General features: G+C 37.3%; 10 protein-coding genes and 1 non-coding gene across 27 annotated transcripts; 6 read left to right on the top strand and 5 right to left on the bottom strand.

Annotated features, from left to right (window-relative positions):
* Nucleotides 1-26851: 26851 nt before the first annotated feature.
* On the top strand, nt 26852-31753 carry LOC112283931 (uncharacterized). 3 transcript variants are annotated; one of them, XM_024523341.3, is made up of 6 exons: nt 26852-27164; nt 27305-27387; nt 29539-29621; nt 29832-29927; nt 30204-30294; nt 30451-31753. In XM_024523341.3, the coding sequence occupies exons 3-6, from the start codon at nt 29607-29609 to the stop codon at nt 31011-31013; spliced, it is 765 nt and encodes a 254-aa protein (XP_024379109.1). In that variant the 5' UTR covers nt 26852-27164; nt 27305-27387; nt 29539-29606; the 3' UTR covers nt 31014-31753. The 3 variants fall into 3 exon arrangements, with proteins under 3 accessions (XP_024379109.1, XP_024379108.1, XP_024379107.1); XM_024523340.3 differs by having other exon boundaries at nt 27021-27168; XM_024523339.3 differs by lacking the exons at nt 26852-27164; nt 27305-27387 and adding an exon at nt 28050-28544.
* Nucleotides 31754-35549: 3796 nt separating this feature from the next.
* Nucleotides 35550-45535, bottom strand: LOC112283547 (zinc finger protein BRUTUS). 6 transcript variants are annotated; one of them, XR_002970131.3, is made up of 18 exons: nt 44574-45505; nt 43890-44111; nt 43442-43636; nt 42373-42740; nt 41899-42136; nt 41385-41553; nt 40487-41277; nt 40040-40360; nt 39041-39353; nt 38565-38793; nt 38202-38426; nt 37781-37931; nt 37372-37606; nt 36916-36975; nt 36614-36685; nt 36306-36408; nt 35952-36011; nt 35550-35786 (listed from the first exon to the last, which is right to left on the bottom strand). XR_002970131.3 is itself a non-coding variant. In XM_024522370.3 (17 exons), exons 1-16 carry the CDS (start codon nt 44841-44843, stop codon nt 36307-36309), a joined length of 3951 nt encoding a protein of 1316 aa, XP_024378138.1. In that variant the 5' UTR covers nt 44844-45505; the 3' UTR covers nt 35550-35786; nt 36306. The 6 variants fall into 6 exon arrangements, 3 of the variants coding, with proteins under 3 accessions (XP_024378138.1, XP_024378139.1, XP_073390796.1); XR_002970130.3 differs by having other exon boundaries at nt 35952-36022; nt 37781-37921; XR_002970129.3 differs by having other exon boundaries at nt 37781-37921.
* Nucleotides 45536-50426: 4891 nt separating this feature from the next.
* LOC112284150 (small nucleolar RNA snoR101) lies at nt 50427-50491 on the bottom strand. Its single transcript, XR_002970324.1, has one exon. It is a non-coding gene; the product is annotated as a small nucleolar RNA snoR101 (small nucleolar RNA).
* A 126-nt stretch (nt 50492-50617) lies between these two features.
* On the bottom strand, nt 50618-53624 carry LOC112283874 (uncharacterized). Its single transcript, XM_024523171.3, has one exon. The coding sequence runs from the start codon at nt 53468-53470 to the stop codon at nt 51116-51118; it is 2355 nt and encodes a 784-aa protein (XP_024378939.1). The 5' UTR covers nt 53471-53624; the 3' UTR covers nt 50618-51115.
* Nucleotides 53625-58093: 4469 nt separating this feature from the next.
* On the top strand, nt 58094-60651 carry LOC112283274 (GDSL esterase/lipase At5g03610). 2 transcript variants are annotated; one of them, XM_024521792.3, is made up of 5 exons: nt 58094-58285; nt 58777-58917; nt 59016-59168; nt 59365-59955; nt 60081-60651. In XM_024521792.3, exons 2-5 carry the CDS (start codon nt 58848-58850, stop codon nt 60329-60331), a joined length of 1065 nt encoding a protein of 354 aa, XP_024377560.1. In that variant the 5' UTR covers nt 58094-58285; nt 58777-58847; the 3' UTR covers nt 60332-60651. The 2 variants fall into 2 exon arrangements, with proteins under 2 accessions (XP_024377560.1, XP_024377561.1); XM_024521793.3 differs by lacking the exon at nt 58094-58285 and adding an exon at nt 58454-58545.
* Nucleotides 60652-64562: 3911 nt separating this feature from the next.
* LOC112283672 (linamarin synthase 1-like) lies at nt 64563-68111 on the top strand. Its single transcript, XM_090251560.1, has 4 exons — nt 64563-65320; nt 65623-65908; nt 66032-66695; nt 66727-68111. Exons 1-4 carry the CDS (start codon nt 65293-65295, stop codon nt 67171-67173), a joined length of 1425 nt encoding a protein of 474 aa, XP_090107686.1. The 5' UTR covers nt 64563-65292; the 3' UTR covers nt 67174-68111.
* A 114-nt stretch (nt 68112-68225) lies between these two features.
* LOC112283671 (poly(A)-specific ribonuclease PARN-like) lies at nt 68226-71812 on the top strand. Its single transcript, XM_024522721.3, has 3 exons — nt 68226-70113; nt 70286-71167; nt 71422-71812. The coding sequence occupies exons 1-2, from the start codon at nt 68340-68342 to the stop codon at nt 70933-70935; spliced, it is 2424 nt and encodes an 807-aa protein (XP_024378489.1). The 5' UTR covers nt 68226-68339; the 3' UTR covers nt 70936-71167; nt 71422-71812.
* A 4152-nt stretch (nt 71813-75964) lies between these two features.
* Nucleotides 75965-83771, top strand: LOC112284012 (O-fucosyltransferase 38). 8 transcript variants are annotated; one of them, XM_024523459.3, is made up of 15 exons: nt 75965-76224; nt 77458-77786; nt 78068-78171; nt 78518-78732; nt 79174-79272; nt 79715-79796; nt 79978-80045; nt 80460-80548; nt 80882-81062; nt 81384-81512; nt 81711-81844; nt 82101-82314; nt 82685-82869; nt 83041-83136; nt 83434-83771. In XM_024523459.3, the coding sequence occupies exons 3-15, from the start codon at nt 78090-78092 to the stop codon at nt 83651-83653; spliced, it is 1794 nt and encodes a 597-aa protein (XP_024379227.1). In that variant the 5' UTR covers nt 75965-76224; nt 77458-77786; nt 78068-78089; the 3' UTR covers nt 83654-83771. The 8 variants fall into 8 exon arrangements, with proteins under 8 accessions (XP_024379227.1, XP_024379235.1, XP_073390991.1 ...); XM_024523467.3 differs by lacking the exon at nt 78068-78171; XM_073534890.2 differs by lacking the exon at nt 78068-78171 and having other exon boundaries at nt 75973-76228.
* Nucleotides 83772-111574: 27803 nt separating this feature from the next.
* Nucleotides 111575-120705, top strand: LOC112283108 (AMP deaminase). 2 transcript variants are annotated; one of them, XM_024521436.3, is made up of 20 exons: nt 111575-111797; nt 113062-113500; nt 113939-114189; nt 114349-114556; nt 115056-115234; nt 115579-115630; nt 115940-116067; nt 116208-116387; nt 116574-116641; nt 116868-117010; nt 117252-117313; nt 117637-117750; nt 117952-118092; nt 118270-118422; nt 118818-118871; nt 119036-119146; nt 119462-119635; nt 119733-119813; nt 119949-120047; nt 120195-120705. In XM_024521436.3, the coding sequence occupies exons 2-20, from the start codon at nt 113146-113148 to the stop codon at nt 120261-120263; spliced, it is 2622 nt and encodes an 873-aa protein (XP_024377204.1). In that variant the 5' UTR covers nt 111575-111797; nt 113062-113145; the 3' UTR covers nt 120264-120705. The 2 variants fall into 2 exon arrangements, with proteins under 2 accessions (XP_024377204.1, XP_090107035.1); XM_090250909.1 differs by lacking the exon at nt 111575-111797 and adding an exon at nt 112164-112181.
* Nucleotides 120706-121135: 430 nt separating this feature from the next.
* On the bottom strand, nt 121136-122324 carry LOC112283109 (uncharacterized). The gene has a single exon (XM_024521439.3). It carries the CDS (start codon nt 122025-122027, stop codon nt 121464-121466), a length of 564 nt encoding a protein of 187 aa, XP_024377207.1. The 5' UTR covers nt 122028-122324; the 3' UTR covers nt 121136-121463.
* A 3107-nt stretch (nt 122325-125431) lies between these two features.
* On the bottom strand, nt 125432-133064 carry LOC112283107 (uncharacterized). The gene is made up of 11 exons (XM_073534584.2): nt 132155-133064; nt 129712-131572; nt 129114-129537; nt 128442-128860; nt 128071-128148; nt 127749-127943; nt 127452-127531; nt 127134-127215; nt 126656-126751; nt 126424-126520; nt 125432-126059 (listed from the first exon to the last, which is right to left on the bottom strand). The coding sequence occupies exons 1-11, from the start codon at nt 132625-132627 to the stop codon at nt 125740-125742; spliced, it is 4125 nt and encodes a 1374-aa protein (XP_073390685.1). The 5' UTR covers nt 132628-133064; the 3' UTR covers nt 125432-125739.
* Nucleotides 133065-144179: the final 11115 nt, after the last annotated feature.

Here is a 144179-nt window from a genome sequence, read left to right as displayed (position 1 = left end):
CATAGCATATCTTCTAAGGTTCAATTTGTACACTTTATTTTTTTATTTATTTAAAAATAGAAGGTTGTGGATATGGCAAGTCATGTATCCACTAGCTTGTACAAAGCCTACCAGAAAGTTCTTGTAAAGCGTAGATCTCAATCAAAAATGATGACACAAAATAATCTATAGTGACAAAAGATAATATCAAAGAAGATCCGTATAAGTGCTAAGGCATTAATATCAAAGCACACCACAGCTAAGTAAAGTCGCTTTAAAAGTCAATCCACAAAGATAGCAATCGTGATGTAATTATAAGGCATGTGTAATAAACACATAATAGGATCTGTAGTCACCTGCTTCTAACATGCCATAGATAATGGATTGATTGCAATAATCCAAGAAATGTAACTTTGTATGCTTTATTATATTGGTATGACTTGTAAGAGTATACAAAAGCTTGAACATCATGATTTAAACTTGGCTAAAATCATGTCTTTGAAATTTATTCTAGAATCTTTTCATGCCCTAAATATTTAGATATTACAATGTCATGTCTCTCTTCAAATATGTATATTTAGAGTATAGCATCATCAAATACATAAATTTATTTCTTAAAATAAAGCAAGCCACTTCTAAAATAATAATCTTGATATTAGACATTGCCGACCTTTAAATAGAAATGACTATCTTATAGCCACCACAATACTTCTTATAAATATTATTCATGCTCCTTAAGGATTTTATTATAAACTAGAATATCATCAATTAAGAAAACTACATATTTATTCAAAAGGTTTCAAAATAATTCAAACATGTGATCCATGAAAGAGGCTACAGCATTAGTAAGGCCTAAAGATAAAATAAATCATTCAAAATATCTATAGCACGTAAAAAAAGGCTATCTTTTTTATGTCTTTTCTTATAATATATATCTTTTAATAGCTACTCCAAAGATCTAATTTATTAAAGATAGTTTTATTTAAAAGTTGATCAAAAAGATCATCCATGTATGAAAGTGGATATGCATTCTTGACATCTACTTATTGAAGCCTTGATAATCGATGCAAAGTCAAAATCTACCATCTTTTTTAGATGCAAAGAGTACAAATGCTCTATATGATGACATGCTTTCTGAAATATGGCCCTTTTCCAAGAGTTTGTCTAATATCTTTTATAGCTCTTTAAGTTTATTTGGTACTAAGGAATAAAGTAACCTATTTGTTAATTTGGTCCTAGGCAATAATTCAATTTGGAAGGATGCACCTTAATTAAGTGATACACTATTATATAAGTCGATTGCAAAGACATCTCAATATTCATGTATGAGTTGCTCTACATGTTCTGTTCTTTTGACTGTCTTTCCTACCATTGAAGTAAGATTTGAAACCACCATATATATCTATTGCTTATACTGTATTTGTTTCTTTACAAAATTCATCTCTAAAATAAAACTTTTAATTGTAGATTATTTTTTTATCACACTTGATATAAAGGTACAAAGAATCAAATTGCATCTACTATCTTTAAAGGAAATTGTCCTTTCTAGCCAATCAACTTACTTGTTTTCCACCTCTAGCATTAGCATATCAAAAATAATGTCATATCTAAGCTTTGTTAACTTGAACTTCTTTCTTAAGGCATAGGTGTCATTCAACCTCCACGTTTCTTCATTACATGTCTCATTTAATACATTCTCTAAGTCATCTCTTAGATATATATTCTTTCCTTTGATCATCTTGGTTTTAATCCCAAGTTGGTCAGGAATTCCAATTGACATATAATTTTTTATAGATCTAGAATCTATAAGCACTCGACATAGCTATCTTCTTAATTGACCTATTAGATACACCAATTGATCTTTTTGATAGTTATTCAAAGCTATGCCATTTGTCTCTAAAAGATATCAGCTATTTCTAGTATTAACTCTCAATGCCTTTATTGAGAAGTTCTATTTTTTTATTAACTAGGTGAATTTTAAGATTATAAACCTTCCTTGATTTTTTGTGCCTGAATTTTGATGTTTTGGATAACATCCAATCTAATGGTTTGGCTTTCAAATATAGAAATATAATCTCTTTTATACCAATATTTATTGTCTTTGTGGTGTCAATAATTTTTACAGGGCATCAATCTCTATCAATATTAGTTGTTGTGCCATAGTGTTCGATAGTGGCATAAGACTTTGTGCTATAGATCATGCTCTACAATTTTTGAAATCTATAGCATTGACCTTCTCTGCAATCCTAATTGCTTCCTCAAATGTTTGTAAATTCCTTAATTCCACCTCTTTCTAAACCTTAAGTTTCAATCTTTTTCAAATCAATCTATCATCTTTGCTTCTAAAACATTCTCAATTTAAAGATAGATGAACTTGAATTGAAAGACATAATCTTGCACTGACCTAGATTATATAAGATTTAGTAACTAATCATGTACTATTTTTTCCACATTAGTGAGCTAAAATTGACTCCTAAACTGGGTCTCAACTCCTCTCAATCACAAATCTATCTTAAATTCTATAGCTTTGAGCTTGATGTTGTCACCAAATGATTGCCACATCTTTCAAATAACTGATGATGTATTTTATTCTTTTGATGGTATTTGCTCCAAATAATTTGAAGTATTGTCATATGTTGAAGAGCCATTCGCATACATCTTCTTACCTTCAAGTCCCACAATATATATCACATTTACTTAATTTCAATCTAACAAATGTTGACTTCCTTATCTAGAAGGCTTCTATTTATCTTTATAGAGTAGCTATGTGGTTTAAAAGGTATTATATCTGAGTTTCTATTTGAGATTACTTTATCATATCTTCTATGCTACAATTTCTTTATTAAACTCTACTACTGTAATGTCTTCTCATCTTGTAACTAACTTCTTAAAAGTAGCTTGTAGTAGCTTCAAAAAAATACTTGATATAATCATAATAATTGACCTCTGACTAGATAGTGGCTATTAATACACTACTATAAAATAGACTAATACTTGCTTTGATATCAATGAAATAAAACTGAATTATTTCTAAGATCTAAGACCCTTTTGTCACGGACATATATAGATATTTTAATAAATAGTTATATAATTAGATAGAAATAGATAAAAATAGATAAAAATATATTTTATAAGATCTTTTAAAAAAACTTCTAAGAAGCTTCATAGATTTTGCTCAACTTTATATGTGTTTGTAATTGATTGATAGGTTAGAAACTTAGTCAACAAGCTAACCACATGTTGATAGCTTGCAGAACAAGCTAACTATGTGGCACACATATAGAAAACTTATCTTGCAAGTTAAGATACATGTCTTGCAAAGTCAACACATTTTAGAGGTCGTATAAGACATTGCCACGTAGCTTCTAATTAAAAGTATATATAGAGGCAAGAATGAAGCCTTCTTCACTCTTTTCAAGGCCTTTCTAGTCTTTAGTCTTATTTTAAGACTTTCTAATCTTCTTATTTTTGGCAATAAGTATTCTAGTTTAATATTACATCACCTTTTGAGTGATTTTCTAGTTCACTTTATTGATGCAAGAGTGTATTGAGGATTTTTTTTCTTTGAGATTCATATCCTTGACAGTTTGACAAGAGTGCTAATATAATATTTCTATCTTATTTTAGAAGTGATTGAATTATCCTACTTCTATTGTTTTATTCTAAAGATTGTAGACTATCCAACTTTAAATAAAAAATCTTATTTTTTAACATTGATATTTTTCTTAAAGAGAGTAGATTATTCTTCTTTGTAGAAATTTTTATTAGAGGTTGTGGATTACCCTCCTCTAATTTAACTTTTTGAATTTTTTTGAATTGTCTATGGAAGAAAAGATTATGGATGCTATTCTTAGTAAAAGTGAGAATAGATTTGTAACTATTGTAGATCTTCATGAGCTTATCAATACTCCAAGAGTAAAAATCTCACGTATTTCTAACATGAATCATGGAGGTACTATGCCTACGCCTATGGAAGAAGTTTAGAGTCTACAACAAAAAGTTGTACAATTGAAGGAAGCAAGTAGATTGACCTCATAACCAAATCCAAGGAGTTTTGCTTCCACAAGTGATGAAGATAAGGATTAATATGCCTAAGAAGTCTAATAGAACAAGATCAAAATTTTAAGGATTTTTACAAGAAGTCAAGCTCTATTTAAACTTGCAACCTTTTTGATACCCCAATGGATTTACTCAAGTTGGATTCATAGGCACTCTACTATGAAGAAGTGCTCTCTCTTAATTTTCACCTTTAATGAAAAAAGATTTGCGACTCTTTTATGATTTGAATTCATTCTTAGAAGTATTTACGGCCACATTTAGAGAAAGTGATTGAGAAAGAGTAGTTGAGGCCAAGCTCTTATCTTTACAAGAAGGATCATAATTAGCTACCATATATACTACTAAAATCCAAAACCTTGCTTGCAACATGGACTAGAATGACAAAACCCTCATCAATCAATTTTGATCTAGGTTGAAGGATAATGTCAAAGACTTATTACTAATAATGTCAAAGACAAAAATTTGGGAATAATTTATTATTCAAGCCATTACATGTGATAATTGATTACTTAAAAGATATCAAGAACAAAAATATGGCTGAAGAGGAACAAATCAAATAATGATGATAATTCCTAATTTTTTAAAAACTTATTAATCAAAGTCAGAATTAATAATAGGATATATTTTAAACCTCTCACAGAGCAAGAAAAGAATCAACGACATCAAGAGGGCTTATACTTATATTGTGGAGAAGCTAAACATGATATTCAACATTATCCAAAAAAAATAACATAATTACAAAATGAGAAGCTTGATTGTCAAAAAAGACAATGTGTTAGAAAATAAGTTACTCCAGCTATAATAGAGACTGTGTGGCTGAAATCATGTGCAATATCTAGCAAAGGTCTTATTCTTTTTTCTAATTCCTCACCTTATTTTAAAATAGAAGTCTATTTAAGATCAAAAAATTATAAAGTCTTAACCTTATTGGATTCACGAGCTTCAACTTATTTTTATAGATGAAGATTATGTCAAAAAATAAGATATATCCTTACTTAAAAAAATCAAACTTATACATGTAGAAGTGATAGATGGACATTCATTATCTTTGAAATGTTACACATGAAACTATTCTTCTAGAAGTAGCAATTAGTCGTCGCAATAGTTTAATAATAATTAATGTAATTATATCTCTTTTTAATCCAATCATTTTAGGATCATTATGATTAACAAGATATAACCTTCAAATAAATTAAATTTCTTATAATTTTGATTTTTTCCATAATTTAGCCCAAGTACTTGCTAGGCAAGTAGAAATCCATAAGTCTAGTATATCCAAATTCTTATTAGTATATGCAAAAGCTTTCAGGCATGTTGCAAATGAAGGGCCATCTTTTGCTATATGTGCCATGTCCATTATTGATAGTGAGAAGATATTAAGTGGTATTCTTAACCAGTATTAAGATTTCTAGGATGTTTTTGAAAAAAAAAAAAAAATGTAGATATTCTTCCGAAGCATTGTTCTTATGATTGTACCATCGATCTTCAAGATAGAACTAAACTACCATTTAGACCAATTTATAGCCTATCACAAAATGAGTTGGCTACACTTACAAGAACTTGATAAGAACTTGGCTAAGTATCATGAACATATATTTATTGTAATTATTACCTAGGTGATATGAATAGATAGAAGTAGATAAAAGTAGATTAATTTTATAATATCTTCTACAAAAGCTTCTTAGAAGCTTCATAGATGTTGCTTTGACTTTACATGTGTTTATACTTGATTGATAGGTTAGAAACTTGGTCAACAAATTAACCACGTACCACTTATATTGGTAGCTTGCAAAATAAGCTAACTATGTAGTGCCCATATAGAAAACTTGTCTTACAAGTTAAGATATGTATTGTGTAAAGTCAATATATTTTTGAAGGTCCTATAGAACGTCACCATGTAGCTCTTAGGTAGATAGTATATATAGAGGCAAGATTGAAGGCTTCTTTACTCTTGTCAACTCCTTTCTTGTATCTAGTCTAGTTTCAAGGGTCTCTAATTTTCTTATCTTTTGGCAATAGCCATTCCAATTTCTTTCTTAATATTTATATTTAATTATTTCTATTTTTTCATCTTTCTTTGAGAAAAATCTCACTTATTTATTTATTTTTATATAGTTCTTGTCCTTGATAGATTGACAAGAGTGCACTTACAATATCAAAGCTTTGTCTAATCTTGATTAAGAGTGGATTACTCCTTTCTCTTGATAAGACATAAGTGTATTAGAAGTTGCAGATTATCTTCTTCTAAACTAATATTGTTCTTAGTAGTTTCTTTGTTCTTAAGTCATTTCTTCTATTTATTTTGAGCAATATTAGACATCTTTTTTTTTCTACGTGTTATCATAGCAGAAGTTGCTGAAATGAAGAATGCAATGGCATAAATGCAAGAGCAATTGAATGCTTACAATGCATCAATTCAATTTACCCCCATAAGGAAGAACAAGATTGATAGGAAGTAAAGATATAAAAATGATTGGAGCTGCTTCAACCTGTACACCAAATCATGTCCCTTTTCATATGATAGAATATCCTTCCAATGTTAGAGAAGCAAGAATTATCCTATTCAAGAAGTTTGATGGCACCAGATCAAAGTTTAGAAAATTTATCAATCAAGTACAACTTGTGATTGAACTTCAATCCCAAAGCTATCCAACTCCATATTCGCAAGTTAGATTTATTGGTACGCTTCTTTTAGATTTAATATTATTATATTTTTTATCTTTTCTTGAACAATAAGATCTAATATTAGATAATTTAGAGGCTTTTTTTGTAGAGTTTCAATCCATGTATGGACAACATGATGCTATTCGTATTACAACCAACAAGATTTGTATTTTGTAAGAAGGCAATCGATCAGTAACATTGTATGTTTTACAATTTTGATAACTTATAATTGATATCAAGTGGAATGATACTGCACTTGTTAGCTAATTTTTCTATGGATTACAATATGAAATAAAAAAAATTAATGCTCAACTTACCTGATTTTCAAACATTGAGATAAACAATTGACTTTATTGTAAAATGCAACAATCTTTTTTTTTGAATTTCGATCTGAGAACTATACAAGTGCACCTCAACATTACTATAATTCAATGGCAATACCAATATCTCTTCACTACATACATTCAAAAATAGAAGATATGTAAATTGATGCAGTACATTTCAAATTCCTTACCGAGTAAGAAAAGACTCGTCATCGTCATGAAGGATTGTGCTTATATTGTGGAAAACCTAAGCACATTACTCAACATTATCCAAAGAAGTAATGCAACCATAAAATAAAGAGTATAGCCATCAAAGAAGATAGTATGTCAAAAAATAAGTTTGTCCAATTACAATAGGAACCGTGTGGTTGGAACCTTATACAACACCTAATGAAGGTTCTATTCTCTCCTCAGAACCCTCTCCTTGTTTTATGATAAATATTATTTTAGGACCTAAACATCACAAAGCCTCTACCTTCATAGATTCAGGAGCCTCAATATGTTTCTGAGATGAAGAATTTGCTAAAAGAGATAGAATATTTTTAGTGAAGAAAACTAAATATGTTCATATAGAAGTCATAGATGGTCGTCCGTTGTCTTTAAGAGATGTTACTCATGAAATCCTTCAGATAGAAGTAGCAACTAATGCTCATAGTAGCTTTATAATATTTAATATCATTATATCTCCTTCTAATCCAAACATTTTAGGTTTATCATGGCTAGAAAAATATAACCCTAAAATAGATTGGACTTCTCGTAGTCTTGAATTTTTTGAAAGCATAACTAAGAGTGTAGTTAATCAAATAGAAAGTTATAAGTCTAATATAATTAAACTTGTATTTATAGATGCAAGAGCTTTCTTGCATGTTGCAACAAAAGGATCACTTTGTGTCATTTACGCCACACCTCTTTCTACTAGTGAAAAAACTTCAAGTGGCATTTCAAGCTAATATCAAGATTTTTAAGATGTATTTAAGAAGAAAAATGATGATACTCTTGTAGAACATCTTTCCTATGACTGCTCAATTGACCTTCAAGAAGAAGCACAACTGCCATTTGGACCAATCTATAGTTTATCACAAAATGAGTTGGCTAAATTCAAGGAATATATTGAAGAAAATCTGGCAAGAACTTCATATGTCATTCCAAATCTCTAGTAGGAACTCCAATTTTATTTGTGAGGAAAAAAGATAGATCATTGTGGATGTATGTTGATTATTGAGGACTCAACAAAATCACCATCAAGAACAAGTACCCACTACCTTTGATATGTGAACTCCTTGATCAGTTGAATTAAGCTAAGATCTATACAAAAATAGATCTATAAAGAGCATACAATCTGGTATGCATCAAAGAAGGAGATGAATAGAAGACTGTATTTCAAACAAGGTATGGATATTTTAAATACAACGTCATGCCTTTTGGACTTATAAATGCATGAGCAACATTCTAACATCTAATGAATGATGTCTTTTGGGAGTTTTTAGATGATTTTGTTGTTTGTTATCTAGATGACATCTTAATCTATTCTAAGAACACAAAAGAATATGAACTTCATATTCATCACGTATTACAAAAACTAAGAGATGCGTGACTCTATGCAAAGATAGAAAAGTAAATATTTCATACTACTCAAGTAGATTTCTTAGGATACAACATTTCAAATGATGGACTTATGATGGATCCTAAGAAAGTTCAAACTATTATGGATAGGAAGATCCCAAAAACGATAAGAGATGTCCAATGCTTTTTAGAATTTGCCAACTATTATCGGATCTTTATCAAAGACTTCTCTCAAGTTGCAGCTCTACTTATACGTTTGACTTGTAAAGATAAACTTCAATTGAATCAAGAAGTGGAGGTAGCATTTGAAGCTTTGAAGACAATCTTTGTGTCTACATCAATTTTATATCACGTCAATTTTTCTAAGCCATTTTTTATGGAAAAAAATGCATTAGACTTTGCTTTGGTGTTGTATTGTCACAAATGGGAATACATGATAAACTTCACTTAGTGGCTTTTCATTCCAAAAAAGTTTTAGCAATTGAGAATAACTATGAGATACACAACAAAGAACTTCTTACAATTGTGGATTCGTTTTAAGAATGGCACCATTATCTAGAAGGTGCTTTTAGTCTAGTCACAGTATATACAAATCACAAGAACCTTGAATATTTTATTTCAACACATATTTTGAATCATCGCTAAGTTTGTTGGAGTATGTCTTTGTCAAGATTTGAATTCAAGATCACTTATCGATTGGAAAAATAACAAAGATTGTTAGATGTACTTTCTAGATGATCTTACCTTACACCAAAATAAGGAGATGTTGCTTTTGATCAGTAATAGATAATTCTCTTGAAGCCACAACATCTTCATCTTTGAATAATGAAATCAACACTAATTGTTGATTCAACTTTCATTCAGTAAGTTCAATCAAGTATGTCTTCTAATCCTCTTATTCGTGATATTAAGAAAAATCCTTCAAAGTCTCATGATACTTCTAAGTTTCAATTCAAGAACAATCTACCATATTTCAAGGGAAGCCTATATGTTTTAAAAAGTGAAGCTTGATTATGTATTCTTCAAGCTCATCATGACTCTCCAATAGCAGGACATTTTGGATATAATAAAACTTTAGAACTAATACCCAAGGATTTTTAGTAGTTCCAAATTTAGAAGGCAGTCAAAGTTTTTGTACAATCTTGTGATATTTACTCAAGATCAAAAACTCCTCGTCATTGACCTTATGGACTTCTTCAGCCATTATCCATTCCAAAACAACCATAGTCTTCTGTTTCTATGGATTTCATCATGAATCTTGTAATTTCATGTTCTTATGATTCTATACTCGTGATAGTAGATCATTTTATCAAGATGGTACATTTTGTACCATGTACAAAATCTATCACAGGTAAAGAAATAGCTAAGCTCTTTCTTGATAATATCTATCGAAATCATGGATTATCGAAGGATATTATATCAAATTAGAGAACTCAGTTTATATGAAGATTTTGGCAGATTCTTTTCAAGATTCTAAAAGTAGATATAAAACTATCTTCGATATTCTATCCTCAAACTGATAGACAAAAAAGTGTGTTAATCAAGTTTTGGAGTATTATTTAAGATGTACCATCAACTACCAACAAGATGATTGGACAACTCTTTTGTCATTGGCAGAGTTTGCTTATAATAATACGGTACATTCTTCTACAAAACAAACACCTTTCTTTGCCAATTATGGTTATCATCCACGACTTGATATTTTTGACTTTTTAAAAGTTAATAAACTTGTGACAAAAGATTTGGCAAATCATTTGTCAGACCTACATGCAACAATGAAGGCACAGTTAAAAAAAGCTCAAGAACAATAAAAGATCAATGCGGATGTCTATCGAAAGGAACAATGACCATTCCACATGGATAATAAGGTATGATTACTTTGTTGTAATATCAAGACCACTCATCTTTGTGATAAGTTGGACTATTACAGGCTTAGACCTTTTCCTATTTATCGACAAATCAATCCTGTTGCTTATTGATTACATCTACCAAAGTCAATGAAGATCCATCTTGTATTCCATGTGTCTCTTCTTGAACCATACAAGACTATGAACATACCAAGAAGAAGACAAGTCTCACCTCCTCCTATAGAAATGGACAATTATGAAGAATTTGAAGTGTAAGAAGTTCTACACTTAAGGTGGTACCAAAATAGGTTTGAATAACTTGTCCATTAGCGCAGATATGATATTAGTGAATGCACATGAAAACCAACAAAGAATCTTACAAATGTAACAAAAGCGATGGAGGTTTTTCATTGACGACATCCATCAAAATCAAGTTGAAGAATATTAAGTCTTTGCTAAAAAAGAAACAAGGTCCAACTAAGATTGCATTCTACCTTTTATTCTTGTTTGTGGTTTTTGTGTATTTGTGACATTAAGTAGATGGAGAATCAGCAATCAATGGATTTAACTCAAGAACCTTCGTTTGCTAACCTATCGGATGAAACATTATGATTGGCACAACCTTCAAGACGACATAATCAAGATAAAGATCTTCAAAAATGACATGTTCTTTCTCAATAGATGGTGAGATATAATGTGTTTGGTATCACGACCTTGGAAGAAATTCCCAATATTTGGTGATTTACTGTCAGGAGGTAAGAACAACTCTTGACAGTATTTCAAATATTTTATTTGAAGGAAGTTATGAAGGCCTCAACAATGATCAAATAATTGGGTGATCTTCTCGCTCTGGTATGGGACACTATTGATAGTTGAGAGGTCCTATCTATCATCTTCAAAGAGAATAAAGATTAGAGTATGTGACAAATACAATTTGCCACATCTTAGACTTCTTTGATATGTGATCACCACTCCTCATGAAACTCGTCCCTAGAAGAGGAGGTAATATCACGAACATATATTTATTACAATTATTTTCTAGATAATATGAATAGATAGAAGTAGATAAAAGTAGATTAATTTCATAATATCTTCTAGAAAAGCTTCTTGAAAGCTTTATAGATACTATTTTAACTTTATATGTATTTATATTTAATTGGTAGGTTAAAAACTTGGTCAATAAGTTAACCACGTACCACACATGTTGGTAGCTTGTTCTACAAGCTAATTATATGGCACTTACATAGAAAACTTGCCTTATAAATTAAGATACGTGTTATGCAAAGTCAATACATTTTTGGAGGTCCTATAGAACGTTTCCACATAGCTCCTAGGTAGATAGTATATATAGAAGCAAGAGTGAAGCCTTCTTCACTCTTGTCAACTCCTTTTTTGCTTCTAGTCTAGTTTCAAGGATCTCTTATTTTCTTGTCTTTTGGCAATAGCCATTCCAGTTTCTTTCTTAATATTTATATTTAGTTATTTTTATTTTATCATCTTTCTTCGATAAAAGTCTCACTTGTTTATTTGTTTTTATCAAGTTCTTGTCCTTAACACTAAGAATTTTATATGCCATTCTAAATCTCCAGTCGGGACTCTTATCTTATTTGAGAAGAAAAAAGATGGATCTTTTTAAATATAAGTAGATTATCGAGGACTTAATAAGATCACCATCAAGAACAAATATCGTCTAACTTTGATTTTTGAACTACTTGATCAACTAATCAAGCAAAGATCATTAGAAAAATAAATCTACAAGGAACATATAACTTGGTCCAAAACAAAAAAGAAGATGAATAGAAGTCTACTTTTTAAACTAGATGTGGATATTTTGAATATAATGTTATGCCTTTTGGACTCACGAATGCACCATCTGCTTTTCAACATCTAATGAATAATATCTTTCCTGAATTTCTTGATCATTTTATCATCTGTAATTTGGACAACATTTTAATCTATTCTAAGAACATAGAAGAGCATGAAGTTCATGTTTGTCATGTGTTACAAAAACTAAGAGATGTAAGATTACAAGTGAAGATGAAAAAGGGTGTATTCCATACTACTCAAGTTGACTTTTTGGGATACATCATTTCCAATGAAGGCCTTATGATAGATTCAAAGAAGGTATGAACTATCACAGATTGGAAGATCCTAAAAACAGTAAGAGATGTGCAATGTTTTTTAGACTTTGTGAATTATTTCCAAATCTTTATTTAGAAATTTTCTCAAGTTGTAGCTTCACTTATATATTTGACTTGTAAAGACAAACTTGAATGGAATAAAGAAGCCAAAATATTGTTTGTTGTTTTGAAGAAGGAATTTAATTCTATACCAACTTTGTATTGTATTTACTTTTTTAAGATATTTTTTATGGAAATAAATGCATCCGATTTTATCTTAGGTGTAATATTGTCACAAATGGGAATAAATAAAAAACTCCATTCAGTAGATTTTTATTCTAAGAAATTTTTAGCATCGAAGATTAACTTTGAGATCTACAACAAAGAACTTCTTGCAATTGTGGATTCATTTCAAGATTAGTATTATTATTTAGAAGGCACCTCAAGTCTAATCCCAATATATACAAAATATAAAAATCTTGAGTATTTCATATCGACACGTGTTTTGAATTGTCGCCAAGCTTGTTAGAGCATGTCATTAGCAAGATTTGACTTCAAGTTCACATATTGACATAAAAAATAACAAGGTTTATCATATTATCTTTTTAGACACTGTTATCTTATACCAAAAGAAAGAGATGTATCTTTTTATTAACAAAGAATAATCTTCTTGAAGCCAAAGTATTTTCTTTTTTAAGCAATGAAATCAATATTGATTGTTGATTTGATCTTTGTCAAATAAATTCAATCAAGTATGTCCTCTAATCCTCTTGTTCATAATATCAAGAATCTTTCTTCTAAGTCTTATGTTATTTCAAAGTTTGAATTCAAAAACAACCTACTTTACTTCGAAGGATGCCTATATGTTCCAGAAGAAGAAGTAGATTTATATATTCTTCAAGCACGTCATGACTTTTCAAGAGCAAGGCATTTTGGATATAATAAGACTTTAGAGCTTATATATAGAGATTTTTAATGGCCTCAAATGTGAAAGGCGGTAAAAGACTTTGTTTAGTCATGTGACTTTGTTCAAGCTCAAAAACTCCTCGTCATCAATCCTATAGACTTCTTCAACCATTGCCTATATCCGAATAATCATAGTCTTTTATTTCTATGGATTTTATTACAAATCTTTTAAGTTCAAGTTCATATGACTCTATATTTTTAATTGTAGATCTCTTCATCAAAATGGCATATTTTGAATGATGTGTAAAATATATTTCAAGCAAAGAAATACTTAAGCTTTTTATTGGCAATATCTATTACTATCATGGATTGTCAAAGGATATTATATCAGATAGGAAGACTCAATTTGTATCAAGATTTTAGAGAATCTTATTTAGGATTCTAAAAGTAGATATAAAACTCACTTCAACTTTTCATCCTTAAACTAATGAACAAACAAAATGGATGAATCAAATTTTGTAGCAGTATTTGAGGTGTACCATCAACTATTATCAAGATGATTAGACAATTCTTTTACCATTCGCAGAGTTTGCATACAATAATTTGATATATTCTTCTATTCAACAAATACCTTTCTTTGCTAATTATGGTTATCATCTACAACTTGATACCTTTGACTTTTCAAAAATTCATAATCTTACTACAGAAGATTTAGCAAATCGTTTGTCAAAGCTACATGCAACAATGAAGACACAATTAAAGGAAGTTCAAGAATGACAAAAGTTCAATACAGATGCCTATTACAAGGAGCAACCACAATTCAATATAAGTGATAAGGTATAGTTATTTTGTTGTAATATCAAGATTATTCATCTTTATGATAAGTTGGACTATTGTACATTGACACCTTTTTCTATTTGTGAACAAATCAATCCCGCTGCTTATCGATTACATCTAGTGAAGTCTATGAAGATCCACCTTGTATTTCACATGTCCTTTCTTGAGCCATATAAGACAATGAATATCTTGAGAAGAAGACAAATGTAACCTCTTTCTATAAAAGTAGATAATAATCAAGAGTTCAAGGTAGAAGAAGTCTTAGAATTAAGGTGACATCAAAATAGTTTGAAATATCTTATTTAATAGTAGAGGATATGATATTAGTGAATGCACATGGGAGCCATTAAAGTATCTTACAAATGCAATAAAGAAAGTTGAAGCCTTTCATCAACGACATCAATCAAAATTAACATGAAGAATAACAAATATTTGCTATAAAATGAACAAGATAAAAAAAATAACATTCTACTTTCTATCTTTCTTTGTAACATCTATGTATTTGTAATGCTACAAAGATGGAGAACCAATAACCACTAGATTCAACTGAAGAGTTTTTATTTACAGACTTACTAGATAAGATATTATAATTATCACAACCTTCAAGTCAATTAAATCAAGATGAAGATCTTTAAAAATGACATGTCCTTTCTTGAATAGATAGCAAGATACAACGTGTTTGATATGGTGACCTCAGAAGAAACTTCTAATGTTTGGTGATTTTATTAAAGGTCGGAACAACTCTTGATGGTATTTCAAATATTTTATTCGAAAGAAGTTATGAAGGCCTCAATAATGACCAAATATCACGTGGTCTTCTCGTCCTACTATGGGACACAATTGATGGCTGAAAGGACCTATCAACCATCTTTGAAGAGAGCAAAGATCGGAATATGTAGCAAAGATAATTTGCCACACCTTAAACTTCTTCAATACATGAAGACTGCTTGTTGTGGAACTTGCACTTAGAAAGGAGAGGTAATTTTATGAATATACATAGATAAAATTACATAAAAGTAAGTTAATTTCATAAGACCTTTTAGAGAAGCTTCCTAAAAGCTTCATAGATGTTGTTCGACTTTACATGTATTTATAATTGATTGGTAGGTTAGAAACTTAGTCAACAAGCTAATCATGTGTTGGTAGCTTGTAGAATAAGTTAATTACGTGGCGCACATATAAAAAACTTGCCTTGTAAGTTAAGATACATTTCTTGCAAAGTCGACACGTTTTTGAGGTCTTATATGACATTGCAATGTAGCTCCTAGTTAAGAGTATAGGAAAGAAGAATGAAGCCTTCTTCACTCTTATTAAGGCCTTTTTAGCCTTTAATCTTATTTCAAGACTTTTTAGTCTTTTTTTTTTTTAAGCAATAGGCATTCTAATTTAATATTATCTCACCTTTTGAGTAACTTTCTAGTTCTCTTCATTGACATAAGAGTATATTGACGATTTTCTTTCTTTGAGATTCATGTCCTTGACTCTTTTCAATCTATAGTAATTTAAATTCCTTCACAATGTAGGAAAATATAGATCCCAATAAAATTGAATAAAACTAAATACAATAGAATATGAAAGGAAAAAAAAAATAAAACAAAATAAAACAAAATTGAATTGAAAAGTACAAAATCAAACTTGATTAAAAAAAAGAAAGTGAAGCCATATCTAATCAGATATCCAAATGACCTTGATCAATCTTATTTATACTTTGTCCAACCATCTTGGAACCTTATAAAATGTTCTTAATGATCAATTTTACATAAATAATCACCCTAAGTTCTTTCTAAAATATTTGACATAGACCACCAATTTAGCCTTAATTCTGAAAACTTCTAAAAACTTTCTAAACATGGCTCTAATTACCTATTTCTATTTGATAATAATATAAATATCTTATTCATACTCCATTACAAAAAATATATAGCATATAATATTACTAATTAATTGCCTTGTTGCAAAATATGGATCTTGTTGGCTGCAATATAAATTGTATTATATTCTCTATATATGGATCAAAATTCCATTAAAAAAGGCTTTAGATTATCTAATATTGGATTTTGTTGTTCAAAAAAAGATGAAAATCATAGTAATACTCAACGTTGAAGAAGTATATTAATTAATCTAACTTGCAATCTTGGAGTTAGATAGCTTTGGAGTTGCAGTTCAATCACAAATTATACTTGATTCATAAATTCTTGAAACTTAGATCTTGTGCTATTAAACTTCTCAAGCAATACAATCTTTCATTTTCTAATAGTGAAAGGATATTCTATCATAAGAGAAAGAACATGATTTAGTACAAATGTTGAAGCAAGTCTAATCATCTTTATATCTTTGTTCCTTACCATTCTTATTGCTCCTTATAATGGTATCTTCAATTGATGCATTGCAAGCATTAATTTTTTTTAATTGCTCTTACATTTGAACTATTATATTCTTTATTTTAAAAAGCTATGCCATGATAACACTTAGAAAAGATAAGATATATGTAGAATAGGCAAATGAACTTTGTGATAAGTTACTGGTTGGTTATTGATAACCTTGAGAATTACACTGATGGTTAGGTAGTTTACTTGGTAACAGTAGGTTGTTAGTGGAATAAATGGTTAAGAATTCAAAAGATCATAACCTTTAGAATCTGCTGGCCGACGGATCATCTTTTTGGTAGGATAAAGAGGTTGAAGAAAGAGAGATCAGAGCCAGACTGTCAGAGTCGTAAGCCAGGGTAAGCTTGGTACTACCTCTTTGTTTTCTTTGCTTTTATTATTTTCTGATGAAGAATTGTGATTGAAAGAAGTATTGTTGAAACTATGATTAGAATATTGTAGAATATGATTCTGAACTGATCATTTTGGAAAAAATCTGTGACCTTGAGAATTGAGATTATCGAATTGTATTGTATTAAGTGAAGATATTAAATTCTGTGTGATGAATTGAAAAACCGAATATAATAAATAAGCTAGAGATGAGTAATTAAATATATATAAACCACAAAGAGAATAAGTGGGAGATGAACGAATAAGAATATGGAAGTATTGTTGAATTGATAGTCGTAGAATGGATTATGCATTGAATTAAGATGGAAGTAGTAAGCCTTGGTGTTTTGTAGTTTGATAATTGATTTCAAATAAGCAAAGTACAGTCAATTGTGACACTAACAGACCCAATTCATATAATCAGTCTTTCGCCATGTTCGAACCCACTTCTATTAGTTTAATTGCTTTGGTATACTGAAGCTTGAACACAATGAGAACAACATTTTGGCGCTACTACCAGAGAAATGATAACAATATGAAATGTTAGAAATTGATTGTATGGAAGATGGAGTTATATGTTGAATGAGAACATGAAAAGAACCAGTTTTAGGGTTACAAATATGTGAGTTATAATTCAAGGCAGTATTGATTTTGTAAAGAAGAATAAAAGATTATGAGTGATAATCATAAAGAGGAGGATTATCAAAGAATTAATCGATAAGTGAAAGAAAGACAGGAGCGATTACGCTTAAGAAATCTCCTATGGGAATGACAAAAAGGAATTGTACGTCCAAGTAAAACCAAAGGAAGAAAAATTCAAATTCAAATAGCAAGGAGACTAGTGATAACACCAATGGCCGTAGGAGTGCCAGAAGTATCAATTGCAGTACAAATAGAAGCAGTAGAAGATCGAACTACAAGTGTGGCACCATTACCTACTTTTAGTGGTTGGTCGGGCTTTGATCCCGATCACCATATATCTCAATTCTTGACAGCCTGCGTGGCTAATAATGGTAGAATTGAAGACATTTGGTTGAGATGGTTGCCAGTAACTTTAAAAGATATAGCTTTTGAATGGTATATTCGGCAACTAGCAGGTAGATTTTCCAATTGGGAGGCCTTGAGGAATGCCTTCCTAACCCATTTTAGACAAATTAGATTTGAAAATCCGCTTGGAGAAAGTTCTATGAATAGCAAAATATTTGCGAGGGAATCAGTGGAGTCCTATTATGGTCGGGTCACAGATATACTTCATAAATGCACAAATAATCAAATGTCAAATGTATCTATAGTGTCGATATTAATCAATGGTTTGCATCCACCAAAATTGAAAATTTTTGTAAAAGAGGCTCAACCAGCTACGGTAGGGGCATCATTGATACAAGCAAAGGTGTGGAAAGAATGTCATTATGACCAATTGTTAACAATGGGGGCCACGACGATTCGAAGTTCAGGAAGCCAACAAATACAACTCAAAAATATATCGATGGATAATTATCCACAAATGGCTGCATCCAACATGAAGAATATTATGTTGCAACAACCAATTAATGCTACACCACTTTAAGCAATAGCGCCAATGAGAATGACACCTTATTTTACATTCCCAACCTTTCAACAATCGGAGTTGTTCACAAATGTGACTGTTAAAGATCCAAATGAAGCCTTGTTATTAAATCTAACAAAGAAGATGGAAGAATTGGCCATGAATTTGGCTAAACATAAAGAAAAATGACATAAGCCTTCTAATACGAGACCTAATGTATGGTGTAATAATTGTAAGGAATAAGGTCACTTGGATACGGAATGTCCCTCGCCCAAACAAATGGATGTTCAATGTACATTTTGCAGAGGAAAGTACCCTACTCAAAACTGCTGTCATTTACAAAGGCAACATGAATTCAGTAATCAGACCATGATCCCACCGACTCAATGGGAAGTCAATCAAATTCAAATGGAAAATACATATGGATGGAATGGAAATCGATCTAATCAACAAAATCAAACATTCAATAACTTTCAAAGTTCCAATTTTAATCAGAGGTGTGTATCAAACTCCCAGAACTACAAGAAGGAGTAACAGAGGTATCAACAATATGCTCCACCGACGTCATTGAACCAAATATCCTCCGTACCAACTGGACAAGCAGGATCATTTTCTAATCCTATATGGAACAAGCTTAGTAGGTATATATCAATGGAGACATCTAATATGCCAGATGGAGGTGCAAGAAGACCACTTCATTATTTTCGTTGCAGACAGATTGGTCATTATGCCAAAGAATGTCCCAATCCCAGAGCCAGTGATGATTATGCACTGGTATGTACAAATTGCAAGCAGTCGGGACATACTTTTTAGCAATGTAATGCTCCATTCAATTTCAATAATCGAGATCAGCAGATCCAAAGCCAAAGAACAATGGAGGAGATAAATCAAAGTCCTCAAGATTCACCAATCCATCAAATAGAAGTAGTCCAAGCTATCCTTACAAATAGTCAGCAAAAGAAAAAAAAAAACCAATTCAATATTTGGGTGATATTGAAGTAAAGGGCCAATTGGACCCAATTATGGGGCCATCCAATCCAGGTCCTGACATAGGCTCCTTACTCAATATAAGACCTGAATCGGTTATGCATCCCAATGAGGTACCAATTACGAAGGCTTTGGTTTGGTATCAAGCTGTTCCGTTCTCTACACAGTTTTAAAAAACGTCTTTTTTGTTGAAAGATCCTCTTAGAGGCATGAATTCTAAGGAATCAATATCAGTCCAATTGGGAGAAGAATCTTACCCATTGAAAGAACCAATTTTACAAGCTCCATCAAATTCAATTCTAATAGCTTTACCAATTTTTAATATAGAAAAAATCAATTTATCTGCATCGATATCTAGGACTAAGAAGAAGAAACGGACATTGGAAATTATGACTAATACAGAACCATATAATATTCTAAAAGATCTGGGTACCATACAATCCACTATTTCTATGAAGCAACTATTAGTAGTAGCACATGAGTGCTGAAGTATCTTGAATTCCTCATTAATTCATTGCAAATCTTGAAATAAAGAAATCCAAGAAGTAAGTTTGAATCCTGATCTGGGTGCATCAATGATTGATGTCTCAATTGATGGAGTATTATTATCGGGAGTGCAAGTAGACGGAGGATCTAGTGTAAATCTTATGAATGTTGCTACAATAGAAGAATTGGGTTTGGATCACTTATTGCCTACTACAGTAGTTTTGAGAATGGCTGATTCTAGTCAAGTTAAACTTATGGATATTTTACGAAGTATTGATACAGTAATTATGGGGATTACCTATAAAATTTATTATATTATTTTTTGATTGTAAAGCTCTATATTGTTATATCCAATTTTATTGGAGCGATCGTAGTTGTATCAAATTAAAGCTCAAAATGACTGAGGCCTTGGTACATTGACGATTGAGAAAGGTAATGATAAAATTGTGCTGCAAATGTACCCTGTCCAATATCACGTTGTCACTTCAGATTTCTTGTCGAATTGTAAAGATTGTTCTACAGAAGAAGAAATTGGTGCATCTGACCCAATTTATGTTGATGTAAGGCAAGTTATTGAGCACACTAGAATAAAATATCAGTGCATGGGATCGAAAGAGTACTTAGTTCCTCCAGATGTTATTGATGATTCTGATCATATGATTGAATATTGGATGAATAGACAGGATGTTAATTATGTTAGTGCTATGGAACTGGAGTTAAAAAGTTCTAATGTGTCGGATTTTATGAAAGATTTTTGAATTGAGCAGAATATTATTCTAGTAACTCCTGAAATTCCATGATTTCAATCAATTAATTTAGGTACAAGGCAGGCTTTCCAAATCATTTAGACTTACGACGGTATAAAAGGTAAGGAGAAAGAAATTTTGATGGAATACTTTTTAACGCATAAAATTACTTTTGTATGGTCGTATGTGGATTTGAAAGGAATTCAAGCCGAAATTTGTGAGCATCGAATTATATTAGAAGAAGATGCTATACTAGTATGCCAAAGACAACATCGGCTTAATCCAAAATACTCACTCATGGTAAAACAAGAACTAGATAAACTCTTCGAGGTTGGATTTATCTATCTACTTTCTTTCAGTGAATGGGTTTTACCAATTGTTATGGTACCAAAAAAGAATGGAAAAGTTTACATTTGTCAAGTTTTCTTAAAATTAAATACGGCTACCAAAAAGGATTATTTTCCTTCATCATTCACGAATAGTATATTGAATGTTATCGTGGGACATGAATATTATTTATTTCTTGATGGATTCTCTGGTTATAATCAAGTTAAGATTTCAAAAGACGACCAATTAAAAACTACTTTTACTACAGATTGAGGGACCTTTGCCTATAAGGTTATGCCATTTGGGCTTTATAATGCACCAGCTACATTTCAAAGGTTAATGATGCAAGTGTTCCAAGATTATCTACAAATTTCAATGGAAATATTTCTAGATGATTTCTATACATTTAGTACGAGAGCCATGCATTTAAAATGTCTCGGTCAATGTTTAAATCAATGTGCCAAATATGGAATTTCTTTAAATTCAAAAAAGTATCAATTTGGTGTACCTTCTGGTAAACTGTTGGATCATATAGTTTTGATGGCAGGCATTGCTATAGATCTGGATAAAATAAAGATTATAATAGAATTAAAGCAATTAGACACTGTTACGGGTGTTCAAGTATTTGTCGACCATATCAATTATTATCGGCAATTTATCTATCTATTCATAGTTATATGCCTTTTTTTGCCAAATCTCTTGAAGAAACCACCAACCAATGGAATCAATCTATTTTGGACAAAGGAATGTACAATTGCATTTGAAACATTGAAACAGAAATTGGTTTCAGCACCAATATTGGTGGCACCTTGTTGGACAAAATCATTCCAAGTTTATGTGGATGCATCTAATGTCGCGATTGGTTTTATGCTAAGCCAAAAAGATGACCAAGATTTTGATCACCCTATTTATTATGCAAGTTGTCAATTGATAGCAACTGAAAGAAATTATACAACAACCGAAAGAGAAGCATTAAGGATGATTTATTCCATACAAAAGTTTTGACATTATCTTCTTGGTTATAAATTTGTTTTTCATGTTGACCATGATGCTTTAAAATATATGATTAATAAGCCTCAATTGAGTGGTCGTATTGCATGATGGATTTTACTCTTACAGGAATTTGATTTTACTATTCAGGTAAGACTAGGAAAATCACATTCCAATGCGGACCATTTATCTTGGTTATCCAATATATTGGATAATGATTCTATTAATGATGCACTATCCAATGCGGAACTGTTTGTGGTAGATGTAATTACTCCAGAGTATAGTGAAATAATTCAGTACTTGACATTTCAAACCTTCCCACCTAATTTTAATGAAAAGCTCAAACAACGCTTAATATTAAAATGTACATTTTATACGATGATTGGTGAAGTTTTATATAAACAAGGTAAGGATGGAGTTTTGTGATACTATATTTATCAGATTGAAGTGCGTACTATATTGGCAGGTTGCCACTTGGATAGTCGTGGTGGACATTTTGTGGAGGACAACATGGCTTGTAAAGCTTTACAGGCTGGTTATTGGTGGCCAACAACGTTTGTAGATGCCTATCAATTTGTCCATCATTGTGACCCATATCAGAGAATGGGTCGACCTACTGGAACTTCAACAATATCATTGGTACCAATTCTAGCTCAAGTGCCTTTTGAAAAATGGGAAATTGATTTTGTGGGACCAATTATACCAGCCTTGAGAAATGAACAAAAATGGTATATACTAGTAGCAACGGATTATGTAATAAAATGGGTTGAAGCCGTAGCTATGAAAACCAATAGTGCAAGTACAGTAGCAACTTTTTTGTATGAACATATTATTACACGATTTGATTGTCTACAAAAATTGATTAGTGATCGAAGAACTCATTTAATAAATAGTACAATCAAAGCACTCATGGCTAAATACGAGATAAAACATCGAAAGACTACACCGTATCATCCTAGAGTCAATGGACAAATAGAAAAGACTAATAGAATTTTATGTAAAATCTTAATAAAAATAGTTTCAAGAGCGGGAACAGATTGGGACACTAAGTTGTTTGCAACTTTATGGGCATACCATACTGCGTATAAAGTTACTACCAATGCTACCCCTTTCCAATTGGTTTATGGTCAGGAAGCAATATTACCTATTGAATTGGAAGTCCAAAGTTTACGAATTACTATAAATAATAGATTGGAAGATCAGGATTCATTACGGCACCATTTAGAAGAATTAAAAAAATTAGATGAAACTAGAGCCAATGCATTAATGATAATGGAAACTACACAAAAATAAAGGAAGACTTATTATGATAGTAAGCTTAGACCAAAGACTTTTATGCCAAATGATTTGGTACTTCTTTATGATAGTCAATTTAAAAAAATTCCAAAAAAATTTCAAGTTCAATGGCATGGGCCATATCAAGTTATTGATGAATTTCTAAATGATTCAGTACAATTGGAAGATTTTATGGATACTAAATTTACGACACGGATCAATGGCAATCGGCTTAAACTTTACTATACATAAATCCGGGACAGATTTTCTGTTATAAAAAGGGGGAGGTTAAATAATCATGATGATAGGATATTTCATCATGACGAATCATGGAAAATAAGGGAGAATTGATCAAATTGATTGGACCATAGTAAGAAGTAGGAGGGGGGCTCTTGACAAGCATCATATTTTCTTTTGTGGTTAAGGAGAAGATGGCAAACATGGTGTCTGAGAAAGCAAGGTTGGAGACTGATTGGAAGGAACGACAAGAGTGGCTGCAGGTAGAGGTTGCGATGTTGCAGACTAAACTAGCTGCATTAGCAAAGGAGGCCAATAATTTAGTGTGGATTAATATGCCAATTTCAGCAACAACACCTTTGGAGATACCTTTGAAATCGACAGAAGAATGGCAGAAGATGTTGGAAGAGCGTAACAACCAAATTACCAACGTGAGTCTCAGGTATGGGAATTGGATTTGTTGAATGAAGATCTGATGACGTGTTTGGATGAAGAACCCTCGAATATCGAGGCAGACAACGAAGATGTAGTAGAGAAGAAGATCACCAATTCAAAGGGTGGTAAGCAAACGCCATTGATTGAAGAAGCCAACGTTGCTACGTCTTTATAAGTTGAGGCTAAATAATGTTTGTGAGAACGCTGCACAATTAGGAGTGGGGCTATGTAAAATAGGCAAATAAACTTTGTGATAAGTTGTTGGTTGGTTATTGATAACCTTGAGAATTATACTGATGGTTAGGCAGTTTAGTTGGTAACAATAGGTTGTTGGTGAAATAAATGGTTAAGAATTCAAAGGATCATAACCTTTAGAATCTGCTGGCCGACAGATCATCTTTTTGGTAGGATAAAGAGGTTGAAGAAAGAGAGATCAAAGTCAGACTGTAAGAGTCGTAAGTCGAGAGCCAGACTGTGAGAGTCATAAGCCAAGATCCAGACTATAAGTGTCATAAGCTAGGATTAGCTTGGTCCTATTTCTTTGTTTTCTTTGCTTTTATTATTTTCTGATGAAGAATTGTGATTGAAAGAAGTATTATTGAAACTGTGATTAGAATATTGTGGAATATAATTTTGGACTGATCATTTTGGAAAAAATCTGTGACCTTGAGAATTGAGATTATCGAATTGTATTGTATTAAGTGAAGATATTAAATTCTGTGTGATGAATTGAAAAACTGAATATAATAAGTAAGCTGGAGATGAGTAATTAAATATATATAAACCACAAAGAGAATAAGTGGGAGATGAACGAATAAGAATATGGAAGTATTGTTGAATTGATAGTCGTAGAATGGATTATGCATTGAATTAAGATGGAAGTAGTAAGCCTTGGTGTTTTGTAGTTTGATAATTGATTTCAAATAAGCAAAGTACAGTCAATTGTGACACTAACAAACCCAATTCATATAATCAGTCTTTCGCCATGTTCGAACCCACTTCTATTAGTTTAATTGCTTTGGTATACTGAAGCTTGAACACAACGAGAATAACAATATAGAATATTACTCAAGTCAAATAGAAGAAAAGACTTGAGAACAAAGAAACTACCAAGAACAATATTAGTTTAGAAGAGGGTAATTTGCAACTTCTAATATGCTTATGTCTTAATAAGAAAAAATATTTTTTTTAGAAGATATTGATTTATTTTTATCTACTTTTACTTACTTCTATTTAATCATTTAGGTAATTACTAGAATAAGTATGTATGTTCATGATAGTATGTGCGTGACACAATATGCCAAAATATTCTTATTGATGTACCAAATATAAAATAGCTTTGTAGTTAAAAGAAAAATAATTTGTAATGCAAACATAAGCATAAGCTTACAATCAATTATAAGGATCTTCGGCATAATTCTATCAACAAAAAGATTTTGCATTTATTCAAAAATCCAAGTATAATTTTTTTTTTCTTCCTTCAAAAATCAAAAACAAGAAAAATCAAAGAATTTAGTGATATCACATCCATAACATGTAGCAAAAACATACAAATTATATTAGTCTTTGAGCAACAATCTATTGAGAAGACATAAAGATAATTGCAAGTTAAGCAAATTGAAGTTAGATGACCAAAAAAGAATTGTATTAAGAAATTTTTTTTGGTATCACATATGGAGTCAAATTCATATATATATATATATATATATATATATATATTTGATGAAATAGCCAACATGTTGCCATAATCATTTCTAATGGAGGTTAATACCATACTTCGCCTAGTTTTTGCAACAAGAAGACTCCAGACACACATGTACATACAAGGACTAAAGTGGTATATTATAAGATGAGTAGACATATCTATTGTCTTTGGATGATTGTATATGCCAATTTTTACTAAGCACACTTATTTTTCTAATATTTTATTATATCATGTAATAGCTTTAAAGAGGCAATTGGTGAAGTTAGTTTGTTGGCACCACATCCAATTTTACTTTTGCCAATATACCACCCTCCTTCCCCTTTCTCCCTCCTTGTCACATTTGAACCAAACTTTGTTGTTGCATATTGATTGCTTCTTAACAATGATGTAACTATAGGAAAGTGCAAATTATCGAATGTTAGTGATGAAATATTTGAGTGAATTATATTGGCTATTAAGAGGATAATTTATGTTACTTGTTCTTTTTACTATTCTCTATCTTCTTCTATCTTCAATTTTCTACCTTATTCTATGTCCATTTTTGTAGCTTGTTCTCACTCTCATTGCCTTAGCACATCACTTAATCATGGACTTTAATATAGCAATAATACCTTGGCAAGTATTAAAAAAAAAAAAAAAAAAAAAAAAAAAATCAAGAAAAAGACAATTCTGGAAACTGGGGTTTCAAAAAAGAGCCTCTACAATTCAAATTGGGTTTTAGAAACAGAATCCAAAAATAATAATCTTTTGGGGAGTTTTGTTTGCAAGACCCCGAAGAGGCACTACCTCTCAACCCCACTCATTGATCACTGCAAGGAGGTGCTTCACCTATCTGGTACCCCCACCCAGTTGTGGCAGGTGTTAGTTAAGGTGTAGCAATATCAATTCTTTGAATATATATATATATATATATATATACACATACATGTATACTTTCCATTCCATTCTCTGGGGTAGGCAGTGGTGCAGTTCCTGGCTTCCGGCACTCATTCATCCATCTTTTCATCCACCTAGAATTTATTGATGCATTCCTCGGTTCCTCCGCCCGAATGGAATGCGTGCAGCTGTGGGTTTGCAGTGCCCAAAGGAGGGAGAGAAGGGGAGGAGGTGCACAGCTATTGTGTGGGCTTTGACCTCACTTGGGGGCTGGCATGTGTGCCTGCTGCGCCGCATCCACGCACCTACCAAGCCAGGCAGGAAGGAAGGCAGGGTGGTCACACACCCTGCAGAGTTTGGAGCTGGGGCTTCAGTGCCACTCTGCTGCTCCGGTTGGCCTTGAGGAGATCGCTAGAGTGTGATATGTCCAGGCGATTGGCGTGCTGTCCAGGGAATAGCTCTACCGTGTGTGTAGTTTCCCCAATTCTCTGACCGCGCAAGTAGGTACAAATCGTCAAGACAAAACAATGCTTTGTCTTCACAATAACTTCTGAATTCAATCTTATGGTTCTTTTACCTTATCTCGGTTGCATATGTTATCGAGTTGTTTGACCGTACCATGACACTTCAATCTTCACAGGTGGTGAGTTTAGCTTGCGGGGGGCATTTTTTTTGAGAGCATGATGCATGTATTCCATCATTCGGACAATTTCGTATCACCATGTGAGTTTCCATGCCATCTGATTCTTAAGGTTGCACTTCAACTGCATCGTTGCAGTGATTGAAGCCTGTCTCACTGTGCCGGAGAGTGCTTGATTACAATCTGGATCTGTTTGGAAGGATGTATGTTTCAGCAGTTGGCGTGCAGTTTTCGACTAACAGGATTACCAAGTCGGTAGTGCATCCCTTGGTAATATTCATGTCTGTCCTCGTGAAAGAAGGATTACTTCTTTAAAATCATTCACACGAGACAGACTTGCCTCCTGAAAATAAAAGTTAACTAGTGAGGGAGTTAGAAGGACGCGAGGAATACGAATACCTACACGTAAGGTCAACAGCACTTATGCAGAAATGCAACATTCTAGGACATGGTGCATATTGTTCAACCTTAACGTCCCCAGCTAGCCCCCCACAGGAACACACGTCATACCCTATTCTGGGAGGTCTAAACTGATAAAATAGCATCAAGCAATCTTATTTAATGGAACGTGCTCCTCCAGTCAAACTAAACGATACAAAGTAAGCAGAGGAGCAGCGTCTATCTCGGCAGACGAATAGGCTGCAGACGCAAGCCTTGTGGATGCTTGACCGGGTCACGGTTACAAGAGGCGCTCCTCACCTCCACATCGACTACGCAAGCCAAAGCTTGTACTATCAGCTCTGGAGACTGATGAGGGCTACGTATAGTACCCAGTTCAAATTATCTAATTGATTTGCCTGATCTAATTTGCGCCGATAAAGAAGGTGCCTGCTGATGCAAAACGCTTGGTCCAGTATGTAGGCCAACTTTGAATTTTTTAAACCACATGGCCAGTTGTTCTCGGTTTCCTTCACCTTTTCAGGCGTGCTGTCGCTCCGTCCTTGCTCCGAGCCTATCTCTATGCTCATCTTTGTTTCTAGTCAAACTGCGATATTTGGTATGTGGGTAGGGGTGGTGACGCGACAAGTTTGGTTTCCTAGCTGGTTCAAGCGGACTTAATGAGGCAGTTGAGACAGCCACTGTGGCCAACGGGGATTGTTTTTTGAACTGCAAGATTATCTAGTTACAACCTTGAGCTAGGATCCGCTTCGCAAGGGATTCTGCTCATTGCGTTTGTGGGGTTTGATTGCTTGCATCTTGGAAGCGCAGTGGGGACTTGTAGCGAGACTAGGCTCAAGCAGTAAGATCACAACCTGAGCTTCTGAAATCCCATGATGCCGACTCTACTTGGGCTCCCCACACGCCTAACGATGTCTAGGACTGCATGATTGAGTGTTCTTTCACTAACCTAGTAAATTGATCAACGTCGGCTTTGCTGCAATTCATTTTGTCCAGTTCTCTTCGCTGAGTCTGAGTAGCTACTCGTTGCAAGCGGCAGGCTCTACGAACCTGTTTGAACTACTACCTTGCAAACTTGAGTCATCTTGAGGACTTGCTAGAGTGTGCTGTATTTTTACGATATATTGTATCTCAGATACATCACTTGGAAGAGAGCTTTCCGTCTAAGTGATGTTTAGATCCTTGTAAGAATCTTGGTGGCTGAAATTATCACTAGTTTGGATATGGATGCTGGTCTCACTCGTGTTCGGGCCCGCTGCCAGGTTCATGCTTGTTAGTCAGATAATTTACCTTGATGTTAACTTACACGAACACAGGAATCTCATCTATGCGCACGCGTGATTTCTTGTTGAAGATGTACTGTATCGTTTCCCTTCCTTCAAAGCAGTACAATTTGAATCTTTACCACGGTCCCCATACTGCTTCGATGGTTGTCCCGGTCTTAACGACCAGTCGTTCGGACTGACTGCAGTACGTTGTGTCAGGGTGTTTTGAAAGGCTTAAGTTCTAGTGCTGGAATTACGGAATAGTTTGAGTTTGGGGTTTTGCTTGTGAGGAAATCTCGTCATTAATGCTGGATTGGAGTTCTCTCTTGACTCGGGGCTTGTTACAAAAAGCCCTAGTTACCGTGGCTTCAATTGTATGGAATCCGAGCCAACAGTATTTGATGATAGATACAATTTGGAAATGCTTTTCTTTGCCAGGCCATACTAATCTCCAAACTTTGGAAATGCATAATCTGATACTCTCATGTCCTCTTTTTTCTTACCATATCCGCTTTTATAAGTTTTTCACCCGATTATTGAATTTTAAGGCAAACCTTGGATCTCCAACAGAACGTTCGTCTTACTGTCGAGCTATTAGTGGATAGCCGTTGAATTGCAAGCTCTTGGGACGAATTGGGATGGAGAACCAAGAGGTACGATGACAGTGATGCTCAAGTTAACTCTTCTTCCTTGGATCGAACCCTTGATAGATTCAGTTTTACGTAAGTTGTCTCATGTAGCATACTCGGTGAGATAGTGTTGTGTATTGCCCGATTGGCACTTTTGTGTGGAATGGTTTCGCTCGGACTGGAGTTGAGGCGCTGTGACACAAGTCGAACTGTGTCATATGTGCACATGTGCAGGTGTTCACTTACTTCACTGGAGGTCCACCTCCTAATTGGCTGGAAAGCAATTCTTGGTATGCCCCAGTTAAAGTTGCCCCTGCTGAGACAATGCCGGTATGTCTTCTATCTGCTACTCATGCACTGTGTTCGTCTCCTTGCCTGTAGTCTCCGATGGTCTGCAAATGCACATTTTTGTATAATCGTTTCTGGGTATGTAAGTGACCAAGATGCCACTTGCTATAGTTGAATGGCATCTGAGAGTAGAAGCTTTTTCCTGAGGTAGGCAGCAAGAGCTCAGATATGGAGCTAATTGCTTCCAGTTTTTCGTGGAAGTGAATGAATGTATTGAATAGTTGATTAGACTCTGGGAATGGCAATTGTGCGTTGCAGTTGGTGGGACTGAAGAAGCTGGATTTGAAGGTGGGCATGTGTTGCATGAAATGCGCGGAGATTATTTCGGAAGAAATCAGAGAAGTACCTGGTGAGCATCAAAGTACTACTCAGATTGTACGAATAACAGAGTGGGAAGGATTAACTACTATACAGAGGAAGGATGGATAAGGATTGCCATTCATGCTTACGAAGTTCTATGGCATGTTGGTCCAAGCCACCGAGGATTTATGCTAGTGCTGTGCAGGAGTGTTAGATGTGCAGTGCGACTACTCCTCGAATAAAGTCACGGTGATTGGGAAACCATACCCACCCGACGTTCTGAAAAGGGCGAAGAAAATCGACAAAAAGGCACATTTCTGGCCTCCATCCCCACCAGCTCCCAAAGAAGAGGCGAACAAGGCAGAGGCGAAGAAGAAGGAAGTAAAGGTCGAGAAAAAGGAAGAGAAAGTGAATGAGGAGGAAAAGAAGGAAAAAAAAGAGGAGAAGCAAGAGAAAAAAGAAGAGGGAGGGGGAAAGGAGAAGAAAGAGGACAAACCCAAAGGACCAGCACCAGCACCACCTCCTCAAGCAGTCCAGTACCCTCCTTATGAATATTTGGTGTCGCGGTACCCGAGCTTCGACTATCATCCGAGCCAATCCTACAACCCTCTCCTGCCATACAACCCCTACCCCAACTCACGCCAGCTCTTCTATGACTGGCCTCACTTCCGCACAGCTGAAGGAGCAGAGGCCGCGTTTGTGCCGCCTCCAAAACCCGTTCCTTACCAGACTGTCAGCGACTTGTGGAACATCTTCCAACCGCCGTAATGGCGTGCAGTTGACGACTGTGGGTCTCTTCCGCTTCCATGCATCATCATCGTATTGGATGGCGGACTGACACTGGGTTCGCGTGCGTCTCGGAGGGGAGAGAGAATTAGTGATGAAGAGGTGCACTTACTCGCAGACCACCCTCAGCCAGCCAGTTAGCCAGCCAGAAGTGGGAGAGTCGGGGTGGCAGCATTCGTAGAGGTTCCAAACATTGGCTTTGATTGCAGCAGCAGCAGCTCTGGGGCCCATGCGGGGAGCCGCCTCACAACACATGCACCAGTAAGTGTAAGTGAATGTTGTTATGTAGTGTGTGCTGAGCTGGGACAAGCGGCAGTGCCCAGGGAGGGCTCCATCCAGCCAGCCATCCCCCGGCAACAAAACCACTCCCCGTGACCGACTCCTACTTTAATTTACTTTACTCTACTCTACTCTCTTAGTAGAGTTCGCCACGCCCCAGTAGCTAATCAGGCTTTGCCCCTGCAGCCGCAGAGTAGTCTCCAGATATCCGGAGCTGAGATTTGCTAATTCATTCTCTTCACGTGTTTACCTTTGCTTCATCTTTCAAACAATCCTATTTACAATCTTCAAAGAGAAATGGGTAATAGCAAAGATATAGCACGGTTTAGGTGCATCTTGAATCTTTATAGGGGAAATCTCGTCCAACTTATGAGTAAAAAATCACATGAAATTTATTTGTGGAATTCAAAAAAGCCTTACAATACAATCTCTATTTAAAGGACTATGCACCAGTATTTCCACAAGTCTCAAGAGTTTCAGCCTCATATAGTGCCATCAATGCTTAGAATGAGAATTGCAGATGAGATGTTCTCTACCTTTAGTGACAGAGAAGGAAGAAAAGGTGAACAGTTAGTATGGGTACTGCAAGAAAGCAAACACAAACGTGATATAAGATACAGAAATGGAGAGATACAACTTGTTAGTGCTCTCATTGCTGCATGTCAGCAGAATTATAGCATATTCTCAAATAACATACTTCCTGAGGTAATGTATGGAATTAATGTTAAGGGTGATGAAGTGTCCATTATAAGGGTGGTGTTTACTGAAGAGTACATAGTGTCTCTATTTGGAGGACTTCCTGAACAGAAGCTTGAAGTAAAGAAGTATCCAAGCATAGGAGGATTGAGATTATCATCTTTTGAATCAAGAGTCGAAGTGCTTTCTTTGATGACTAAGTTAAGGAGACACGCTCTATCTATTGATACCAGTACTTAGTGTTTGACATAGCTAGCGCATTTTATGCTTTCACATCAACTACACCTCCTTTCTCTTTGAGGTAGAAAGAAGTGTTATACATACACCATGATCGCGGTAGGCTGTGCAGTTTGTTTGGACAAGACGCAGTACTGATAAGTATGCAGAAAAAAAAGCTTTTTTTGTTGTTATCTATATCAAAGATAATCCTTGAATCTGATCTACAGCATCTATAGTATACGAGTTCCTAACTAGATATTGTCGTAGAGACGATATATCTTTTACTTTCATTGTTGGGAACATATCCTTTGACCAGTACTTGTAGGTATCATACAGCTCCTTTATAGCAACTATACTCTTGTTGCTCTTCTCAACATTAGCGCTCAAGAACTGCCCAAAGATATCATTAGACACACGAATTGTCTCAGTGCAGTCCTTAACTTCGTCAGGCTCTTCAAGACCATAAGTTAGATATTGCTTGTACTCTTCTATTACTAATCTCATGAATACAGGAGCAAGCAAAGGAATCTTGTTGGAGAAGTTAATATCCTTCAAGTGTGTTGTAAGAGGATTGTGAGATGGTTCTATCTTATCAACAAACGTTGATACGAATGGCATTACTCTAACTCTACTCCACACTGCTTTATCAAACGTACTCATCTGTAGGATCCTGTTGGCAATGAGTACAAACTTTGCTGTCTGAGGTATGATAGCTCCTTCTTCGTACAATCCTCTAATATAGAGACTATCATTTCCTGTAAGCTCCTTCATAACACCAAGGTTAAGTTTGTCACCTTCATCAGGCTCTTGAACGAGAGCTATAAGTCTTCCTTTAAGCATTGCTAGCTCGGGAGTAGCTGCTGATGATTGTACTCTCTTTCCCATAAGCAATGATGTTGGCATCTTCACTGCATAGTCTCCAAACGCTCGTTCAACTAGAGAAACCATGACAGTCTTTCCGTTGTCTCCAGATCCTGACCATATAGAAAATATCTTGTTCGCATTTCTTCCTTCTAAACATGATGAGATGAACCTCATAAAGTATCTTCTTATGTCTTCGTTAGGGAACACCTTTGCTAAGAGATCAAGAACCTCATTAGTTGCTTCTGAGTTGTAATCAAGTGGTACAAATGGAATCCTAGATTATGCTTAGAATCAGTATTTCTTCCCTTATTATTGACTTGCAGTAAAGAAGAGTCAACACGGCCTATTCTGTAGATCTTGCAAGAAAACTCTCAACAAGAAAGCCCAATTTGGGGTACTTTTAAGATGCTTGTAGAACATCTTAAAAGCGATATGAATCTTCCTGAAGACGTTCTATAGTTTACTATAGAGCCTCAAAGAATTGTACCACAAGTTTATAAGAATCTCTATTGGGCTTTCTTTTTTACAAAATTAAGAAGTTAATTATTTTTAGAAAAAGAAAAAAAGAAAAACATAAAATATAAATACTAGAGTATTTTAAATAATTAAAAATAAATTAAATTAATGTTATTTTGATTATTACTTTTAAATATAAAACTGAAAATTATTTATATTTTAATAATTAGTTTACAATTCCTTTAAAAAAAATATTACTGTGTATTTTTAAAAAGAGAATTATTGATTCAAGATGATCAAATTCTAAATTTTATAGTTGGTGTAGTTTTATTTGTTAGTAAATCTTAAAAAACTCATAAATAAATTATAATATTATAGAAGATTTTAAAGCTTATAGATTATAACAAATTCAAATTCAAAAATATATATATATATATATATATATATATTTTATTTATTTATTTATACTTATGTAATTATATTTATATACAATTTAAAGTTATTACAAAAACTCAAAGTGCATATATTCAAAAAATAATATATATAATAATAAAAATAATAATATTTTATCTAATAATTGATTCCAACTTTTAAATCATCATCAAAGAATATTTAAAGCAAGCACAGAACTATTTTTTTCTATTTTTGAATACTTTATATCATAGTTAAAAATATTTCATTTATAAAACTATAAATGTGTTGAATAGTATTTAGATAATTAGATATATAATCAAAATTAATTTTTTTTTATGTAAAGAATTTTAATTATCAACATTCTTTCTAATAACACATATGTATATATAATTGAGATTGTAAATATAAAAAATTATCTTATTAAAAAAATCTTCTTTAGATATTTTTTCAATATTTTAAATATTATAAATTTCTAGTTAAACTTTGGTATTTATTTTACTTACTGTTATTTTAAAATGTAGATATTTTAGCAAACATGCTTAAATTAATAAAGTTGATGTTTTTACATACATGTTAAAAAATCCTAATATTCCAAAAATTTAAATATTTCATTCAAATAAGTTTTTCTAAACTTTAGTTATTTATGGTATCTTTTTTATAAATAAATATTTAATGTTTATTTTATTCTCAGTTTAAGAGCTTAATATATTAGAAAAATAAATTTAGGATTTTGATAGTGACAAGAAATCTTTAAGTAAAGTTGGCACATAGACTATGGACTTTGAATGTTGAATATGATTTTAACAACCCATGCACTTTTGTTGCCCAATGTTGACAATACAATCCTTTTGCTCTACATTGACTACCAAACATCTCATTTCCATTGGTCAGGGTAGATTGTTGCAAACCCAAACAGACCACTAGGTATACAAAATCTAATTAATTTGAAATAAAATCCACAAACAATATCATACAAATTAAACTTCACATAAAATTTTCTAAAAGCTATTACTTAAAAATCTAATATACCTTGCAATGTTAATCAATATCTAACATACAATAAATATATATATATATATATACAAAATGACATCATTGTTGCAATTCTAGCCCCATTTATCAGAGTGAAGAAAGCCGAAATCTAAATGTAAAACCCATTATCAAAGAGAAGATATAATAACCTTATCTCTATTTATCATGTTCTCACATGCAGTAGAGATTACACTTTTATTCATTTATTCAAATATTACAAATATAAATTGCATGCTTAGCATGAAAAATGTGACTTGAAATTGCACATGTATTGAATTATCTTGTGCATTTATATTTTAAAATATTAAACTAATTTAAACTCATCAGAGTACCTTAAAGATCCAATAAACTTTTGAAAATATTAGAACACTCCAAAGTTATTGCTCCTTAAGAAGAATAATATCAGCACCATTCACCATTACTAGTTCAAGAGCAACACATCGGCAAGAAGCGATCTCATATTTACTGCTCAATGTTACAACTATGCAAGAAAATAACACCACTTTCAACCAAATAACAAGCGATATCAATTCAACTGAGAAAGTTTAGACGTCGATATACCAATAAAGTTGCAGAATAAGTCATTTTGTGCAGAAAATAAAACACTGGGTGCAGTGTTTCCCCACCATTTTACAACGTCCGAAGCCTCGATATGATGACAGACACAACCCACATATTCCTGGTCTACTATTACATTTATTGAGCAAAGCGCAACACCTTTGAGCACACAGAAGTTAAAAGTGGCTGATGTCTTCGTAAATGGAATTGCGCAACAACAATTTAACCGGAAACCCACTGGGAACAGCACAACAAAAATATAGTTAAACACAGAAAGATTTTCAGGCATCATCAGGATCAAACATTGCCAACTTGGTACTTACAGAAGGCATCCCCTTGTACCCCAAGCAACCACTACCAGAACGTTTGAAATAGAAGATATAAGTTGATACACATGAGTACCTGAAACTAACATTTTGTAAAGTGTTTTCTTAGGGGAATACAACGTGCTACCTTTCAAACCTGCGCATTCTCTACCGAATGTTTCTTCAGTCTAATGTTCGTTCTCCTCACGAAAGTTAAATAAATCAAGACAACGAAAGGATCATCAATTACAACCTCAAATGCCCACTTGCAACCTAACCAATCTTATTTTAGTATTTGAATAGCCAAATAGATTATCCAATGATGTTAATTTTTTTTAAATTGTAAATGGTGATGCCAAAATATGTGAGTCGCTGAGCATACAGAAACGGAACAGCTTCTTTGCAAATTTTGATAAAAGATAATAACTTGATACGAGCTTTGGAGTGTTACATTATATAGCACGGGTGTTATAAGAGCCACATCCTCCACATTTGTGATATAACCAGTGAAAAGGTGCAGTTGCTTTTTGCTCACAATCGTTACATAGGATTTCCTGCATAGAATCAATACATCCAATGAAACGCTTCAGGATCAGAAAATTGCTCTCAAAAATTTGCTTAATATGATATGATCAAAAGTGATTTTCAACAGTTTGACAGAAATTCAATGTGCTGAGGGTTGACATTCATGTTACGAACTATGAACGTGACTGTCAGGTGACACTACTATCATTCATAGGTCATGGCCAAAATGTATACCTGATTTCTACTTCTATACTCATCAGGAAGCTGCTCAGATGCCAATAAAGCATCGAGCATACCAAAATAAATCTGCAAAATCAGACAGATATAATTAGACAATCGCAGACAAAAGGAATGATAAGATATTTACAACTTGATAAAAGAAAACTGGAAATCACAAAATTACAGGGTAGAAGTAATAATAAAGGTAGTCACAAGCATTTTCAGACAATAGTTCTTATATGAACAATAAATGCTTCGAACAAGGATCAAACCATACAATAATCTCAAGATTGACCAGATCCATAAAATCTGCTTACCACCATATCCCCTAGGGACTTGCAGCAGATAGGGCAAGTATAATGACTGCACGTATAGGCCTGCAAAATATAATGAACTCTTGCTTACGATACGTGACCATACACAATCAACGGGTTTGTCCAAGTTGAACTTTTTTTTGATGAAGGCAACAGATAGAATCAAGAACGACAATAAATCTAATGTCAGGTTTCAAATGGTGGAAAATTAGTAACAAAATATAATAACTTTAAAACAAGGCAATCTAAGTCTCAAATAAAAAAGATGGTCAGTTCCCGGGGTATATCGTTCAAACATTCACTAAATGAGATAGGTTGCAAATACTAAGAGTTCCGAGAACATCGTAGGCCCTAAAACAAACCACTGGACTAAAGAAGATTACTACAAAACGATCTGCACCTGGGACCTAAACCTGGTTTGAGTACACAAAGTTTTTAGTAGAAAAGGTCAGTGCACACCTTAAAGCAGGCGGAGTGCATGAAGTGACCACACGGAAGAGCTTTGACAGGCGTGTTGGAAGTGAACAAGAAATCATTGCAAATAGGGCAATTAGATTCGAGGCCTTTCTCCATGCACTTGTGCTCTTTAAGCTGCATAGCCATGCAACTGTTGCATGTCATGCAATGAAAAAAATCAATGCCTAAACCCTTACCAACACGGCAAAGATTGCAGGATGGGCAGTGATATATATCCCTGCAAATCAAATCAGCCAAATGTCAGGTTAATATCCCCAGCACTATCATACAACAGGATATTTATTCTGTGTGATTTGAATCGACACTAATTTTTGAATTGCGAACATTCTTGGAGAAGTGAATCGATTGAAGTCTAAGTTCTTACAGGATAAAAAGTGATAAGAGTCTTCACCTGTTGTCATTGTCGAAGAACTTGCAGATGTTACAAAAATAACGACCCATAGAGAAACCGTTGCATGACGGAGTGTTACAGACAGAAGCAACAGGCTGCACCTGCAAGCATTGCATGCACATCATCTCCTTCGTTGCATGCCTGCAAGAAACTGCCGCATTAATGTATATTGTAGATTATAGTGTGTGAAATAAAGTAAGAAATTGCACAATATCATAACTATCGAGAAGCCTTTGATAGTTGCGAAATTGAACAACAGGAATCTTAATAATATTGCTTGTACTTAAGCCAAATCAATCCATCTTTACACAACAACAAAAGAATCATTGCTGGATGCATTTCAAATCATCCTTCGCACCAAGATATAACGTCAGAAAACGATGAGCAAGAAGCCCTACACATCATTCATGGTCGAAATTACCTATCCATAGAGTGATCGCTGACTTTGTCATGACAAAAACGACATGAAAAAAGGTTCCCACAACAGGCAGCTCGGAGTTTACAGTTTCGTTTATAATGCTCACAACCATATACACCATTTTCTTCGTCCTGATAAGACTTTTTCCGACCAGGAATATCAGCAGGATTGTCCCCTTCTTGTATTAGCATCTCATTTGAAACCAATTGCTGCGCTGCTATCCACCGGCTGTGATTGCAACCCAATTTCGAACGATCAGGTCAAAATGTGAGAAAGTTCAGTCGCAAACATATATTTGATTGCGCACATCACGATGTAGAATGGTCCTGACAAACAAACGCGGGCATTTAGGATTGGATAAATTACCTAGTCATTAGATTTTGCATGAGATAGGCCTTCCGACGCGGGTCAAGAGAACTGTCACTAGAAACTTTCCGAATGGCTGCCTCCAACTCTATTTGATTCATCCTGAAGATATCACGCCATCCAGGTTTGAAGACTGCATACCTATTCGCATGGTCTGCAGTGGGTTTACTCAGGTTCGCTGCGTGCATATCTTCATCATCGGTGCCGCAAGTGTTTGCATGAACAGAATCTGGAACCAAGGATAAGACTCAAGGATTGATTTAGCATCACGGTTAAGTCCCAGCCTAAGTACTACTACAAGCTCCCCAACAAGAACGATTCGCAGAGAAAAGCATAATCTTTCGAACTCTCTTTCGACCAACCAATATCAATCAATGCCAAGATTCCAGCAATTGCAGTGAAACTAGGAACCTTGAATATTTCGATCATACAATATCTCATACAAACAAAGAAACGCATAAATCTATGAGACAAACCTGATTGAATAACGCCTTCATGATTGCAAGCATCTAATGTTCGAAGCTTCTCATCACCAGTTACCTCTCCTGTATCCACAACGCCTTTAGATAGGTAGTCAACAACCATTTGTAACGATTCACTTGTGCCCATGTGGGGAACAGAATGTTTTTCGGAGGACTCCACAGTGTTGCTATTAGACGTTGGGTTATTCTTCCACCAGGCCTGCAGCCATTTGTCAAACATGGTGTTGCGAGTAGCCTGTCTCAATGTATCCATCATAATGTTCTGCTCGTGCTCGGAGAGTGCTGTTGTGATCCAAGGCAACATTGACTGCAACAAGAGTGATGTGATATTAGAGTCTGTGGGATGCACAAGAAAAAAAACGCATCGATTACAAAGGAAACAATCCCTGTCAAAAACAAACATGAAATACATAAAATGTGCACAACTTTCGTACATACTTAAAAATTGCGTCGATGTGATTAATCGAAGTTAAGAAAGTTGCCAATTTAAAGCAGAAAAGGGAGACAGCCTATCCCAGCACCGTATCATTTGGATAAAAAACAGTAACTTAATGTAACTGATCCACGTAAAAGTAACAGCTATGACCGACTAAAAATACGAGTTGACAAGATGATGGTAATAGATATCGAGATTTTTCATTGAAATTTTAAGCAACTATGAAGGGTGGAATCAAGGTCATCTAGTTGCAAAATTAGGATCCTACATACCACCACTTAGGATATTCATGAAAGGTTATTCCGATGTCGAATATTTTAGCTCAAAAGAATCCATATGCGTGTGATGACTTGCTAAAGTTTTGTAAAAGTCAAAGCCAGGAGGATCATGTGCAACGAAAAGCAATATGGAATGGGATCTCTACCATGGATAGACAGAACACAACAACGATCAGCATTTCAGAGAGTGAGATTTCAAACGTTTATGAACCCGTATGACATGAAATAAAGAACTAAGCCATCACAATTTATATGAGTTCAGGTTAACATGCAGCTTACCTGCAGCACTTCGGCACCAGTAGTTCCAATGATACGTCCGACAATTTGATCCTGCTCCTCGATACTGAAATGAACATCAAAAAGAGGCCAGAGCTCATGCTCCTCCCTAGAAACATGATGATCAAGACTCACTCTAATGGATTTGCACATCCTTTGCAGCTTGCCGGCCAAAGCCCTTCGTTGAATCATTTCGGCTTTAGAAGTCTCTTTCTCCATGCAATCTTGTTTAAGCTCATCCTTACCATTTTCCATGTCTGATGTAAAAGTTGGAATTGCCTGGGTGTGCATACGCGTGTGCAGTGTAGACAGTTCCACAAGTACCTTCAACAAAGAAGGGTAAGTTGTCAGCTGAAGGACATAAGCTGGATCACACGACATAACGAATTGTGGGTAACTTTATTCTCATATGGTAAATTACCCAAAAAAATCATCTGGAATTCCATTTACCTCAGCAATATCTTTAAATAATTGCTCTTCTTGCTTGTGATCGATTGTGTATGAGTGGCTAACGTTATGCAGAGCCTCCTTTGCTTCAAGAGCAGGGAACACAATATCATCCTCAGCGTTACTATGCGCCCTGTACAGCCCCCACAGAAACTGAAACCTTCCCTGGAACTGCCTGAGAAAGTCTTCATCACAATCAGCAAGTTTAGCAGACTCAGAATCTAAGTACTCAAGGTCCTTCCTGATAGCCTTGTGGAACTGAAAGATATGGTCAATTGGCTTTGGTCCTGGATCACAAGTGGGACCTGAATCATTGACCCATCCAAAAAGTTCAGAGTTCGACGAACTACTATTCAAACTTGCTGTATACGGCTTTATGGCTAGCCCTGAAGGACGGGTGGTTAAACTACCACAGCCTAGCCCAGGGGCACAACATCTGGCAGCACCTTCACAACTATTTTTGCTCGTGGTATCCTTAGTTGGATAATCTATACTAGCGTCCTCAAATTCACTTCCTCGAGGACGTTTTGATGCTCTCGTATCGAAAATTTCTGGAGAGTCATCTGGCCCATGCACAGTACCCATATCTACTGAATTGTGTTTTGAGGGAATAGTTGACCCGTTTTGCATGTTTACGGGTCGACTCCCTGCATTAAATTTCATCCTCTTAACAGAACATTCATCTTGTGATGTAGAGAGACAGCGGATGCTTCCTGTACTCGAGAAATGTTTTGGATGCCCTTTGCATGCCCAGTCTGAGAACAGGGTCACAAGGGCATTATCTTCAACAGGAGCTGTAGATTCAAGAAACAATATGTTAGCACTAAATAAAGCTGATTTTCAAAAGCCTAAGATGGTCTCCAAAGTTTCGTCAATGATTAAAGGAAGAAGTCACAGCTACCTGCCAGCCGCAAGTTCTCAAGCATTACTTTTGTTTCATCCTCACTCAAGATGGCAACCAGCCACGGGAGAACTCGCTCGAGTAACTTTAAGGGCATTAGCCTCAAACTTCGGTATAATAAAACACGTTGTTCTTCAACGCTACAATGTGATTGTGGGTAATGGAGTACCTGAAAAGAAGACACAAATGGAACCTTCAGAGATGTTCACATGAAACATAATTGAAAAGGTTGTTGTACAGTGGCCCCGGACATCACTTGGTAAATAAAACTATTTTCAAATTATCATTCCTACGTTAAGAGGAAGTGAACTGCACAAACATTTCTCTGAACTAAACTAGAGACAACATTGTAAGTCGAGCTTGACGCTGGTTATCAACTCCTACTTATAAAAAAATACATAAAATCACCACCCGAAAGTGAACCTTATTCTCTATAATATCTAAGAAAGAGGACAGGCACTTGTAGTGCTTGAGCAACTTAAGTGAAATTTAAAGCAAAAAGAAAACTTTATACCTCCTCCTCCTCCAAAAGATGTTGCTGAATTGACTCCACAATAAGTTCTGCTCTCTTGCAAAGTTCGCTATGCAATTGAGCAACTGTTGCACTATTATTTACAGCATCCTGCACACCTTCAAGCAATCGAAGTACATCCTCAAATCTTCGATCTTTCTCGGCATGGTCCATTAGATAAGTCACCCGCTCCTGGACTTTCTTGTGTAAAGAAGGGCACATTAATTTATCCTCCGCCGAACTACCAAACCACTCAAACGCGTCAGTATTCAGACAACAGGTAACGTATTCAACTTCAGGACAAGAAATCTCATCCAAGGAAGCAAGTAGAAGCCTTGGCTGCAAACTAAATTATAGTCTTGTCTATGTTTCTTTCATAATTAAATTGTAATTCTATGGCTACAGGTATCTACCATACTGCAGACCAATGGGAGAAATTATTCTGTCAACATAAAAATCGAAACAGAAGGATCTCACCTTTGAAAATTGCACACATCAGCCAAGAACTGGGACCGCTCAATGAAAGCAGTTAATTTTGCCAGAGATAAACCCCCCCTGGGTTGAATTTGACGAGCTTGTTCAGCAATTTCTTGTAATTCTTTGCGAATTGCATTATGCCAGTAGAGAAGTTCCTTAAGAGGAGAAACTAATGGTCTACTTCTAAGTAGTTTTGGATGTAAATTCCCTTGGTTCACTGAGCTGTCTCTATCTAGAGCCCATGTCAAGTCTCCTGCCACCTTTGAGTCTATTGAAGCCCAAGCAACTGCTTTTGCATCTAGATCCGATCTAGGACAATTATAAGCATCTATTGCTCTATTTCCCCCTCTTAACCATGCAAGTATCACCTACACACAACAGCACAGGAACGAAACACCAATTAACTAGTCAACATCTGGTATTCTAATTATGAACAAGACACAAGAGAACGAAGCGCTCTCACCTATAATACGATGAACATGAAACGCCGTTAAGCATATCAGATGTATCGTAGCCTCGAGGATTAAATATGTTGTAAGAATGTCCTGCTCAACACTTCAACGCTTCCTAATGGCTTATTCTTACAGAAAGTACGGATCTATGCTACAGAGATGACGACCATAACATTTCATCACTGGACGAAGATTGTCTAATAACTTGCAGAAGCCGATTCACTTGCAACCATCACGACAATATGAAGCCGTGGCCATTAGCACTATAAATTTCAGTGATTACTTTCAAAGATCACCAACATTCATTATCTGAGAAGCTAGAAGTCAACTGGTGCATTCCTGATTGAAGTGCCTACAAGTCGGCCTTCAGATCCTCAACAAACATCAAATACACCTTGATTTTCCCAATATTAGAAGCTTCGGGACAGTGCAAAAAGACAGAAAATACCATATCTACGCATCATCCGAACATTAAGAACAAAAAACCAAAAAACCAAAAAACCTACAAAATCACCTTTAGCCACATTATCTTACTAAGTTCCTCGTGTGTTAAGGCTGCTGGACAAAACGAGTGACTAACAAAAACTAAGTTCGAAAAAGTTACTTTCTTATCTAACCTGCTGAAGCAACTCTTCTGGTGGAACGACTTCACGCATGACTGCCACCATCTGTTGACGCTCTTCATCTGAGAGAGAAGAAGCAAGCCACGGCAGGAACTTCTCCAAAAGGTTGACAGGAATACTGCAGATAAATTGCCAGACCAGCCCAGTCTGTTCCTTGTAAGTGAAATGCTGCATGAGAAGGGGAAATACCTGCATACGGTGGCAATTAATAAGCAACAGGACTGAATGAGATGTGATCTACCACCAAAAGCCAATCAAGCTCGATATATGTGTTTGGGCATGAACTTCTGAACCGAGAAAATGTATGCAACCAAGTTAACAACGTTCTTTAAAATTCTTCAAGGACCTTCTGCAATGCTGATCAAGCTAGCAAGCGTTGAAAAATAGTAGCCAGTTAAATCTTATCTATTATGTAGATGTAGGGACTTAGGACGGTTTGTACCTGTTCCTCTTCCTTTGCTAAATGCTGGCAGAGGGTAGTATGTAGGGCCTGTGTGCAGCAAACAAGATCCGAGTGCAGGGTCGACGCAACTTTTCCTTTTTCAGCCAAAGCAGCACTTAAAAGACTAGCTATCTGATCAAACAAGTCACTCTCCACCTTATGCTCCAGCGAGTAGGAGTGGGCTACATTCTTCACACGAGAATCGAGGGCAGGAAGTATCACCTGTTACAGACGCGATTTACCAGCTTCTTAATAAAGACTTACGCCATCGGAGCTCTGACAGAACAAAACTGGAGGCGGCTTCCACCGTAAGAGACTTCACCAAATCAAAGATGACTAAAAAATAAGACTCCGCATACAAGACTGCAGAGATCGGCAGTACGTATGTAAAGGAACGAGGTCATTCATTGGACGGGATTTCCTAGATTTTAATATCTCTGCAGAATGGTCCAACGGGAAGCTCTAGTGTGAATACCATGACTTAGGACCCATATCCACCGATCCAACGAGCTGATCAATGAAAATAAAGATGAGTTTCAACATGAGCGCCAAACTCTCATGATGGACTCTCCGTAGATAAACTTCAACAATGCGCGAAATCAAGCTAACAATGTAACAGACTGTTAAGCAGTATTATCTGATACTCGCAAATTACATTCGGGGAATCGCAAGGAAAAAACTAACCTCGTCTTCCGCGCTGCAGTAATGCTTGTACACTGTGCGTAGGAAAATATAACGATCAATGAAATTCTGGATGTCCTTATCTGTTCCATTCTCCACCGCCAGTGCATCGCGATGTAATCTGTCCATCTCAACACGTATTGCTTTGTGGAAAAAGACAAACTCTGTAATTGGAGACGCCAAGGGCACACAAGACGCGCCCATACCTAGCGCGGTGATTAATGGCGTCGGGACTGGCTGAAAAGTTTGAGGAAGAGCAACTGAGGTTGCCATTTTACGAGTCAGGAATGTGGTCAGGTTGCATTACCAGAAGCATATCCTCTGCATCTGCCTTTCTATGTTGTAAACTTATTCCGAGTGCAAATTGCAAGCACCCTCTAGGTACATTCGCTCGTAGGGCGGGCATTCTAATGTTTTAGAATGTACAACAAAACGCCCCAACACCCATCCTGCCCCCAAACTCCAGCAGTATGTAAACCCTCCACAAATTCTAGATTCAAACCTTTCGCGACATGGATGAACGTGAGGACAAAGGTATGCTCAGCTATGCAAGGTCAGAAAGTTGCTCATGACCTCAATTCGGCTACCCCTGATTCCGCAAGAAGAAGCGAACCACTACTACCTCTACCATAAGAGAGGTAACAGAGACGAAAACCGGGATTGCTCTCCCACGGAAGTGACCAGAACAAATAACATAGGGACATACGACACCAACGAACAATTGCGCATAGCCGAGAAAGAAGTCGCAGGTACAGGAGAACACATAAACAATCGACCTAATTCGGTTAATGGGAAGGGCAACTGTAGAGGAAGGGTAGGCGATAAACCAGAAAGGTGAAGCAATAGTAGGGAAGTGAAAATGCAACTGGAGACACGAAGAAATTCAAACGGAAGGCACATCGAGGGGGGGGGGGGGGCTTGTGTGGGGAGCATCAGAACAGCGAACGGGACGTCACAGAGCAAGAGCAAGAGGAGGTCAAGGAGGCGCAGACGAGGCACGATGATAAAGATAGAGATGCAATCTGAGCCCGATCCCCCAGACTCTACTCACTTACTTAACGTACTAACTTAACTTACACACAAAACAGACAGAAACAAAGAAAGACAGAAACAAAACAGGAAAGAAGGAAGCAAATAAAGAAAGAAAGACTAACTCTTCCCTCTCGCCATTTCCATCTTGGATGCACCTCGATGCTGTTGCGAGGACGATGATCGGGGAATAGCGCATGGATTCATTCTTGCATTCATTCCATTCATTCGCAGAGCATCTGGCTCTTCTTCTCAAGATTCCACTCCGACCAGTGGTGTGCGGATTGGCCGACGCCGTGTCGTCGTCACTTGGGCGAAGCGATCCGTCCTACTCGGCGCCGACGAGCCAGGGGTTGGCGCACACACTCTGCGAGGCGGGGCGAGGAGCGGGACGGGACGGGACGGGTCCGGGGGGAGCGGGAGGGGTTTCATCGATGAGACTCGACGACGGCGTCTGACACCCGGCGGACGAAGGAACTCCGTCCAGCACTGTGGTTCCGAACTTGGGAACGAATGACGACGATGGATGAAACCCACTCACTCAGTGCACCATCTCATTCATTCATTCTGTCCGTGAGACCTGTGCTGTTGGATTTCTTTTGTATAGTGATGACAGCTGTGTGTATCTAAACACAAAATCATGCAAGAATCTTAGACCCTATTTTACCCTAAGTCATTTAATAAAACGCTTCCTTTCTGTTACCAAGTTTGACAGATTTTATAACCATCTACAAGCATTTCACCCAAAAAAATCAAGTTTTTACACACTTGGCTTCTCCCAATTTCTACACAACAGATCAACAAGATCCCTTGTGTTTGTCAATTTTTTTCTACATGTATTTCTCTAAGACAACAATAGAGTATGTTTTTAGTGCCTATAATAGGTGCCTATTTTGTGATGGTTGAAAACTTAAAAGATTACCTACATCATCAAAATAGAAGAAGAAGTTTTGGTGTTATACCCTCTAATAAAGAATCTGGGTCTTCATTAAAATAAAATAATAAAGAAAAAGGAGGTGTATTTCTATAAAGAATGTTCAATTATGAATTATTGATTTCAAATATTTCCAATTGGTTGAAATAAAGATACATTATAATCCTAAGTTATACTTAAATTTGTTCCTTTTTTTTATTCAAATGTAATTCTAATCAAAGTCTTTAGGAACTCTCTAGTTTTTTTTGTTAGTCTACTTAAAATTTTTCTATCATAAAAATAAAAATAAAACCAAAAAGGCGATTTAAGTATGTTATTTTAATTTAAAATTTAGGTTATTTTATGTATCATTTATACTGTTTATAAATATTTTATTAGTAATAAATAAGAAATTATAATAATTTAATTAAAATTTTAGATAAAATTTTATAATAACATTTTAATTTAAAGCTTTATAGAAAAATCGGTTTTTTTATCATGTTAACATTCAACCATTAGAATATTATTTTTTCACATTAATAATTTTTTCTTATCTTTATTTAATATAGTAGAAGGTCTAAAAAAAATAAAATATTATTTAAACTATATATATTTAGATATACATATAAGTGCTTTAATTATCTCAACTTCTATAAAATTAGTCTTACTAAAAGTTGGATTATTATATTAAAGTGAAAAAAAAACTACATCTACAAGAATTTTATTTTATATAAACTTATTATTTGTAGTAGTATCAAATTAAAAACTTAGAAATTGTATAAATAAATAGTTAACAATAAAAAATATATTGATTGATATTCTTTGAATTTAAGAAAATATATTGTTTAAACTTGAAATTGTTGTTTTATATTATTAATATGAGATGTTTTAACTATTATTCATCAATTCTTTTATGTTTACATTTTGCAACAATATAATTATACAATTTGGTACTTAAAAGATATTAAATGGTAATTTTGGAAAAAATATATGCATATTTAATAGATATCTATATTACTTTAATATATAGAAGTAAGCAAAAGCACATAAAAACATGTTGCTTAGGTAATATTTGTCTTAAGAAGCTCCAAGGGAGTTTCTTAGGTAAGGATTACATATTTAGACTCTGATAGATATGCCATGTGGCTATTAAAACTTGTCCTACATGTTCTAATTTTTAAAAAGCCACATTCAAAACAACCTTCAATTTAATACTTGATCTGCAAGCCTTGTATTTCATAGAAAGCTTTGACAAGACCTTTTTAGTAGCTAGGATATATAGAATCAATACTTGATCTGCAAGCCTTGTATTTCATAGAAAGCTTTGACAAGACCTTTTTAGTAGCTAGGATATATAGAATCAATATGAAGACTATCGTCAAACTTGTCAACATACTTCATGAATTTTGGTCTTAATTTAATACTCTTTAAATTCTTCATAATTGGCAATAGTCATTTTAGTTTGTTTCTATCTTATATCTATTTTTTTATTTGTCTACTTTCTCTATTTGAGTCACACAAGAGTGTGTTGTTTTTTTAGAGTTTTATCTTGGTTCATATTATTGATAGCATTGCTTTTGTAAGTTTTGTAAGTTTTATCTATTATTTTTATCATTATTATTAAAAATAAAATAAAATATTATTAAATTATCTATATTAAAAATATTGTTCAAAAAGTACACAATAGTAACATCTATATGTATATTCAATGATATTCATATTATAGATAATTATTTAGATAAAAAATATATAAATTTAAAAATATATTATTACATTATGAGTGGCCAATATTATGTAATATTTATTGATTTTTTAAAATAGAAGCTCATCTAGCTAAAATATATTTAAATATATTTAAATGTTTAAAAAATATTATATACTAAAAATTATGATTTATATTAGACATCATTAAATAATAATCAGGCATTGTTATATGTTTGTAAATGCAAGTTATAAATCTAATTAAATAAAATTGAAAAAACAAATTTGATAAATTTTTTCATATTATAAACAATAATTTATGTAAGAGATTATATTTTTAATTATAAACAATCAAAACAAGAATTAGTGGCATTGTAAATTGTTTAATAAATTTCATAATTACAATCTAATAAAATTACGAATATAATATTAGCATACATCTATATAAAATAAAACAAGGTATGTGCAATAGAAAATTATGCCATATATCATGCATAATTTTATAATAAATTGTCAAAATTATGATATTTTGCATGATTTTAAGATGAAAGCAAGTTCTAAAAACAAAATCATACATTTAGAAAATATCATTAAAATATACATGCATACATAACAATTTTGTATAAGAAGAAAACGCAAGCAAGAATCATAATCTTGACAACATAATAATAGATCATAAATCTTGAATACTACATATTATCTACTAAATATGATAAATATAAAACATGAAAACTATAGAGAGGATAATAGACCCAACTATGTTCAATACAATCATATTCCAAGCCATCTTTCATTCTTTAATCTATACTTGATCATGATTTGATTAAAACTTCACAATTATTTTAAAGCAATTTCAAAGTAAAAATCAAACTTGAAATTGGCAAAGAATGCTCTCGACTCAAGTTGAAAACATATAATATGTCAATCTACTAATCCAAAAACATGTATAATAAATCTAAAATTTACAACATTGATAATTTATGCACCCATATGTTTGTGCTCACTAAAAGCAAATAGAGACAACATGCTATTCAACAGCCTCTTCACACCAAATATCAAGATTAGATTCATGTATTGTCATGCATGCCCCCAACTCTTGCACTCTGAATCACACCCACAAGAAGGAATTTAGATGCATCTAATTATCTTGCCGTAAATCCCACTTTCTACCTCCGTCCACACATGTCCACACTCTCTCTCTCTCTACTGTTTGTAAGGGGGGGTGCTAACTGTGAAATTGCATTCCCTTACATGCTCCCCTAATTTCACTGCGCTGCCTGAGTGGGACCTTTATCTGGGGAAGTGTCCTTGGACTCGATGTCCAATAGCAGACGCAGAAATAGTCGGTGTAACCGATTCTGCAGGCGCCATGCAGAGAGTCAACGTCGTGCCTCATCTCCACTGTCGTTACACCAGTGCGTTCCGAGTATTCTTGGCATGGACGGGAGTGCATCGTAAACTCCACCATACATGAATCGTCACATGTCGACTCTACATGATCGGATCGGCGCCCTGCAGACTCTTCAGGTCGCTCGGGCATCATTTATTTGTTCGAATTCTGAATTCCGAATTCCTCCGTCACGCGGCGAGTTTCATGAGTTAAAAAGAAAGGACGGCGGTCCTTCATTTCGAGGACTAGTGTTCTTGGTGGAAGAAGTTGTGAGGCCTGGGTACCATGCATTCATGACAAAAGACGAAGTTACCAAAGGTAATGTGTGATTGCTCAGGTTGCCTTGATCTGGAAAAAGTTACCAACTGGTTCAGCCCTCTTCGTAATCTCACGTTTGCCATCCACAGCTGACCAGCCTTGTGCAATGTGGTTAAAGCGCAGGTCGAAGAAGTCTTGCTTGAGTCCAGCTTGAAATGCCACTTCCACGACCCACTCTCTACTTTACGATCGACAATGCATTTTGCAAGGAAAGATGGATTAATTCTCATACTTATATTGAGAAAAATTGTCTGATCCAGCAACACTCCCTTGCCAGTTGCATCCTTAAGTTAAGACAACGAATTGGATAATAAATCCTAGAATCAGTCGGCAAACATCCATGTTGACCAAAAGTGCCAGCACTGAACAAGACAAATGGACCAAACCGAAGTCCAAAACCTTTCCAGCAGCACAGCATTGAAGGATATTCCAACTCTCCTCAACTGCTAAAAGGAACGAAAGCAACCGAGACGTGACACTGCTAAAATTTGTTTGGGAGTGCAGTTGCATCAGCTACCAAAAGCTTCTTCATTGCAACTTACCTGATTTCTCAGAGATCAAGTGTATACCATCATTTGCAATGCACTCCCCCAAACAAACACTGTTCACTAGTATGATCTTGATCGTTCAACTATCAAACAATGAACAAATAAAGAAAATAAACACAACACAACAATTGGTAGTGGGGCAAGCTGGTTACCAAAATTGGACAGTTCGCCAACAAAACGTAGTGCCAACTTTTAACTGAAGAAGCTCCTGTTGCAAACAAAATGACAAGTGTTCGTGTTGCCAGCATCTTACAGGCAATTCTCATTCAGCACGGATCAAAAGGCATAGCGTCTAGCGCACTGTAAGAACATAAAGATTGAACTTTCCTATCAGCATTATACTACAATGTGCGTAGCACACTTGCCACTCTGCTCACAAGCGTCAAGCGTCACATGATATCTGTAAATTCTAGTGCAAAATTTGAGAAGGTGCTGAAGTGGCAGCCTCCTAAAAATATTGGTTTCATCCCTATGTCTAAGGACTTCATTGTTTAATAAGTGTTAATATACCATCTAGCTCACAGCTAGCGTGAAATTTGGAGCAGATACCTGAACCTCATCTGTTAAGGCCAGAACCAACTCTGTAACAATTCAATCCAGAAATACAAGAGAAGAGGGCCATGCATTCCCAACACTCGTGAAAGGGTTAACATTCAATGCGAGCAGCTCCATTCTGGGACGACACAAACTTGGGCATCCGTCGGAAGTCGGTGATACACTGAACCACGTCGCCAACCTGAAAATTGACCCATTCTTCCACTATCATACCACACTCCACTCCTTTCGCCACCGTTTCCACATCCTGCTGCTCTCTTTTGAGCGATTGCATGAGACCTTCAAACAGAACCTCCCCACTGCGCAACACTCGGATCCGGGCTGCCCTTTCTAAGCGTCCATCTAACACTCGGCATCCAGCAATTCTTGTTGCCCCCTTTCCAGTGCGTCCTTTGCCCTTCAGCTCGAACACGCTGAGAACCTCAGCCTGACCTGCTACTTGATCCTCTTTCACACCAGGGGCCATGCCCACAATGAGGGCCCCTACTTCCTCCAGCAGATGGTAGATAACACGGTGCTTCAAAACCTTGACTTTAGCTAATCTAGCTGATGTCTCAATTGCAGATCCCATAGAGCCCACATTGAACCCAACAATATGAGCTCTGGTACTCGCGGCAAGGTCAATGTCAGATTGAGAAACCGGTCCTACCCCCGAGTGCACTATATTCACGTCAACCTGAGGACAACTGAGGAGAGTGAGAGATTGGCTCACTGCTTCGGCAGTACCCTGAACATCCGCTTTCACAATTACGGTCATTTCTCGCCTCTCTGGAACGACAACTTCCGCCCCATCCTCTGCAACAGCGGCAGCGGCAGCTTCGGCGGCAACGACTCGTCGCTTCAGCTGCCACATGCGCTTCTCCTCTAATCTCGTCCGCCGAACCTGACTCAATTTTCTCGCTCTCTCCTCGCTTGCTACAATCTGAATGTAATCCCCAGCTTCTGGAAGACCCCGCAAACCATCTATCTCAACAGGTGTCGAAGGCCCTGCAGATGTAACTGTTCGCCCAAGCATATCTTTCAGCACACGAATTCGTCCCCACTGCGTCCCTATAACAACAATTGCACCAGGAACAAGGTTTCCCGAACGTACAACGACCGTGGCAAGAGGGCCGCGGCCACGATCAACACGCGCTTCCACTACAACCGCGTGCACTTCATCAGAGGATGAAGCCTTAAGCTCCATCAACTCCGCTTGGAGCAGCAGTGCCTCTTCCAACTTCTCAAGTCCCGATTTCGTAATCGCAGATACTTCCACCACCTGAACATCACCTCCAATATCCTCAAGCTCGACACCATGAGAAGCTAGCTGTTGTCGGACCCGGGCAGGGTTTGCCTCAACTCTATCACATTTAGTCAGAGCCACGACGACAGGGACACCAGCTTCCTGGGCAAGAGACATAGCTTCGAGGGTCTGCGGCATGACTCCATCATCGGCAGCCACGACCAAGACGACTATATCCGTCACAGCGGTCCCGCGCGCACGCATAGAACTGAAAGCAGCATGACCAGGAGTGTCAAGAAACGTAAGGGAAGAGCCCGATGGCATGGCCACGACAAATGCTCCCAAATGCTGCGTAATACCTCCAGCCTCCCGCGCCGCCAGAGATGTCTGCCGGAGGGCATCCAATAAGGTGGTCTTCCCGTGATCCACATGCCCCATAACTGTAACCACGGGTGATCGCGGAAACTCTCCGCCAACGCTCCCTTTCTGATTCAGTACTTTCTTCACACTCATCCCATACTCTGATGCCACGAGCTCCGCCGCATCAGCAGTCACGGCTTGCGAAACAGGTTCCCCAATTCCGGTCAATACAGTCTTGACAGCGTCCACAGACTGCCTCACACGAGCCGCTAGTTCCGAAACAGACATGCCATCAAAAATTTCGACAACAACATCCTCTTTCTCTTGCTGGACTGGAGTTACGGCAGCTTTCGATTGCTCACCCTTGTCATGCGGTTTCTTGCCCTTATATCTGTGCCCTTGAACAGAACCTGACGGGCCTAGTTTCGCCTTTGCGGAAGAAATCGCGGATGACCTAAATGCACGCGTTCCACACTCAGCCCCCGGAATTGTGCTCGGGATACCTCTCCCAACCAAACCTACACCAACTAGACGATAATCCAAATCTATAACACCACACCGGGGTCCATTCGTGCCCAAACGACCCGATAAAGAATCCGAAAACCTTTCCAAAACCCTAAAGAAGGACCCGTCCCTCAAACCCGGCGCTGCTGAACAACGTTCACAGGTATAGCCCCCGACGACATTGTCTCCATGGTCACGATGCAACGTGCAAGCAGCAGCAGCATCCTTCGAATACGCTACCAACGAGCTGAGGCATTGTGGCAACGGTTGCGCGCTTGAAACCCGATCGCTTCTAGATGACTCCGCGAGAGCTCTGGCCAGGGAAGTGGTGCGGCGCCACGAAGAAGGCTTGGCCATGGCTGGGATCAATAGAAAACATGCCCAGGGTCCAGGCAACGGTAGAACGTTGTTAAGCTCTGCACTCCGCTGGGTAAGCTGAGAGTTCTACTGCCATAGCACTGGCCATCGCCGCAACAACTGGTAGTGCTACTGAAGCATCGATTGCGGTGCACATGAAAACACAATGATGCGCGCGAGGCTCCGCGATCCCAGCCCCGCCAACGCCCCTATGACCGCGCCATGTTCATCCCCATCCCCGCTCATGGATGAACGTGGCGGCCTTCTACTTCAGCCTCGTCCTTTCCTTTTCATCCTTTAAGGAGATGTTCATCCAGATAGCTAATTGCAGGCTTGGGGTGTTGTGAAGTTATAAGAAAACAAATAAATTAAATTTTAATTTTAAAAATGAAAAATGAAAAACAGAAGGTATGTGCCTTCTTCTACTCTTTTGATGACATTATTATCTTGAATGTACCTTCTCCTTTGTGTTGCTACTTATAGTGGTCTAGGAGTGTTTTGAAATAATGTGGTGTTCTATAGACTCACTAGAAGGGTAAATTTTCTAATGGGCTTGCCTTTAGTAGAAGGAAGTGAAGGGTTCATCAGAGCAAGTGATACAAAAAAGTGTAATTTTCTCTTTGATAAGAATCATAAAATTAAGGCCAAGGATTTTATTTTATTTTTCTTTCCATTAAAAATCTCATTTCAATTGCATGCTTCTTGCCTTAAAATGAAGTTTGTAATCTTGCATATTGTACCGAGTTTGTAATACAATCCATAGCCTAACAGATTACTAAGAAGAAAAGTTTGAACAAAGAGACAATGAATAGTTTTTTTTTTGAAGACTTTGTTTCTTGTGGCCTATGTCTTCAGCAGTTTCTTTTACTCAAAAAACTAATTGAATAATTTAATAAGGAATTTATTGTTTGACTATTGTTAGCTTAGTATGCAATATAAAATTTGTGTTATTTGTGCACTTAATTAAGTATTGTTTGTTCCATATTTTTAAAGAATGGTGGTAGTTTTGAAACAAGATGAATTTGAGATTTAAGATTCAACACATTTAAGATTCAACATATTAAACAAGAAATTTGGCAAGTTATTAGTAAAATGTTTACATACACATATGTATATAAAACTTGCTTGTGGATTTTGAAGTAGAAGCAATTACAATTTAAAACTAAATTAGATAATTATAATAAAAAACCAGAAATAGAATTTCTAATAATAAATGTTGTGTCCTACATATCAGATATAAGTAATTGGATGACATATATGGCAAAAACTTTGTTAGCTAAAGAAGAGATTGAATAACTCAATCATTTTTTTGGAGCACCAATATGTACTGTGTTATATATTTAGATGCTTCATAATTTTGCTTCCTATACAAAAATATTTACTACTATGATTTTGCTCTTTCTAGTTCTTGGTTCTTTAAGAAATACATATAAGTCAATCAATAATTAGGATAAATTTTTTTTATTTTGTGCAATACATTGTTGTTATTTTGCATGTTTGTTTATTATTATCATATTAATTTACAACAATTATGCCCATAGATGATCAAAACTAGTAAATAAGCCTATTTTGACGTGACTGCTTTTTATCTACATTATCACCATTTTTGTATTTAAAAAATCACTGAATGCCTTAGTTCTTATTATCATGTCACAAAAACCTTCAAGTAAATCAATTTTGTATAAGTGAAAGTATCTTTATTTTGAATGAATAATTCAAAATCTTCACTAATAATATTGCTATATAAATTCCTAAACATAAAATCCAAAGTTTATAAATTTTAATGGAGAATATTTTTAATTTCAAATTTAAATAATTAAAAAATAAAATTTAAACAAATAAATAGAAATAGATATTATGTTTGAAAAGCCACATAAAATTGAATAGAAATAAACTTATAAAATTACCATATTTAAAAATTACTATGATATGTTTTATTTACATATTTTTTACTAAATTAATTATTATATTAGAAAAAAAATTAAGCAACATATGTTTGTATGTAGCGTCAAAAAATCCCATTGGCTAGAGTAGTGGAGGCATCGATTGCCAAGATATATTGTGTATGTGTGTGTTTTTATTAAATAGATTTTAATCTTTTTTTTTTTTTTTTTTTTGCAATAAGGGACACTAATTGGTTGCCACGGTATATAGTGTTTTATTTTTGAACAATAGTATCTAAAGTAGTCATATTTGATTATATATATATATATATATATATATATTAGAATTAAAAGAAATTTAAAACTAATTAATAATTATTAAAATTTCAATTAAATAATAATTACTATAATATATATAAGAGAATATTAAATAAATCAATTTTTTTATGAAGTAGATCTACTTTAGATGAAATACATAATAATCATGATGAATGTGGTTGGTTTTTATTGGTTGTAGTTTGCATGGTCATTTCTTCTTAATATTTTTCACACAGACTCCTCTAAATTGTACCCATTCCCATCTAAGTCACAATCTCTTCGTGACCTCTTACCAACACTTAAAAATCACACCAGCATTGTGGAAATGTCCTCCTGCCAAGTCAATATATATACATATATATATAAAAAGCAAATGGTCTTTGGACTCTCCTGTAACAACACCAAAAAGTCACAAACATAAACTTCACTTAATTTTGAGCCAACATCAAATGATTAGTTGACCCTTAAGATCTTCAGTAATTCTCATCTGAAAACCAACCTTAGTTCCCTAGACATCAGACAGACATCTCTTTGATTTAGTAAAGCTTCATGAACTAAGAAACTACAATAAATTCTTCCACCCCTCAAGTGACTTCCTGCTGTTGCAGAAGCACAAACTTAGTGGAATGACAGAAATTCTACCCCATACTTGGAAATGTGGAGTTTGATTACAACATGACTTAAAACTTTAGACAAAAATTCCTCAGGATGTGGTAACGGCGTTATCTTCAGCCTTGTGAAGCATTCTGAAGCATGTGAACTCTTGAACATCTATTCCCTCAATGTTCAGTCTTGTTTAGTAAGGATCGGAGTGTTGAAGATCTCTGCATATTTTGATTCATCTGAGAGTCCTCTACATAATCATAGTTTGCAATCGTTGCCGTCAAAAACATGCTAATTTTCCGACATCATGCAGTTGTCGTGGGAATGATGAGGCGAATGTCCATGCGGACTGCAAGACTCTTCGTGGCCTGTGTTGCACGATTGCCGCACCGTAGAAGCAACCAGTTGAGTGACGATCCACATATTTTGGTTTCATGTCCTCATCATTTGCGAGTGCTTGGAACTACATACAATCCACACTCCAATCAGTTCCGAGCTCCCCCACAACTCGTGGTATGATTTTGTCCATTGCGTAGCTCATATTCCGAGACAAATGAAAAAGAGAAAAAAAAAAAGAAAAAGAAAAAGAAAAAAAGGCCTCAGATGTGAAGTTGATGACTAGCTTGAATCTCGGCCACGCTTCCCTAGAACACTCATAGCGTTTTGGCCGCCCAGATTGACAAGCATAAGCACTATCGGCGATAGGATTGGCAAAAGAACCTCATTAGGGCGGCTTTAAAGCTTTCGTGTTCACAGAGATATCGTTGATTTACGAGCTCATCACGTTCAGACGTAACTTCCGATGCTTCTCCTTCTTGACGCGAGAATGCAGCTAATAATCATGACATGAGGTTCAGGGTATTCTATATATTAAGAATGCTCAAGGAGACAAGTAGTGGTTCTGGATGGATGGTTCTAGATGGTTGCATGGATGGGTCAAAGTTCATAGGTCGTTTTACAGAGTTCACAGGCTGTTTTACAGTGTGAGTGCCTTCATGCACTCATTTGGTCTTTGTTATCAAAAAAATGTTCACGTTCTGTGGAGAGAGAATGTGGCTCTCATTCACTGCATGGTCTTTGTTATCAAAAAAATGTTCACGTTCCGTGGAGACAGAATGTGGATCTCATTCACTGCATGCACCCTCTTTGTTTTCATCACAAAAGGTAATGTTGTCAAGAGTTCACAACGGCACGGGTTCATCAAGTAGTGGTTTTCAATGGTTGCATGGATCAGTCTTCGTTTTCATTAAAAAAGTTAACCTTCTCTGAAGTTCACAGGGCGTTCCATAGGGCGTTTTACAGTTGATAAAGGCGTTTCACAGGGCGTTCTACGTTGCTGGCAAGTCCTGACGTAGCCAATCATACTCTGTGCATTTATCTGCACATGCAATCCTGTGAATTAAATAAAAATCCGAGGGAATACAAGGAAATACAATACTTGTAATGGTTGCTATTGTGGTAGTCAAGGAAGCATAAATTTGGTACACTGGCAGTCAGCTCCTTTCGTAACACATTATACACTATTTTTCCCGTTGTTAGGAGGAATATTCAAACCCTTGATTAAGGGGGCTGTTCATGGTCAACATGCCGGGGTTGACCCCCCCCCACCTCCAGTTACGTTTCCATCATGGAGGATGCAAAAGCAACTCCAGAAACGGAGCTCTTGGGGACTTGGACCACCGAAGCAGCCCACCTGTTGTGGTGGCTGATGTGCAAGCTCAAGAGTCGGAATCATTTGGCGCCTCTACACCTAAAAGCGCTAGTGTCTGTCTAGGATAACTCCACTCCCCTATAAAGACGAGGACCACATTAAACAGCTAGTTGTGATTGAATCACCCTGTAAGTCCATAGATCTACTACATTTCTTGTGCACGCTAAGAATCTGTGGTCTATAGAGCTTTTACCAAAAATTCCAGATTCATGGAAATATAGTTAGCCTTGCATTATGTAGGCAGCACATCATCTTCGTTGTTTTAATAAGCAAAGTACAGCACCTACTGCAGCCCAACAGGTCAGTTAACAAATTAAACTGCCCGATAGTGGGACGCGGAATTCGAATACGACGTGGGTAATGTCGGAGTTCTGAAATTGACCTGATGTATGTCTGGGTACGGAATGAGTCATCGAATGTATCCAATCCTGATGAATCACTGCGAGAGAATGGCTTGAGCGATGACCAGCTACCGATCTGATGAATAAAAGGCAGCTTCTGACTGAAGCAGGCACCCTTTCATCAAGAGATCATGAGGACTGTCCTCAAATGACACACATGTATATACACGCAAGGCTCAGCATTGCAATGCGCGAATAGAGAAAGGAATATGCTCTAGCGTTTTTTTTGTGGGAAAATTGAGTACTTAGTAACGCTGAAGTGCGCGCCAAGGCAAAGGGACGGATTGCTTGAAAAGAGGGGAGACTGGTCTTTCCGAAAGGAAATGCATAAATTGGCAGTGATAGATATCCACTCCAAGTTGTGATTGCTGACATGATTGCTGTGTGCAGGCGCAGCGATCACCAAATTGATTACAACATCATCCACCACGTCGTAATCGACCCTGAGTATTGAATCCACGATGTCAACCAAAAAGATTCAGAGCTGTTTGGTGTTATTTATGGTGCTAATGAGGTTCTCCAATCCTTTCGGTAAGCTGGTCATTACTTCGTCTTTGCCACACTGTTTTATAGTTTCGGGAGCTGCAGTCTTTGAGCCTTGGGAATTACGATGTTGACGGGATGTGCAGATCCAGTTGACGCAGCAGAAGCTTTCTACGCATTTGGCGATTCGTTTGTCACCACAGGGAATGGAGGCTACATGGGGCCACCCTATGGTATGACATGGCCAGGATACCCCGGTGGCCGAGCCAGCGACGGCCGCAACCAAGCCGATTACTTCGGTGAGATGTTAATTCAAGCTTCTCTGCGAAGCTAGGAACTAATCAAATAAAAAAAACATATCAAACCTCTATCCAACTCCTGTGAAACACATACTGTAACAAAAGATTGTTAGATAAGCAGTAATTTCGTGATAAAACACTGTGTGCCAAGATACATTCTCACAATCTGTACTGTGCAAACTGATCCATCTCCCAGCGGAGCTTTTTGGCGTGCCATACCCAACCCCTTACTCGCAATTGCAGAACGCTTCTGAAAGCAAAGCGGGTGTAAATTTTGCCCAAGGCGGAGCCGGGGTCACATACGCATTTGGCTACACTCCGCTTGACACCCAGGTGGACCAGATGGAGGCTTTGGTGCAGAGTGGCGCGCTGTCCAAGCTTCACCTGGGCAAGTCGGTGTCGTTAGTGAGCCTCGGAGTCAATGACTACGGTTCTCACAATGCGTATGGTACCTTCAAGGAATCAGAATATGCAACGGAGATGAAGACAACCGTCACGACGGTGGTGGACGGAATCGCACTCAATCTCGCGCGCCTACACAGCCTCGGGTTCCGCAACATCATCGTCGCAAACCTGGCATCAATGTCATGCTCTCCCTACATCACAGTGCAGTCCAAATACACCTCCTGCAGCCGCAACGCTTCGCTGGCGTTCGAAACCTTGAATCACAATTTACTGCTGGAACAGCGAGTCAAGCTGCTCAACCGGCAGCTACGAGGGGCGCATTTCGTGATCGTGAACCAAACCAAGGCTTTCGAACACATCTTCCACCACGGATCCCAATACGGTACGCTGGACAGTAGCTGGGCAAGCAAGAGATTGCAGTTCCAAGGAGGGGAGGGGTAGTCCATGCAGGGAAGTATCTCCGAAGCGCTGTGCCTGATTGACCTTATTTGCTGACTATTGCTGCAGGTTTCGAAGATGCCTTGACACCTTGTTGCACGGGGATTAACGATTCCTACGTGCTCAATTGCGGCCATACAGACAGCGAGGGACGCCCTCTGTACAAGGTATGTGCAGATGTCGCGAAGTCGGTAATCTTCGACGGCATTCACCCGACTCAAGCGGCGTGGAAAGTGGTGATCGACCTGTATGTTTCGGTGCCGGGATTCACCGCTTTGGGTCCCCCGCTCCACTCTTGGATCAAGCTGCACCATGTGTGACTGACCCCTCGCCGATCCTCCACCTCCCTCCCTCCTTACCACTTCTGCTTCGACGCCGTTGTTCCTGCTCCGTACCGACACTGCCAATGCTCCGCGTCAGGAGTTGACCTGCTTCCATCCCACAAATCATCTTCATATCAGAGTTGTAGAATCGAGAATTCCTTCATTGTGCGATATATCTATGATCATATGTTCCCCCTCTCTCTCTCTCTCTCTCTCTCTCTACATATATATATTTGTGTGTGTGTGTGTGCGTGTGCGGAAACACACCACTCTGCAATGGAAGAGAATGAAAAGTATCCCAGTGGACCTTTCTATTATTTTCTTTTTCTTTTGCTTGTTTCGAGGTTGATTAACTGCCAGAAACACATTTTTGAAGCAAGTCCAAAAGCATACCAGGAAGGTATGCATCTAAGGTATCATTAACAGCTAATACCCCAGTATAAGAAACATCAACTTTAGAATATGATCTAGGGACAAAATGTATCTTGGGCTTAATATCCTAGAAAAGAATTTTAAAACAGATATGATTCTTTTTATGGTTTCCAACCTATGCAACCTAAAACGAATTTTCTAATTTAGCTACATCACTCAAAGTTTTAGAATTGTAAAACCTAAATTCAATCTAAAATATTCAAGCCATTTAAAAAATTAAAATTAAAGGCAATAGCTCTTACTTCTTTGGGAAAATGATGTTTTTAAATGATTGATGTTTATAAATGAAATTAAATAAATGTGCAATTTTGTAAAGTTGTCCACAAAACATGAATAATTAAAAATTAATGTAAAATATGATAATTTGGTAAGATTTTTTATTCTTCAATAGATTCTATGTTGACATTCTTTCAATGACTTTTGTATTCTTCTTCATTATTTTTGTACAAATTCAAGAAAATATATTCTTAACTATTTTTTTACCTCAAGCACATGCAACAATCATTGCATTGTAAAACTATCATTCTCTATTAATATACATGTATTCTCAAAAATTTACACATAAATTTTTTTCATGTTTCTTTCTAATAACTATTAATAGGATATATATATATATATATATAAATTTCTTAACAAGTTTAAATTTTGTCCTATCAAGAAACCACTTTAAATTAGAAAAAGGTTTAAAATATCTAATTTAGCTTATTTTAGGATTCTAGCAATATTTTATTCTAAGTAAACTAAGAATGGATGAAAGTCATCTATAAAGTTGTCCTAAAACATCTATGTCCATCAAATTTGACAAGACATGAGACCCATTAAGATATTTACAAACTGGTTGTCATATAACTTGATATACTTAGCTTGGGCCACAAGGCTAAGTTTATACAAAGCGTATTACTTGAATAATACCATCAATAGCTACCTTGACCATCCTTGTTGCAACACCAAAAAATTGCCTTAATATTGTCTACTTGCTATTTGTGCTAATACCATTAAGTTATGTATTTTTCTTTAAAGTAATAACATCCAAAAGTTTCAAACCAGTAACAAAGTTGACTTTTAAAATATAAAGTGCTTTATTTTGAGCAAATGTCAAGAGTGAGCAAAAATGCCCATTGGATGCACAATATCTCTGTAATCTTCTATAAGCTCACAACACATACCACTTTGACAAACAAAGTCATGTGATTTTTGTTGCATCTATTGAATTAGCTTATGTGCAACACGATTTTGGTGATAATCCTAAGAGATGTGCCATCATTTGAAACAAAGCTCCACATGAGACAAAAAAAAAATGAAAAGATTTAATCTCCACCTTGTGTGCTTCTCATTTCAGATCTTATTATTGACCAAACTCAACATAGTCAACTTTTGCATCTTCAAAGAGCTTAAAAATTGAAAGTGCTTATTTATGTTTTAAATCAAATTCCTTGTCATTGGCATTGAATAGCATGACACCAATAATGGCATCCACAATGTCCCGATTGATTCTAAACATGAGTACATTCTTATTGTTGAAATGAATTATGAGAGTATTATTGAAATTCACTTGGTCAAAGAACAGCTTCTTCAAAGCATCAAGAAGTGTAATTTACTTTGCCCATGCCTTAGCATGTTGCAACTTCATATGTACCATGATGTTGTCAACATAAAATGGAATTGTAAAGATTTCATATTTATTGTTTGCTTATACTTTTATCTTGTGAGATTGATTTTTTTGCAGCCCAGCTTCTCACAAAACAAGTAGCACACTAAAATAACTTAATTTGTGTTCTCATCTTACGTGTCAAGCGCAAAGCCAAATTTTATCCTTATAATAGATTTTCAATGTGTTTGCAGCTCTTTCATCATTGTAAAATCAATGTGCATATTCCTTTGTGTCACTAGTATAAGTACACATTGCCTTCTACTAACATGCTTCTCTAATTATGTGGGAGAAGACCATTAAGGCCATATTTTAGGACATCTTCCAAACCTTATTCTAAAGAAACTAGGAATTTTTGCCAAAAAATCCCAATTTAAACTTGCTTGCCTATCATCCTAATCTGTGCATTTGTTCCTTTACCACAAAGCATATGATTTTTGTTGACCACATGATTTTTTTTTCTATATAAGTAATTAAATTAATTTATTTAATATTTTTTACTAAGACTTGTCAAGTAATTTTTTTGAAATAATTCTTTAATTTACATAGATTTGATTATTTTAAATTTTATTAAGATTTGTGACTTAAGTTTGATTAAATATTAAGTTAAATGTTAATTAAGATGTTAAATAAAAGTGATGGAATATTACATTTTAACATAATAAGAGTTTTATTTTTTAAGATATTAAAATAAATTATATTTTATAAATTATATTTTTTAATAATATATGTATTTATTTGTAATCTTTTAAATAAAATTTTTGCTTCATATATCAATAGTAAATTTAATAATTCAATTAATCTAAAAAAATTATTTAATAAATAATAAATTTAATTAAAGTTTTATATCTAACTTGAAAATTTAAAATATTATAAGGCATTGAAGAATAACATAATAACTTCATATGCTTTTTGTAACTATGTAATATCTTTACAATAATAAATCATCATTATTTTCAATAAAATCAACTTGAAAGTCTCATTTCTTACAAATTAGTCATAAATCCAAGTCTAGACAAAGGATTTTGTTTCTTATGTACTTCCTACCTCATAAGCCCAAGCTCCAAACAAGCAACAAAACATGAGAGCATAACCTTTTTCTGTGTTATAATGTTTGGTATACTACACTATAACGTCTTTACAATGCATGTCCTTCCTAATTGATTTCCCCTTTATGGATGATCAAACCAGTTGAATTCATGGGGGTAGTTTTTCAATGGTCCAGCTAATGTTGATAAACTATACGTTGCTTGTTCCTCGCGTTCTACCCAGTTGTTGCATGAAACTAGGCTTTGCTTTTTCTGCTACTGTTGTACTTTTGATACCATCCTCATGAAAATGACCACATCGAGGCTACATTAGGTCAAGCCCAGCAACAGATTGACTGTTTGTTTATTTTATAATAATAATAAAAAAAAAAATTGGGATTGTTTGCTTGTCTCAGTCATTGTGGGCACTACAATTATTGCTGCATCACACTTCAAGCAGAGAGAGTAATGAGAGTTAACATGTGCCTCTGCTGCTGCAGTGAACGCAACATTAGGAATGCTGAAGATAGTTATAAGTTAGCCATGATTTCGACAAGCTCACCCAGGTAAATTTACCGACTTTCTCCTCGGGGACCGCACATGTGGCGTGTATGACAATTGCAGAGATGCAACTCCTGCTGCAAAGCTTGGCGATCATTGGTTCGCCACATGGCATCACAACGGCCCCAGTATTACCTGAGAAAAAACTGTTACTCTCAAAACCATAAACTGAGGAACGCACTTCCACATGTCTGCCCAGACTCTGTTGAGTTGAGTGATCGAAATCCGAGGAAATCCTCATCCTTGCGGTGTTCCGTGGTGTGTGGTTGAACAAGAGGATCCAGCACGGGCAGTCCACTAGCGATGTTGCAAAAAGCGGAGACCACAGGTGCCAAGTGCCAGAAGTAACATCATGAGGACAACGCTGACCTGATGCTCTCTGCCGGAAAGCATCTTCTTCTTCTATTTGCTGTGTCAATCGTGAAGAGCTCTCTTTGGACACGTCCTAACTCCATTAAGCCTTGTTTAGAATGCCTCCTACATAGATTTCCTATAACCCTATAGAGGATGCTGCCCCTTCCCGCTCTTCCGGATACTTCGATCAAAAAGTGACGGGAAGTTTTCGAACTGTTTGCTCTTCCTAACTAGTACCAGTGCAGATACACGTAAAGGCTACGGGAAGCTCGGCATTATCACTCCACCACATGAACTAGCGTCGTAAATGCGTCCCGCCTGTTGAAGCAAGGAGAGCTTCGCTAGGAACTGGTCCGAAATCTGCTTCAGGGTTGATGATTCTACTTGTTAACTATCCATACGAACGTAAGCATGGTAGCTGGGCTTGGGACGTCCACAACCACGGCCGAGTTACTCTCACCGTAGGAATGCAATGAGCTTGTCAACTCCACCGGCAATCCTGTAGAGGAGAGTGCGGTGCCTCCCCAGTCTGCACCTCATTTGGGATATTACGATCCGAATCCGAAGTGCGAGGTTTCATACGCTCCATCCTTTACTTCATTTGACCCAGAACTCCAAACAAATATAAACTCCTACATAGATGCACGATGAGTCATGCGCTGGGAGTGACCGTTGACATCAGCTCCAGATGGACTTTGATTTCCGTCTGAATGTCTGACTTCTACATAGCACCTCGACGCACAAGCTGCTCTACATCAGCATGCTCACCACCAATGTTACACCTCGTTGTTCGATTTCGGCAGTCATTCCTAGCCCACCTCAAGTTTTTGGCATCCAGACTTGATTCGAAGAGGACCTTGCAGAATGTCGTGTAGGACGTAAGAAGACAGCGTGAGTGGATCTTCCACTTGACCTGCAAAAACACCTATGCTCCGATGAATCTTCCATGCGAACCTTCCACTGGTAAAACACTTGTCTGCACTTGATAAATTTATCTCAGTGCTGCCCAAGCGTTGGGCAGTCAAGTCACCATATCGAACTTGTTACCAGTCAATCGCATCGCTTCGGGGAGGTTATTCTTGCTGTCAATACTTGTCAATGTGATCCCCGGTCAACCGTTCCAGCTGGTTATTAAGGATGCAAATCAGCACTCTGAATCCGGGGAGAGACAGGTCAAACAAATCTAAGTTATGTTTGACCAGATAGATGAGCCGTTATTTACCAGCTAGTCTTTCTTATGTGACGATTGTTCCTCGTGACAGCAGAAAAGCAGACGGACAATCGTGCTTCACCAGTGTTGTACTCTTCAGGGTCTTCTCCCGACTCGCTATGTTTTGAGGGAAGAACGTCCCCCCCCCATGGCAGAAAATCTTTGGGCCCCGCGTTACATGCCGTCGTCATACCGTATCCCGCACAAGGTCATGTCACACCCCACCTGCAGCTCGCTAGGCATCTTGTCCGCATGCACAACTTCTACATCACGTTCGTCAATACTGAGGATAACCACGAACGCATGATGGAAGCGCAAGCCGAAGCGGGATACAACCCAGAGTGAGCATCTCCCCCGATCTTGCACCACCAACACGCCACAAGTTGGCAAATAATTTGCCGAAGGCGATCAGTTTCCGCTTGAAAAAAATGTCACTAATGAAATGAGCGACGTGTTTGCTGCAGGACCAACGCGAATATCAACTTTGTGGGACTTCCTGATGGGCTGTCCAAAGGCGACAGAAAAATCCCCGACATTATCCGTCTCTTACGAGCGGTCCTGGGCATGGGCCCCGTGATTGAGGAGTTTTTGCGCAACTTTATCGCCGATGTCCCCATCACCTGTGTCATCCGCGATGTAGCCATGTCGTGCGCACACGAACCGGCCCGGACGCTGGGCATTTCGGTCGTAGGATTCGCAACCTGTGCTGCTGTTGGAGCATATTGCTATCAGAACATCAAGACCATCAGGTACAGGGGTTTCATTCCCATTCCGGCTCCCCTTGATCCCTCCAATTCACTCGTCAATCCCCTGACTGGCATGATGCGGCTAGCCCTCACGCCCGAGGAGGAAGTCGCTCGAGCTCGTCAGCTCACAGGATTTCCAGGACTGTCACATGCAATGCGGGTCGAGGACCTTCCTACATACCTCGTCACGCACGACATGTCGAGTTTTGCACTGAAGTTCTTCATGGAAGCGCGAAACCCTCTTGTTCCAAAATGCGACTGGGTGCTGCTCAACACGTTCTATGAGCTTGAGGCTGCCAGCATTGACGCTGTGCGCAGCGACGGAATCGACGCGTGCCCCATTGGGCCTCTTGTGCTCACTCCCCAACGCGACCCAGTCTCTTAGTGCAACAGACGTGAACTAGAGGAGCTTGAGATGGCCACCAGTGGCAGCGCTGTGGATTGAAGACGCAGATTCTTTGCTCTGGCTGGAAGAGCAGCCCGCAAAATCTGTAATTTATATTTCGTTTGGGAGCATTGTGTCCATTTCTTTGCAGCAAGTTCAAGAGCTGGCAAGGGGTTTGGAGATAAGCGGGCACCCATTCATGTGGGTAGTGCGCCCTGACCATGCCCAGAAAGGCGAAGGCAACAAGGAATTCATGGTCTTCTTCGCGGAGTTCGTGGAGCGCACGCGGGGCCGGTCGCTCATTGTCCCTTGGGTTCCACAAGCCAAGGTGCTCGACCATCCTGCCACTGCAGCCTTCCTGACCCATTGTGGCTGGAACTCAACTTTGGAGAGCATTTGTGCCGGGGTGCCCATCCTGGCATGGCCACAGAATGCCGACCAGAACACAAATGCCCGTTACGTGACCAAGGTGTGAAATGTGGGGCTTGAATTGGAACGTCATCGAAAAGACGGACTCGTGATGCGGAGCGAGGTTGCAGAGAAAGTGCAGACGATTATGGCATTAGAAGGCTCCGAAGAAACTGAGATGTGCTCTGTAAGAAAGCAATCCGAGACCTTGAAAACCGTGGCTCGGAAAGCAGCATTTCATGGGGGAAGCTCCCACAAAACCATGGTGGAGTTGCTGGATATTCTAAAGGAGCTCGAGGAATCGAGAGACCCCGGGTTGTTCGAACCGGATTTTCCATGGACCGCCTCAGTTCTTGCAGGTGTGCCCCTAGCAAGTCAATTGTGATCACGCAAGCCCACAGGGGACTGCAACGTCGAACAATCGTCTCGTTCCATCACCTACTTTCCTCCAAACTGGATGCGTCGTCTTCTTTCTTCATAATTTATCAAGAATGATCGACAGATACGCGTTGAAATGGCTGTTAAAAACTTTAGAACAATTAGTCAGAGAATTCCTCCAATGAATTCCTCAACAGCTTTCCCGTCAGAACTGGTCTCCGGACATTGTATCGGAAAGTGACAGCTCATTCAGACATGCCTATTTCGATACCTCGCACGGCTTGCAAATCTCTGGCCTGCCACTCCTACCTTCAAATTTGACGCACATTTGCATGGGCAAAATAACAGACTCACGCACCACAACAAGCTCATTTCCGAACACATTTCTAAGTTACTGTCCCGCCCAAACCACATCGCTCACCCTCAAGCCCACCCTCCGTTCGTTGAGAGTAGTGAAGGCGCCTTACTGCGACTTGCCTCGCCATCGCAATGCATGATTCTAATCCGAAGCCCGAAATTCGACAATGTACTGAGAAGCGACGGCATTCTGTGACGTGATTGCATCAAGTTTGCTAGTTCTGTGATACTTCGAAGTATTGAGTGCGTGGCAATGTTAACTGACGACAAGCACATTGCCCTTTTGAAAGTTGATATTGGTCCGTTCACACCGGGAGGCTGTGCGTGGATGAGAACTGTGTTACCGATCAAAAAAGTGCAAATTGGTCGGTCTTCTTCATCAGTTGTATTCTACAGTTGCCTGTAAACCCTAACTTCGGAGGGGAACCAAGACATTGTTGAGGAGTCTTGTGTGGGGAGGGTGCGAGAGAGGTGAGGAGTGCTGGGAGGGGTTTCAGGATGCGCCTGAGGCCATGGACGCGGCCGTGCTTGGCAACACGGCCGCAGTTGGTCCTCCCGCGTCTCAGTCGCCTCGGAATTCTAGATTTGCAGAGTTCGATGCCGGGTGATCTCGTGCCCTGTCGAGGCGTCGGTGGCGTTTCGGGGGCGGCAGGGAGCGGGACACCGGGGGAGAGATATGTGGGTGGTTTTTGGAGAGATGAGAGAGCTTGTGGTATTGTGGGTGATGAACGGTCCAGACTCAATATATGTTCATTAAATGCAACCAAGGAGCAGGTCAGAGGGGTTTCTGGAAAGACTGGTGGAGGTGGTGGAACCAGGGGAGGAGAAATTGGAGGCATGGGAGCTGCAGGATTAATTTCTATGGCGAACGTGACGAGGAGGAACTTTGTAGAGTCGTTGGAGCAGCTCAGAGGGCAGCTGGCAGGAGCCGATTTCGTGGCAGTGGATTTGGAGATGACTGGAGTAGAAAGTACGAAGTGGCGACGCAACTTGGAACTTGATAGCTATGAGACAAGATACCAGAATTTGAAGCATTCTGCGGAGAAATTTGCTGTGTGGCAGTGTGGGGTCTGTCCTTTCAAGTGGGACGAAGCGCACAACAAGTGGGTAGCATACCCGTACAATTTTTTCATTTTTCCTCGTAATGAATTGCAGCTGGAGCTGCCGGCGCGTAGCTTTTTCGCACAGACTACTTCTCTGGAGTTTTTGACTAAGCATCGGTTTGACTTTAATGCGTGCATTTACGACGGCATTTCTTATCTTTCGCATGAACAAGAGGCTGTTGCAAGGGTGCTCATGGGTTCAGTTTCTGTGAAACAAAATTTTCCATCTGGTGTACACAATTCCTCTGAAATCCCGTTGACCAAACCTGGGGATGTAGCCTTTGTGGAGAAAATTCGCACGCAGATTGGAAGATGGCGCGACGAGTTGCTCTTTAATCGCCAGAAGTGGCAAGTGGTAAACGAGAAGTTGATAACTACTAGTACTTTAGTTCAACCCCCTCCTTATTCTCCTCTCGTTCCTTTGCCCACCTCTGACATTGGCAATGATTCAGTCACCATTAAGCAGGATATAGACGTAGGGCCATCGTTGGGAAGCTTACGACCCTCATTGAACATTGACGTTACAAGCCACTACCAATCGAGGCTCGTCCAGCAGATAATCAAGACACATTTTCCCGACCTCGTCGCCGCTGTGAATGCGAGAGGCAATGGTCCACACGATCGGATCAGAATTCGAGTCATCTACGTTTCTCCGAAGGAAGATATGTCTAAAGTGATTCAAGAATTGGCCGATGAGGAGCGGAATGCATTGGAGACGCGCGTCTCGAATGCTGTGGGGTTCCGAAAAGTGTTGGACGCAATTGCGGAAGCCGGTCTTCCCGTTGTGGGTCATAACTGCATTCTCGACATGACACACATTTATTCCAAATTCGTTGGTCCTTTACCTGCTACATCAGCAGAATTTTCTTCGTCTTTGCGGCAACAATTTCCTTGTGTTATAGATACGAAGTATCTTCTCAGAGCGGAACCAACGTTGCGGGGCATATTAGCCAGCCGAAGCACATCTTTAGCTGTTGTATTTACTCATATCTGTCAGGTATTCGCAGACAAGGCCGTGGCTTCAGGCAGGTTTTATTTTGGAAAAGGCAAGATCCTCAACAATGCGTTTACAAAGGTTGCGGTGGAAGTTGCAGAAGAATTTCAACGGTATGGAGGGACCAAAGACACGGGATTAAAACATGAGGCAGGTTTTGATGCTTATATGACAGGTAACTCATCATCCCGTGTTCGCACAGTTGTCTTTACGATTGCTTTTTCCTCCTTTCCGTCTTAAGCCTTGCAGATTATGTATACCTTAATCTTTACCCTGAGCTAGCTACTTCAGTGAATGAGATATCTAATACTATTGTATCATCTCACGTAATTTACTGTATCATTCAGGTTCCGTGTTTGCTCAGGCTTGTCACCTGCTTCACGTTGATGCTGCTACGATTCGAAAAATTCCAGATGCTGTGAAGGTCGGAGAACAAGGCTTTGCAAGCTATGCAAATTTGTTAGCATTGGGATGGGTAGGCAACATGGTGCTGGACCTGACTACTGGAAAAGAGGCCACAGGTGTGAAAGCCCTCCGAGGTCCCACGTCCTCTGCGGATAGGCATCCCGAGCACTCCACAGTGGCTCTTGTGTGGGGATTTCCTTCAGGCAGCAATGAATTTGAGATAAGACTAATTGTTCAGCGAGTTTTCAACGCTGAGCGGAAATTTCCACCTGCTGATATAACAATCATTGATGAGAGCTCAGCTTTTGTACATTTTAGGGATTCACGCCACATGCATCAATTTTTGCGGTTGATGCAAGGACCCCGTATTTCTGACGCAATTCCTACAAGTTTTCGAGCAGCTCCGTATCAAGCTTATGAGGTTCTTTGTAGGTCACCATTGACAACAGAGAGGTTGGTTGATTCGGCTAACATATTGCTACTGGATCGATTCTATTTACAACAGACCCCTGCAGATACTCTTGTTAGCGATATATCCTCTGTCAAGGTTCTCGAAGAGATTGGGTATGCTGAAGTTGGACACAACCATTAGCAGGAATCCAGCGATCCTGACGTAAGTATTCATGGGTTGATCAACCATTGAGAGAGCACGTCCGAGCAGACCAAGCAGTACAATTACGTATTCTCGCTGCACAGAAATAATTTTTGCAGCTGGATGAAGTGGTCGTTCGGATTGGGAGAAAAGGCATCATGCTGGCCTAGCTCAAGGATACGATCACACTGCCAAGATCCTGTAGATAGCTCTTCCAACTGAAAAAAAGAAGGTTCTCACCATTCATTTGTTCACTTTATTTTATTTTATTTAGTTCAAGAATTCAATTCTTTTTGATAAATACAAACTTATTTAATCATCTCTTTCTCTTTTTTTCTTTCTTTTAATAGAGGGATGATGTCTGCATTTATTCTCACTGCGTGTGTGCCCAAACTTGCTAGTAATTCATGCAACTTTGATTTATTCTAAATTGTTCATGTTGCAAGAATATCATATTCGTTGTCTTATAAGGGTTCTGTGTGTCAGGCGTTTGGACTTTGGCTAGATTTGAATCACAACAGGCATCAGAAATTTGCGGTTTGACCGGAAACTCCCTTGTTGGTGACCTCCAGATTTTGACTCCAGTAAAAAGGTGGCCAGCAGTTAGTCGAGGGTTTCTAAGATGTTGCTTGCGTGCTGCAGAAGAGTTATATCTAATTTCACATTTCAGATGACAAATCAAAGTCAGTATTTCATATACTTGGTTTCTGCAGAAACTTGTAATCTCTAATTTGTTTTTGCTCAATGTTTTTGAATGTGTTACCATCTCACATTCTGCCTTCTTCAAGGCCTTGTTTAGATCTATGATGTACCTTCACATATGTTGATTTCAACTGTACTTTTCTCAATAGAGATTTTCTCTGTTTTTTTCGTTTAATAGTTATCAGGTGCTTTTCTTCAATGTTGGGTGATTTGTTGCATCATTTCTCGAATTCTGATCTGATCAACTCAGATAGCTAGGCCCTGCCGCGTCTTGTAACAGTCGCGATTATATCAACATCTTAGGACAGTGGTCTGTTGTCTTTTGTTTTATGATATCGTTTTAGTAACAACTGGAGAAAGGCACATAGTAGGAATCATGGTTTGATGCCAAGAAAAACTATCAACAAGCTAATCATTGCTGGCCAAATTGATAGGGTACCTTTCAGATGAAGCACTGCCCGAAGAATATCGTCTTCTGTAACCACACGTACTGTCGCTGCAGATTATGTCCGACTAATCTATTGAGCACCAGTGGAATGCAAGTTGCTACATGGCTGTCGGCCTGTTTTACATTCTGATGGCTCCCAAACCAACAATTGTACTAAAGTTGGAGGGAAATTGGTGTAACAAGGTAGATTTATGATAGATACCTTGCAGGCTTGAAGGATATGACTTCAACATATGACTGCATGTCAACAGAGTGGTGTCATCAATTCTTACTCCACCATACAGGCACATGAGATAATTTCTCTGGTGTACAAGTATTGACATGAATTTTCACAAGTGTAATTAATATGGAGTTGATGCAAGATCAGTTTCAGTGGGTGACTTGGGTACAGCTCAAGCTTTAAAAGGCTATTGACTACAACCTTCCACATTGTCAGTGTTCAAGTTACATGTCCAGCTGTGTATTCAAATCTGTGCATGTTATGTGTGCAGTAATGGGTTAATAAATTATGCATTCTTTGTTTTCTGTTCTGAAATCTGCACAGCTACTTTATCTAGCTCTGTATGCTTTTTAACGTGAGGTACATGTAAGCCAAGTTGATAATATTACATGGTTCATGTGGGCCTTGGAGTGTGGCTTAAAAAAAAGTGTAAAAAATGTTCAACAGTTGTGCAAGAAGAGGCATCCAATAGACTAATGGTTGTAGGAACCCAAAACCTGGAGCCATCAGCAAATGTCACAAGACAAGTGGATATAAACTGCCAATTTGTACCTCGTCAGACCACACCAGAATAGCTGTTACTGGTGGTTAGGCTCTTGGCTCATGGCATATACAGTTATTGTTTCTATGCAGGCCATTTCCCTGGAGGAAATTGCCCAGAGTTTATACATTGTGAAGAATGATTTAAGAAGGATCTAGACTGGCAATTCTTATTTTGGAACCCACTCAGGCTAGGTTTCAGAGGTTTCTCTAAGGAGCTCCCACTACTAACCAAATTTTATTTTCTTGAAGTAAGCAAGGTTTAAACCCAAAAAGGGGAGCAAAAAAAACAAAAAAACACCCATGGACTTTGCTGTCATTGTTGATGTTTCCAAACCACCAAATGCAAAACCAGTCTTGCAGCAAGTCACAAAAAACTAAATGAAAAAAAAACTAAAAGTTTCCCAATACTTGCAATGGGTACAAGTGACACTTGTAACATGACGTGTAAAATGGAAAGATGGTGGTTTGCCTTGCAAAAAGAGGTGGTAGGCAGAAGCAAGAAAGGGAAGGAAGGACAGACTGACTATGTGAACCCCCTTGCTCTCTCTCTCTGGCTCTCCTGAATTTTGTGAGACTCCCTACTACCAACTTCACTCACATGGCCCAAAATCCAGGGTTGGTGATGACCACTATGGTGTTGGAGTCAGCCCTAGTTGAAGTTGTGTCATATCATCCTCCTTTCCCGTGCACTACTCATCCACATTTGGCTACTCTACACATGCTCAATATCTGGCACTCTACACCATTTTTTATAGAGAATGTGTGTGCTTCTGATGTTACATGTTGGATACTTGAGAGCCAGGTTTCCTACAACAAATAGACCTCTACAATATTTAAGATGGGTCAGAAGTGGAGGACTTGGGTGGGTGTCTTCAGAGGAGGCATTGCTAGGGCCAATACTCCACTGATCCAACCCAGGCTGTGTGGCATGCACTTGGTCTGATGTTGACATTGGCATTTTTCTCCGTTCCTATCCCCAATACTCATCCTGCTCTGGTCTAAACATAGGCCCCAATTCCATGAATGGAACAATCAATCAATCCTGTAGCAGGGGACACTTGTCACTGTGCTCGCTGGGGAAATGGAATTTTGAAAATTATGATCCCCCTGTGTCTGTGAGTGAAGGTAGATGTTCCCTGTAGATCAATGAGAATGAGAGTTGTATTTTTTAAAATTTCCAAAATCATGATCAAATTAATCACAAGTTTTGACATACAAACTTAAACATATTCTGTAAATAAGTCATAAATAGCATGAATAGAATAACAAAGATGAGACTGGGCTAGAGCAGACCCAAAACTTTCACTTCTCATTAAAAGTAGCTTAAGAAGTAGGATGTGGTGTATATGGAGATGTGACTCCAGGTGGAGGGCTTGCGCACTAGCCCTGAGCAGCCATGGAAGAAACTTTCTTCCTTAACCTCAGGCACTGGCTCTCCTTTCGTATGAAAAAGGGGTTATTCTAGGCCCCATTGTGCAAGCCTCTGCAGGTGAAGCCTGCCCTGTCCTGCTGTCCCAGCAGCACAGCATCACAGCTCTCTGGGGATGCATGCATGGATGGTTGGATGGATGGAGCTCCAGTTTTGAGCCCATGGCCACTCCTGTGTTAGCCAAAACAAGCTTCCTTTCACCTTCTACCACAATCCCTCCCTCCCTCCCTCTATAGTGCCCCTTGTCACTTCAAACACTGTGCAGCACTTGCTAATTGCCCAGCACATTATTTCAAAATGACAATAAACTTTGTTCAATTTGTTATTTTCTCACTGATTATATAACAGTAATTTCATTTTTTATTGTTGCAATTAAAGATATGCAACATTGATTTTGAAGAAATCCTCTGCAGTAAGACTTTGAGATTTATTGATTCACACACACACACATTCTCCATATACTACTATAAAAAAAACTTCTATCAACAATATTCATTTTCATAAAGCACTATGAAGTAAAATGCTCAAGCATGCAACCATATATATATATATAATTTATTACCATAAAAAAAATGTTTTCAAACTGTGGTTTACTTCAACTGTATCTTTTACAGCTTAGATATCAATGGAGATCTATAAAAAAATAGCATTGAACTTAAACACATCCAATATATATATATATATATAACATGAAATGTTTTATTTTATTTACAAAATTAACCATTGTACATAATTCATTCAAACATACAAGTGTTGCATTAAAATAGCTTCTTCTGCTTGTAAGCTAGTGGAATGATGTTGTTGCACTGAAGTGTTCTGGCTCTGATTAGCAATAATCAATGTTTACAGGGAAGTGTTTTGCATTGTTACTTCTACACCACAAGTTATGAATAAAACCATGGATTCAACATGGAAAGTGGATTGGTGACACTACTAATAGCTATCAGGTGAGACAACATCTTAAAATTTTGTTCTGATGTGTATTTCCACACTTAGTCTTGAAAAAAGCTATTAGATGAAGTCAAAAAATGATTTTTTTTGTAGTGTATTGGATGATGGTTAGGGAACCAATGTGTCAGATGGGTTTTAATCTTGTGCTACTGAGTTATGTATTCCATTTACAATATTAAACCATTTCACCTCAACATTTAGGCTGATTTTCTTGAACACAAAATCCAACAAGTAAGACTTCTCAAATTTAGTCAATCAAAGAATCTGAGTACTGTACTCTCTTGTCTTCTTTGCTTACTATATTGACACTGTGCATGGATGGCTGTATGGTGAAGAGAATCTAACTAGATTTGCATTAGAGCCCTTGGACAAAAATATCAATGAATGAGGCTCCTAGTGGAAGTGAAGGGTGAGGCCATGGATTTGAATCATCAACAACCAATTGGACTCCAACATAACGAAAACAACCAGAAATGACCAGGAATGAGGAAGGGGGGTCAACAAACACGCCTCCATCCGTACGAATGGGGAATAGTTTCATTCATCCAAGAGGGAGGGAGGGTAAACTGCTTTTGGAAGCCAGTGTTTGACGGATTGGCCCTTCTCGTGGCCGTGCGTTATAATGTCGGATGAATGTTTGAAGACTGTAAGTCATCCATACGATGAAAGTGGGATTCGTGGGGAGAGAACCGTGGCAGTGAGCCCTAAATCAAGGGCGCGTTGCTCGCAGGGGCATTTGCGAGGGACCTTTCTGCAAAATCCATGATTCCCTCACCCGCATCAACGACTGCATCCGGATCGGCTGCACTACACTTGAATTAGGACGTTTGCCAGATCTGCGGACGGACTCGTCGTTTTCCGTCGGAATGAAAGCATAGCGCGCGAAATTCGCCCCTGAGAGAAGCTGGCTTTTGTTGATCCAATTCCAAGGCTACAGCGAATTCGGTGATCGCGGGGAGGTGTGCTGCGGTAGGCGCCTGCAGAAGAGGGCATGACGTAGGTGAACAGTTCGTGCCGTTCACTTGGCTGTTCTTGTTGCGGGTTGTTCCTGAAGTGGGTTTGGTCACGGGGAGGAAACCTTTTGTTTGTTCGCAGCTGTTTTGTCTGCTACTGCTGTGCCCCGAGTTTGCCATTGTCTGGAGTGACTGAGGTACAGCGTCGATGTTGACGACGTCGGAGGTTTCGGTGATCCCACTGAGGGGTGGTGTATATTTGGATGTTGGGTCGTTTTTCGCGGGCTTTACTGAGCGTGCGTGAGTTTGTGTGTGTGTGTGTGTTTTTTTTTTTTTTTTTTTTTTTTTTTTTTTCTCTCTCGGAGGGCACTGCCATTGCTTTGGATTGAATATTGATAATTTTCATTGTCTGTGTTGATTGCTGAAAATCTGGGGTAGGCGATCGGTAGTGGCGTGCCTGGTAAACTGAGAACCGGGATTCGCTTTGCTTAGAAGGTCGTGATTTTATTTTATTTTCAAACATGCTGTCGTTGCGAAGTTCAAGATATTCCCCACGTTGTGTTTGTGGTGTTGTAGGGTTGGAGACTAATTATCGTACCTGGATATCCTTGTGCCCTGAATGCGGATGTAAGAGGTGCTTCAGAGTGTGGAAAAGAAAGGAAGGTAGCTTGGGTTAAGTTTGGGTCAATTTGAAAATCACAGACGAGGATTTAGAGTTCAAATTCGGTGTCTGTGCGAGTGGCAGAATCACATCTCTGCGCTCATCACGTTTCTAGGGGGGGGGGTTATTTGTTTACTGAGATTTGAAGGTGGTGTAGGGGTGATTGTAGAAGCTTGACCAGATACGATAAGGCTTCCGTTTGTGCAAACCCTCATAGTTTCGACCCCAGTTGTCGTGCGAAGTTCGCTGATTGAAAGATGGGCTCAATCAAGAGTGCACTCTCCATGTTAAAGGGGAATAGAGTTTAGAGCTACATTGATTTCTAGAGCGAAGAAAGTACAGGAGAGCAGAGTAGGGGCTCGATATTATCAATTTGTGAATGTTCTTTATAAACAAATGCCCTTCTTTGGAATTTTAGAGTTTTGGGATTGTTAGAAATCGAAGATTGAGAGTGGTTGCTCAAAATTATCCATGTTTATATACGTGGGAGAGGAGTAGCTGTGATGTAGCACTTCAAATTCTTGATGGAATGCATTTGTGTCTGCGATTTCAGAGAAGACGTGTTTCGGGGCAGTAGACAGACCTTGACTCTAGTTACGTTTCATGATGCTTCAGGGGCAGCTCCACGTGGGACCACAGTCGGAAAAGGCAAGGTCGTTAACCTGGAGTTGAATAGTATCCTGATGGTGTGGGATCGGGTGACCTAGTTTCGCGGGTCATTGATGGAGGTTTCGTCGCTGTTATTGCGGTGCGGGCAGCGCATTGTACTGTCAGGATGTCTTCTTCGCTGGCTTGTGGCGTCAACCATAATGTGATACAGATCTAGAAATTTAATTTATTGAGATACCTTGCCACTTCTTTGGAACTTTGGAGTAGCCTCTCCATGACCTGTGAAGCTTGTTCTCCGCACGGGTCTTGTATTAATTGTCATTCCTATTAAAAAGGTACGTTTTTATTCAGGCGATTACGAACATGTGGGCCTTGTCGTGATGTTGAATGCTTGGATATGACTGTGCTGTCCAAGCTTGCATAACGGAGTGCAAGCTACTGTGAGGAGACGATTCTTGTGAGGCGACAGGGTTTCGAGTGCTGTGGTTAGAGGCATCAGGTTACGATGAGCTTAACTTCAATTGTGGTAACGCCGAGTGTTTCATTTGTGTACAACCATCAACTGCTTCATGGCGTGGATCTTTTCTCACCTTTAAACCTCGTTTTCCAACTCCAGGACTTTAAGCAGCCTTTTAGACATGAAAGAAATGTTTTTGGACGTGAGAGAGGCTCAGAAAGACGCTGGCTTGATAGTCATGAGATTCCTTCTCAAGAGCATAAGTAATCAATTCTGCTTCTAGCTGTTTCCTGTGTGTTGAGAGAGTGAATTGCTGTGGAAGGTTGTAACAATAAATCTGAATCTCGCATTCCAATGACTGGTGAAGTCTGAGTTGGTTTAATTGAGTGCCAGGCCTGGGGGTTCCAACTAGTGAGAGGTGCACAGCATTGTGGCTGGAACTCATGGTGGTTGTCACGTTTAATTAGTATGGGTTTTCGTATTGGCATGTCAATGCAACCGATGGTTATGAGGATCCTACTATTTCGTTGGAACGAGACTTCATGCTTTGGAGAGAAGTTAGTTGTGGAAGGAAAATGGGTAAGCTAAGGAGGTTTGGGTCGCTTTCAGAGAGGAGCATTATGCATCGGCACGCATCGCCGCAGACTTCAAGTCTTGGACGACGGCTAAGAGTCCGATCTGGAGCTAGTCTAATTGGATACTTTTGGATGCTTGGATACACGAGTGTTGTTCTAGGAGCGCTGTTTTCAACAGTTTTCTTTCCGGAAATGCTCTCCATGTTGCGGTCTCAAAGAAGCACCATGCAGCCTTACATGCTTTCTCAGGTATTTCTCGGAGCTCCCAATCCAGTATCCGAAATCAACCAAACGAGGGCCATGTTTATTTGCGTAGTTGGTTCCAGATTTTTGGTTCCCACTTCGGCTGCACAATGCAGCGCGTTCTTGCAAGAGCACGAGAAGTTCAAGTCTCTTGAAATAAGTCACCCTCAATTAAGCTCTGAGGAAATCGTCAATGCTGTGGTCTGTTGTGTGACTGCATTGTACTAGATGGTAGTGCAGCAGATGCACTGACGGTGAGACGTCGAAGAGGATTGTAGTGCGATCCTCTAACTTTCGGCATTGTGCAATGGTGGATAAGATAGTAGCTGTCTGACCTAGCAGTGCTGCGTATAGCGAGCGCCGATTTAGTGGAGAAGCTCTCACCGCTGAAATTGGCATATGTTGACTTGAAATGACGTTTGTTTTGGATGGTGTTGGGAATTCCAGCCAGGTGATCATGGAATACAACCTAGAACCGATGAACTGAGTTTGAAGCAAGAATTCAGGTCCCTTCGCTTGTCCCAATTGCCGAGTACGGACGTAGAGGTGAGATCTTATTCGCATCTCCTGTCAACAGCATGTTAGTGCTCATCCGAGGATTAGGATCATCTGAAATTCTTGAGTCCACAGCATGAAGCGTGACTAAGAGTCTTGATAGTTAATATCCCTAAAGCTGTTACGAACATTTCTTGTGGGGAAGGGGTTTGCATGCGTTTTCCGACGTTTTTGTACCGAATCGTTGCATAACCTTGGGATGATCATATTTCATGGCCCGTCATGCTAGAAATAACTCTTCTGGATGAGACACGGTGACGCAAACCGATGTCACCGCTTAGGTCGTCCTTCCATCACAAATTGTCAAAATTAAGAATTAGTTTTCTTGTAATGCCACGGGGAACAAATGAGCAGGGAAGAGTGCTGTCTTGGAAAATTTGTTGCTTCTGAGGCATTTGATGTCGGTTGATGACATACGGTAACCTTGATACAGTCGGTGGAGTTCAAGAAACTTTGGAAGCCTCCTCCTAACCGAGGATTCCATCCTTGCGTTGAGCCTAGCGAGTCTTACTCAGGTGAATGACTTGTCTTTTCGCAGTTTCAGCTTGTTGTTGAAATGATGTGAACTTTGCTCAGAGTTTTATGGATTTGAATTGTAGTTTTGTCTTGAAGACGTTGCTTAGAGTTCTCCCAAGTGTAGAGCTTATAAGAACGCCATTTCACTTCTTGTGTTGGTTTCTTGAATCTGAAAATCAGGTCCAGGTATATCCAGAGGGTATCTTCTGGTTCAAAGCAATGGCGGTTTAAATCAGATGCGAGCAGGGGTATGTTTTTAAACTGAAATTGTGTCATGTCGATGTATTGCCGTTGCATTCAATGGTGAATTGTGGTATTTTGTCTTTGAGGTTGAAATCATTTTCCTCCTGCATGCACATGCTACGCTCAGGGCATCAAGTACGATGTTTGCGCAGATTGATGACTGTGATTGTGATTATGTAGCCTGTGTAGCCAGTCACTGGTCGTCTATGTTTAGGAGCCACAGGATGCCACAGGATATAGTGTGTTTGGTCCTGTTTGACTTGTATTCGCTTCGTCTCTGTTCAACTGAAAGTTGAACTCTGGTCTTCAGGATTTACTCTTCCTAGTATACCTGGCAGTGAAATGTTCTCGTTTTGTGCAAGCCGAGGATGTAAGGGTGTGTGCCAAATTGCTTGTGACACGACCTTCAATTGTGGCAGATTTGTGATATGGTGGCGGTTGCACGCATACTGAATGCTACGTTGGTTGTTCCGGAGCTTGACAAGCGATCATTTTGGCAGGATTCTAGGTGAGAGCAATTGAACCATTGTAAGGTTCGCTGTGTGCGTCTAAAGCAAACAGTCCGTCGACGGTAACGAGTGCTCAAGTGTATACGCAAAGGATGGTGTACTGCATAGTGCTTGAAGATGGCATTTAATTTGCGCAGGGCTCCTGTAAGAGCCAAGTCATGGCCAGAAGTAGGTGCTGGGACTAGTAATCTGAGTTGCAAATGTGGTTCGGTTGTAACTTGTGTTAGCGGCAGTGCAAGTTTTCCTCATCGAAGTTCTGCACGTAATCACAGCGGTCTTATGGCAATATTCTTTCTTTTGGGCCTAACCGGTGTGTCCTAACGACTGCGCAGCAACTTCTCGGATATATTTGATGCGGATCATTTTATAGCGGCCTTAAGAGGCGACGTTCATGTGGTGAAATCACTTCCTCAAGAATATTTATTAGCACCTAAAGCCGCGAAACAGTTTCAAAGCTGGTCCAACGTAAAGTACTATGTGGATGCCATTGCTCCTGTTTGGCGGGACTACAAAGTAAGTCACTGATAGTTATCTTGTCTTCGCAGTTCGCGAAACGACAGGATATCATGTTGGACTTTACCGTGTTGCGGTTTGTTGTGTGACGCACCGTTCAAGCTTTTCACACAAAGCGCTTTGCTTCGTTCAATTTCATTTCATCCGCGCGTCGTTGCCGCGATGTGTGTTCAATCGTTGTCATGTTTGTGGTCAATGTAACTACTTGATCGTGTTCTCTGTGTTACACTGTTGCGACCACAGAACTCTAGGATATGTTGAACTCAACATAGATGATCTAGATCTCGAAGTCCTGAGATTTGACGTGATTGAACTGTGCAGGTCATTCGCGCTTCTAAATCTGATTCACGCTTGGCAAATAATGACTTGCCTGCGGACATACAGAAGCTGCGATGCCGTGTTCATTATGATGCCCTCCGATTCTCACGTGCGATTGATGAGTTTGGGAAGGTGCAAGTTAACTGCTGTGGTAGCATTGAATTGTTTGTTATTGGATTGGACGATTTAGTTGTAGCGTACCTATCACATCTATCGTCGTGCAGTCTCTGGCACGTTATTTCTTGCTGCAAGTTTTCGCGAGTTTGGCACAGTAACCCCCCCCCCCCCCCCAAAGTTTCATCCTGAACATGCGTTTTATTGTCTTCGCAGAAACTTGTAGAGAGATTGAGAACAAATGGACCCTACATTGCTTTGCATCTTCGGTATGAGAAGGATATGTTAGCCTTCAGCGGCTGCACACATGGTCTAACACACAAAGAAGCTGACGAATTGACTACTATAAGGCAAGCAGATTTAAACCCTATTATTTTGTTCATTTTGTGATGGTTTCGTGCAGAAGTTGGAGACGCCTGCGATGGGTAAATTGTGCCGTGTACCGTAGATGGCGAAAGTTGCAACTTGGTTCGTATCTGTTGGGCATAAAGATTCGCATCTTACGATTTCCGAATACTCAAATCACCAATGCTTGAAAACAAAGCCAACCGTTACGCGGAGACCATCAGGTGTTGCACACGTTTAATGTGTATGAAATGGTTTCAGACATACTACCGCCCATTGGAAGGTTAAGGACATCAACTCTACCGACCAAAGGGTAAAAGGGTATTGCCCGCTGACACCAAAAGAGGTCGGGATTTTCTTGAAGGCCTTGGGCTACCCGGAGACTACACCAATTTACATTGCTGCTGGCGAGATTTATGGTGGTGATGAACGCATGAAAAGCCTGCTTTCTCGGTTTCCAAATGTTTTGCGAAAGGTCAGCCCGCTCAGTAATTATTCAAGAGTTCAGGTTTTGAACAGGAGTGTGAAAGTAGGATCTAGATGATGGGTTTTGGACCTGAGGATTTGCACGGCAGTGGAGTGAATTTCGTGTGTTGCAAAGTGCCAGTCCTTGGTTTGTAACTCCAGTTGCCAATGCCGGCACAGTTGCACTCTTCTGAGTACCTTTGCACGTATTATTCTCGTTTAGGAGAAGAATTTCTTTTACTCTTACATTCATTACAGGCCTTGCATTTATTACCATGTAGTTTAAGCGTGGGTCATTGGCTGGAGTTCAATTCACCTGATAGCTCTGATTGGAACTGGCTATTCAAATTGCTCATGGCATGGAATGTACGTGCATACAGGAGACCGTAGCCACGCCAGAGGAGCTTGCACCATTCGTCAATCACTCCTCTCAACTGGCAGCATTGGACTACATTGTTTCTGTGGAAAGCAACGTGTTCGTGCCTTCCTACTCAGGGAACATGGCCAGAGCTGTGGAAGGACATCGGCGGTACCTTGGGCACCGCAAGACCATAACCCCAGACAGGTTTGCATGTGTGGAAAACCTAATTTGTTGAGCGATGTGGATTGTTTCGTGCAATTAAACCTCTCGAGAACTTCAGCATGCTTTTGCAACTAACCCAGCATCTCCGTCTTATGGAAGGACATGTTCTGTTTCAAGCGACAGTATTGAAGAGGTTTGCTTCGGGTTTTGCAGGAAAGAACTTGTAGCACTCTTTGACAAGCTAGACAGAGGAGAGCTCACTGAAGGCCCAGAGCTTGCGGAGACGATCGCAAACATTCACAAGCGGAGGTACGATGACTCGATTCTGCAAATGTCATGTTGACATTTGCTCCGGTTCATCTCTTGTTTTCATATACGATGTTGAAGCCAGAATTTAGGCGTACAAGTGCTGTGTTTGTTCCAAAGTACCTTTGGCTTTGGAGGCAAGGGATTGGATTCACATTAGATCACTGACATCTATCATCGTGTAAACCTCAGTCCCTTTCTTGTCTGACTTTATTTTTGGTGGCTGATTCGCATGGTACAATTATTGGCACCAATTACAGCACATATCACTGCTTCATTGATTTTTTCCCGTCTTTGCAGGCAAGGAGCGCCACGGAAAAGGAAAGGTCCCATCACAGGTACAAAAGGAAGGGACCGGTTTAGGACGGAAGAGGCCTTCTACACAAATCCTCTTCCAGATTGTTTGTGTTCGGAGACTGATCCAATCAACATAAAGCCCAAAAACTTCAACACGGATAGGCAGCTTTTGAGCCATGATCCTCAATGGAGGGATGGCCACAATTCATGGCAAAGACACTAGCATACCTCATGCGCAGTCTTCTTCTTTTGTAAAGTGCAGTGCACTTTTGTAATTTGCCTGAGAATCTGTAATGTGTATTAATTGACCCACACCGACCAAACAATGGTGTTTCTCTCCAGTTTCAGTGTTTAGTTTGTGCAATTTCCGGTCATGCGCTACCGCTGTTCAATCTTGTTAGAAATGTTGATTGCTTTGGTGCTGTGTAAAACTTTCAAAGCACAGCAGAAGTGGGCGTCATCCTTCTTATTTTTCTTGAGCATTGAAGGTTTCTGGTTTTGTTTCCAGCATTTGGAACCACAAAGCTCTAATTACTATCAACCACTGAGCACAAGATGCAATTGTGGTTGAGGAACTCATCTTCTCTACAAATTGTAATTTGGATTAGACACTTGTATTGAAGGTCGACTCTCTCCTTTTCCCTCAATAATGTCCAATTGATCAATTGTGAGGTTTTAAATTCAGGCACACAAATATTTATTTGTTACAACTTTTTTGAAAGTTAATATTAACGATATCTTTTTCCACCAAGATGTTACAAATATTAGAGATCCCACCTATCTTTCAATCTTTTGGGCATAATATTGGTCTTATTAATATTCTTTACAATTTTTAATAGTAAATAAATTATAATAAAACACATTGCTATTACAAACAGAAAATGGGCTTCATTTCAACTATAGCAAACAGAGTGCATCTTGTATTATTTGTTATAAATTAGTGGAAATTTGTATCATCAAACTTAAGCTTTTTGTTATAAAGTATAAATGTTTTTAGAATAAACATATGGCATAAAACGTGCAGGTAGTATAATTTAAAGCACCAGTGATTTTATAAAAGTCTCATAAATTTATTCATTTTTTTAAAATATCAAAATAATTTAAAAAATTGGTATAAAATAACAATACAAGTTTTTTACACAAATATTAAATTTTGGATGTTGTTAATGCCACCAAATGTTTTGCTATTATTACCACAATTTATTCTTTAAAATATTTTAGTAATTTTTTAGTAAAATTAAATTTACCTTTTGCATAATTAAAAAATATATATTAAAAATATTCATATAATTTTTTTAAAGGAATAAAAAAGCCTAAAGAAATATGTCAATTAAGTAGTGGGTTGTGGTAACAATAGAAAAAACTATGATGACATGTAGCAGATTGTAGATTGTGGTGGAAGTAGCAAAAATTGTGGTGGTATCAACAATATCCTAAATTTTATAACTTTCATTAAAAATTAAAAATATTACTATAAATATAATTTATACATATATTTATCATTAAAATATATTTATTTTTAAAATATCTAATTATTTAAGGAAATTATCATGTTATTCAATACTTATCTAATGAAAGTTATAAAATCAATTAGATTATTAGAAATGCATCAAGATATAATAAAATATAATTAGTCACTAATGAATAGTTTGGTGTAATGATTTATATATGTTATATGATGATTAATCTTAAAATTAGTTTATAATCATTCCAAAAGAGTTTTAAAATTAAATCTTATTTTTGATAATTATAAAAATGATATATTTATTTTTTACTTTTTTATTTAAATAAATTACACCTATTTGTCTTTAATTTTTTCTTATTAGTAGACGTGCCTTGATAATAGAATTCATAAACTTTATGACAACCAAGCAAGATCCATTGCAAGGTCATTAATGTGGAGCAATATGTTTTAGAAAAATATTATGGCTTTTTATTTCTAATGGTAATTTTAACAAAGCTATTTGATATGTTTTAAGTATTGAATATTTTTTTAAATATAAATTCTTATTCTCTATTCTTTAATTGTATTTATTTTAATTTTTATATTTCATTTGTATTAAGATAAACATGCAATTCTTTGAAAAGAGAAAAAAAAATAAAGATTTGTCTATTAAGCTTTTTCATATCATGATGTTGATATTATATTAATAAAATATATTAATTTATTAAATATTTATCTTTATATGCCTTTATGGCTAATAATTTGTGGTTAATTTTAAAATTATAAGATTAAAAATATATGTAAAAATACAAAGAAATTAAACTCTTTTAGAAAAATAATTTTAAGCTTTTAAATTGTACTTAGAAAATTATCAATTTGAATATATTTTATTATTTAAGTACATTTTTTAAACTTACAACTTTAATATCTTATTAAAACTTTGAAGCTCATTTACAATAACAATCTAAGTTACATAAATAATTTTTTATAATTAATTTTTAAATAGACTAATATGTGAAATAAAATATAATAAAATATTATATAAATGTCAAGTAGAACTCAATAGAAAATCTTTAAACGTCTTGTTAGATTTGAATAAAAACTAATCATATAATCAAATTGGGCCATTTTATTATTTATTTTTATCAATTTTAAAAAATTAAATATAAAAATTAAATTTATATTTTTGACTAAATAATTATCAATAATTTTTATTTATTTATTAATTTTTTCTTGCATTAATTTTATTATATAAATTCTAGTAATTTAACTATGCAATGTTCTTTCAAGTTATTTGCTAAACAAAATTTAAAACTTCAATAAAAATGAGATCTTCTTTAAATGATGCAAACTCAATCATAAAATTTTAAAAATACTAAAATAGAGATTTTTACGTATAAAAATATACAAATTATATTGTAATTATAATATTATCGATAAAATTTATAAGTTATTATAAGGAATATTAAATTTTTATATTAATGCTCATTTCAAACTCTATGTTGGATACCAATTAAAGATAATAACTAAGTAACAAGGGTTGTGTACAAAGGTGATATGGATGAGACTTTTAACTTAAAGTTTAATTAGATTTAACCAACAAACTTGGACATTAGAATTTTTGCAAAATAAGGTTTAATCGATATTGATCTTGTTGCAGCCAATAAGGCAAGGTTTGCATAACTTTCCATCATGAGGATATCAAGATATTAATTTTTGAACTACCCTTGGATGACCTACATGCAACATAACAAAGCTTATCACCCTTACAAGCCTTGTAAGTTGCAACAACATATATTATACCACCAAATTCAATGAAGTGCTTAATCTCGCAAGATTGGCTATATTTAATTTATATTATATTATTTTAATGTTACATTCAATACAACGGTGAAATTAGATACTACATGTATAACAAAGTTTGGTAGCAAGTAAAGTTTGCAAGAAGAACCATAAGGCTAGTAAGCTAATACCATTTGCAAAGTGCTCAAAGTGCTCCAACCAAACAATGACTCTCTTTTTAATTGTAAGATAATCAGTACTGTGCTTCTTGATCAATATTACAATATCAAAAGTAAGTGCAATCAATTCTTGCATTCCTATAGTCGACCTTGTTTCTAATGCGTGGTCTGATATCCACAATGAGCTGATTGTTAACTATTTGGCCACAATTCCAATGCAAATGAGTCTCTTCCTAGAGTTTGAGTTTGTGTCAATAAGACGAGGACACATTCTGGAATGGATTGCGAGGAATACCAAACGGGTCTTGAAGAAGTGCAGTCTGAAATTTGTCGGCATGCTGATCAACAACATATCCGCATTACAAGAAAAGATGGGAAATATTGTCCGCTAAATTCCCCTCGTCCTTTATCAAGGCTGTACATTGTATGATCTCTATTTATTAGTCAAAAACATCTCTGCGGCGACGGGGACTACGAAGCTTGGAGATACAAAACCTTCCTATCCTCTTGGGTTTCTGTTTGAGTATTTATAGCGGTTTGCTTCCAATGTTGAAGAAGTCGTGAATTTTTTTAATTCACACCACTGCATGAAAACTAGGGTGTCCTAGCTGCAGAAGCCTCTCAACCTTTGTGCACTTTCAAAGTCCAAGCCGACTAGATGGGGATCATTACAGAAGTGCATGGAGACAGTTCTCGATTTTGAATCCATTTTGCATGGCTTCTATGTGAACGGGACTTCGTAACCGACAATGCAACACAAAACGCTGAACAAACTAGAATCTGATAAGGATTTCAAAGCTCATCTTCTCAAGGACATCAAAATCCTTTGATCAATTGACTAGCGCATTGTCAAGTATCAAAGTGGTTCATTTTTTTGTTTCTGAAATCCTTCTTGATTTCCATCAACTGCCGAGGGATTTTGGTCAGTTGTCAAAAGAAGGAATTTTTGACTGCGAGTAAGCTGCTTTACCTAGCAAAAGCAGCTTATCGAAGATTTCATTTTGTGTGCGTTAAGGCTCATGGTCTCTCATATTTATTGGACCCTCAATTCATTAAAGAGGGTATTTCCTAAGAGAATAAAAAAACAAGTCAAAGACATGCTTTTCAAAGTTCTTGTCAATATTACTACCCTTATGGATGATGTTCGGCGAGAGGATCTGTATATGCATTTTGCGAATTTTGTTATCTCAGCTCAACAATTCAAGCTTGAGAATTTGTTCTGGTTTAAAATGTTGATTGATAAGCGAAAGATCCTGCTGCAATATTGGCACGCTGATGGAGTTGCATAGCCGCTCCTGCAATAGATTGCAATCAAGCTGTTTACTCAATGGCCTGTTAAGGGTTCAGAAGTTCAAGTCCTTCCAACGGTTGTTCGCCAGAGATGATGACGGTCTTCCAAAGGATTGCGTTCAATGGATCTGTTGAGGTCATGACAACTAAAGAAGTGAAAGTTTGTAGGACAACCGGGCCCTGCAGTTCTTTGCAAAAGAAGGGTGCCTTTCCTTTCCGTCATGAACCTTTCTTCTGGATATCTTCTGCTGATCTAGTCAATAGCTACTGTAATCATTTGGATATGTGTTTCTCCCCCAAAATCCCGTGTCATAATGCTATTACACAAAGATAGCAAATTGTTCACTAAATACTAACATTTGAAATTATATTCTGGGGATCTTAAAGCCAAATTTAAGCATCAAAGCCAACTGCTGGGTTTATCCTTGTAGGGCCAAAGGTGATATATGAGCGTCTTAGTAATCAGGGTGGGTTTGTGTTGAATTCAAGTTCACCGACAGGCGATTTTTCATGGTGATGATGTTGATGCAGGAGCATCTATAATGATACGGAGGTTGGCACTGGAGGTACAAGTGTGTGGAAACTTTGCACGTCGACCAACAAGACTTCAGTTGCTCTCTATTTCGAAGTTGTGAGAGCTCATCTAAACTATACCATCAGGGACAGCGTTTTCAATTCAGGTCATAACTCAATATCAACATGGAAGTGGTCATATGAGGTCACGTGTTTGCACAATTGCATGAGGGTGGTGTGATGCGGACCTTATCCAAGCCTTCTCTGCCGTATTCGATCAGGAGGCTGCAGCAGTTGTGATGGCTAGATTTCGAAGAGTTTACAGAGCACTAGCAAGGACGAGCAATGCAGGGATGAAGTTAGGAGTGCAGGGACAGACTCGCTCTCCTTGCAATGGCAAACTTTGTGAGGGCAAGGAGGGATCCTAGCAGATGCCTACATTACAGAGCTGAGCCTACTTATTCTAACAAGCTTTTTGTAGAAGTGGGAGATGGATCACTGATTCTGGAGTGTCAAATGAGGAATCCAAGGTGCTTGGACGAGATGAAGAGAACAAGTTCAAAACCTACTTGGTTGTAGAAAGGTTTGAATCTTCTCACTTCAGCAGCTATTCTCGATGGATGTTGAGAGCCAAGATTGTTCGTATCATGCTTCGGATTGTAGTAGAGGCTTACAATTAAGCGGAGATTTTCGACATGACTAGTTTGGAGTGGAGTTGTAATGTATATGCGAAAGGGGAATAGTTCAATGTCGAGGGTATGTATTCCTTGTGCAGCTAATCAAAGATGTGGTTGAATCTTGGGCGGACCTAAGACCACCGAAGTGCACAAGCTGGTGACTCTGGTTTGCTTTTATGCGCTCTCACAATTATACACAGTTTTTGGCTCGTAAAAAATTGCTGGGGACAGGGCTGGAAAGTGCTGATGGGTGCTTTAGAACATTGTCGTTTGTTGCGGTCCTTAAATACAGAACAGTCTTGGTGCTAGTTGTCTTGAAAGATCAAAGAAGCTGCTGATAGTGTAGTTGAAGGGATGTAATACTTACAAGAGAGATTTATTTCTCTCTCATGTGCTGGGTAGAATGATTACTGGGTTGAATGACTACTAGATAGCGGCTGCGCAGGCAAAGAGGTTTGATAGTGAGTGAATGTGCTTAGCGCTCGAGGTGGGTTAGAATCAGAGCAGTGACAAGGAGAGAGGAGTGAAGAGGGAACATAAATAAATAAATAAAATGTTGATTTTATTTTGCAGATTTTTGGATTATTCACAATACTGTTGCAATAATGACTTCATATGCTGCAAACTTGTGTGACAGTGGGCTGAAGGAGGAACAAGACAATGCATACAATAACACAACATATAAGGTGGACAACCCATTTCCAATAACATAAGCATTTTAGCATATATTTTGTAGGTGTAAATATGTAAAAATGGAAAAAATGTAATATTTCCATATACCCCCATATATGGAAATAGTAATCAAAAGGATTCCAAGTGTTTTCACACAATTTGGTCCAAAAATAGAATTTATATAAATATTTTAGCTAAAGATTCTCTTTGATCCATTTTGGATATATAGATCTACCTAATTCCGACCAATGGTGGGTTACAAAATCTAAAATCCAAATTTTAGAAAACCATGATGTGTGGCACCTATTAATGCTATCAAGAGAAGTGTGGCACCTAATTATACTATTATTCTATCCCAACCAATCAACAACTACCACTCATTAATAATTCATGCAAATCTATTTTGAGTACAATGAATTTTATTTAATGTTTACAATTTAATATTGTTTTAACTCATCCACAACCTATTTCCAATCAATGGAAATATTTATTTATTTATCAATGTTTGATCTAGTCGTCAAACTAATCAAAATATGACAACTTGTATGTTGGAAATGAGGGGAAGGTTGACAATGGATCAGCTACCTTAGTGAAGGAGGAAGTGCATTTTTGACATGATGATATTACTAGCATAATGAAGGAAAGAGGGCAGCTACATATGACAAAGGAAACTTAGGATGCTTCTATAAAAAACATTTTTCTTATAGAAGCATTTTACAATTGCATATTTTGTGGGTAGCATCCGTCTCTTCTCTTAGAAGAATCTGAAAAATGATGTCATGATCTAAAATTAGCTACATATCATCTTCTGAAAATACTTAGAATTATTGGCAAAGGCTTCTTTTAATGAAAAATAAATATGAAAAAAAAATTATCAAAATTATTTATATTTAAATCAATCCACAAAAAAATATATATTTCAATTGTGAGATTTTTTCTTTGTCCTATAGTTTGGAATAGCTAGGATACATAATATTTCGAAATAATAAAAATCTTAATTTTGATTATATTAAAAAATATTTTAAATGCGTTTCAAAAAGTTACTTTTTAATTTATAATCGTGGCCCATAAAATCATAATACTTTAGAACTAAGATTTTGTATAGTTATTTAAGTTGGATACAAATAAGAATTAGAATTTATTATTATAATTATAATTACTAAAAATTATTAGTTTATTAAAATAATTATTTTACAAATATATATGTATATATATATATATATATATATATATATATGACTATTCAATGCTTAATACCATGAAGGGTAGAAGACAAAGTTTAATTATTGAGGAGAGGGTTTAATGCAACCAAATTGTATCACTAAGATTGACATAGCAAAAATAAGAACAAGTAAAATAGATACACAAGTAAGAACAAGAATAGATGAACAAGTTATTAATATAAAAAGATTCATAATAGTAAAAGTAAGATAAAAATGAGTAAAATAAAACAAGGGTAGAAAAAACATCTGAATGGTAGTTAAATTCTATTATAGATCAAGTTCTTATAAAATATCTAATTATCTTTTCTTAATCTTTAAAAATAGTATATTTTATAGATGACTAATGTAACATATGAGATAAGTAAAATATGATCACATCAACTATATATATATATATATATATATATATATGAGGCAGTAGGATAAAGTAATTTTTCACATGCAGTTATAAAATAAGGTTTATATCAACAATAGTTCTAATATTGAAGATGTAATTCTAAACAAAAAAAAGATTTGAATATACAAGATTAAATATAAAAAGTAGAGATTTTCACCACAAACATAAATAAAAGTAATTCCAAACTTCATAAATATTTAAAATATAACTAAAAAATAATATCAAGCAAAAAAAAAAAAAATGAACAAAGTTTATAATGATTATGATGAAGATGCAGACAATGAGTAGAATATAGAAGCCTATCATGTGATAAAAATAAATTTTATTATTAGAAATAAACATATGAACATAAACATAGATCAATCTATAGAAGATACAAGGATTTGATACTATGATCAATAACAATCCATACATAATAACATCCTTTCTAAAAGCCTACATCTCCCATCAAATAAAGGACATAATAAACTCTAATGCTCATCCTAGTATTTGATTAAAAGTATATTATATCATTGGTCTTTTAAAGCAAACTACTACTGGATAAAGAATAAAATACAAATTTTTAAAAATAAAAACATCTTACATATAAAATAAAATAAAATGTCTAAATTTTAAAAAATATATGCAATAATATTCTCTCTTATTAATATCTAATTGACAAGAAAAGGAGATTATGAACAAATCACTATAAAAGAGACAAAAAAAACTCATATAATTATTTTATTTGCTAAAATGGCTATTATTTTATTTTAAAAATATCAAATTATTTGGAGTTAAAATATCATATATCTTAAAAAATAGTGTAAAGATGTTGAATTATACCATTTAAGTTTTATAAATCTTGCATAAATTTTGAAAATTATAAAATACAAAAAAAGTAGACTAGGATGTTCATATATTAAAAATTCAATATTTCTAAGAAAAATTATATTTTATTAATTATACTTCTTTTTATTAAATTAAATATTATTTCACATATTGTTAAAGAATTGAATGGTTCTTCTAAGAAATTTAAGTTATGTAGTTATACACATAACTTATAGCTAAAATGCAATCTACTATTGATTCAAGAACATAAAATTTGTGATATGAAAGTCTAAGATATTAGTAAAACAATATGGCAAATATGGGAGTCTATATCTTAGAAGTTTATGAATATGTATTAGATTGCAACAATGTAGGAGTTGGTGAGGTGTGCATTATTTTTGTACTACACATCAAAAACTCAATAGAAAATATAGACTCTCTTATTTATAATAAAGTTCTATAGAATATTATTAAGAATATATCAAGTAGTAATATTGGTATTTCCAACATTTATACATCTAAAAAAATATCAAGAAAGGTCAAAATTATGGCTAGACATGGTGGATGTGCTCTGTAGTAGTTATTTTTGAATTTTTGAGGGTGATTTTTAATAAATAATAATAAAAAAAAAATAAAAAAACTCATTGTTTTGCTAACAAATATTAGTAAGAAAAGAACTTAATGTATGGAGCTTTTTGAAAATTTAATGTTACGCTGAGTGTTATTTTGAGACTAGTAATAATATAAAAAATAATTTGAAACAAAAAATGGAATATAATGAAAATTTTATAAAGACTAAGCAAATTTTATGTAAATCCATATTTAATATCAAAAAATTATACTAAAGAATATAAGATAAAAGGAGATTTGACCTTAATAGACTATTTATTAATTAAAGTTAGTATTCAAATCTACAAAACTCAACCAAAAAATTCTTTAGTCAAAATAAATTTAAACTACGTATACGCACAAAAATAACATGTAAGATTTTATAAGAATAATATTTTTTATATTTATTAAATATTTAAGCAAAAAATAGACCCTTTACAAATAAGGCAAGAAATAGTATTAAATTAAGAAATTCTATATGCCCACCTATAATTATAATAAAATTTGCAAGAAAAATAATGTCAACAAGTTCTAAAAGAGAAAATATAATAAATTTCTATAATATTTAAGAAAATATAAGTAAATATAAACAAGTTTAAGTATTTAGGCTTTGATAATTAATTTTTTTATTGGCACAACTAGGTGGGCATATATTTCTAGTACAATAAGAAATATAGTTCTATTATAAGTAATTATACTTTATTTTATTTTATTAGAATAAAATTTATCTATATGTTCATAATTATTCTTATTTAAATGTAATAAAAATACTTGCAACAAAAGAAATAAACATCCAAAAAATAATATTCATATTTTATTTTTTCCTCAAATTGTTTTTATATTGCAAAAAAGAAATGTAATTTAGACAATTGTGCAAAAAGATGGATAAAATAAACATCCACAAAGATAATCCCAATCCATCTTCTAATCTTAAAATCTCTTTTTATATCCAATTCCACAATTTTTTTGTGTGCAATGAGTTTAAACTTACAGAACTTACCATTCTATATTGTCTAAATAAAAATAATTTATCTGAATCTTCTTTATTCAAGCAAAAAGTGACTAATTATATTTATGTTTATATGTTTGAACATCCATACATCCATCCATGTATCTATGCATCCATCAAGATTTTATTGCTTTTTGTTATACCTTAATGGCTTGTTTTAATATTTTACTTCTAAAACAAAACAAAAATTCTTTATGCTACTAGAATTTAAGAAAAATCAATAAGATTCATTTTATAAATTCATATTATATTATAATAGGACATCAAAAACATTCATTATAATTTAAGAGTGTAATGAATACAAATATAGGATATCAATTTGTCACATGAATAGTTATATATAAACATATTTTCAACTTAAATCCATATAATTAATTCTATTTACAACTTGAAATATATATATAATTAAGATTTGACAGTTTTTGGTTGTGTTGAAACTTGCACAACATGGTGCAAAGCAGTCCACAAATTGAACTATTTGTGTTGAATCAGCTACATTATTTTTACCATTACTGAGGTGATTATATTAAATCAATCTTAAATAGCTAAAAGTAGCATTTTATAGAATAAATGTATGTATACATTGAGTGCTTGCAATTTGGTTCTAATGATTTTGATTCTTCTTGATACAGGGCAATTCTGCTGTCATGGCAGGATTTGGGATTTAGAATCATTTAAGGATTAATGAACAAATGTGTGAGTGTATAAATATATATATATATATATATATAATAGTGGAAATCTGTGACATTGGCCACAAAAAAGGTAATAATATAATAAATGCATTAACAAATGGAATCTTTGTAATGATTAAATTGAAGCTCACCAAATGTATACACAGTACGAAAGGGCGACTGCTTTGGTAACGCATTTTTATTATTATTATTATTATTATTATTTTCCAACACAAGTAAAGTAATACTTTACTGCAGGTTAGAAATGAAGGTACATGTGTGTTGGCCAGGGCCGGCCACCACTACGGATACATTTATATTAAAAATACCTGATTATACTGTGATAGAGCTAACAAGTCTCCATAGGGGGCAAACGAGACCCCATGTTGCCAACACCCCGTTCACCCACCATTGGAGCTGAAACTTTTCTATCAGTTCTTGAGCTTGGTTGGGTGCTTTTTTTGATTTTTTCCCTCGTCGAGGGCCATGCGATCCTTTCGTAATTGATCAGGTTAAGCCACATCGTGTTGAAAATCTTTTCCTTATGCCAGTAGCAACCGTTGAAAGCAGCATCGTTACGCTCAATCCACAGGTTCCACACTATTATCCCACGCAACAACAACCACAGTCGGCTTACTTTGCTAAATTGCCGGAATATCCTGTGCGCGAAAATATTTTGTTTCCGAGTAAGGCTGAGCAGGTGAGTGTTAGGACTCCCCCCTGCATTGGTTCTAGGTGAGCTGAGCACAATAGGGGTGTCTCGTTCGCTGGGCCATTGTTACAGTGGCCCTCGCCTGGGGACGGGCACTCCCAGACCCTGTGCAGTACCGTTTTCCACTGTCCCTGTAAGGCACACTGAGCAACAATTATCTATCAATGCATTTATTCTCCCCTTCCATACGTTAACTGCCAATGCTCGATGCCACACCAGCCAAAGAAAGCCGGCCTCCTTTCGGGCTTGTTGTCTATCTCAAACATTGAGCCACAGTAGCTTGAACGTATGTGGGAGGGTGCCTGTCCATTTCGATATTACTACTTTTAGTACTACGTGTTTTCGTAGCAAGAGTTGTTGGCCCAGCTGTGCAATGTAGCACAAAATTGGTTTACAATCCTGTCATTGAAATCTTCCAGGGCTCCACAAAAGCCGATAGTTCTGCTGTAAAAGAAGAGAACCCCACGTTTCTTTTGTCCACGATCCACTTGTATTACTCGGATTTTGTGTATGTTACCCCGCACCCATGTACCCGCAGTCCCATCTTCAGTGGTGATAATGCCCCATGTGTTGCGCTCCGGAGTGGGGAAGAGGCTATTCAAATATCCTCGTACCTGATATACATTCACCGTGGTGGATACCCATTCCTACCCACTCGTCCACCGAGAAACATCCAGGGTAGATCTCAATAAATTATCCCAGGTTCCAAGCATTAGACGACAAGCATTCTCCCAGACTCCTCTTTTGCTGAGTGTGAGGCCAAACTTTAGTTCGGCTGCTTCTGCTGTAATAAAATTTGATCCATCCCAGATATCTTTGTATGTACTTATGCCAGCTCTGTGTAATTGTGAGGCCTGAAGCTTGGAAAATCCAGGTCCTATCAAGGTGAGGGCTGGGCAGTGCCATAGACTACAGCCTAATAGCTCATCAATATTTGATGGAGAAGTGAATGTGAGATCAGATAAAAGTTTCTTTCACTCCACAACAATGAGGTTCCATACCAGCGATCCCCTGTGGCATTGATGATTTGGGAGTGTAAAATAATCCATGGTAGGCAACCAATGCCCTTTTGCATATGGTTGGGAGTATCCTAGTCTGAATCTTAACATAAGCTGAAGGTTAGATTGGCATGTTTCTAATGCCTTGATAATCCATTTGACCATTAGTGCTGGCATGGCATAGTCCAGGTAGATGAAATTAATTCCTCCCTTGCTTCTGGGTTGGCAACATTAAAGCCACCCTACTTTTGATTTAGATCTTTCTATGGTTCCTAAAGCAAGGTATGAACCTAGAAGTGTTTTGATTTTTTGCTAAGCCCTTCTTTGTGGTTTGCCTACACAAAAATGAAGAAGAACATGGAAGATAGAAGATTATTATAGACCTTCTTCTTGTGCATTGATTTGTTAATTAGACTAGTATGAAAGCTTCTTTTTTATTCAAGACTCTAAGAATTTGTCTACATCTTTTGATTTCAATAATAAGCAAAAGGATGGACCTAAAAGTTTGTTCATCACGTTTTGCTCTTCCCATGTAATTTCTAAGTGGTTTGTCTAGTCAAGCTTTGGTGTGTTGTTTAGTGATTTTCAATGTCCACCAGACTTGCTATAATTAATATTAAGTCCAAAGGCCATACAAAAAATTTCAAGGATTGAGACTAGATTATAGATAGATACTTCTTCTTTCTTAAATCATTTAATCTTTTAGATACTTCTTCTTTCTTAAATTCTTAAATCATTTAATCTTTTAGATACTTCTTCTTTCTTAAATTCTTAAATCATTTAATCTTTTAGATACTTCTTCTTTCTTAAATTCTTAAATCATTTAATCTTTCAGATACTTCTTCTTTCTTAAATTCTTAAATCATTTAATCTTTCATATACTTCTTCTTTCTTAAATTCTTAAATCATTTATATCATTTAAATATTGAGCTATGATTTGTTGTATGTTACTCATAGAGTGGTAGATGCCTTAGACTCTCCCTTCTTTCCTTGCTTGGTACACTATTGCATTGAAAGTTTCAACTACTATATTGAATAAATAAGGAATAAGTGGATATCCTTATTGCATTCATCTTTGAATTCCATATAAAGAAGATGGTGAGAAATTGATCTTAATACATACTTGAGCTTCACAAAATGAAGATTGTATTATCTTGATAAATTCTTTGAGTAATCTTGAAGCTTCCACAACCATAAACATAAATTTTCATTCCATTGTATTATATGCTTTAAAAAAATCAAGTTTGAAGAAAAAAGTGGTTGCCTAAATTGCTCCATGCATGTGATTGTTTCTTGAGTTAGAACTAGATTGTCAAGAATGCACCTCATGGAGAGTAAAGTTGATTAATTTGGATTGATGATTTTTAATAAGACTAATTATAGACAAAGTTTAAATTCCTTAACGTATATTTTGTATGTAATATTAAGGAGAGTTATAAGCTTTGAATTGATGAATTGTATCTTATGACTTTTTTTTATGGATTAAGGCTATAAACTCTATTGTGATTCCATAGAATAGCCAACCAATTGCCAACCTAGATTGAAGCATTGTAAGAAAATCTTCTTGAATTAGATTCCAAAAGACATGATAAAATTTGACAATCACCATGTTTGTGCAAAGGACTTTGTTTGGTTGCATTTCTTAGAAGACAAGAGTGAATTCTTCTTATTTTATCTGCTATTGCAATATCATGCATATGGCCACTATGGTACAAAGTGCAAGACCATAGAGGATCTAAGCTCTTGTCTCTTCTCTTGTAGTAGATGGTTCTTTTGCTTTATATAATTAAATAAATAAATATGAGCATATGTGTGAGCTTGCGGCTTGACTATAATGTGTCAAGCCATGCTCATCTTTTATTATTATAAGATAGAAAGTTGCTAAGTATTTTCAATGGAATCTAAAAAACTCTTTGATTTTCAAATTTTTATTTATTTCTATTTTAAGTGACTTTTGAAATATTGTCTATTAATTTTGTTCAATTCCAATTCGTGTAATCTATTGGTATAAGTGGACAAGTGCATTTAAGCTACAATATTCTTGAGATCTTATTGGACTAACAAGATTATTGCAAACAGCTTTTTATGCAATCTTTCATCTTTTGCTCTATGACTAGAGGCTATGTATATATAATATTATTCATAATATTTAATATAGTTGCAAAGGTAATCAAAGAAATTTAGATTGGAGTTGATTGTCTATATTTATCAAATCTTTATTTGAACATTAGCATCTTGTAGATATGTAGTACTCATGACATATATTAATAGGCACCATTCTTCTATCTATACTTCTACTTAATATCAGATTGGATAATGGTCAAAATACAAGCTATTGCTATGGATCTAATAATTATTATAAGTTTTAATTTAAGTAATTTTTTTTCAAATATAGATTGTATTAAGTCTAGCTATGAGTCATCTTCTATTTTGATGATAACTATTTTAGCTGTAACATATATTACTTAATGCCAAGAATGGATCTTTAATACCCTAATTGGGTATTAGTTTCAAAAAAAAATGCATTGCTTGTCTTTAAATATTATTATATTATTTCTATGTAATTTATTACACCACCTTTTAATAAAATTTTAATTTCTAAGAATAATCTATTTATAGTCTTAGAACAACTTTATGAGTAATTTCTATTAAAAGATATAATACTTTGGACATATATGGAAAGTATACATATTAAGGATTACAATATTTTCTCTCATTGTTCCACTTAAGATTAGCTATTGAGCTTGTTCCAACCTTCATTGGTGGCTCAAGCTCATAAAAGAATAAAGCCGGAGAAAAAATCAAATACTCACTCTTCTACATCTTGCTCCATTGATATTTTGGATGTTATTATATACAATTTTTGCATCAATATCATAAAAGCGGACCATTGGCAAAATCTTCTTATGAAGATATAATGGATGATGTGCTCATAATAAAGTATAGCATGCCATGGTGTTAGTATAGTCATTGTGCTTTATAGTTTTTGAAGGTATTTTTAATTTGATTCTTTTATGTCATAGTTTGAATAGATAGCCATGGTGGAAGTAATGATTTAGATATCTTATTTTAAATTCTTTGGTCTTTCAATCACTTGTAAAAAATTGATAATAGATGTATTGAGATATTATGACTTATCTGCCTTAGAGTTTTTTTAGATGTCTTATAAAAATGAATTATCTCAATCAACCTATTTTTTATAGCAAAATATATTGTATATGGTGTTGCAAGGAATCTAGATATAGCTATACTAAGGACAAGTTCTGATATCAATTAAGAATCATTTCTACTATTAAGTTCATTGTTTGGTTAATATTCTTTCTTATTAAGCAATTATAGTTGCTCCACCATGTCTTCAGCTTAATCTTGATGGGAGGAAGGGGTCCCTAAATTCTTTCTTGTCTTTAATTTATTTTATATAATCTTTCTATTTCAATCCATTCCATTTCCATTATTTGCCAATTGATGAATTAATCTACTACTATCTAAGCAATTTTCTATTATACCAAAGATAATCAATAAGAGTGAGGTATGATAATTGGCATTGGTTTTGTTGAGCAACATTAAATTGATATGTTGTTATAATCAACTAGTAAGTAATGCACAATTCCAATGACTATATTCTTAATAGTAATTGTAAGATCATACATTAAGCCTATGGTGATTACCATAATTATTTTTTGATTTGTATTATTTCCATTTTAATATTCATTACTTAGAATTGAGCCTAGGTATTGCACAATATCTAGCACACTACTAAGAAATTTATTAGAGATAGTCTTAAAGGTGACTATCATAGATATACTGTGAGGGACATAGTCCTTAGAACCTTCTAGAGACAAGTTTCTAGAACCTTCTAGAGACAAGCTTCTAGAACCTTCTAGAAGCAAGTCTCTGGAACCTTCTAGAAGCTTCTTAGTTGGTAGAAGATGTTAGGGACATAGTCCTTAGAACCTTCTAGAGATAAGTTTCTAGAACCTTCTAGAAGTAAGTCTCTGGAACCTTCTAGAAGCTTCCTAGTTGGTAGAAGTTGCTTGAGAAGCTTCCTAAATAGGAGTATATATTGGAATCGAGGCTGAAGAGTTTTTCAGTCTCGACAATACATCTCTTGGAGCTCTAGCTCACCTCTCTGGTGTTGTTCTTGTATTCATCTGATTAATCTAGTTCTTGCCAGTTCTTCTTGAACTTCTTGGTAGATATCAAGTCTGTATTCTATGTCCATGACAGTTTGTCGAGACTTCACTCACCTCAGATATCAGAGCTAGTTTCTTCTTTGTTAGAGTATGGATTATCCCTCTGCTTGGAAGTGTACTAGCACTTTAGAGGTTGCGGATTACCCTCCTCTAAACTGATACTTCTTTTGTTACAATATTGGAGTCTTATTCTTCTTGGAGAGAGTGGATTACCCCTTTTCTTGAAGCTCTTAAGGCATTTTAGAGGTTGCGGAGTACCCTCCTCTAAACCAATATTGTCTTCTTGTAGAGTCATTTCTATCCTTCTCTTAGAATGGTCGGGGGTCAAGATATTAATATGACGGAAAGTTAAGAGTCCAAGTTAGATGCTATCATGAATGTCCTCGCTACGTTATCGCAAAGAACTGCAGAGATTGAAGGAGTCGTGGCAAGGCTTCATAATGATGGTGCATCTGGGATGGCACAATCTAGGTTGCACCAGCCTCAAAATTTTGTACTTAGAGAAGCAACTTTACCTCAGGTTTGACAAGCACCGCTGGTTCTACAACATAAGGAACCCCAAGTTAGCCTTTCGGACAAGTTCGATGGTACGCGTTCCAAGTTTCGAGGATTTGTCAACCAAATCAGGTTAATAACAACTTTACAGCCCGAACGCTATCCAACGGAGGAGTCACGTGTTGGGCTTGTTGGAACCTTACTTACAGGACAAGCTCTATCATGGTTTGCTCCTTTGTTTGAGAAACGATCGTCCATACTAAATAACTTTGAAACCTTTTTGGAGGCATTTGCGGAAGCATTTGGTGAATACGACAAGGTTCGATGGGCTACAACAAAGATCCGGTCACTACGACAAGGGATGCGTTCTACATCAGTCTATGCATCGGACTTCAGGCAATTAGCATGCGACATCAATTGGGACGAAGAAGCATTGATGGGTCAATTCTATTGGGGTTTAAGGGACGATGTGAAGGATTTGCTGTTAACTCTTCTTGATTCGTAAATGCTCAACGAAGCTATTAGCCAAGCTGTGAAGTACGATAACCGCCTATTCCAACGTCGCTAAGACCAACATTCAAGACAACATACGGTTCGCCACACCCCAACTATGTCGGCAAGCAACGTGAATTCACATTCAGAGGTAGAAGACATCCAAATTGATGCGGTACATATCAAATCTCTTACTCTAGAAGAAAAAAAGCGGCGTATGGAAGAAGGTCTATGCTTGTATTGCGGTGAAGAAGGCCACAAAGTTGGAAACTGCCCCAAGAAGCAAAATCGACGTATTATCAAGACTAGGGGCACATTTATTCAAGAAAACGAGGATGCCCAACCACAATAGGAACCGTGCGGCTGGACAGTGAAATATCGCAACAACAACCAGGTTCCTTTCTTTCCGCTCAACCTGCCCTTTATTTTACAATCCCTTTCCTTATTGGCCCTCAAAAACAGAGAACCTTAGCATTATTAGATTCAGGAGCATCTGCTTCTTTCTTAGACGAAGAATTTGTAAAGCGTCATAAGATCCCTTTAGTACAAAAATCCCAACCTGTTCACATTGAGGTCATAGATGGACGACCTTTATTGTCTGATAGTGTCAGCCATGAATCAGAACCTATAGAAGTGACGTTTAAAGACCATAGTAGTCATATTATTTTCAATATTATGAGAACTCCATCAAATCATGTTATTCTTGGTCTTTCCTGGTTGGAAAAGCATAACCTATCCATAGATTGGAAGTTGCGAAAGATGACCTTTCTCACAAAACCACCCAAGAGCAAGCCTTATAAAAAATCTCGAATAGAAAAATTCTTATTTATTGGAGCAAGAGCGTTTATAAGATTGTCTAAGGGAGACACATCGTTTGTCATTTATGCGGCTCCAACTACCGGGGAGAAGATCTCGACAACAAGTATACCGGAGCAATATAAGGATTTTAAAGACGTGTTTCAAAAAAAAAATGCCGACATGCTACCGGAACACAGACCATATGATTGCGCCATAGACTTATAAGAAGGAGTACAACCGCCTTTTGGCCCAATCTACAATCTATCGCAGATGGAGTTGGCGGAGTTGCGGAAGTACATCGACGAGAATCTAGCCAAGAACTTCATCCGTCATTCAAAATCGTCAGCTGGAGCACCCATCTTATTTGTGAAGAAGAAAGATGGCTCGTTGCAAATGTGCGTGGACTATCGAGGCCTCAACAAGGTAACAAAGAAGAATCGTTACCCATTACCCTTGATTTCTGGTCTCTTAGAACAACTTGGACGTGCAAGGATCTTTACAAAAATTGATCTAAAGGAAGCTTACAACCTCGTACGAATCAAGGAAGGAGATGAGTGGAAGACAGTGTTCCGTACAAGGTATGGCCATTTTGAATATAATGTCATGCCCTTTGGTCTTACCAATGCTCCAGCGGTCTTTCAACATATGATGAATGACATTTTTCGAGAATACCTTGACGATTTGTTGTCATCTATTTGGATGATATTTTGATATTCTCCAAAAATGAGGAAGAGCATGAAAAACACGTTCGTTTGGTATTGGAGAAACTATACGAGCGAGGACTATATGCCAAGTTGGAGAAGTGTTTATTTCACCAAATAGAGATGGAGTTTCTGGGGTTCGTTGCGACTACGGAAGGCTTGAAGATGGACTCCAAGAAGGTGGAAGCAATCGTATCCTGGGAGGTTCCGAAGACGGTTAGAGACGTACAATGCTTTCTTGGTTTTGCCAACTTCTATCAGATCTTTATCAAGAATTACTCTCAAGTTGCTGCTCCTCTCACTCGGTTGACATGCAAGGATAAGCTGAAATGGGGACCTCTAGCAGAGAAGGCGTTTCAAAATCTGAAGACTGCATTTACTATGGCTCCAATCTTGGTACATCCAGACTTTACAAAGGCCTTGTATTTTGAAACTGATGCTTCGGATTTTGCTTTGGGAGTTGTACTTTCACAAATGGGAGAAGACAAGAAGCTCCATCCGGTTGCATTCTATTCTCAAAAGTTCTCTGCTGGTGAAATCAATTATGAGATCTATGATAAGGAACTTCTTGCTATAGTGGATTCTTTCCAAGAATGGCATCACTTTCTTGAAGGAGCTGCACATCCAGTGACCATATACACAAATCATAAGAATTTGGAGTATTTTATGTCGACCCGAGTTTCTAAATCGACGTCAAGCTCAATGGAGTATGTTGCTATCTAGGTTTGATTTTATTATCACTTATCGACCTGGAAAGCAGCAAGGACTATCTGATGCCTTGTCAAGGAGATCGTATCTTGTACCAAAGGCTGGAGAAGCAACGTTTGATCAACAATGTATGACATTGTTGAAGCTAGAGCAATTTCAGCTTTGCGCTACTATTATGCCAATTGATGCTGACTTCCTGAATTAGATACGTGCCGTAACCATTGAAGATCCAGTAGCCATTGATATTAAGCAGCGTGCCAATGACGACAAGTTCAAGGTGGAGGGAGATCTTTTATATTTTGAAGAGCGGTTATATATCCCAAAGGGACCAGCACGACTCCGAGTTCTTCAATCTCGCCACGATTTTCCAGCTGTGGAACATTTTGGATTCAACAAGACCTTGGAGCTTATTTCTCGAGATTTTTGGTGGCTCCAAATGTGGAAGGATGTGAAAGATTTTGTCCTCTCCCGTGACATCTGTTCAACATCTAAGAATCCTCGGCATCGCCCTTATGGACTCCTACAGCCATTGTCGATTCCACGTCGACCATGGTCTTCAATTTCCATGGACTTCATCACGGACCTGCCATCATCGAACTCATTTGATAGCATCTTTGTCCTGGTAGATCGGCTTACAAAAATGGCGCACTTTGTCTCTTGCAAGAAGACATCGTCCAGTGAAGTCACAACAAGGCTCTTTCTTGATAATGTGGATCGATATCATGGACTACCACATGATATCGTATCAGATCAAGGAACCCAATTCGTATCAAAGTTTTGGAGATCTCTCTTTGAGATACTAAAGGTGGATATCAAGCTTTCTTCGGCTTTTCATCCTCAAACTGACGGTCAAATGGAACGGGTGAACCAAGTCTTAGAACAATACTTACGATGCTGCATCAACTATCAACAAGACGATTGGACCACATATCTGTCGCTAGCCGAGTTTGCATATAACAACACCCTCCATACGTCGACTCAATACATACCATTCTTTTTCAACTATGGATATCATCCAAAGCTTGATTTATTGAGTCCATCAACAAATAACAATCCAGCAGCTGAAGGATTTGCGAAACAACTATCAGAGCTTCAAAATACATTGAAGCTTCAATTACAATCCGCTCAAGAATCCTACAAGACGTTTGCAGATAGATTTCGGAATCAAGCACCTACTTTTAAAATTGGAGATAAAGCATGGCTTCTTGGACAGAATATCAAGACCAAGCGACCATGTGACAAGTTGGACTATCGAAGATTGGGACCATTTATCATCCAAAAGCAAATCAATCCAATGACATACCGTCTGGAAATACCAACTTCTATGAAGGTACATCCAGTCTTTCATGTTTCTTTGTTGGAGCCTTATCGAGAGTCATCTTTTCTTGGAAGAGTGCAATGTCCGCCACCTAGTATTGAGATCGAGAACCACGAGGAATACAAGGTTGAAAAGGTGCTGGATTCTTGGCGAAGGTGGGACAAGTTGGAGTATCTTGTTCATTGGTGCGGCTACGACATTAATGAGCAAATGTGGGAGCTAGCTAAAAATTTCACCAATGCGCCACAAAAGATACAGGAGTTTCATCAACAACATCCTCATAAACCTAAGCCGGTTCGACAATAGCTTCTTTCTGAAGCTTGTTCATCCAAGAATATAAGAAAGGGGGAGAGCACCACCAAAATTCGTAGTTGATGTAGTTATTTTCTCCAAGATAAAATAGAATTTTTTTCAGTAGCCAGAGTTTGGTCTTGTAATATGGATAGCCAAGAGATAGATATTATGCCAGTCAGATTATCTCAACCAACTAGTTCACGAAGGCAACCCCGAGATGAAGAACCACCTACACCACGACGACGACGGAAGATACCAAGTAACCGATCATTGGTGATTGTATTTGAGTCCGAGCCTGCTTACGATGGTCAACCAGAAGGCATATTTGCAGGACAATTTCACAATGAAGACACGGAAGTTCATGCTTGGTCAGAAGTTGAAGGAGTGGGCTACTACAGTTGGCTTCAAGGGCCGATGAACCACTTACCTCGTGAACAACAATTGGAGTTCATAGCAGACGTTATGCAACAGATCTTCATTTTCTTGCGTTGGTACTGATTGATAACAACATTGCTTCTCAGAGACCTCGAAGCTAAAAGAGGGGGTGATATTAGGGACATAGTCCTTAGAACCTTCTAGAGACAAGTTTCTAGAACCTTCTAGAGACAAGCTTCTAGAACCTTCTAGAAGCAAGTCTCTGGAACCTTCTAGAAGCTTCTTAGTTGGTAGAAGATGTTAGGGACATAGTCCTTAGAACCTTCTAGAGATAAGTTTCTAGAACCTTCTAGAAGCAAGTCTCTAGAACCTTCTAGAAGCTTCCTAGTTGGTAGAAGTTGCTTGAGAAGCTTCCTAAATAGGTGTATATATTGGAATCGAGGCTGAAGAGTTTTTCAGTCTCGACAATACATCTCTTGGAGCTCTAGCTCACCTCTCTGGTGTTGTTCTTGTATTCATCTGATTAATCTAGTTCTTGTCAGTTCTTCTTGAACTTCTTAGTAGATATCAAGTCTGTATTCTGTGTCCGTGACACATACATATTTACTTCAAAAATTATTTATATGATTAAGTAGAAGCATGTAAAAATAGATTAATTTTATAATATCTTTTAGAAAAGTTTTTTAGAAGCTTCATAGATGTTTCTTTGACTTTATACTTATTTGTAATTAATTGGTAGGCTAAAAACTTGGTCAAAAAATTAACCATATATCACATGTGTTAATAGCTTGTAAAACAAGTTCATTATGTGGCCCAGCCTTGCAAGTTAAGACATGTGTCTAACAAAGTCAATATGTATTGGAGGTCCTATAGCATATTACTACATAGGTCCTAGTTAGAGAATATATATGGAGAGAAGAGTAAAGACTTCTATACTCTTGTCAATGTCTTTTTAATCTTTAATCTTATTTCAAGATTTTTTATTATTCTTATCATTGGTAATAGCCATTCTAATTCAATATATTACCATGTTTGAATGATTTCATAGTCTTTTTGAGTGGCACAAGAGTATTTTAAAGTTTTTCTTGTTTTGATTCATATTCTTGACAGTGACCTAAATTAACATCTTCATACCAACTAGTCTTATAGGATTGAATTCTAAGATCCAAGGCTATAAAATATATGTTCTCTACTTAAATAAGTGAGGTGTCTGTAAAAGAAGCTTTAGATGGATGCTTCATCTTTGGTCAATACTTGAAAAAAACCATATCAGGTGATTCTAATAAATTTAAGTTCTTCTTTAAGGTCCACTTTAATAGAGTCCAGCCACACTTATATGATTCTTTGTAACTTCTTTCTGTCTACAAAATAAACAATGATTATGTACTACAAATGGTATTCCATTTTTTTTATTATCTTATTACAATCCAAGTTTGTTACTACCTCTTTTTTATTCACTAAAAAGCTAGTGGAGCTACAAAGTTTTTGACTTAGCATTATTTGAATAGAACAAATTGTGACATACCTACTTATGTTGGTCATTATAGCCACAAGCTCTGAGTCAAATTAGTCCTCTTGAGTTATTTTTGTTGCTTGTCAATTATCCTCTGATTGCATCAAAGTGATGGATGCATGTACTACTTGGACCTTTACTATGCTTACATATGATGCCATCACTATATAGCTGCTACAATTCCATATGCTCCTTGCTGAATTTGTTGATTGTACAACCTCAAGCTATAAGTTTGCATCACTTGTATTACATACTTCTTATTCCACAATATTCAATCCTACTAATAAGTAATATCAGAGTTATTAATCTTATTTATTAAATCCTAATTATTTTGTTCCATCCTATAATTTTTTATTTGTATATATGAATATTAATCAAAATTACAAATTCATAGAGTATTTTTACAATGGTGATTGAATGTGTAAAAAATTGCTCTTTGGACACTATATGTAATTGACACAAATTCTTAGTTGTGCTACGCACCAATGTAAGATTGCACTCTAAAGCCACATTGTATCTTCAATATCATGCATCGTATTAAGCAATTTATTTTGTAATATATATTTATATACTATGGTTTGGCTATTGATGTACATCCAATTAGAAAAATCAAAATATATAACTTCTTTTGTACTAAAAAGCCTAGCTAAAACTATGACATAGATCTTTTTTTTTTACTCTTAACTTTTACAAATTGAGTTGTTTTAACTCTCTCAATAGCCATAGTGATGGTTGAGACTATAGGCCTATTATATGAATTAAACCACCACCAGTCTTTTTAAAATTGTAATTTAATTGTAGAATCAAATTTTATCTTTTTTGTTCTCTCTCTCTCTCTCTCTCTCTCTCTCTCTCTCTCTCTCTCTCTCTTTCTATATATATAATTATATATATATCCTAAAAGATATTTCTTTATTATTTATACATTGTCCTTTTTCAATGTTCTTAGTTAATGCTTTGGATTGCTATAAAAGTACATATTATCTATAATAGATTATATAGCTTGCATGTAATTTGGAACCAAAGAAGAACTTGCCAAACTCTTAATAATTGAGGTGATTCATAAAATAACTATATTATAAAATAAGATGAATTTTAGATTATACCAAAATAAAAATCCCAACATAAAAGGGAACAATAAATGGTCATGCAAATAAACTCGTGCAAAAGAAGTATAATTTTTTTTTGAGATAAATTTGACTTTTTTTTATCATTATAGTTGGGGCCTTCAAATTCCATTAGATGTAGTACATCTTTGCACGTACATTGCTATCTTACATCAATTCAATCCATGTACTTCAAAACTACAATCTTATTGTTGGATTCTATACCACCTTGAATGTGTACCAATTTATTCTCATGAAATCTTCTTATTGTAAGAACTTCACAAAAAATACATGTATGATAGCTTGCATATATAATATCATGCAATAATATGTATACATGATGCATTCACATGCATATACAATGTCTCATAATATGAGTAAAACATTCTCACATATGTCAAGGTCTTATAAATTAACAAGTTATATTAAGTTTTGATGAAAATAATGATGATTGAATGATGCATACAACTAATCAGAGATGATTTTTGTCTCTTCTTGTTTATCTTATTGATTTTTTTTCCTAATTTATTTTATATATATATATATATATATATATATATAAGAAAATATTAAATTGATCCACTTAACAAAACTATTATTACAACCTTCATCTTCCATCTTTATTATAGTTTTTTTTTTTTTTTTTTTTTTTTTATGTCAATGTTCTTCTCTCATCTCCTCTCTTTTATCCTCTATCGATCCTTTTCTCTATTATGCATCGCATATTGGACACAACTCATTTATATACATTACTTGTTCAAATCTGTGCTATTTTGCATTGCATTGTGTATTTTCTTACATTATAGTAGCTCATGGTCCCATGCCATTGTTTCTATTTAAGAAGTAGGCTCATTTTGATTCATATCTTACTTGTTGCAATCTTTAATTTTTATTTGTATTTATTTAGTTTTGACTTTGGACTTTAATTTTTGTACTTCTATGCTTGGATTTATAATCAATAGACTTGAGTTGTTGGCAAAAACAAGACAATTCTTGATCTTAGTTTTGGATGTGGTCAATGTAATCCGTTATTGAAAGAAAATATTGAAGAAGCAACATGTAGTGGAAATAGTTGTGCAAAAGAAAAAAATGAAAGCAATAATATTGGTGTTCTATAAAGAAGTGTACAATATATTTTTGGAGTTTCTTCTCCTTTTTTTCCTCATTTTTATCAAAGCTTTTCTTAGCAATTAATTTGAAAAGATTAAATAGTAATTTTTTTAAGAAATTAGATATAAGCATGGCAATAAGGAAATTTGGATGTTGATTCGTTTTTATAGATCAAGAAAAAAATTGAGAAAAAAATTGATATTTTATTTATTTATTTATCTAGATTCTACTCTTAGAGCTTTGGAATTGTTTTGTAAACATTAGTAGTTTTATAGACATATATATTATAGAATTTTTTTGAACTCAAGAAAGAAGAATTTAATGAGTTAAATTTATAACTTAGTACAATTTCATACTTAGTTTATAGTAGAACAATGGTTCATTTTGAATACTTTAAATGTTTAAATGGCCTAAAGAGTGATTGTAGAATTGCTAGGAAGTTGTAAGATCATCAAAGTAAATATAAACATGAAATTATTACAAGCACAAGTAGTATAGATCATTTACATACTAAATCATGACACATAATCAATTAATAGGGTTGCCACAAATCAATGGTTGGTACAATTTCAAAACTTATATGTGGCTTTGGTTCAATTGTGACTTTGAGGCTCAAACAATGGAATCACATTTAGTTTTCTTTGATTACTCTGCAAGAAGCCATGTAATACCTTTGAACCTTTACTTGAGATAAGACAGTTCTTTAAAAACATAACTATTGGATGACAAAATCTTTCATGAAGTCAACTTACTTATTCAAGGAACTTGAGATAGGGGCTAGGAATAGAGATGAGAATTGAGAGATGGGAGGAATAAGGAACTAGCATAAAGAACAAAGATGGAGGGAGGGAAGAACAAGGGTATGAAATGGGGGATGTTAGGTGGATTGATTTAGTAGAAGCTAGGGTCAATTACATACATACATACATATATATATATATATATATATATGAAAAAGAAAAGAAAAAATCATCTAATGAATTGCTCAAAGTATTTAGACCAAAGTGTTTGTTCAATAGTTTGATGAATTTAACAAGTTATCATAAAATCGGATATTGCAGTATTTTGTTTTAATATTTTTTTCTGACACACTCCACCCAAAATATAGGTTGAATATACTTTTCTGAGAGAGAACACAGAAGTGCAATGCTGGAGGAAACACTTAACAATAATAAGATGTAGTATGTACAAAAAAGATGTATTTTCAAACATTAAATATCTATTTTAAGATTTAAATTTGAAAACCCCGTATTTATGATGAAAGGTAATGTTACATAAATAAATAAATAAATATGCTCTTGCTCATGAACTGCATACAGAATGAAAGACGGGGTTCTTTCAGATGTACAGAGTGAGTCATCCTTCGTGGAGTGGCTACCCAATAGCAGGCCCTGATTTGTAGAGAAGGGAAAGGTATTAAATAGAATGTTCATTCCTGATACCCCAGCAGCATCTTGTGATTGACTCTGAAAGCTCATCTTTCCCTTTCCGATCATTTTGGATATATGCAAGCAAGCAAGACCATGCACAAGGCCTTACTTACTTCCACCAGGGTTCAAATTCAAAGCCCAGTCAGTGCAGTGCGTCTTGGGAATGGTGGTGGTCAAAGGCTTTGCTATTCACGCCCACCCACAACCAGCGCTCTTTATATCTTTCGTCCCACCCATCAATCTATCTACCTAATTCTATCTATCTATCTCTACAGTGGGGGAAGGCACGATTTTATCTCTCAATAGTGCAAAAGTCTCGTGGCAGCCAAGTAGTCCCACTGGATGACGACGAGGAGCAGGATGGTGACATGTATGCCAGATCGTCACGAACTCTGCACAGCTCTAAGAATGCGTCGACGGCATTCGTCCGTTACCTGGATGGACGGATGGACGTATGGACGAAGCGTTTCGTTGGAGAGCAGTGGCTCTGATCCATCCATCCATCCGTCCATCCAGTTATTCATCCATCCTAATACTACTACTGTTCATACTGTTCCGATTGTTGCTGCTCTCCTCCTTGATCGTATTCGAGGGGTGATCCCCCCCCCCTCCCTGCCCTGCCCCTTCCCCAGTCTGTCGTTCGTTGTAAGGGTCACGCGGCCCTTCTCTCTGTCTCTCTGTTTCTCCCTGTTTCAGGCGATCTGTTCCTTGCCTTCACTCACTCACTCACTCACTCAGTGTGATCTATCCCCCCCCCCCCCCCCCCCCCCCCCCCCGGGGTGGAGTTTGTGAATTATTCTGTCTTTCTGCGCATTCCGTCCAGCCTCACTCGGGTCGACAACGTCTGGGTGTGTGCCTCTCCTCCTTCTCCCCCGCTCTCTCTCTCCCTGCTCTTTTTCTAAGGGGCTGGCATTTCTATTACCAACCTTGTTGCCGCATTTAGTCGCTGGTTCTGTAGCTCTCCATTGGGTTCCTTTATGGAGGCTCACAGCAATATGCTTTGGGATCATCCGACGGATTGTTGGTGATCTGGTTGTTGGAAGGCCAGCTTGAATCTTGGGTGACTAACATATCATGAGTTTGTTTTATTGATTTCTACTTCTTCTGCCTCTTCTATTTGGTAAGATTGTGGAATGACGTGGGTTTTAGGTGTGGGAATCATTTGAAGTTATTCATTGGAATATTTTTTGGGGGTGAATTTTTCGAGACACAGCTGCTAGAATTCTGTCGTGGTGAGTATCGGCGACGTGTTGCATTGATCATTGTTTGTCAGTTTTGACGAGTTTTGATGTGATCTCTCTGAGGGGTGAGGGTCGTGCGGGGCATGATTATGGGAAATTTTGTTCGCTTCTCCCTATCATCGGTTAGCCTCCCTTACAATTTAGAATTTTAGTACTTTGTTCTGGGCTGAATCTTGCAGGTAGTATTTTGATTGCACGAGGACCTTATCAGGTTCTGGTTGGTCGCCTGCGGTCATGACTCTGTGGCGTAACCCCTTGGCAGTCTAACGCCGCTAGTGCGTTCATCATGAGATGATTTACGACATTTTGAAGTTCTTACTGCATTGAATTTATGAATGTAACGAGAACAATTCGTGGTCTATTGAGCGGAGGGGGCTGAGCTCAGCTGGAGGCATGGGATTAGGGTTGCGGATTATTTGTGCAACGAGGCTCGTTAGCTGGATCAGGGCGTTGGTGTTCTTAGATCGTTTTGTTGATGGAGGCAATTCTAGGAAATCATTTCCGGCTTTGCGTGATTGTGAGTGTTAGGTTAAAATTAGGTTTGTTATCGGCATTGCCGAGCAAAGTGATATTTTTTCTCCTTCAACAATGGAAAAATTGACTACGATCCTGATCGTCTATCTGAAGACTTCTCCGAACTTCATCTTGTTGGCTACTCATGACTTGGGCTCTCTAAGCATATTGATACGTGGATTTGAATGTACATGGATTCGTTTGCTGAATCTTTCCTTCCATTGTCCTGTAATGGTGTAGTCGCGAGTTCTAAGTTCTCATGTGAAAGGTGTTTGCCAGCTAGATACGAAGGTGAATCGGAAACTCTTATGTCATTCTGAACATTTGGCCTGGGTTGTCTCCTCCTGCTCGATTGCAGGCTTGCGCATGGGTTCACACTGTGGGTGAGACGTCAGATTAGGTGCATCTCAGTTTGTAAACAAGCTCTGTTCAGTTCCTAGGGATGGAGAACTCATCAGCCACGCATGCGGCCTGGTTGTCGCTGGCCGTAGCAGCTATGGTGGGAGCCACCGTAGCCGCCGCATCTTCATACATGTTGCACTGTAGAAGTTTGGAACGTCTACAATCACAACGGATGCTAGATTTCGGGGAGCACAGGAGGCGAAGGCCCGGCTCTCAACAGAGAAGAGTCAACAAAGATCTCGGCAGTTCAACAGTTCCTGAGCTTATGGCACACGACAATGTCAAGTCGGTCTTGAACTCTTCGTTGCCGCCCACTAGCATGGCAAAAGGGGGATCATCCGATTCCGTTAGTACTATACCTCCCGGCCTCCCCCGAGTTAAAACTCGAAAAGAAGGTAGGTGTTCAATTATCTTTTAACACATGCATTCTTCGGTGTTCCTATTGTGTTCATTAGCAGTGACACAGCACTATCATCTCAAGGATTTCTTAAGGTGTTTTCCTCAAGCTTCTCTTGCGCCTGGCACTTTTATGTGTGCTATTGTCTTTGTTCTTTCTCCAAGTGCTATGGACTGGGTTTGTTAGGATTTTTTGGATTAGCTTCGCAATGTCTGCCCTTACTCTTTCAGTCTAATGCGTATTCCTTTGATTCTAGTGGCTAGATCTTCTTTTTTGATTGTGTTTACTGCTTCGCACAAAAGCCTTTCTTGACCTTGTGCAGGGAAGCATTTGCATGGGGGTACTCTCTGCGGTTGCACAAGTTTCAACTTGCCCCGGTTTTGTATTTCAAGTATGTATGTTAGATCCTAACTATGGTGTATTGCTGCTTGCATAGGTGGAACGCAGCCGACGGCCCTTGCGCGACGTCCACCAAATCCCTCTATGAATCCTGCCACTTTGATTCGCCCCTCCTCTCCAAGCTCTCCTGTTGGAGCGGGGCCCTATGAAAGTGTGGAAGGCTCAGCAGAAGAGGACCATCTGCTGGAAAATGGCGAGGAGGATACTTATGATGGAGATTTTGACGATGACAATGATACTAATGATGACATGATTGCTGATGGCGAAAGAAATGGTGGATCTGAGATGGTGAGTTCACGTTTTCTATTGCATGCATCCCAAGAGATATTAGACTGTTCCGCCATGTGTTCAATATGTTAACCAACCCTTTCGTTCATGTCTTTAGAGCAATTTTTGTGTTGGTCATTTTTTCAACGGAAGGTTCACTCTATTAACGTGGTTGCGCAGGTGGAAGGACTTGTGCGACCTCAGTCCCCCAGTGCAGAGAATGCGGTACTGAAAGCCGCCGCTGATAAATCAGCTGCTAACTTGATACGATCTCACAGCATAGCTGGGGATCTGCATGGTATTCACGCTCCAGATCCTGTTGCTGCTGATATTCTTCGCAAGGAGCCTGAGCAAGAGACTTATGTTAAACTGAATGTTTCCCCCATAGGTACTTCCTCTGTCCCAGTCAACAGAATGGCTTAATCTTGTGCATGCAAATTATAGATTATCTTCTTCAGTTGCTCTATTTTTTCTCTCCACTGCGTATAGGTTAATGGCACACTCTTAAAGAATCATTCTCTTAGACCTTCTCTAAACCCTCTCTTTCGTTTTCACTAGGGTCCCCCATCTCAGAATCCATTGAACATATTCTATCCAATTGAACGGACACAAACTCTTTGAAGCAGAGTAAGATGGGGTTCGCATACTGTTGAGATGGTTTTTAAGAAGATTACTGGCTAACTAAATGGTCTCTGGGTCTGTGTGGTATTTACTTTCCTGTGCATCCAAGCTCTTTACAACGCAATCTGATCTGCTTCCTTGAGTTAGTTCCTAGGTAATTACTGTCAAGCAACCCTGGGATGTCATTGTAACTAAACATCTATTCAACCTCTTGATGACATAGACTTAGGTCTTTGAGGATTAACTTTGTTTGGCATGGTATGTAGAGGCGCCTTCTGAAGAGGAGGAGGAGGTGTGTAAATATATGCATGAATGTATGGCTCTACGAGACAAGTATGTGTACCGAGAGAAGACCCCCCCGTGGGTAAAGGAAGAGATTATAGACTCTGACACCCCAAAGCCAAATCCCGATCCTTTTTACTACCGACCTGAACCAGCTTCCTCGGTATGTGTTTCTTCAAGGCTTTTTCTTTATGGTGATAATTTCTGTTGCACTTGGTTTTCCCATTTCAATTCTGTACTTTCACTAACTCTTTTCTAATACTCACCACTCTGGTATTAAAACGATATCTTCATGTAGTGGACCTCAATTCTGTTTCCATGAGGTTCAACTCTTGTTTCTCTTGTGGAGCTGGAAATTATCTAGGATCACTGGTCTGACACCCTTCTAGTGTCGTAAGAGAGCATTTTATATAATCAGACTATCCTTGGCCTCATGTCTGTCTCGATTATCCTATGACACTTCGTTTAGGATTGTCTGATTTTGTTTTGTTCATATCCGGTGCACAGCATACGTATGAAATGGTGGATGGTGTTTATCGAGTCTATGCACCCAATGAACGTAAGTCATGCTTTTCAACTTTTACAGACTTTGACACGACGTGTAGGAGTAGCATTCTCATGAATTTTGTATTTGTATTTGTATTTTTTTTGGAATTCTGCTTTTGATTAGTGACTGAATTTTTCTAAATTTTGCTGAGTCTGACACTTCTTTCGATATCCTCGCATTGTTCACTAGCAAGATATCTTTATTTATAGCATCGAGCTTTCCGGGTATGAAACTATATTTGTTGACTACTATCACAATATTGAGCTGCTTTGGATCATCGCGTAACGCGTAAGATGACGACAACATTGTTTGTGGTTGCAGCGCAAGTGGAGCTCTTTCCAGTGCATGATGCCACGACTTTCTTTACTGATATGCACCGCATACTGAGGATTGTTTCGCTTGGCAACGTCCGGACTTTGTGTCATCATCGTCTCAAACTACTGGAGCAGGTCAGTTTGCACGATTTCCCCCTTGACATTGAGTCACGCACTGCTTTTTGGACCACTACTTAGAAACACGCTGGTGTTGTACTTTTAGAAACGTACGTGGTGTGAAATTACTTTACTGTTTTTTCTTGTGAGTTCTGCAGAAATTCAGTTTGCACCTGATGCTGAATGCGGACCGTGAGTTCCTTGCTCAAAAAAGTGCGCCTCATCGAGATTTTTATAACGTGAGGAAAGTCGACACACACGTGCACCATTCTTCATGCATGAACCAGAAACATCTTCTGAGATTTATCAAATCCAAACTACGAAAGGAAGCTTCTGAGGTAAAACTAGTATGCTATATTTCAAGGCAGTCATGCATGCCCGGTTGCCATGATGATAACTGAAGTGACCATTTCATATCTTGATAATATTTGCGTTTTATAAAAGTTATCAGCTTAATCCTCAAAGGTACCGAAGTATTAGATTCTTGTTGACTCGTTTTGACAACTCGATTGATGTATGACCAGGTTGTCATCTTTCGCGATGGAAAGTATCTTACTCTGCGGGAGGTGTTTGAGAGTCTAGATCTCACCGGGTGCGCAATCTTCACCTTTAATTCACTCATTTCTGTTCTCAACCATTGTTACGAATAACATTGTTTTATGATTGATTCCTTCTGTGTTACTCTGCCTTTGATGTTGTAGTGATTAATTTGAAGCTGTCAATTTGTAAATCATTTTTCCAAAATAACACATTTTTATACCTTAATGCTGTTAAGTGGTTAATGCGTGTACTGTATTGGTATTTTGTGTACATTTCAGTTATGATCTCAATGTCGATTTGCTGGATGTCCATGCTGACAAGAATACATTTCACCGATTCGACAAGTTCAACTTGAAGTATAATCCTTGTGGCCAGAGTAGGCTAAGGGAAATATTCCTAAAGCAGGACAATCACATCCAAGGTAACGCGTCTTTCAGGGAAGTCCTCAGAATTAGTTTGAATCTACATGCTTGCGATGATGTGAAATCACTCACAATTATTCGAATGATGTTCACTTTTGCTCGATTTAAATCAAGATAAGAGTTTCAACCGTGTTCTTCCATTCAGTAATCAACGATTGTTAATGATTGATAACTTCGATTTCTCTTTGTAGTCTCGATTAAGTATATCGACTAAGTGCTACTTGTGGTATCCTGATACAGGACGCTTCTTAGCAGAGTTGACTAAGGAAGTTTTCTCAGATCTTCAAGCAAGTAAATATCAGGTGTGTGAACTATAAAAAGAGAGATGGATGCATGTGTAAAGTACTTGGTGATTGTTACTTGGAACAGTTCACATCTGTTGAATAGATGTTAGAGTTTCCACTGATTCTTCGATTAGTCATAGTGCACCTAAATGAGGGTGCAGTTAAGATGTTCATGAGAGTTCTTTTGTCCAGAGAGTCACAGCAGGTTTTTTCGATGATCCGAATCAACACTTAGAGATGTTGAAAACCTCCTGTCTATGTTGCTAGTACTCTTTATCTTTAAAACTAAAATCCTTCCACTTGCAAAGAATCATGACGATATTTGTCTGTTCGTTGTGTAGATGGCTGAGTATAGGATATCAATTTACGGAAGGAAGAAGAGTGAGTGGGATCAACTGGCCGATTGGATTGTTCACAATAAGCTGCACAGTGAGAACGTCACTTGGCTTATTCAGGTGATTCTCATTTCTTATGCATATTTTCGGACAAATTACTACTAGAAGAAAGAAATGAGAATTTTTTTGAATATTTAAATGTAATTGTCGTGAATACTTTGAACGATGTCTATTTAAACCTTTTACGTAAATGGTCTGCAGTATTTCAGGTCTTACTCCTAGTTTTATACTCACATGGTCTTTTTTTCTTCTTCCATGCAGTTACCAAGGCTGTACAACGTGTATAAGGAAATGGGTATTGTGCAGTCTTTTGAGACAATCCTGGAAAATGTGTTCGCTCCTCTGTTCGAGGTTTCTGTGGATCCCTCCTCTCATCCACAGCTTCATGTCTTACTCTCGATGGTTGGTCAAAAGCAAAACCAAACCCCCAGCGTCATGCGTCTTTTCGTTTACATTCTTGTCCGCTTTCTCCAACTGGATACGATTTGCTTTTGTCGCGTATTGGTCGAAATAACCTGATAATTTGCTTTCCCATTGGGTTTCAATCCTTCTTTCATGCATTTTTTGTTAAATGAATAGGTTGTTGGATTCGATATGGTGGATGATGAGAGCAAGCCTGAAAGGCGGCCAACGAAGCACATGCAACCACCTGCGAAATGGGATAATCCTTTCAATCCAGCTTATTCATACTGGGCGTACTACGTGTACGCCAATCTCTATGTCCTCAACAAGGTACTGCATTCTCGACTAGATACTTTAAAGGGAAATTACGAAGTCTTGACATAACCTGATTCTTTAATGCAAGCAGGGTCAATATGTTTTGCAAGATCGTTTCACCACTTCCTTTTGAATATCTGTCCTTTGCTGCGTTTATTGTATTTTTTGGAGATCATTGTTTTACGATATATCATTTGCATCATGATAGGAATTGTCATACTATTTCTCGGGAGATTACTACCTCATTTGAGATTTGTGTTGTCGTTCCGTGGCCGGATTCTGGGTTTTGTATTGTTGATTTTGTTGGATGTTTTTAGGGTCGGCTTAAATAAATTATCCATTTAATCGTCGAATATGAGTCCAAGTATGAAACATATTGTATTGAATTTGACCATATTGTTTTGTGGCAGTTGAGGGAATCCAAGAACCTTTCAACTATTAAGTTCCGACCACACACTGGAGAGGTAAGAACAAAATGGCTTGCTTGAATTTGTGTCAATGCGATGGTATTTTCAGAAAGCATGCTATTTGTCCATGTAAATTACTGTGAAATTTTGTTTGAGGTACGCACATCAAACATTGGAAATTTAGTTGTTGGATGGACTGGATACTGATGTGATTGTTTCAGGCTGGTGATTTGGACCATTTAGCAGCATCCTTCTTGGTGGCACACAATATTGCGCATGGAAACAATCTGCGTAAAACTCCTGGTCTACAGTATCTTTATTACCTTGCCCAGGTTTTCTTTCTTTTTTCTTTTTCTTCTAGGACTCAGAACCCTATGGTTCTTTCATCACTTTTGGCTTGCAAGTGCCCAGATCACATCCATTAGACAAAGTAACTATATCTGATGAAAGATGTGAATCTAAGTTTTCTTTTAAAATTTATTGTTTTATTTCAATGTATTTTATTGACCTCGTTTTATTTGTATCAACTCACAGTAACCACTTCAGTTCAATGCCGCTGTCATAAACAATCATTCAACTGTCTATGCTGGCTTAGTTGTATCCATATTGTTATCTCATCCATTTTCTACGGTATGGTCTATTTGCAGATTGGATTGGCCATGTCTCCGCTAAGCAACAATTCTCTTTTCCTAGACTATCATCGCAACCCTTTTCCTATGTTTTTTGCCCGAGGTCTGAATGTATCGCTCTCAACCGATGATCCTCTACAAATTCATCTTACTAAAGAGCCTCTTGTTGAAGAGTACAGCATTGCAGCACAGGTGACGCCTCTGTCCGATCTGTTCTTGCCGTATCTGACTGAATTCCTAATTTTTAGATCATATTTTCATTAATATCATACATTTTTCTGTGTATCAGGTGTGGAAGCTGAGCTCCTGTGACCTCTGTGAAATTGCACGCAATTCTGTTTATCAATCGGGTTTCAATCATAGAACAAAGGTATGTCCTCTTCCTAATTGATTTTAGTGCATTGTCACGTCAGGCTGGTTCTTTACAAGATTTATTCAATCCTGTAGATATGGTGATTGGCGTAAATTTCACGTCGCTCTAACTATTCGACTCTGACTGATGCAGACACATTGGCTGGGGAAAAATTATTACAAGAGGGGTCCTGAGGGGAATGATATTCACAAGACCAATGTTCCTCATATGCGTGTGGAATTCCGTGATGAGGTAAGAATACTCTCATACTGCTTGCAGTACGTTTGTCTTCCATTACATGCGTCTCTGTTATTTTGCGGTATTCGTGTTGGCCGAATTATCTCAAATCAGTGTTCATGTTCTCTACTCATGTCAACCATTTGTATGTTTATCCGGCAGGTGTGGGTAGAAGAGTTGCAGTATGTGTTCTTGGGGCATGCCAAGATATCCGATGTGATACATCCTTGACTACTGCCTTGTTTTCCTCGACTCCCAGTTTTGGTATTGCTCTTGACGGGCCTCTCATTATTTCCCCTTGCGAGAAAATGCTTACCCCATCTTCCTTTGCACAAGGAGACTCAGATGCGGCTGCGATCAAGAAACTATGTTCTCATCCAAAAAAACACTCTTTGATGTAAGCAGAGTATACGCAAAGCTACGGCCATGGTATGGGTATTCATCCCGGCCGGCCGTTTGGAGGTGGAAGAGTTGGATGCCTATCCATCTCCCTTCATTAATGGAAACTTTAATTATTACATGGACGGAGACTACAAGAGAGATGTATTTCATACAAGATTGATTTGTAGGAAAGAGACGCTTTGGTTACAAATACATGTGTAAGCATCACGGGGGTGTGCTGCTTAATCCTCCATCCTGTGCATTATCTATAATAGTCACTGCATTCTGTCTCCTTCCTGTGTCATGGTGGAATGCTTTCAATCTGCAAATATTATCTTAAATCCTGCTTGTCAATGTTAAAGCTTCAAAAATAATTGAGGATTGCTCGTCCGCTCATATTCCTACTTTGATACAAGCAAAGAGATTGATGCTCACAAAGTTGAACTAGATAGACCAAATGTCTTCATAACCCCCTTGCAAGGCAGTCGTCCTTTATACACGCCAGGTTGAACGAATACACTCTGTATACTTCGGCAAAACGACTCCCTGAATCCCACCGAGGCGATTCTTGTTGCTGCTCACATTCCTGACCTGACTAACATCTTAGGAGCCCGGACAGCATATGTTGTTTACTATAAACACGTGTGCACGACAATGCAAGAAAGTGTGATTGAAAGACAGTCTCCAGGGGCTTTCAACTGGAGACCAAAATGAGGTGCATGGATTGACGATGTTAACAATCTCGTTTTGAGTTGTTATGTCATTTCTAATGTCTTTAAAGTCCAATGTACAATTCTTGTAGTCATGAGTTTTTGCCGCAGCAGCACCTCCAAAGGAGGCATCAACTATCTCTTCTCTGTGTACCTACGACTTTCACCTATATCAGAGGTCTTGCCAATGAATTAATTTCCAATGTATATGTTTCACTGTTGCCTTCACATCCAACTCTTTCGAAAACTTTGGCTTTGATTCTAGCTACAAACGGTGTAGATGCTAATTCGGAGGAGGCAAGGCTGTGAAAAATTGAACGTTTCTCGGACTAGTCCCTTGTCAGTAGACACAAGTGCTTGTGCCGCCCATGAGAGCCTCGAATTCTCTGAAATTGACCATCTGATCACCGTCCTCGTCCACGCACTCGATCATAGACCGACAGTCCTCCAACGAAACTTTCTCGTCACCAAATCCCACGAGGACGCGATGAAGCTCTTCAGCTGATATGTAACCATTTCTGTCAACGTCGAACACGTTGAACGCGGACACCATAGCTGCGTGCATACTATCTCCTGGCCCGTATTGGTGAATTTCCATGTTTGTGTCCATACCCATTGGGCACTCGGCAATGGCTCTCGCGTTTAAGTCAATGAATTCCTGGAGGTCGATGTAGCCATCACCATTCGAGTCTACGTCACTAATCAGCCTCGCCAATTCTGCGTCGTTCACCTTCTGCCCAAGTGAGCGCACGACCGTTCCCAGCTCCTCCTTGGAGATTTTGCCATCGCCATTCCGGTCAAAAAACTTGAATGAATCTGTTAGCTCTTGCACCAGATCAGGTGAGAGGTTCAGATTGAATCCCGCTGCTTTCCGGTTCATCGCGAATCCTGTCCTAGAATCCATAATCAAGTCCTTTCTGCTTACTTTCACAACAATTGCTGAACAGCGGGGCTACCCAATCCTCAATAACCCCTCGAGATCGAATCTAATTTCAACACCAGAATCAAAGATGACGGATCCGATTTCAACTGCCGAACACTCACATCACAAATAGTAATACCCTCAGAAGTAGGTGCATACGGGACCCTCAATCCAAACAGTCAATACAAGATCGTCGAAACACACATACCCTGATTCACCAACAAACCCCTCGGGAAGGATTGCCACAAAATTCAGGCTAAAAAATAGGAGGTGCTACGAGAAGTACTGACTGATCGTGGACCATCCCCCTCCAGTTCTTATACTCTGGACATCACGACTACGTGCTCATGTGGGAGAAATGCCTCGTGCCTGATTCGTTGAAACTGCCAAAACCCCCGAGCAACGAGTTGACCTTGGTCACGCTGAGTGGACCTGACAACTGTGAGGGATGTGTGACTGGAAGCCAGCCGAAAGTCGCCGGGGGCATTGCTGGGGCATTGGGGGGGGGGGGTGTGAGGAAGGAGAAAGAGGTGCGGAGCGAGTGAGATTTGGCAGGAGAGTCGACTTCTCGTCCCGCGTTGCTGCTGTGGCAACGCCATCCTAGCCCAAGTCGTAACGCCGATCGCGTGGCGTTCTAAGTCCGCAACAGCGACGACCAGCAACAAATGAATGAATGAACGATGAAGAAGAAGAAGATCGCATCGCATTGCAAAGGAAGGAGGCCGGCAAATCAATCAATCTCGCATTCACCCACACATCCATCCATTCTTCCCCGTGATCCCCCGCACACGCCTATCCCTCTCCCCCGGCACTGCCGACCAATACCCCCCCCAGCTCGGCAAATGCGCCGCATTTCTATTGCAATTATCATACATTTCGATTTCTATTTCCAATGCATATTTGTCATTCATTTCTCCCCCTTTCCCCCGAGGGATGATTTGCTTCGCTTGCTCGATCATTCGTTCAGACGTTCGTTCAGTCCGCCAGGCTTGCGTCTCCAAACTAAAATTTTCATGGCCACCGACGAGGACGAGTGATACGTGGACGCGCTTTGAGCTTATTCAATACCGTCTTTTATTTGCTTGTGTTTTTATTTTTGTTTGTATTTTATTCTAGACTGAAAGGAAGCTGGTATTCTTAGCTAAGACTCCTTTTTCGTTGGTAATTCCACTTCTTCACATCTTTTACAGTACTCAAGCAGGATGTGATGGCCACAGAGCCAAAAATGCTCATCTTGTATCATGGCATGTTTTTTTCTTTGTTCGTGAATGGATTTTACTCAACTTTAACAAATATATATATATATATATATATATGCATGCCCTTGCCCACTTCCACTCACTTGCAAATTTTAAAACTTAGGATCAATGGAAGCGGAAGTCAATGAAGCCTTAGCAAGAGCTTGGGGAGAGCTAAGGCAAAAGGATTGGGAGAATTGTATACATGTATACATGTATAGAGAGAGAACTATTTTTATTAGTGTAGGAGGTGCTTATGAATCAAAAGGATTTATTTTTTTATTTTTTTATTTTTTTAATCTATCATGCATCTAAAAACTATTTGAAAATATGTGATTTAAACAATTATTAACATCCAACTACACAATCTATTAGTTCTCTTGCTATCTTTCTAATCATTAACACCAATTTAAAAAACTTTGTCTACTCATTGTATAACTACAAATGTTCATTTATTAAAACCAAATTGAATCAATCATTTATGAATTTCATTATTCTACTATTGAATTTAAATATATTTTGTAAAACCTGTCGATTTAACTAAAATTATTAGATGCATGATCAAATTACAAGTTTATGTTTATATATATATTTTGATATTATTTAAATTTAATAAAAATAATATTATTTTTAATTATTTTAATATTTAAAATTTCATTCGTATTTTATTTTTTGTGAAAGAAAAATAAATAAAATCTTTTATTTTTATTATTATTTTATTGTCAACATACTGATACTTCAGTCATATATGGTGTGTTTAAATAACTTACTTTTATTAAAACCAAATATTGAAACATAATAAATGAATACAAAATCTCATGAACACAAAATAAATACAATATACACAATATGAGATGTGTGAAGAAATAATAATAAATAATATATTATTTATTTATTTTTGTTTCATGGGAATAGAGTCCCCACCACCTTCTTCTTCTTCTTCTTCTTCTTCCTACCAGAGGGAAAATTGATGGGGCGGTGACAGGGGAGAAGCTTCGCCAAGGTGTCGGAGAAACGCGGCGACGTTTTGGTGCGCGGGATCCGTCGGCGGAACCTACAACAAGAAGTTGTGTCGGTGGCGTATGCGATGGATGGTACGTGGTGGTGGAATCGGATCCCCATCGAGGAACGTGGTGTGGGGCATCCATCCATCGTTCCCCTTCTTCTTCTTCGCTTCGCTGGGACACAGGAGGAAAATGGGGGATGGATGGCCCACATTCGCTGGTTGCTCCTCCTCCTCCCTCGTCGTCGCCGCCAGCTCTGGCACCGGACGCGTCGATTCATTAATGGTCTCGTCCCATTTTTTCTTCAGTAGCCAGATTGTTGCGCACCCATCACGCGCACCAAAAGAAGATCCTTTTTACGACGATTTCGTCTCCTGCCATGTGCGTGATTGCAAGTCTGTTTTAATTCCCTTCATTTTGCAGCAATTGAGGCAACTCTGTCTGTGGTGGGTTGAGTTGGGGGAGTGGCGGAGTGGCGGTGCTCGTGAACAACCCTGGAATACAGAGCCCCCTCCTGCTCGAGGAGCCAGAACACACTCTAGGTGAGGAGGATAACACCTCATCACTGGGTCGGACACACGTATCAACAGGATCAACTCTGCCCTTTGTCAATCCGGTGACGCGCCTGCTCGTCCACCATATGTTTGTTCGAATAGCTGGTTAAGATATGCCAGTGCTTTCGAGCGGCATGTGTAGTTCTCAAAACTTGTTCTGAGACTCAGAACGGAAGAAGGCGAATCATTATCCCGAAGGGTTCTGTGTGTCAAGTCACCAGCCGAGTTCTTCGGCAATGTAGTTGTCATTGAAGCCTTGATTTGTGAGTCCAATGCATGCACAATCATCTTACGAACTTCGTAAAGCTCTTGGCAGAAGCTTCTGCACTGAACGAAGGCTATTAAGCAGATAGAATTGGCCCTCGAATATCGACTTGTAAATCTAGACCTATTCAATAATGCGCCTCTTACATGACTTCTGCTTTGCGACCTCCGGCAGTAGTGCCTTATGGTTACTGATTGTAGCTCAAAATTACGGTTTCAAAATCAATTCTTCATTCGAACACTTCCACATTTCAGTAGCACCTAACTATGGTTGAGTTTGATCAAAATAGGCCATCGGACAAGATTCATCGGAGTGCAAAATCATGAAGCTCGCCAAGTGTTAACCGTAGATAAGTGAAAGTGAGTTACATGCTACAACTAATCTGATATAGCAAATTGTACAGAATGAGCTCCGGATGGACAGGCTACCCAGTAAGACACAACCGTTTCAACTAACAGTTGAATCCACACCTAGAGAGAGTTTAATAGTTCTAAGATCATAAATGAATAGCACCTCATAAGACTAAGTAATGAGCTAATTCTACACTTCCCGGAATCTCTCTGATGCGTGATTGCACTACATGTGATGTCGAGATTTCAATTAAAAACATACCTATTTCTCCCTGGAGGGTCATCAACGATAGTTAGATTCACCCTTGATCTTCTCGATGAGTGTATTTACACAGGCACAAACGCGTGACAAAAGCTGGTGTCCGGAGACCACAGAAGACACACAGCTCTTGATTTCTACTGCGGATACTTTCTTCCCAAAGAATCGACCTTCAGATTCCATTTCTACATCACAGTCCAGCTTCTGACTCATCTCCACCGCGCGATCCAGTTCATATCTCCTGCTGTACCTCATCTGGACGACTTGCCTGATATTAAGCAACACAACAAAATCGAACAAGAGTTCGCTGTTGGAGAATTTTAGACCGAGCTGAAGGTTCGTATCTGAAAATCACAACAGAAACATTGACTTTAGTAGCCATTTTGTTATATTCTAATTGAATGGCTAGGGTTCAAAGACACTCTCAAGATGCAGGGATGTAAGTGAAGTAAAAGTCATGATGTTCAGAAAAGTACCACGAACAACAAACTCAATAACTTGAGCCATGATGATGGGTGTTAGTGCAATCTCATCCAACAGTTTAAATTTCAGAACTGAAGGGAAATGCAGTTGAATTTCAGGACACGAAATGGTTCCGTGAAAGACGAGTATAAATGCATAGCTTTTTATATGCTAAGAAAGTTTGTGTCGGAACAAATCGCAAAAAGGGATGGCATACATTAGGAGAATTATTGGTGGTAGCTTTACCAGTCTGAAGTCGGAAATAAGGTATCACTAGATATTTTCGACAGCTCTTGACTTCCTCCATAAGATCCAGCAGAATCATCACCTTAGAGTTTATACACTACAAAACAGCATCTCAGTGAGTATATAAAAAATTTAATTCCATATGCTACCGTCTCTAGTTCAGAAGGTGCTTTACAGAATTGAAATGTTAGGACTCCAGATTCTGTTCCATGTTCAACAAAAACTCACGTACCTGAACATGATAAAATAAGCTTTGTGATTGAATTATTTCGTCAAGTCCTGACAGAAACCATCTCCAAGCAAGCGAGGCATTCATGTGACTATATACCTGCAGTCACACCAAACATAGAGTTGGTCATCACCCACTTAGCATACCTGAAATAGCAAAGGGAGACAGTTTGAACAAAGGTGAAGTCACTAAAATGCACTGTAGCAATGCCAGTTGTAATCATCGCAAAGCACTGCGGGTCAGGACTGCAGTACTCATTACAGAAGTGAAGTCGTCAACCACGAGAGCAACGGTTTTGTTTGGGGTCTTAGACCTGAACACTAGTAATGCTCCTTACTCACATAAAATCAAACCATATACTTACTGGGGAAAATCCTATAGCGAAACGTATGAGCATTTCGATTAATCTATGAAGAAAGAGCGCTTTCCGACGAACATGAATACTAAAACTGCCAAATTAGGCGATGAAGACAAACCATACCTGATCAATTTTCTCGTCGTTGAGATCAATCAAGCTCCTAGACACAAAAGACTCGAGATTTATCGCACTCCGCTCGAAGATGCTGGACATGAAGAGAGATACATAAACAGTTCAGATCACAAATATTCGAGCTAAAGTATATCAATGACTCAGGAGAAAAAAGTTCGCCAAAGTGGAGAAAGAATCAATAGACCAACGCACTGGCTTTAAGGGCAATGATCATCACAAGATTATGTTACAGGATCATGCCAACGCCTAAATCCCTTCGCTTAGCATACGTTGAGCGCAAATCAAGAAGAATTAGGGAAGATATGAAACCTATGAGTGAGCAACGACCAGTATTTGAATTCATGAAGAACTTGGCCATCCCCAGTTTTCGCGGACTTGACGTTCCACCACTGCCACAAGGTCGTCCACAAGAGGGTTATTGCTCACTAACAAGTCAGTCTAAGATTACGTCAAGACCTCCATCATCATAAAGATTATGACTCAAAATCCTGCTTCAGAGTTTCTTATGCACAATAGTGTGTCTCTGACTGGGTTGCTTGATCTTACAAGATCTGCACCAATCTGGCCAGAGAATTTGATTAAGAAGTGAAAAACTCGTGGTGGTACCTGAACACAATTTAGAAGTTGGCATCGCTTTTTTAGCTTGCTAACATGTGCCTGGGAACAGAAGGCTGCCAGTTCCTTCATCTCGAAACAAGAATCATCCCTACATTTCTTCGCTATAGCTTGGTGACAATCCTGAGCCCTCATTCGTAGTTCCTCGGACCGTCTCTTCAAGGCACCAAGCTTCTCTTCAGATAACTGGAACACACCAATCAGATGTATGTTTCCAACAATAAGTACCTGACATGATCGAGAATGACAGAGACAACTTCAAACATTCTAAAAGCTTAAGCAGCAGATTTTATATGAAAGAAAGGAATAGCACCTGCAACTCCTGAAGCAAACTTTTCGTTCTGGATTCTTGTCGACTGGAATGAGTTTTTGTTTCAATTGAATCTGTTTCCTGGAATTCTCCATGCAACGATAGCGTAAGAAACAACTGTGCTAAATTTCAAACTTCCTTATTACACACGTAAACCACTCGTGAAGTGCGTGAGGCCTGAAACCTTAAAAAGATAATAATGGTTGAAAGCCCCAAGCAACTTTAAGCGTAATTGGAAAAATTGCGCTTGCGAAAGTTAACAGAACTGTTGAGTAGTGAAATATACTCTCTCCTGGCGAATGTGTAATGGCAAATGTATATATATAACGAGTGTATACAGTTGAACTAAAAAAGCAGTGAATCATATGACGAACCTCATCCATGTCCTTGATGCTCTCCACTTTCATTAGATCGTCAGGATCACCAGCACTCATCTGATGTCCTGTATCCTCCTCTCTCAGGGACTGCGATGGCAATTGACTGTCACTTTCAGGATGAAACTGCAAAGTTCTTCGAAGTATCTGTTGGGACTCCCCATCAGAAGAAGATTCTGCTTCTGCGCGGCCCTTGTCCTGTATGGACATCAGCCTCATTAACATTTTGCTTGCTACACTGTTTCTCACCTCCTTGGAATGAGACACTTGATTTAAAGTCTTCACTGCCTCTTCTGTCATGCATTCAAATTTGTGGTCCCTCTCTTGTAGACCTTTTGGTGTACGAAGTTGGTCAGGCAAGGAGTCCATGGTGTCATCTTCCATCTGAACTGTTCTTGGCTGCCGCAAATCGTCTCGGTCTTCCTGAACCATCGTGTCAATTTCAGGTCAGAGAATGCAGTACCAGTGAAAGAAAATATATGATGTAATAGCGTAGAAACTAGATTGGCAGTTAGATAAGAACAGAACAAGCATACTTGCACACAATTTTCCTCCGTTTGGAATTACAGACCACATCCCAATAAAACGAAGAAAATAAATAAATTTTAAAAATCACAAATTCCGACTCATTCACAATTAACATTAGATAAGTAAAATATGGTAGCGCAAGACTTGCCATAGTTTGACGATTGGATTGCTGGGCACTCCAAACAATTTTTCTGGGATTCCAACCCAACTCTGATTCGGGCGTTCCAGCATCAGCAGCTAGAAGATCCTGGACATTTGGAATGGCAGCTGTAATGCCGTCTACGAATGAGGGAGAATCAGCAAGACCCGTTTCCGAAGCAATTGGTGCTACCTGCGGCTTAGTAATCAGACGTTGAAAATAATCCGGTCTCCTGGGTGACAGAGGAGTGGTACTCATGTCACTTGATACTTCAGCTCTCCAGTTGTGTTGGCCCGTAAAATCCCCAGTTGTGTCTTCGTCTTGAAAGTCTCGTTCCGAACCATTAGGTGCAATTTGGCTCCTCTGATTGGCCTCTATAAGAGCCACTTTTTCTCGGACATTGGAAAACATTGGTTTGGGTATTTCATTCTGCATTTTGAAGTCATTATGAGTTCAAACGCAAGAGAAATTATAACAACAATCGCAATCTCAAAGAGAAGCTCGCATCAATCCAATTTATACATCATAAGCGGACTCCTGAGCTGCCAAACATCCGCTGCTTGTTATGAATAAGGAAGAATAAGATCGAAGTCAGTGACTTACCAGCATCAATGGAGGTGACACTGAAGTTTCTTTTATACTTTTTTGATGCCCCTTGAAGCTGAACGTGTCTTCAGGGTTCTGAAAGATGTTCCTTTTCTTCCCCATGTTCAAGTGGAATTCAACAGTGCTTTCATCCAGATCTCGGCTGAGGACTGTTTCCCTGTCTTCCGTTGCTTTACTTAGACCAGCGTCTCTCTTGGCTGGTAGTGCCTTATCAAAATCCACTCCCGCCTTACGAACACATACAGGAGAATCCTCGGCATTAACGTCATGTTTTTTCTGTAAAATGCGATTCAGGGGCTCGACGCTAGGCCAGTCACAGTTGTAGGCACCCAAAACATCCTTCCACTTGGGTATCGCCTCAGTAATACCCTCGGCATATTTATCCGTAATATCTACGTCAGACATGTCCATGCGTTGGTCTTTATCCAATGAGAAATAAGATTTTGCAGAATCAGACGACCTTGTTGGAACAGAATTGTGCTGAGGCACACGTCCATTCCAAGTTTTAGTGATGTCCATAGACTCTGTATTCTCATCAGGTAGGGATAGCAAGGGTCCTTGTTCGATGCCATGGTTGACAAAACCATCACGAGCTTGTAAGTTCACTGACTTCCCTGATTCCTTGTTCGCTGCTCTATGCGACGAGAATAACTCCTGCCGCTCAAGTGCCTGAGCGTGACGGTCGACTTGCAGTCTTGCCAGACGTTCCTCGGGCATTGATGGAGCATACCCTTGCGATTTCAGCGATTGACTCTGAGAGTCCATTTTAGAGTCGACATGAACTGAAATTTCCTTTTCAGAAGTGGATGCGCTCAATCCTTTGAGCCGTTGCTCATAGTGCTTCAAAAGCACAGAGGAGTCATCACTAGCACCAGAATGTACAGGGGGTTTCAAAGCTATGCGATCGGATTCAAGGGTGATATTGTGTTCTGAAGATTGATGAGCTGATGGATCCAGCGCTGTGTGCTCTGATGCCGTCTTCACAGATCCTTCCAAAGTATCAGATGAGTGCTTACTTGGAATTGAGAACCTCTCATCAGTCCCTGAATCAATCTCCATAGTTACATCATTTTGATCTGCATGAGACTGAGAAGTAGTCTCCATTGAAACGGTATCATCATTGTCGAACCTTGAAGACCTGTTCTGCAAAAGCGTACTTGGCCTTCTCCCATTCAAATCTACTCGCTCCCTCGTCCTGCTTCCCTGCAGGTGTGATCCCTCCGACCCGTCCGAATCCCGCGAACTCCTTGTATCTGGAGCATGTTCTCCTTCGTAAGCCATTACGTGCTCGTCTCTGAGATTCTCACTTCTCTCACGATTTGACTGCGGCGAACTGGTTTCCATTGAGACCACATCGTCCATATCACGCATTAAACCTATCTTTTTCATTTGCATGCTTGACATGCTCCCTCTTGACTGGGCGTCATCCTCAATCCAATTGTTTGCGACATCCGTTGTATTTTCCTCGTAATCGTGGCTGTCCGACTCCTTTGCAGTGGATCTCTTTTTGGACAAAACTCTAAAGATAGAGATTTCGTTTAAAGATCCTTGACTCATGTCACTGTCACCGCTACCTCTATGCCATGTGGGTGGCTCCAAGACTCGTCTTTCTCTATCCAGAGCTTGCCTTTGAGTCAACGCCGTAGTCAACTCCATGTCTGTCAACTGACCAGGAGTGGTCACCTCCACCAGCTTCTCCTCAGAAAGCCGGTTCAATGGTTGTTTAGCAAATACTTGTGACATTCTAGTGTGGAAGGTTTGGCTATCCATGGTCATATTGTCATCCTCCTCCAATGCCACTGTGCTATTTTCGAATGAAATGTGACGAAGGTCGACGGGTCCCGTGTTATCATCACAGCTGCAAATCGTTCAATAAGCTGGAATGAGTTCAGAATTTCAAAATCCAAGGAGCTCAATTATGAACTCATAAAAATAAAGTGCTTGCCATGATATCGACGAAAACGATTGGGTAGGGGACTCGAAGTCAGAAAAACATTTGTAATCTGGTGTGTGGTCAGCAACAAACGATGAACAGCATGATATGTGGAGCAAGAGACCTACTGTGGCCGTAGCATTTCCGTGAAAATAGAAGTATGTCAAGGAGAGAAGACATGTTCAGAGTGGATAGAAACCCTAGACTAATCAAACTTTGAGCCTATCACGGCAGAGCTCAAGTCAGAAGATACGTCTCTGAGCCACTTAATTAACTCTCATGCACCATCCAATATGCGACGCTGGATACCTCGGAATGCCAGCACGGGCAGCAAGCCTTCAGCTGTCCCAGGTATGCACAAAGTGGGGTTCTGGATGTGAAGAAACGAAAGCATGTGCAAAGTTTCCAAAACGAGAACCAAAACTGGAAAGCAGCGTCAGTCACACGTGACGTAAGGCTTAAAGTAGGGAAGACTGAGCACAAGACTTAAATGAATATCACAAGTACCTTCCGAATGCCGAATTTTCGTGATCATCTAGCCAATTACTGGGCTTCAGAAAATCCTCCTCCTTCTCCTTCTGCGTATCCCGTAGAGCAAGAGGACGTCTACCTCGCCTGCCCTGCCGGGCGTTGCTTCCCACACTGATTGGCACATTCTCTTTGTCAATCTCGTTCTCGTTCTGTTCACCTCCCCTTGCAGCAAGTCTTCTGGAGCGTCGCTGAGGACTACGCGAAACGCTCGTGGGTGTGGACTGCGCTGACAGGTGGGAGGTAGTGCCTTCAGGAGGAGTCTCATAATCGTCATCACGTGCAAAGACATGAATAGAAGGCTGTTCTGCAAAGCTCACACGACGCAGGGACGATCTTCGCCTCTTCCTGTTCTGAACCGCGCTGCTCCCATCGTACAGCTCAAATGTTGTCGTCTCGTCCAATTCTCTAAAATCCAATGTCGGGGTAGGGGGAGCTTCCCGAACGTCCATCACGCCACTCTGCCCGAAGTGCACGAAATTGACTACCTCTTCTCTACGCCATTTTCCGAGAAATAAAGAAACCCTCACACCGATACCAACGTATGTCTCCACGACTCTTCTTAATACTCAATCTCACAAGACGCCTCTACCAAACCCCAAAAACACTTTCTCAACTGACTCACAAACATCCATACTGCAAGAGACACACTCGATTCAGCAAAGCAAACAGAACAAGACAAATAACTTAGACACGCTCTCCGTATTTCTCCCAGTGAAAGCGCCGGCAATCCACCACCAAACACAGCAAAACGGACTGACAGACACGCCTGCAGGACGGGAAGCAGTACTCAACAAATACGAGCGTAACCAAACGCAGCGCGAGTGATTGTCTGGGTCGAGGGCACTGAAGCTCCTACGCGCCTCACTCTCTCTCGCTCTCTCTGCAACGAACCAAACAGTTGAAAACACAACAGTCGTACGAAATAGAGGGAAATTTCAAATTTCATGGGAACGCTCTCCATGCTATTAATACCATTGGCGAACCTGATGAGAGCGAGCGAGCGAGCGAGCCCGTGGCCTTGAGAAATTCCTTCGCCTTTTACGGTTCCAGAGCATCTTCCCCGTCGGGAACGACGCTGTTCGTTGCTTATATACATAGCCAGCCCTGTCCTCCTCCCTCGTTTTCAATATCGTATTCAACACTGCAGTCGTATATACGGTTCAACTACGTTATATGTGGTACACCTTTAGACAGACTATACTGTATGTGTGTGTGAGTGCGTATGTATTTAGTGTACCGTATGTATTTGGTATTTTGGAGCAAACAAAACAGCACTTAGAAATATAAAAACATATTTTTGTTCAAATTTGTATTTTATTCATGATGGAAATTCAATCAATTTTAATATTTTAGTTGATTGACTACCTCTGATAGTATCACCATTCCATAATTTTAAAAATAAAATCTAAATCGTCAAAATCATAGAAATCTTTATGTAAAAAATATCTTTAACTGTAAATAATCTATTGCCCAAACAAAAGCTATTTGAGTATATATGTATGTATATATGTATATGGTCACAACCACCCAATTGTTTCACAACTACTGAAGTAGCATACACATGATTACAAATGGATAATTGTGACAATGGTTTAGGCAGCTAATACACAATTTGAAAGTACTCACACATGTACAAAATTTGCGACCGTTTATGTGTGTCTTTATTCATCAAAAGTAAAAAAATGATGATTTTATGTGTACAAATGCTATCAGAAGTTTGCAGAGGTATTAGAGTAAACTAACTATGACTAGGTTTACTGTCTACATTGTGCATGATAACAAGGGAATGTTTTGTTACAAAATTTTAACTCTGATGTCCAGAATGGCCAGGTCATGAGAGGTAGTCGTCATTTCCCAAAGGGGTTTAAGCGCGGGCCTCCGAGGTTTCGACCGACTCGTCTTCAAGATTGTCAGGCTTTCAGATTTCCAACCATTTTGGGAGGTTGTGTAGACCCCGACAAAGCAGCCGATACCGACACAGCGCCTTCGTCAAAGTGCCTTCGATACCGATACCTGAGACCTCCTTGCAATACAAAGTGGCTTCGACAAACTCAAAAAGGCTGCTTGAAAAAAAGTCAGCCACTGTAATAATGCAATGCCACTCTTTTTGGATACTCATTCTACAATCATCTGAGATAAAGTTGTTTATCGGTTCTTATTTTCCTAAAAAAGAAGATCCTGAATATGATATAATTTTAATGTCATTTTGATATGAAGGCACCACATGTCCGAATTCTCAGGCAGAGTTGTTTCAAGCAAGTATGTATTCAGTATGAGCATGATGTTGTAAACAGCTCATGCTTATACTGATAATTGAGCCTTGCAGCTAATTAGAGATACTTTCCAGAGTCAGATGACAGGCTTGAACAATCATCGTGTTGTAGATTGTCCAACATTTCATGGAGCAAATCCTTCTTCATTAAAATGACTCAACAAACAATAGCAATTGTAAACAGAAATAAACATACCAATAGCAAAAGAAAACCATTGGAGGTGTGGAGTTAGCAAATCCATGATTCAATTGCATCGTAGTCAGGTAGATAGACAAAGCAAAATGGGTGTCTGCCATGGCAGCTCGATGATTCAGAGCTGCTCAACGTCATGAATCTCGCACTGCCGAAGGCTCACAATACCGACAAATGCTGGGACGGTTTTATAACAAAGGTTGAATGGAATACAAACAAATTGTATATCAGTTTGCACAGTAGTAGCATCTGAATTCTGATCGCTCGAGTCAATATGCACAAATCGTTAACAATGAATGGAGACACTAAAACTCGTTGGAATTCCACAGACAAAGCTCCAGGAACCTCCTGAACTCGACTTAGGATCAAACAAAAAAAAGAAAGAAAAGAGAGATTTTTTTTTGTGAAAAGTACTGTAGCTGCATCGCTTCGGCTAGAAATCTTACTTACAAGGTAATTCAACCAAGAGCTGAAGGAATGCGCAGTAGCCAAACCAGTTTCCATTTCCGTATTGTAAATCGAAGGTTTAACACAAGCCAAGAGCCCGACGCTTCCAGGTGCGGCACAGAATGGACAAAATCCTTCCCGACAGATCAGACCCTACTGGCACATCAAACCCCAACGAAAGAGCCCCAGTTTCTTCGGCGGCTGTGCTCTCCCGGAAGGTACTCTGCTGGGGAGTCGACTGGGTGCCATTCGGCCGCTAGGGAGTCTGCTCAGCTTCAATTTCTTCGCCGGTCTGACGACAATTTGTTGCGCTGGGGCGGGTTTCAATTGCCGGCGGGGGGTGTGCTGCGCGCGAATGCAGCCGTCCACTTCCGTGATGGTGATGCGCTTGTTATCGCAGCAGTCGTCGGAGGTGACGATGAGCGGCTGCCCCTGATTGTCCGCCTTGATCAAATACTCGTGGTAAGTGTCACTGTAATCGATACGCATGATGTGCTCTTTGCCGCTGGGCAAGCTGGTGAAATCAAGGAAGTGGCTTTGATTGCCCACTCTCATGTTCAGCGTCTTGTTCGTGTTGTTCGTGATCACGGTCATGCCTTGCCTCGCCATCGGGATTCCGCCCTGGTCCGCACAGGAATCTATCGCCAACCTCTCCGCGAACCAAGACCACCCGGAACCCCACAGCTCCTGCTACCCAGGTAGTAGTGGTGCAATGCAATCGCTGCAATTCGACGCAACTGCTCTCTGCACAGAGATCAAACACGCAACAACTGAAGGATTGACAACTCTCGACGAGACGTAGAATTTCTATTTGTTGCCAACGTATACGACAAATGAAACCGCGCTCTCGACTACCGATAAAAGAGCAAATCCCGAATAGGGAGGACCCAACAGATCGAGGCGGTGTGTTGACTGAATGTGAGGGAACTGGATAGCAGCATGTGCCATGGCTGCCTGCCTCTTAACTGAGCATCCCTCTTTCGGTTAGCCGACGCTGACGCTCCAAGAGCGCAAAATTGACGGAGGGGAGAGCTCATCATTGTGGCGCGTGACAGACCGGATCCAGTCAGTAAGAAAGTCGGCACCCGCCTACGGGGACCCGATCGTGCCGGAGCTGCAGTACACACACACACAGTCATCGATGTGGCCCTTCTCTCTCTCGCCGAGAAGTTACCAATTTCGGCGCCGCACTGCATTAGGGTTCTATTAGACCCACCACCTATGAGCATTCATTTACTTGTTTGACACAAAATGAGGTTTATTCTATGCTTTGGGTTTACTAAGAAAACAAGAACCATGCTTTTTATTCATGTTTGCATGAATGAATAATAACAAGGGTGGAACTATGCACACACAATCTATCTTTACAATGGGTTCGTATAATAATTGTTCTATTTGTTGTTGGTTTGAAGTTGCATGTTCTATGAATCAACTTTGTGGTATTTCAAAGTTATGTAATTTTGATATTTGTGCTTAAGCCTACTATGCACTTGGCTATTTAAGATTTGTTGTATCTTTGTTGAAAAATTGTGTAACTAATTGGTTGTTTTTTGTTTTTTGTTTTTTTGTTTTTTAATATTATTATAAGTGACTCTCTAAAAGAATATTGTCCTATCTAATTAGATTTTTCCAAACCAATTCTCTCATGTAAATATTATTCTAATCTTCTCTTTCAAATATGTAGTTGTTTTATTCAATTTAATAGTCTATAATCAATGCCTCTGAAAGTAAAATCAAATTGAGTAATATTAATTAAAATAAGAAAAGTTTTACATACAAAGAAATATTGTTTATATAAGAACATCTTTTATAATTCTTCAATTTATTAGATCAGAATTAAGTTTGTAGAATAGAAATATTACTTATTGTTAAATGCAATGTGTTTGAATACATACTCAAAATTTGTGTATAATTGTATTAAATGTGTGGGCTATGTACAGAAAACATTAATCTAAAATGTTAGAATTAGCTTGTATTTTCAATCTAATAACAACCACCCATCTATACTAAATTAATCATATAAACATGTTCTCTTTTTGAAGCCCACAACTTAAATACAAAATCTTTCTAATTGAAAAAAAGTTTCAAACATAAAAGAAGAATAAATTTTCATATAAAATTTATTTAATTTAATAGTATAACCTTAAACTATTTTTTAAAGAAAATTATGATTTAAGTCTCATAAAGTTGAGGTCAATTTTATTGTAATAAAAATATTTTTTACATAGATAAATTTCAAAAAATAATATGGTTGATTAGATACAAATAAATTTCTATTATTTCTAAATAGTTGAATGCCACAAAATATATAAGATCCTAATGCATCATCATCAAAATTCCAAAGATTTTTGAATTAGAATATTGTTTGAATCTACAAGATTACCACAAGATATAAGCAAGCCAAAAACATTGATATATATATATATATATATATATAGGGGAATGTTAAATCAACCCCAACTTTTATTAAATCAAATTACCTATCAATACCATCATCACACCTCTTTCATCTTCTATTCCCATACTTTTGTTCTCTTTGTTTCTAACACTCGTCCCCTATGTCAATCTTCTCCTCTATATTCCTAGCAATCGTCTACTATCTCCATTCCTTCTATTCCCACCTAATGTCTCAACCTCCTCTTCTATGTTAATAGTCTCTCTCTCTTTCTTCTCTCAATCTCTATTCTCAGTGTCCCTCTTGATTTCCAATCCTCGCTCTTTATCTCAAGTAATCATTATTATTATTGTTTCATTCAATCTCAAATCTGAATCTTCAAAAATTCTACTCCACTCATTTTTATCACAATCATAACTTTGAACCAAATTTCAAAGCTTAGTTATAAATCAATTCACCACATGTAGCATAATTTGCAATATAATAATAAGTTTTATTGTAACCTTTGGTATTGCAATTGAGATGGTTTAAACCTATAGAACATGAATTGATCACATGCATTTGAGGTTTTTAATGTGAGTTGCTAAGAAGGTTTAGTCCATTTATTAGAAAATCAAGAAAATTCAATTTATATTGATTTGTTGTTATAAGGCACTAAGAGAGAGAGAAAAAAAAAGAAGAAAAAAAAAAAAAAAAAAAATGTATACATTTTTTATGCTCTATTGTAAGGTTGTAGCACTATGTGTCATTGTTCGGTAGCTATTGGTAAATAGGATACAATTGGGTGCAAGAATTGAGCTATGACTATACTTAGTTCAAACCCTAGTAAAGTCTAGGATTGATTTAGTTGCTTCATAAGAAGAGATGTTATCAAATCCATTTGAACTTCCTATCAAGTCTTCTCCAATAGTAGTTGCTATATATTCTACACTCTCATTATAGGCCCTTACCTCCTCCACTACAAGATCGTCAAATGTTTCTTCATTTTTGGTCTCTCTTCTTCATATTTAATCTCTTCAAGTGACTTCTTCTCTTTATTTTCAATTTCTTTAAATGTCTTTTCTACTTTGTTTTCATTCTCTTTGAGCAACATTTCTCCTCCATTTTTGATCTCTTCAAGTGACTTCACTTCCTTCCTATCAATTTCCTTGGGCAACTTCATTTCTTCAATTTTAATTTCTTTGGATGATTTTGCTTCTTCTACTCGTGCTCTCTTATTTGAGCTATTCCACAAACTTGATGGATAAGTATTTCATTATTACTATTGCTACCACCATTTATCCTCAATGGCTCTACATACATCGTTTTTGGAACAGTCATATCTTCAATGAACTTCTCCATCTTAATATCATTGTGAAATACACTTCTATACTTTGAAACAATTTCTTCTTCTTTCTTATGAGATTAAATCACTTCACAATCGAAAACAAGAAAGAAGACAAAAGACAAGAGGAAAATTAGGATAGGAGGTTGGAATGGGAGGCAAGGGGACCCAAGATGGGGACGTATAATGGCGGTTTTGATAGGTGGGTCTATTTAGTAAAAGTCATGATTGATTTAATAAAATTCAAGGTCAATTTAATATTCCTTTATCTATCAATCTAAATATTTTTGTTTTTCTTTATATTGAAAATGTTGATATTACTTTTAGTGTATGATTTCTTGAAATTCTTTTACTTTAAAGTAAGTAGGTATGGTGGGCGTTTTCCAAGAATTTTATTTACTTATTTTCTAAAGATTTGTTTTTAAAATCTTATATAATATTTATTTAGGTATAGTACACATTAATAAACATACATATTTTTACCAAAAAAAATTATGGAATACATTATAAGAATTATGTAAAAGCTTAATTAATATAAAAATCTAAAATAATAATATGAGCATTCTATAAAGAAGTATTGAAGATTTGCAATATAAAGAAAAACAATATAAAGAAAAAAAAAATAACAAAAAATGTAAAAAAGATCAAAATAAAAAATGTAAAAAAGATCAAGATAACATCTTAGCTTTCTTTTCACCTTTGAGTAATTCTTGAAGAAAAATAAAAAGAATATATGTGTATATATGTGCATGTAATGGTTGGTAATTTTAAATACTTTTCTGCCGGTCTTGTTTCTATTAAGATAGTAAATAGAAAAAACATTTGATTGTATAATATCTTACAAAGCTAATTAGTATACTGGTTGCAAGAAAATAAATATTTCTCTAACTTTGAATTAAAGATTTTCTTTACTAAGCACATTAACTAATATCTTGTACGGATCTTAAGTATTTTTTACATAAAATTTCATGGTTTCTTGTAGCTAAAAAAATTATTTAACAAAGTCTATGTACAATTTACTGAGATGAATCTAAATTTATCTTCTAAGTTTTGATTTATTGATTTTTTAAATAATTAATTAAATATATAAAAATTTGAATACAAACGCGTTTTTGAAAATGATTCATCCTGAGATTCAAAATCTTGGAAATATTAGGGAAAAAATAAAATAAAAGTAGATCATGCACAAAAAAATTATACGATTATTCTCTGAGACTTTAGAAAGGTTTTTATTTTTAATTTTTTTTAATGTTTTATTATTGACTAAGAATGTTTTAAATTATTTATTTAAAGATGAAAAGTCTCATGTTGAAGAACAGACAAACTTATCTATGATACAAAAAAAAAAAAAAAAAAAAAAAAAAGATATCAGAATTTAAGAAATTTGAACACAAAGTATATATTGCATGGATCGTTGTTGTGCCCATATGTCAAAATTGTACTTTTAATAATAGAAAATTACTTTAAACTATATATACAAATGCATTTATTGATCTTTCATATTTTTCAACTGATAGTTTTAACTTAATTTATTTTGTCAAAATTGGTGGAACAAATTATAGAATATCATACATTTTATTGAATAATATTTTCTATACCGTTGTGTAACGTAATATAAAATAATGGTGGTCAGAACGAAGGGTTTCTTCTCATTGAATTCATGTGGTGTAAACGGTAAAAGGAATTTTATCTGAAGATTGTGAATGTATGTCTATTCTATGCAGGAATATGAATAACTTTCAAAGTGATTATCAGAGAACAATTATTTTATTTCTCAGAGTAACGGGGAAGGCATCAATACAACTCAATGAAATCTCAGTATAGACAACAAGTTTACTGCTCATAATCAAATCCCCATAGTCTTAATTACTATGAAACTACAATGACTAACCATGACACCATGCATTCGCATCAGCACTGTATGTTTTCTACAATTCCAACAAGAAACTGCAGAAAAGGGGTGTGAGTTGTTGAACTGCAGAATCAAAGAGAAGTGGACGTGGACACGAAAAGAATGCATTAGTGTCCATCTATAAGTGACTGAATTAATTAGTGCAGAAAAAGCTTCGAAGGTTACATGAGACAAGACCGAGGATTATGAGCGAGAAGTGTGAATTGACACACACTGGGTGAAGTAGAATATATATATATATATATATATATATATTACCGTTCAGTTGCCGACTGCTTGTCACCAAAGGGGATTTAATATCGAGATTTTCCTGGAATGGCGGATTCTTCGCTGATGTTGAAATCTGTCATGCTAAGGTAGTGGCAGACAAATGATAGTGGTGGAAAGACTCCTATCCATGGTTGAATGTGTGCTGTGGGTTCAAGTGGTTCAATCGGTAGCGTCTGCAGGCAGCTCTCCTACTGAAGGACGCCACGACGTCGACGAAAAGTACGAAGTTCTGAACAGGACGATCATGGGAGCGCTCACACACTTCTGTTGTGTGTGTGTTTCTATGCTTGTTTGTGGAGAAGAGGTCTTTTTATCTTTTTGTCAATTTTCCAATTGTTAGTCGGTTCCCGACTGAGTTCATCGCGTGCAATAAATATAAATATAAACATATGTAATCATATATATATATATATATATATATAGTCGCTTGATGAAGCTTGAGTTGCAGATCCCTGATTTGAGACCTAGAATATCGAATTTGAGGAGGTTTCTTCAGCACCAATAGCGAGAACCCGGTTTTTACACCCTCTGCTTTCACCATGTCTACGACCCTGATCATCAACAAGACCAAGGACGTGCTGAAGCTGAGGAGCCACAACTCTGACACTGAGATAGCCACAATCCAGAGGGATGGTCATTATAGCATGCTAGTGAACGCCAATGAGACATACTGCGAGTTTGTGTTGCAGGGAAGTCATGGGGGATCCGGAACCGAGCAGCTCATCGTCACTTCAGACGAGTTGTGTGACAACGAGCGCATCACCATCAACGAGAGTACTTACGGGAAGCTTTGTCTGCACCAAGTGGAGAGGGGGAGCCTGGATAATCCGGAGCGAGGACCACCTGCTCGTGCAGTTCAACCTACCTCATGGTTCGCCTGGATTAAGCGGCCGTGGGTGATGCTCCGACGATAGAAAAACTTTAGTCCCATCGTACATCTGCTGTGTGATGGGACTAAACAAAATGTGTGGTGTCGAAGGACCTGCGATGCTGAGCATGGGATTTGTGACTACCAGATACACGCTTCATTTACAATGGTTCTCCCATGCAAATCAGTAATGGAGCTTCATGTTGAAAGGTACAGTTGTATAGCTAATTACTATCTAAGCTGAAACATTCAGTGGTGGCTTTGTCTCGTTTGTTTCGTCTTCAGCATTTGAACTTGTCCCCTCTGGAGCGTTGTCCACATGAGGACCTTTTGTTTCTGAAATAAATAAATAAATAAATAAATAAATATATAAATATATATACACAACAACTCAACCTGGTTTCTAGTGAGTTTCGAATGCACACACATCGTAAAGTACAAAGCATTGACTTGTACATTTAGCACGACTGAAATATTCCTTTACTGATATGATTGCGGATAATGAGCTAGCACCAAAGGTTGCTCCTTTTGGACGGAGGTGGAGACAAAGGTGTTGATTTGAACATCTAGTTGTTTATGCTATTAGTATTTATTTATTTATTTATTTATTTATTTTAACATTGTAAAATATCTGAAAAAAAATCACTTGATTGTCAATTGTTAGGATCAATACTTTTAATAATTTTTCAAAAAAAAATTTATACCTTTTTGATATATTTTTTTTTCTGAAATATATTTGGATATATATATATATATATATATATATTACAAAACAAATACATTCATTTATGTTGCAAACAAAAATGCACCAAAAAAAATGAAAAAGTGGCACTTTATGGAATTTTTGTTATATGTTGGACAAGTCCTAGCTTATAGTACAAACCATATTATACTATACAACACTCTTCTTTTAGAATTAGTTCTCGATTCAAACAAGATTTAGCATATCTTTTTAAATTAGAAACTTATTCTTAAGAAGAGGTTTTATGAAGATATCTACCACCATCTATTTTTTGGAACAATATTCCAATCTAATCTATCATTTTTTTATACATTATTTAATAAAATTATGTTTTGTATTTAAATGCATTGTATAACTACAGTATATTGGATTCTTAGCAATAGAAATGGCATTCTTGATATGATCAAAATAAAGATCTCTTTTGGCTTGAAAATTTTGTAATTTCTAATTACTTTTTGAAGCTACAAAGTCTCTTTTGTGGTTGTGGCCAAAGTTGCATACTTTGTCTTTCTTTATAAAATCAAAACTAATAATTTATTTCTTGCTTGACTAAAAGATAATTACACCGTTCAATATAAATGTATAACCACCCATTAAATATTATGTCTCTACAAAACCTCCTCCATTTGCATCACTATAGCCTACAAGTTGCAAACTTGATTCTTTGCTTCTATATTGCAATGTCAAATCTTTTGTTCTTTGCAAGTAATAAAATATTTGCTTGATTCTTGCCAATGTAAAATACATGGATGTGCCATGTATTGAAAAAAGTGTTGAAAAGAAAATTCAATGTTGTATCTTATACTATTTATAAGATATAATGATAAATAAATATATATATATATATATATATATATATAATTTATAAAACTTTATACCTTATGCATTCAAAAGATTATCATTTCTATGCTTAAAGAAATGACCTTGTATCAAGGACAAGAACTCGATGAAAAAACAATTCAGACAAGTGAGCCTTCACTCAAAGAGAGGTAACAAAATATATATAAACAAGTATATATATTGAAAGAGAAACTGGAATGGCTATTGCCAAAAGACAAGAAAACTAAAGACCCTTGAAACTAGACTAGAAGCAAGAAAAGGAGTTGACAAGAGTGAAGAAGCCTTCACTCTTGTCTCTATATATACTCTCTAACTAGGGGCTACATGGCGACATTCTATAGGACCTCCAATATGTATTGACTTTGTAGGGCACATGCCTTGACTTACAAGGCAAGTTTTTCTACGTGTGGACCACATAGTTAGCTTGATCTTCAAGCTAACAACATGTGTGGCACATGGCCAACTTGTTGACCACGTTTCTAATCCAAAAAGTCAATTAAAGACACCTATGAAGTCAAAGCAGCATCTAGGAAGTTTCTAGGGAGCTTCCATATTAAATATTATAGAATTAACTTACTTTTACCCACTTTTACTTACTTCTACCTATTTCTATATGTAATTATTAGCTTACATGATTATGGCCGTGGCATTACCCCCCCTTCTAGGTACGAGTTCCATGAAGAGCGGTCATCATATGTTGAGGAAATCTATAATGCAACGAATTGTATTCGCTACATA

The sequence above is a fragment of the Physcomitrium patens genome, chromosome 6 (genome assembly GCF_059467195.1).
Source record: "Physcomitrium patens ecotype Gransden chromosome 6, ASM5946719v1, whole genome shotgun sequence".
NCBI lineage: Eukaryota > Viridiplantae > Streptophyta > Bryopsida > Funariales > Funariaceae > Physcomitrium > Physcomitrium patens.
Note: the sequence above shows the minus strand (reverse complement) of the source record. Positions and strands in the feature narration are given on the sequence as shown.

Coding starts and splice junctions, on each gene's coding strand:
- LOC112283931 (XM_024523341.3), top strand. Junction 29,928..30,203: donor CCCCTGCTGAGACAATGCCG/GTATGTCTTCTA, acceptor TGTGCGTTGCAG/TTGGTGGGACTGAAGAAGCT. Junction 30,295..30,450: donor AGAAATCAGAGAAGTACCTG/GTGAGCATCAAA, acceptor AGTGCTGTGCAG/GAGTGTTAGATGTGCAGTGC.
- LOC112283547 (XM_073534695.2), bottom strand. CDS start 44,843: ATGGCAACCTCAGTTGCTCTTCCTCAAACTTTTCAGCCAGTCCCGACG. Junction 42,137..42,372: donor GATGTGTGCAATTTTCAAAG/GTGAGATCCTTC, acceptor GTGGTTTGGTAG/TTCGGCGGAGGATAAATTAA. Junction 36,976..37,371: donor TGCACTCCGCCTGCTTTAAG/GTGTGCACTGAC, acceptor TATATTTTGCAG/GCCTATACGTGCAGTCATTA.
- LOC112283874 (XM_024523171.3), bottom strand. CDS start 53,470: ATGGCCAAGCCTTCTTCGTGGCGCCGCACCACTTCCCTGGCCAGAGCT.
- LOC112283274 (XM_024521792.3), top strand. CDS start 58,848: ATGTCAACCAAAAAGATTCAGAGCTGTTTGGTGTTATTTATGGTGCTA. Junction 58,918..59,015: donor GAGGTTCTCCAATCCTTTCG/GTAAGCTGGTCA, acceptor CGGGATGTGCAG/ATCCAGTTGACGCAGCAGAA. Junction 59,169..59,364: donor CAACCAAGCCGATTACTTCG/GTGAGATGTTAA, acceptor TCCATCTCCCAG/CGGAGCTTTTTGGCGTGCCA.
- LOC112283672 (XM_090251560.1), top strand. CDS start 65,293: ATGAATCTTCCATGCGAACCTTCCACTG. Junction 65,321..65,622: donor TCCATGCGAACCTTCCACTG/GTAAAACACTTG, acceptor TCGTGACAGCAG/AAAAGCAGACGGACAATCGT. Junction 65,909..66,031: donor GAAGCGGGATACAACCCAGA/GTGAGCATCTCC, acceptor TGTTTGCTGCAG/GACCAACGCGAATATCAACT.
- LOC112283671 (XM_024522721.3), top strand. CDS start 68,340: ATGCGCCTGAGGCCATGGACGCGGCCGTGCTTGGCAACACGGCCGCAG. Junction 70,114..70,285: donor TTTTGATGCTTATATGACAG/GTAACTCATCAT, acceptor TGTATCATTCAG/GTTCCGTGTTTGCTCAGGCT.
- LOC112284012 (XM_024523459.3), top strand. CDS start 78,090: ATGAAAGAAATGTTTTTGGACGTGAGAGAGGCTCAGAAAGACGCTGGC. Junction 79,797..79,977: donor GCCTAGCGAGTCTTACTCAG/GTGAATGACTTG, acceptor TCTGAAAATCAG/GTCCAGGTATATCCAGAGGG. Junction 82,315..82,684: donor TTCCAAATGTTTTGCGAAAG/GTCAGCCCGCTC, acceptor ACGTGCATACAG/GAGACCGTAGCCACGCCAGA.
- LOC112283108 (XM_024521436.3), top strand. CDS start 113,146: ATGGAGAACTCATCAGCCACGCATGCGGCCTGGTTGTCGCTGGCCGTA. Junction 114,557..115,055: donor ACTGAATGTTTCCCCCATAG/GTACTTCCTCTG, acceptor CATGGTATGTAG/AGGCGCCTTCTGAAGAGGAG. Junction 118,872..119,035: donor TCCGACCACACACTGGAGAG/GTAAGAACAAAA, acceptor TGATTGTTTCAG/GCTGGTGATTTGGACCATTT.
- LOC112283109 (XM_024521439.3), bottom strand. CDS start 122,027: ATGGATTCTAGGACAGGATTCGCGATGAACCGGAAAGCAGCGGGATTC.
- LOC112283107 (XM_073534584.2), bottom strand. CDS start 132,627: ATGGACGTTCGGGAAGCTCCCCCTACCCCGACATTGGATTTTAGAGAA. Junction 128,861..129,113: donor CAATCGTCAAACTATGGCAA/GTCTTGCGCTAC, acceptor TGGTTCAGGAAG/ACCGAGACGATTTGCGGCAG. Junction 126,521..126,655: donor GCTTATTTTATCATGTTCAG/GTACGTGAGTTT, acceptor GCTGTTTTGTAG/TGTATAAACTCTAAGGTGAT.